This window comes from Perca fluviatilis, chromosome 8 (genome assembly GCF_010015445.1).
Source record: "Perca fluviatilis chromosome 8, GENO_Pfluv_1.0, whole genome shotgun sequence".
Taxonomy (NCBI): Eukaryota; Metazoa; Chordata; class Actinopteri; order Perciformes; family Percidae; genus Perca; species Perca fluviatilis.
Window position 1 is genome coordinate 8,141,976 of NC_053119.1, and position 144,179 is coordinate 8,286,154.

The following is a 144,179-nucleotide window of genomic DNA, read 5'->3' on the forward strand; positions in this document are numbered from 1 at the left end:
ATATATTTTTTAAAGGAAGTGGGTAGAGCAGGGCAGAAAAGAAACTGGAGTAACACCTGTTTAAGAAATCCATGGCTACACCCACGGCTTCCCAGAAATGCTAAAATATCATCCCATACTTTCCTCTCTTTTTTTCCACTCCTCTCCTCCTCTGCCCCTGCCCTGCTCCGCCCCTCGGGCTGGATAATAGAGAGCTGAGAGCGACAGCTGCACTTTAACTGCCCCAGGAGGGGGCATCGAGAGGGCGGGGAAGCTAGAAAAAGGGGCAATGAAATAGAAATAAGGAACTGAAAATGAATTCTTTCCAAATGAGAAGGAGGGGGAAGTGTGTGAGTCAAAAGGTCACTGAGCTCGCACCTCACCTGCGAAATCACCCCCACCCAAAGAGGAAGGCGTGAGAAAAGCAGGATAACGTTAATTACAGAGGGCGAGGAATGGGCAGGAACCTCAGAGTGCTAAAATGTCAAAACATTTTACATTCATCTAAGCTAACAAAAATGTCTTAAATTAGAAATATGCATGTGAAATATAACAGTTTCTCGTTTGGCAAGTCCTAGGGTTATCTGTTATCTTCCAAAAAGGGACATCAGGTATTGTCTCCTAGACAATTTCACATAAAAAGTTTCACATTTTATTTTATTTATTTTTTATTTCACATTAAAGTACACAGTAACGCGTAAAGGCAACATTTAATCCCCAACACAAAGGAATAATAAGACTTTACTTTCTATAACACACCGCATGCTGCAAAGAATATCAGCATGTCTTTGCAGTGGTGGAAGTACTGTACCTTTTAATAAAGTATTGTTTTGTACTGCTGTTTGATAAGTACTTTAAAGGAGGTTTGCAGTTATTCTATTGTTTTCAATACTCATTTCAATTCTCTACCCTGTCTGTGGCACGCCTCAAGCCCCTTCATTCATACTGAAAACATAAATCTTTACAAACGTTATAGTTTATTTTATTATAATTTTTTACGGTCTGTAATTTCATTTACAACTGAGTATTGTAGTTTTTTTTTCAAAATGTTACTCAAACAGTAATAATTACACAATTTCAAAAATAATTCAAAAACTCAAAAAAAAAACAGTGCTCTTGTTGCAGTAATGGTAATTAAGGCAACATGTGCACAACAGTATGGCTCATTTATGTGTTTTTAATAATTTTTGGACAACAATAGAGCTCTTTGGCACGGTGGAAGAAGATTTATCAGGCTCTAGCTCCCCACATACTCGTTAATAGGATCAGTTAATTGTTGGTGTCGGTCTTTTAACAGGATTTGTTTAACTTAAGAAAAATATAGAACACCAGCCTTATCCTTTCAAAATTACAATGTGCCGCTAAGACCTACTAAAGTAACAATGCACAGTTTTAAAATGACAATACCAATTTCCATCGTGGTATTTTAACTAAAAGATTTGAATGTTCCATTCATGACTGGGATTAGGCAGTTTTTAAATTATAAATGACTTGAGGGTTATGGGCTGGTTAGCCACACAGGAAGCTTACAGAAGATGAAAAGTCAGGGATGAGAGTTTTCAATATTCCCCTTTATAAAAACCCTGAAAATCCTTCATCAGTGAGTGTGGTGCACTCTGTATAACCCTACTTCCAGGCTAGCCACAGGCCATCGATCTGCACAAAGGCCTTCTGGGGCCCCAGAGGAAGGCGGAGCCATGGAGAATGGATGAAAGCGAGGAGGAAGGAGAAGCGGGGGTGCAACAGACGAGAGCCTTAACCACCAATGAAGGACAGATTTCATGCTTTTTGAGAAGCAGGGTGGACAGAGCGAGGAACCACTTTAAATCTGTGTGCATGTGAATGCGTGCTTCCATGTTGTGTTTGAGTTTGTGTAACTCTGAGTGTGTGGGAGTATCTGGAGGTGTTGAGTTGAGTCACTGAGCGCTGTTATGTTTTTTGTGTGAGGTAGAGGAGGGATTAACAGCAGGACAATGCTGGGCAGTAATCTGGGCCGATTATTTTTTTTCCATTCCTTCCTCCTTCTGCCTCCATTCTCCGTGGCAAAGTTCCTTCTCTTTCAAAGGTTGCTTTTGCATTTACACCTGTCAGAGAAAGGTGAATCACAATAAGAGAGAAAGGGATTTAGATTGAAGGAGGTTATCAGGGAGTAAAGGGGGGCATTTGTAAATTAAAAGATAACAAGATGCTCAGCCATTATGGACCTGACAATTCAAGGCAACCGCCAATCATTGACTGCCACTGAGAATGTTTGACTGACCCTGTCCTGGCACCACTGGCACTAGTCGGTGTCCGTTAAGACATTCGAGCATTTCAAATCAGCAGCAGAGACAGTCGGAGAGAAAAAAAGAAAGATTGTTTAGTCTACCAAACCCACAATGTGGTTTCTTCTTTTTTGCCTCCACAAGCAAAAGACTACAGACTGACAACACCAGACCAAATTATCAACGCTTATCAGTTAAATTTTCTAAGCACAAACGGACATTTGGAAAAACAGAAAAATGGGTTCAAATATCAAATTTTTCAATTTTTTCCACCTTGACAAATTAAAAAATTGGATCTTTAACCTTTTTTTTTCCAATTTTCAGTTTTTTATTCAAAGGGTCAGAAATTGATAAAATTACAAAATTGTGTCCGGGCTCCAATTATTCAATACTGCAATGGTATTCTCTCCCTCGTTAAACCTAGCTACGCCCCGCCCCCCACTCGAAACCATCAGTTGCAAGCACCTCTGACCCCAAAGTCTATCAGTTTTTTTTTTTTTTTTGCTCCATATTCCGCAAAGTAGAGGAAGAGAATACCATTTGCAGTATTGAATAATTGGAGCTGAGACACAATTTTGTAATTTTATCAATTTCTGATCCTCTGAATAAAAAACAGAAAATTGGAAAAACAGGTTAAAGATAAAAAAATGGAAATTGGATATTTCAACCCATTTTTTTGTTTTTCCAAATGTCCATTACATGAAAGCTAGTCGATATTGACGACGTTCCACTTCCAGGATAGTTCAGGTGCCGCCAGAAATTCCGCCAGATGTCCCTCTTTTTAGGCCGGATGTCCCTCACCTTCCGCTTTCTTTGTGTTGGCGTTCTACTGTAAACTCCGGCAGACATTGATTTGATGAAGCCAAACTCTGGAACAGCATGGGATTACAGGTTGCATCATGAAGAATGGCCTCATAGTTAATTGTACTGCCTGTAGTTATGAAGTCAAATTTACCAGTACTTGCAGGATTTTCTGTTGCACTGCTGGTTCACTGTGAGCTTGCACATGCGTGCACCCTAGCTATTTCAGCCAATTTGCAAAATAAATATTTTCTTTTTTTTGGAGAAGAATATGGCAAATTAAACCCTGATGTAACAGGTAATGACATTGTCTCTTAATACTACTTTGTACATCCTTTTGCACATCTCTCAACATGTGCACTCACATCCTGCACTAACCCACTCAGATTATTTTTTCTTTCTTAATGTTATACAGTTGTGTTAAGTGTTATTTGTTTTTGTATTAAGTGTTTGTTTATTTCATATTAATGTTTAAATATGTTTTATGTATGCACCGACAACCAGGGGCGATTCTAGGATCAGACCTTTAGGGGGGCTCAGCCCCAAATGAGAATCTGACACGGATAAAGTGCCTTGCAAAATTGTTAACCCCACCCCCTTTTTTGACACTATTAACACTATGATGGAACTAAACCACTTTATCACTATATTTAGACACTTTATAAGTCACAGTCATAACGACCAATTTGACACAAAGTTCTATCATTCAGCAATTTTAGTTGCTTACGTTCCAATATGGGTTCTAATCTGCGCCATGAAATTACCAACTTCTTCTTCTCTGGTGACTACCAACGTTAAACTTCACAACTGGCTTGAGCCCCCCCTAAAGAGGGTCTAAAATCGGCCATGCCGACAACCAAGGCAAATTCCTTGTAAGTGCTTCTTGTGTGTGAAGGCTGCCCTGCTGCACCAGGTCTTGTGTTAGCAGAGAGATAACACAGGAGTGTTGATGAAAGAGCCAGGGCAAATGGTGTGGAAAAGCATACACCTCACAGTGCAAAAAAGAAAAAAAAGGGGGGGTGGTGGAGTTAAAGGTCAGGGGCTTCCTGCAGGCTGGGAGGCGGTGTTTTTTTCCTGTGGTTCATTCAATGTGCCGCTGGTGGGGGCGGCAGGGGTCACTGTAGGGGTTAAGAGGTCGGCTTTTGAGTTGACAGAAAGAAAGAATTAGACGGGGAGATGGGCAGATAAAGGTGGTGACTGCTGTGTCGAGGCTGAGAGGAGCTGAATAGAGTCTGGTCTATTTTAGTTTATGTGACAGGGTTATAAATGCTCCCGCTTAGAAGGATTTAAGTAAATAAAATTGGCACATGCATGTATGCAGAGATGTACAGAAATATCAGTGGTCTTAAACTTATTCTTGAAGAAACAAAATAAAAACTTTCCTTTTAATTGGGAGTTAGAAGATCAATTTCAACTTTAGGAATTCAGTACAGAGTTTATTTTAAGAGGTGTTTTGGTTCAGCTTGGAGCCAAACTGGAAGGTGGAAACTGCTAACCTCCATTAAAGAAATATGGCTTCCAACTGCTGCAAAATGTTCTGAGTGTGTTTTATCTTGTTAGCTATAACAAGCTAGTCAGAGTACATCAGTCAACTGTGTTCTGTTCAGGTCTGCCCAAATGTATTTTGAGCTTAAAATGTTAAGCTAACTGCACATGAAACCATCTTATTTTACAAGTTGTCTGCACAGTAAACAAAGTTGACAACTCTGTCTGTAGCAGAAGTTGAAATACATAACTAAAAATTATACTGTGATCATTTAACCATGATGTGTATGGAACTTAAGTTAAAGCTGCAGAAGGTGCAAATAACGGCAGAAGTTGAAGTAGAAAGACCTCTTCTTGCAGCTCTCCCTCTCCCCTCTTTGTAGCACGGGCAATGCATGCTCAGAACAGGCAATAGGAACGCTCGCTCTCTCTCTCTCTCTCTCTCTCTCTCTCTCTCTCTCTCTCTCTCTCTCTCTCTCTCTCTCTCTCTCTCTCTCTCTCTCTCTCTCTCTCTCTCTCTCTCTCTCTCTCTCTCTCTCTCTCTCTCTCTCTCTCTAAAATGACCTGTGATTGACCAAAGTCTCCTGTGACGGCTAGATTTTCTGAAACCTGAATACAAAGCCAAGAGAAGCGGCAGAAGTCTGGTTTTCTTTCAGACCACTTGTATTACAATATGCTGAAAGATTATTATGGAATTTTTGCCCAACAACGCCAAAAATAAAGTGCCTAACACAGCTTTAACGGCAATACCTGGAACATGTTTTTTAGTATTCCGCATCAAACATTCAGTTAGTTTGTGACTGAGAAGTGTAAGACACTTACAACATGATCTACACTAGAGGTTATTTGGCCGATTTAAGGATGACCTCTTGTCTTATGACAACATCTTGCTGGTTCAAAGAGCAACTCTTTTTGTCTGAACAACGTGTGCTACCTGTGGACCGATTCAACGCTCGAAGGCCGCTGTGACCGAATAAACTCAGCACAACCTCTGTTCTTAAGAGTTTGTATATCATGACAGCATGTACATTCCCTCCTGCTCTGTCTACATTCTCACTCAGATTAGCGGCAGACCAAAGCCTGCCCATTGTGTAACATGGAGGAGTAAGATTAATGTTGTGAAAGAGTGTCAAAACAGAGAACTGGTTGCTTCAGTAAAGCAAGGGCAAAGTTTTACTCGGTGAACTCTTTCATTTTTAGCAGTGCACCATAACAAAGCATGACCATGTCACACTTGGTTCTTCGAATGTACACTTTTGTCTTCTCTTTAAGCATTCAAGATCATGACAATTTGTTCTCCGAGGGGAGAGCAGTTTTCAAGTATCAATAATAGTGCGTTGTATAACTTATTATCTTCATTGACATTAATAGACTGGAATGATCACTCGAACTGTCAAAATAGTTTCTAGTTTTCCACCTCAGATGTGAATCAGGCTTGTTGTGTTCAGCTTTACGCAACTCAATTTCCCTCAGAGAAACAAATAACCTTCTAGTGTAGTTTTATTTGGCTCCACAGCACTACCAACAATCATATTTAAACTGTACATTGTGACTATTAAAACTATAAAAAAAGATGAAAATTTTTTTCCTTTCTTTCAAACTAAAGAAAAACTAGTAAAGAAAAAAAAACTGCAGGTGAAATTTTCAACTTGCACATCATCGTGTGTGTGTGTGTGTGTGTGTGTGTGTGTGTGTGTGTGTGTGTGTGTGTGTGTGTGTGTGTGTGTGTGTGTGTGTGTGGCTGGGTGAAAAGGGCTAGTATCTCTACATCAGGACTCATTCTGTGTGCATTATCGATAACTGCCATAGTTACTTTCCAAAGGAAAAAAGAGCGTTAAAAGAGATTGTTATTGTTCTTAATGAATGATATCTCCAAGGCTGAAATAGGGCTTAATTAAAGGGTAACTACTGTTTTTTTTCAACCCTATTTTCCTATGTTTTTGTGTCTAAGTTAAATTTAAATGTTGGCCTAAGCCTTTGTGGATCATATTTCTGATTCAATTACATGCATTTGAGTGTTTTTTATTCTTCACACTTACAGAGACAGATTGTGCACTGAAGTGAGCAAATACAGCAGAAAATACCTGTGTGTGTCTAAATGTGGATGCAATGAAGAGCGCTCGAAAAAGTTGAGTAGTGCAGCGTTGTGGTGATGATTCAGGGGGTTGAGAGAGGACACAGTGTCATCTGCACTTACCAGTGACACACTTTGGCTTGTCTTTTTAGTGTACATCTGTGACGTGACCACCGCGCTGTGACCCCGCTGGAGAGGAAGCGGTGTGGATCTATGTGACGAATGGCGTCATAAACACACCACATGCTCAGCAATGAGGTGTGATGTGGCACACTTGGGTGGCAGATGAGGAATAGCCGACCTGTGTATGCACCTATTCTACCTAGAATATGTTATGACCAATCCACAGTCATTTTAATAGTTACTTTATTTTTATTTTTTACTATGTTTTGGAATTATTATCATTATTTGTTTGAGTTCCCTCGCTCATTCAGATGAATTTGAATGTTTTAGCTGTTTAACTTTTCATTATTAAATATTCAGTTGTTTTTAATTGCACTTCAGCTGCATTTCCCTTTTGAAAGCTGCACACACAAAAAAAATAAATCATTGTTAACTTTACAGTGTGTTCCACCTTTTCACCTGTACATACTTATTTACCGGTTGGATTTGATTCCCGACCGCATTTCCGACCCTATCGACATGATCTCTGTTTGACGTCACAGCTCATAGCTTCATAGCAAAGATTCTCCCATTGTTTCACTGTGCAAACGCTCTTTACTTTCCACCTTTGAAAGCAACATCAAAGCAGCTCAGCATGCAATCTCTCTAATCAGTCAATATGTGTGTGTGTGTGTGTGTGTGTGTGTGTGTGTAGAATCTACATGGAGAGGTCCGGAATAACCTCCGCTCACATGCAAACAAGAACCTGGCTGACCTAAACTTGATCCTGCTGTCTAGAGCTACAACCAACCAGAGGAATAATGAGGAATAAAGCTCTTTTTACTGCCACGCTGAGAGGAAGTCACTAAATGATTGTGAGGGAGGGGAGCCGTGAAGCCAGAGGCTATCTGTCTGCTTACAACCCCTCATATAAAAACAAGAAAGAGGCGAACAGTACATTGGATGCCATGATAGCTGAGTGGCAGGCTAATGCTCTCTGATTTAGAAACAGATGTCCCTCCTGTGTAGCCTGTGCATTCGTGTACTGTGTTCTTTAATGGTTAAAACACACCTCAAAACGCTGGTCTTTGGTCATGTTGTGGGAAGAGTCCATGACGGGACAACAGACATAGTTGCTAAGCAAAAGTACAGGTATGTGGGCGTGCAGGGCTAGTCTTGCTTGACCCTTCAGAAGCAGAATCAGAAAAGATTTATTGTAGCACTTACTAGGAATTTGCTCTGGTTTGGTGCATACATATAAACATATTTAAACATGAATATGAAATAAACAAACGATAAATACAGAAACAAATATCACATACATATAACGAAATACCATTAAGATAGAAAAAAAGAGGCTGCATGGATTAGTGCAGTATGTGCAAAACATATTTGAGGGATGTGCAAAGTTCAGCATATATAGTTTGTGCAGAGGACAGGATGTAGAATATATTCAATGTCAGTGGGGGGTGCGGGGTCTTGTTAATTAGGCTGACTGCAGAGGGGAATAAACCGTTTTGTGGCGGGAGGTTTAGGTCCTGACGGACCGCAGCCTTCTGCCAGAGGAGGGAGGTTAAAAGAGCTTGTGTCCGGGGTGAGAGGGATCGGCTGCAATCTTACCTGCCCGCCTTAAGCTGAAGACACACCGACCAGACGGCCGACCCTCGGCAGAAAAGGCAGTTGGACTGATCAGTGTCCCCGAGTTGGTCAAAAAAGTGCCTCGGGACACACCAAAGCGACGACACGTAATACGTCTTCATAACAGCAGGCGGCGCTAATCTGCAAGGTCGCCCAAAAATGAAAACCGGCAGCTGATTGGACGAACGCGTCACGTGGGTCTGGTTGAAAGGGCTTTATAAGCTGTACAACATACGACACCCTTAATAAATGGATCGTGGTGACTATTGTTTTGGGAACATGATTTTAATATTGCTTTATCTCCTTCTCAACAGGTGACAATATGGAGCTCTGCTATAGGGCAAACTGTATGTCAGTGTTGTAGTCGAGACCACCTAAACCGAGACCAAGTCATCACCAAGACTATAGTGTATCGAGACCGAGACAAGACCGAGACTTGAGGCTTAAGGTTCCATGGCATGAAAATTTCACTTTATGAGTTTCTTTAACATTAATATGAGTTCCCCCAGCCTGCCTATGGTCCCCCAGTGGCTAGAAATGGTGATAGGTGTAAACTGAGCCCTGGGTATCCTGCTCTGCCTTTGAGAAAATGAAAGCTCAGATGGGCCGACCTGGAATCTTCTCCTTATGAGGTCATACGAAGCTTAAAACGCTCTCAAAAGTTAGCGTTGGCTGCTTCTCGCTTGCCATGATTGCTCTGCTACCAGCCTCTGTGACGTAGTACTGTGTGGAGCTTGTGAGTGCGCAGCTGAGAAGGCAGTGTCGCTGTCAAATCTGTCCCTGGGAAAAGTACCGTTGAAAAAGGAACTATGTTTTGTTACCAAATTTTCAGTAGTTACACTACTTTTTACCTGAAAAAGTTGTTACGTTACACAACACTGCAACTAACTGCACTCAAACTGGAGGTGTGTTCTTTAGGGACTATGTGCTTTTACTGTTCCTCTTGCTTGGCTTAATGAGCTAGCACAGGCTGTGGAGGAATAAGGTTTAGGGATGTTTTAGGTCAATAAAAGCCAACAGCCGACAGCTAAATAAAGAAGCTGGAATGGGAGTGAGAGGGGGGTTTGGTTCAGGAAGCGTCAGGGCTACGTTAGCCTGCTGTTCTCCTTCCGATTATGGCAGCAGCGGTAGGCTGGTAATGAAGTAGCAGTAGCACAGCAGATGGGAGGCTGGCTAATGGTGGAGAGCTGTGGGGGATGACTTCAAAAGAGCTGCTGAGGAGTGTAGGGTAGTGTAGTGTGGAGGCTGTGCTGAGAGGAGGGGAGCGGCTCCACTCTGGGCTTTTTATGGCCAAACAAGAATGTTTGTGTAGTCTTGCTTATTTAGTCTGGTTGGATAACAAGGAGCATTTACAATGGCTCTGTTGGGACGAGGTCTGTTTGATGAATGGTCTAAGGGTAGAAAATGTGAGCAGAGGTCATATTTTGGGGAGATAAAACATGCATGCTGTTGGTTTAAGTCACTCAGAAATGCACAAGTAGGACAAGGCCTGTTTTTGTGTGATTTTGTGTGTCTTACTATACTTGTGAGAACCTTCCATTTATTCTCCAACCAACAATAACCTCAATCCTGATTGCAAAATCTATATTCTTAACCCTGATCCAACTTAAACCAGTTCCAACCTGCAGCTGATCTTTGTAAATTCCAACTTGGCCTTGTTTTGATGTAAGGGTTAATTTAATGGAGCTTTACAAATCACTAGGTTAAAATGGGTTGCACTGCACAAACTAGCTGTAACTGTTGCACAGCTGACTGAACCTAAGGACAAAACTAACTACAAAGAACACATTACATTTATTTTGCTAAAGCTTTTATCCTAAGCGACTTACATATAGATACTTAGGGAGCAATTCAGAAGCTAATTGTCTTGTTCAAGGACACTTGGAATGTAGACAGGAGGAGACGAGCATCGAACCAGAAACTACCGCCTGAATTACAGCAATACCTGGATGGTGTGAGAAAGGATAATCTGGAATACGGATGAGATTTTGACTGGACATGAGGTTTGAAATGCTCTCTAATAATGTTGTAAATTGGAGTTATGGCGTGCTCGGTCACTCGTCAAACTATGACAAGTAAGGGGAAATATCTGGCTCTTAAGGGTAAAGTAAGGTAAAACTTAACATTAACCCGTTCTCTAATCAATTGTGTTACATAATTATAATCTTAATTTGAAACTCAAACTGAAATATTACCTTGGAGAAGCAGTGGATTACTCTTATTATTTCTGTCCTTGTACGTTTATGTGGTCCACATAAACATAGTAAGTAAGAACGAACACACATACACAAACACACAAGTGCAGACACACTCTAATGCACCCACTTAACATAAAAACAAACTCTGCTTGCTTCCTCCTCTTCTTTCTCTCTCTTCCTGACACACACACACACACACACACACACACACACACACACACACACACTCACACAGCCTCCGGGCCAGCCTAAGCAGGACAGTTACTGAGGTAATGGTCCTCGGGGAGAGGCAGCCGTTCTCCCTTGAGCTCCTCCTGCATTATTGAAAAGCCAGTTCATTCATGTCAACAGGAACTTCCTGCCTGCCTGAGCAAGTGTAAGGGATACACACAAGGACCTGTCCGCTTGCACACTCAGTAACCCGAGAATGCCAAGGCCTAGCTAAGAGGAGCCGCCACATCCGCCGCGCTGGGGAACCGAGTCGGGTGTACGTGGCTTGTGTAACCCACCGGGACCTGACACAGACGGCGGCAACAATGCAGTGTTTGAAAATTTTCTCTGCTGTGATTAGTGATCAGGAAGTTGAGAAAACTGAAAGAAAGGTTTAGGTCATGGAGCTTTTCAGGGAGTTTGTGAATGGATAGTTGGTGGTTCACCACTCAATGAACACAACTGTGAGGAGGGATTACATGCTTTCAGCAAAGGACAATAGCTGGTGCAACACCATCTTGAAGCGTAAAACTAGTCTTCGAGCCCATTAGCCCACTCTCTGATATACGTTCAATCATTTCAATCTTAACACACATTTGTGACCAACATACAGATGAGATTTCACATATAAAGAATAATGTGGTCAACAGACCAACAACGGCAACATGAAAAACTTTTGGAAAGAAATTACAGAAATTGATTGTAGTGTGTCAGGATTAACACACCACCAACACATACGCGGGTGAGGGTAAGCAGGTGTTGCAATACACATTCCTGACGTTTTACACTTTTCCACGGATCTACAGTTAGTAGCAGTAACGAGCCAACAAACGTAGCAATGCACCAACAAAGGCAAGGAAGAAGACTGCTAGCTAGTAAACATATGGGGCCACTCCCAATCTCCATCCTAAGGCCTTAAAACCAGAACCAATGGTGTAGTCTAGTTTTTTTGTAGTGAGTATACTGTAATTATTTTCCCTCCCAGCATTAGACTTGCCCGTCCCAGAGCGACGTGTCCCAGAGCGACAACCCCATAGGTTTTTTGTAACGTTACCGCGTAAAGCATCAACCTCATCTGGCTCATTTTCTGTAGTTTCTGTAACGTTAACGTCTGTTGCAGTGTCACCCGAAGCGGCAGTTGATTTTAATTGACTGTACTACCTGCTATGCTAGAGCCAGAGATGCTGGTACACAGAAGTGCTGGGTCGATGGATGAACTGTTGTTGTCAAGATATACTAGTTCCAGCATGTAAGTAAACTGTAACTTTGTGCAATTGTGTGTGTGTGTGTGTGTGTGTGAGAGAGAGCATGCCTCATGTATCATGGATACATTTGTTGCATGTGCCTCCTTCTGAATGAATGTGACATGTTAACTGAGCCGAGTTGTGTTCATAGTGTTATGAGAGCACTCTGCATGTTGAGGTTAGTGTGTAGATGTTCGTCACATCCTGACAACTGATGAGTGTCAATATATGGATACCCGCTCCGGATATTTGATCCCTGTATGCTGGGTGAAGCCAGCACTACACATGAGATGTTGTTGTCAGTTTGCCCTCGATCAGAAACGTCTTTATGTGTATCGCTGAACTTGTGGTGCGCTGGTTATCTCCGCAGCCTCTCCCTCCCGGCCCAGATCGCCTGCTCTCAAAGGATGTCATGGGATGCAGAGAGGAAGCCAAATTTAAACACAACAGTTCACATGACCGCTCAACAAACGCTGCCATTCAGGAACAAGTATCACTAAAGCAAACATATTTCACTGTGCATGTGCATCCGGTGTACTATTTTGTCATGAGCATCCCCAAGAGAGGGAAATTTCTACCCCAGTGAAGGCTTGTATCACAGATATGTAGTTTCTATTTGGCTACTCAGCCACACTTTTTCATAGGAACTCTTTGGAAACCTTGAGTTCTCCAACACACAAGCTTCAAAATGGAAAAACCTGACATATGGTCATTTTAGACATAACAGTTAATCAAGATCGAGAAAGTTACCATTAAAGGATAATTAGCGCAAAATTAACCTAGGATTTAATAACGTGTACCGAGTTGACCATTCTGTCTCTAGCTTGAAACAAGCTAGCTCGAACCGCTGATTAGCTTATAATGCTAGTCTTTGGGGCAGAGGGTAAATCACTATTTTCTACCACTAACAAGGCTCAAAATAGCACCACACTTCCGGGAGCATAATGAGGAGTCCCTACATGTCAACCGAAGCATTAAGAACTTTGTGTGTACAGACAGTTTATTAAAAAGATAGATTATAAAGACATTACCGTTCGCGTATACAAGTAGGCGCTATGTTGGGAAAACAGTCATGACCAGTCGAACCACGAAGGCCGTGCTTCAGCTATGTTTCTGGTTACTGGTTGCACGGCATTCTCGGTTCAATATGGTATGCTACCGTGGAAATGTGGTGCTATTTTGAGCCTTGTTAGTGGTATAAAATAGTGATTTACCCTCTGCCCCGAAGACTAGCATTATAAGCTAATCAGCTGTTCGCGCTAGCTTGTTTCAAGCTAGAGACACATTCGATTAGCATGAAAACATATCTCAACGGTCGACTCGGTACACATATGTCATTAAACCCTAGGTTAATTTAGTCCTTTAAGTGTGGTTGCACTACTACAATAGTGGTGGAAACAGGTTTAAAACAGACAAATAACTACACATGGAGAGGACATAATAATAGCAACAGTTTGCACATCATAATGCAATTTAGTATCACCAAGATATTATGGCCTCTAAAAAAGAAACTAAAATTGAATCAGTACCTCATTGTCACTGTAAGAAAATGAAATGAGTGTAAATGAATGTTTCACAAATGTATTTCAAAGTGTAACTGCTTTTTCAATGGCAGTATTTTGTCATTTTAAATTTGTTTAAAACAGTTCAGCCCCTTCACGTGGCTTTGATAAACCAATAGCACCAAGTAAATAAAACATCCACGAGAAAATAATATCAATAAATATTATTGATATTATCACTACAGACAATATCAATAAAAGCCAAAAAGATAAACAGCAGAGAAAGCATTGCCTTGCAGAAGTTTGCCACCAAAGAAGAACAACGTAACGTGAAAAACAAAGTCTATAAAGCCTGTCAGCAAAACTGTGTTACACAAAGTGCTTTAAAAGATGACTTCCCTGTGTGTCCTGCCTACAGCTTTATTTACTTGACCTCTGAGCCAGGGGCCACATGCTTGGCCCTTTAAGGCAGGGCAGCTCTCATTTGAAGTGGGCCACTTCATGTGGAATTCCCAGCAGACCTTTCATGTTGTAAAAAAATCCAGTGCATCCTGGCAAACACAGAGGAGTTCCACCTCATCCTCACAGGAAGTTCAAAAGGTCACCGTGGATTGTGGGGTGGAGCCTTTTCACATACACCTGATAAGCAGCAGATTACGGGCCCGTCCCAACGATGTTCTCAATCACCTTTGAACTCTTTTGAGAAAACACATAATAATTCATGCGCACAAATGAGTAATTTGGCCCCTAAAATTAATTATTTAAGTCATTGAATTAATCATATTAAGTAATTTGAGGGTATCAATTATTAATTCATTAATAATACTTGGTAACGTACCTGTCGGGTATCACGTACTAGCAGAGGAAAACGGCTGCCATAGGCCATGATTACGGTCATCAACGGGGTTATAAAACAGGCACACTTTTAACACCTGGGGGATGAATCGTCACTTGACAGTGGAAAACTGTCCTTCAAGGCTGTAACGTTAAACTCCAGCTTCCTGCAGCCTTTAAATAGCACTGTCATACATCGCAAGAGGGTAACTAAATCCCGATACGATTTTTTGACTCTCCATCCACACTAAACCTTTAGTTACATAGATTCATTTTTACAAAGAGTAAGAGAATGTAAGGAAAAGAACATTGTCTTTAAGTGCAGTATTCTTCTCTACTGCCTTCACTGACCTATTTTAACCCTTCTCCCAGCCCTTGCAAAAATGATCTAAGACTGCTAAAGTCAAACATCTGACTCAACATAGCATCACTGCTGAGCGGAAGCAGAGGCTTGTGAGGGTCTAAAATATTGATGCTGTGAAAGGAGGCGTGAGTTCCCAGATTTCCCTGTGCTTTCCTGCAGACCAAGAAAATTATGCATTTTCTACAATCCAGTTGGGTGATATGTTGGCCTTTCAGTAAAAGGGTTCAAATCTAAAAGTTAATGTAGGCCTATTCTTTAGATAATAACTTGGAGAGCTTTATCAGCGTGCAAGCAGTGATTTCTTTTCCTTTGCCAAAATGACACATTGCTACAACCTGATGGTGAATCATAGTTGCACACCTTTTTGTTTTTTCAACATCAGCAACTGGGAAAACTTTTCTGAACAGCTGATTACTGGAAATAATAACTTATTTATAGACAGAAGGAGGTTGGTGATTTATGGGGGAAAAAAAGTATCTCTATCATTTGTAGAACCTGATTCATACGAGTCCCTGTTACCTTGAGTCTGGTAAAGCAAGTGTTAAATGCCTGACTGGGCATCAGCTTGAGGCTGAGGAAACCAACATGTTGGCCACTCAACTCATGACACCATGTGGCTGCAGCATGCAACTGTTTTACAGGTGTTTCTCATTCAGCAGCAAGTCAGAAGAACCACTGAAACATATGGGTGGTATTTAACTTATGTTTTTTTGTTCGCTAGGAATATATATCAATGTAAAGAAGCAGATCCATTCACACAGGTTGAAATACTATTATATTTAAGGCTTTCTAGAGGATCATTTGCTTATGGGAAGTTGCATAATACACCAAATGAGTCAGAGTGGCTTTGGAGAAAGAGTTGATGAAAACAGTGTGTTCTCTCTCTGTGTGTGTGTGTGTGTGTGTGTGTGTGTGTGTGTGTGTGTGTGTGTGTGTGTGTGTGTGTGTGTGTGTGCGTGGCATAATGTGGCCCCATGAGACACCTACTCTAGCTGGAACTACCACAAAAAAGGATACATTCATACATACATCAGCGTCTATTGTGTTTGTGTGAGTGTGTGTGTGTGTGTGTGTGTGTGTGTGTGTGTGTGTGTGTGTGTGTGTAGAGTTATATATACATGTTGGAGTGTGTTGTGCAAGTGCAAAAAAGAAAGAATGTGTGTGTCTGTGTACTGTAAATATGAGTAGTAGCAGAGTTTCATGTTTGGGGGTGTGTGTGTTGTGTGTTTTGTGTGTGTGTGTGTGTGTGTGTGTGTGTGTGTGTGTGTGTGTGTGTGTGTGTGTGTGTGTGTGTGTGTGTGTGTGTGTGTAATGCTAGTAGAAGTCTTCATGCATGTGAAGTGTACAAGTGCATGGAAAATGGCTTATGAGAGGCAACAGGTCTCATGTTTGGAGTCTCCACAGTGCCTCTCACGTGGCTTCCACACAGTTACATCATGACTCAGTCATAACTAATTCAACGCTCCGACTCCTTCATACATGTTACTTGTGTCTTTCCATGTTTCCCTGCATTGCTGCAGATATTTTTAACATTATGTAACAGGTAGCTCCAACCAAACAATTGAATTGGTCAGAGAGGCTGTTTTTCGTTTGTACACATATAACAATCAGGCTTTATGACATGTTACGTGAAACCACTTGTTCTTCTTTTGTGTCTTTTTACTGCTACTCTACTGTATTCTTCAAACTCTCTTATAATGTGCTTTGTCACTCAAAGTGCTAAGATGCTCCTATCAAACTTGTTTCTAGATGCTTTACTAACAAACTATATGGTTAAAGTAAAACATATGTAAGTAGGGCTGGGCGATATGGAGAAAATCAAATATCACTATATTTTTGACCAAATACCTCGATATCGATACCGCAACGATATTTTAGTGTTGACTATTGGTGCTTTCACAAAATATTTACACAATGACAGTTTTGATAAATAATCATCAGTAATGTGGATATAATGACTAAGTGGGTAAAGGCAGATAATAGAACAGTTACAACAGTCTCGTAACTTTACTGTAATGCAGCCTTTAAAACCAGGAAAAGACAAGACTTATGTCATATCACGATATCTAAAATCTAAGACGATATATAGTCTCATATCACGATATCGATATAATATCGATATATTGCCCAGCTCTATATGTAAGTCACATCTTATATGTAACAAATGCATGTAACATGTTATAACATAGTATGTGTTGCACTTACAGTAATTGTGTTAAAGTACTCTCAGACAGTGTGCAGTTTCCATGGCTGCTGCCACTGGTTTCCGGTGTAAACGCGATGCAAGCCATGCAAGCCATGCAGGTAAGATAGGCACTAGAAGCAGGGGAAATAAGAGGTTGACGGCTGCTCTCCTAAACGCACACAGCTATTGCCTGCTGCCATCTGAGTTGATGATGGTTAACCTTTTTTCTAAACTTGCTACGTCTGCTTGAAGTGTGACCGTGGCAACCAAAAAATCTGCACCAAGACTGCACTAAAACGATGCTGTAATTGTACTGTTTTCTGAGTTCTCTGAATTGCAGCCTACTCCTCTTCACCAGAAGCAATGAACAAAAACTGTCTTGGGGCATCAGCTTTAAAGTGTGTTTATCCAATAAGAATGTTTATGATATGAGTCAGCTAAAGTAGCTATATGTGTCATATTGAAAACCATATTCCCCAATTTTAAGATGCTATTTGAATATTTGATAAGATTAGATTAGTTGGATAGCAATAACCTGTAGCGTATGATGCAGGTTGTCAGATGTAACCAGGAGCTGTGGCAGCGAGTTATGCCGTGCTACTGCCCCATTTAAAATAAAGAACACCAATGTCACTGGGTGAGATGTGTGACTGTGAGACTCGTTCAAGTTGAGCCAGGCCAGGCCAGCGCAGAATCGATCACCGGCGATCGCCGCCCAATGCACGCCGGTTAGATTTGCGTCCGACTTGATCCCGACTTTGATCGAAGATTCACGGATCAGCAACGATTTTGATATTAACGACACCAGGCATCGGCATTTACAAAAATTTTTTTGATTTGTTGAAAACAACGAACGGACAATATATAATAGTGTTTAATGTTTATTGTCTGTGTATGTTTCTTGGCAGAGGCATTTTCCACAATAAACAGTTTATTGTCATTGAAAAATATATTAACCAAAGTCGCCGACATCAAACGTCAGTTGTCAACAACACGTCACCAACTGGGGAACTCGGTTATCAAAATCCAGCCCGAGTTTCCCACCTCTGATTCCCACAGGAAGTTACGTGAATGGTGACGTTTTCACTCGGAAAAACGTTTTTTTCCGATGTCCATGAACGCACGGTCAGAGCCAGGCGCCGCAGTTGTTCTCCACCGACTGCAAGACCCGGGGCATAAGGAGGAAACGCCTGGCTCTCAGCTGATCAATGATCAATGATTGATCAGCATTGACTCAATAATATGACGTTTTATATAAACGTTTCATTTTTTTTTAATTGGAGGGATTTTAATTGTTGTTTGTCTGATTTAAATGCTTATTCTGTTAACAGAATGCATGTTGTGTGTCTGAGAGTAACGTTTATTAGTCAGGGAGACTAAATACTTTCAGTTAACAGATCGTCTAGTCTGTTGCATTTTAACCAACTACTCTGTCATAATAAAAACAACTGGAGACTGCGTACAAGCTGATAAATGGGTCTGATAACATTTTAATAAATCGGAATCAGACCCAACAGGATGCAAGTGTTTCTCCAACGTCCTTTTCAGACTGAAGGCTGCTGGAAATGGCTGGAAACTGTTCGACTTGACCGCTGCTTTTTGGCAACGCCCCCTGCTGCTTGCGCCTGCTCCCGTCCACTTTACAGGTGAATGAGCCTAATGTTTGGGTTCTATTTTGATTGATTAATGAAGCTTACAAGACTGAATCATCGTGCCTTCAAAAATAAAAGTTTTGCCTATTTGGCCTTGAGAGACTGCCGTGCCTTTTCTATCATAGCTTCTATTTTGTAAAGTATAGACTGTAATGTCTGAATGACAGTACATTGAAACATCTTGAGTAGTCAGACAAAAAATGTCACGTTACAGCAGCTGAAATGTTTTAATGATACCAAACCCACTGTAGAACTGGCTGGTATGAGTGTGAAAGCTTTATAACAGAGTCCACCCCACTGTACCCAGCAGTCTTCTGCACTCATCTAATTATAGTTTATGTAAATGCGGATTTGACTGTGATCTTAGAGAGCTTTGGAACAATGAATCATATCGGATTTGTGAAGAAGCACGATGGAAAAAAAACAATTTAACGATGGAAAGATTGAATCACTGCACACACAGCTATGAACACGCCAGGTGAGTCATTTCCTTCATAATGTGCCTGCAATCACCATTATTGTTTATAGTTATACAAGTTATGATCTGCAAACACCTTCTGTGACCTCCAGGTCTTCACATTGCTCAATGAGGGTGAGTCATATTGGAGAAGTCACACCCACCAACACCACTAGAAATAAATCGACACTGTTGTGAGTCACTATTGTTGCTTCTATCAAATCTGACTTTCTATTCTCTTACAGGAAGAAAGGAAACACACTGTGTGGCATTTATCGTATTTGTTGCAAAACAGCCTAAAACACTTAAAATCTTACAAAAAAAAATCCTATATTAATGTTTATCGGTGCTTATTTCCTCAGATAACTCATTAAAAAACAGGGAAAAAGCCTATTGACTTAGATAAAAGTACCAATCCATTGGTATAACATCAAACCATTACAAGTAAAAATCCATTTCAATGATTTTTTTCTATAATAACAATGGGTCAGATGACCGTGTGGAATGGATTGCAAGGCCACAGAAATAACACAAAACCCAACCCCCCCCCCCCCCCCCCTTTTAAAACCCTAAAAACCTTTTTTCCCTTACTCCCTTTTTACTTTTATCTCTCCCCCCCCACCCCAAAAAAAAAAAAAAAAAAAAAAAAAACACCACACCACCCAACCAAAAAAAAAAAAAAAAAAAAAAGGATAAAAAAAAAATTTTTAAAAAAAAAAAAAAAAAAAACAAAAAAAAATTAATTAAAATCACAAAAAAAAAAAGAAAATTATATTGCATATTTTGCAACATTAAATTAAAAATAAATAATAAAAATGGAGATACTTAAATAATGAATAAGGTAAAAATAATCTTGATTTTTTTTCTTTTTTTTTTTAGAAAATAGTCCTGGCTATTCCCTACCTTTATTTGATTTGATCGATTTAATTACATGCCATGTAGGGTTAGCCTCGTGAGACCGTCCTGATCTCGCGAGCTCCAGTTTTCTACTCGCAGATCAGTCTGGCATCTTGAGATAGAGAACATTTTGAGTCGTTCGCCAAACGACCGACCAATCAGCGTTGGTTTTGAGGCGGGTTTAGGTGTGACGCAACGAGAAGCGACTGTTAGTCTAAACAACACGGCAGCTTCCACGGATGAGATGAGCGTAGCTATCGCGCAAGTTTTATCCGAATTATAAAGTATTCCTTCATTGAAAGAAGAGCAAAAAACGGCACTGGAGGCTTTTCTCGGAGGAAAAGATGTTTTTGCTCTTCTCCCGACTGGTTTTGGCAAGAGTTTGATCTGATTGGTTGATTTGGCCCGTCTATCACCAACATACCGTATTTCCTCAAATAAAAAACGGGCCTCTGATAGTGGCCGGGGGCGTGGTCAACACGGACAAATAAAGGCCGGTCTCAAATTAAGGCTGGGGACAAAATAGTGTGGATAATCTCCTAAATGCCTTTCATATAATATTAAGTCAAAATAAAATTCAAGTTCATTGTAATGTACATTTCTACCAATTTAATTTAACAGATTCAACAATATATTCATGCTTTTTTCCACACTTTGTTTTTCTGGATTATTGTCCTACCGGTATTTTAGTCAATGCGCCTGTTATGTGTAACTCAGCCAAATGTAGTTTGCAGTAACGTACAAGTGCCAATAGATGGCAGTAGTTACATTGGATGTAACACAGGTCTCATTTAATGCTAGCAGAGAATGACGGGCTCTGGTGTTATTGACGGACGTTTTTCAACAACAAAACGAAAAGAGTTTTAAAGTATGCGGAGGAAAACTCGGGTGAAAAAGCCGGAGACATTTCGACATTGACCCCAGGAGAATCCGAGACTGGAAGAAACAGAAGGATGAGCTGACAAGATTAGCCGACAAGAGCAGAGCACGGCTAGCTGGAGGTGGGAGGAAACAAGTTAGCCTGGAGCTAGAAACAAAGCTAGCTAGCTACCATCTGTAACGTTAATCAGATACTACTTGTTTACTGTATGCTCTTATTGTAATCTACCAGCAATACCGTAGTACCTGTATTTGAAATAAATACCCCGTACATTTACAGGGTTCAAACTGACACAATGGTGGTGTTTGATAAATTCTGACCCAAATTGCTTTGTCGCCCTTCTGGCTGTTGTTGTATATGGTGATATTTTTGCAAACGTTTCTTAAAAAATGAATGATCTCTATCCACAGGAACGCTATGGTTTTTCATTTAAAACAGTTTATTTACTTTATTATATAAAATAATTATACTTATCAAACAGATGGAATTAGAAATAAAGGCCTGCCTCTAATAAAAGCCTGCTTCAAATACAAGCCTGGTACCTTCTGCAGTTCAGGTAAATAAAGGCCCCGGCTTTTATATGAGGAAATACGGTAGGTGGTGATAGACGGATGGTTTATCCAATCAGCTAACCAGTATTTTCGTCCCTTCCCAAAACTTCTCCAATGGAAAGTTCACAGATGGATATGCCGAGCCAATGCGAAGCAATCCATCTGGTGGAGTCAGGTTAATGTAGGGTCGCAGACACCACAGAACCATTGATCGACTGTAGTTCAGAGTAATGAAATGACCACCTCCAATCCCTTCTGGAGATACAATCACCGAAGATCTATTTTTTGACTTTTATGGCCTTTAATTGATAGGATAGCTTGAAGACAGGAAAGGGGTGAAAAACGGGGGGACGACCTGCAGCAAATGGCCGCAGGTCAGATTTGAATCTGGGCCGCTGCCAAGGACTCAGCCTACATGGGGTGCACACTCTACTGGGTGAGATAGAGGTCCAGATCTATTTACCCCATTTACTAGAGGTGTGAAACGTTACAATATTTCTCGTTGAGGTCAAAAGTTGTCTTTCAATAACAGTACACAAGTGCAGAATTACGTCTGTTCTACCGAGGACCAATTCACGTTAAATCAATCAGTGCCAAATGTTGGTACCTGAGAGCGCGTATAAGCACAAGCTTCTCTTTCCGGGACTCAGCTCTCAGCTGTGTGGTCAAAACTGAAAGAAACCTGTATGAGCTGAGCTGATTACCACTTACTTGGTGTACTTACTGTGGTGGTTTATTCAATGTTCTATTAATGATGCATCATGTTATAGATACTGTAAATGTCCATCCAGTGTGTCTCCAAACCTGTACTTTCTCTGCGCAATTGAACATTTGTTTTTAGCTCCTTGCCTTTACGATTCAATAGTATAGCCAGACATATTTAATTATTGTACTCTATAGATGTTTTTGTCATATGAAAAGACCAGATTCACATAATGTATGAGTACATTCATTACAAACTCGCAGCATTAGAACAGAGCTGGAAACACCGGTGACGTGGGCTCCCTCCAGAGGACTCTCTTGAATGATGTCATCTCAAGGCGCCCATATATAATTTAGCCTCCTGGCCCACACTGATGTCAGGTCTGCAGCGTTTTGCTCTAACAACCATTTGTAAAATAAAAAAAAGGCGCTCATGGGTTTTTAATGATCCGGTGCTTTGGTGAGAGCCAAGGTGCTGAGGTAACATGCTGGGCTGGCTTTTTCACTGCTGCACAGCTGTGTGTGTGTGCGTGTGTGTAAGAATATTTGAAAACTCTGTAGCTGCTTTGATGCACCTAAAGCCAACAGTAAGACTAGGAAATGAACACGTAATCTAAAGTCAGACTTGGTAATCTGCTCACTGTGTTTGTGTGCGTGTCTGAGTCAAATGTTGGGTGTTTCCTCCTGTCATCTTGTGGTCTTTGAGGAGCAATTTAAGGACCATTTGTGTCCTCAAACTTCCTGCTACCTTCTTTTGTCAGATAATAAGAGCACACACTCTGTACCCACCTGTAATTACCCAAATTTCTTTCACATAATCTGTCGTTTTACTCACAAAAGAAGAAAATTAGACTTGTGGGATATTTGTGAGTGGATTCGGTAATTATATATGTTTACCTTAAGTCATTGTATTAGGAAATTATCACTTGTCATTTTGTCTTTGGGATGGTCACTGAAACCACCTGATGCCTTTGCTAACCCAACTTTTAAAAAAACCTCTCCAGGTTAAAATGGGGAAAACGACAGGTTTACATTTTAGAGCAAAATGAGTATATTCTAAGGATGAACACCAAAAAATGCAGCGGAAAGCTCCAACTGAGCAAACTCCTTTCTACAAAGAGTTGGTTGAAAACTCTTTAAGATGTTAAGATTTTTGTCAAACTACTTGTTAAGGTCAAGGATGAACTTTGATGCTCAACAACAAAGAGCACATTACACACTGCGCCAGTGGTATGAAACGGTACACATTTACTGTCTCCTAAATGGGTGTGGCCCCGTTTGAAAGTGTAGTGAATGTCATGTGGATAGGTGAAAAGTAATTTTTGCATAATTTATTACTTTCTTTTGCTGTTTACAGATCTAAAAGACATATTTAGTTGGAGAACATTAGTTGACGTTGGCTTATCTGAATGGCCAGACGTCATGAGAGTTTGTTCCGGAGACAGAAACAGGTCTCGAGCAAAGTTAATTTTGTCCTGATTTGTCCATCTGATAGATGGCATTGTATGAATGTTCGGGAGATTGGTTTTGGTAATTTGTGTCATTGCAAAGGGAATTTGTACCACTTAAATCCAACCAATGTAATGTTATATTTACTCAAATTACCCTAAACACATAGTAAGCATTATTCCAGTATTAATGGGAACTTTTAGTTAAGTTTCAGGGTTCAGTATTGGCCCAACAGCAACTAACTGTTGCACATAGTAGTAAAAATTGATTTACAGCACAACAAAATATACTATTTGTTTTTCTCGTCCAACCCTGTGTTCCTCTTTCTTTGTTATGGCCTTTGAGCTGAATCATGACAATATATTATTGAGTTCAGACAGTATTTGTGGATGGGAAGCTGCCGGAAGGCCTTTGAGCTCCTCATTAGAGAGACACCAGATGTCTTTGGCCTTTGGTGTGGCTCAGGACTTAATGTAGAAATGGGTGGAGGTTTTTTAGGAAAACGCCTTCACTGTACCACATTAAAGCCCACGGCCAAGATGTTGATGCCTGTGAGAACACACCGTCAAAGACAAATTGCATGGCATGGGTCCTTATTTGTCAGTTCAGATTGATGGAGGCTCAGAGCTGTTTGTGGTTGTGCAGGCTAACAGTGTGGTTCAGGTTCACACGAGAAAATATGACCATTTGTGAGAAGAGTGATTACTTTTATAAGTGGTGCATATTTATCATGTTAGGTAAAGTTGTATTTAATTTCCATGCAATTATACTACCATTTTTAACTTAACATTTCATTTAGCTGTTTTGCAATTCTCCAATAATTTGAACGTTTCAACAATTAATTGTTGGATCAGCAGTAAACAACAGGTACATAAACCAAAGTTTTGGGAAAACTGAAGTTTAGACTGGATGAAGGTATTCGAGAAACTCAGGGGATCACAAGTTCTTACGATTCATCCTGTAGGCCGTTTACGTCTGTACCGGATGAAATGGCAATCCATCCAAGAATAAAATCAATCAATCAATCAATCAATACATTTTTCTTCAGGCTCAACCCCACTGTATCCCACTGTATCTACTATCATGATGTATTATTGTCAACACAAACAGCACTGAGATAAACAAAGTTTGAAATTAAATCCATCTTGGATCCTATACAGGACATGTATTGAAGTAGCGTAAACATTTGCTTACGAGAAAGTGAGCAGTAAGCGTCACGTCATATTTGGTCCCAGAATGGTCATAAATAATTTATATTTTCTGTCTCCGATCGCCCCAAGCTGTGAGGTCAGGATTAGTGACTGTGTAATGGCTCCAAATTCGTAGTCATGACTTCAGAAAAGTATAAGTAAGATTTAAGAATGAGCAAGCAAAGTGCGGAATTATAGATGAGATTGTCTTGGTGTGTTGTCCTGGCTGCGCTTAACATTATTTATCTACTCATTTTCAAATTAAAACTTTAAAGGCTTCAGTATGTCTGTGTGTGTATAAGACAGAAGCTCATTTTGCGTGCTTGTATTTCTCATCAGGATGTCAAGAGGAAAGCTAGCTTATTAACCAAACAAATACAACAGCATTAAACATCCGAGTGCAGTCTCCGGCAACAGCATAAATGAATGCATGCATAGAAAGAGCCCTACATACAGTACGAGAGCCCTGAATTGCTATAAGTCACGTGTACGTAATAGCGGTGTGACGAGACACTCAGCTCATGAGACGAGACACGAGATTGGGTTCACGAGAATGAGACAAGTCGAGATTTTAACGCTATTTTAAAGAAAATTTCAATTAAGAAATATAAAAAAGAAAAACAGTCTTTCCTCAGGGAACCAAGGTTACAACGCAGCCAAACGTTTCATTGCAGCAGTAAACAAGGAAGTAGGCTGCTCTCGTATTGATTTATGACAATTTTAAGACGAGGGGAGAATATTTCTCTTTGTTAAATGTCATTAAAAGTAAAGTTAGGTTTTGCTTTCAGCTTCTGACTCTTTAAAGAAAGACAGAAAGAGAGCGATCTGCGCAAGTCAGCACCACACAAACTGCACGCTACAGTCCGTGTGTGTGTGTGTCGAGAGAGAGAGAGAGAGAGAGAGAGAGAGAGAGAGAGAGAGAGAGAGAGAGAGAGAGAGAGAGAGAGAGAGAGAGAGAGAGAGAGAGAGAGAGAGAGAGAGAGAGAGAGAGAGAGAGAGATGGGTTTTAAAGGCAACTCCGCTACCACTCTGCAAAAGTGAACTCAGACTCAACTTTGAGTCAGGGGATCTTCCATGCTAATTTAGAGGTCCAAGCTAGACTCATCTTCAAAGCCAGATGTGTTATAAGACCAACCAGGTCAGACTCGCTGCTGCTCTGCACCTGTGACCGATATCGCGAGACAATTTTTACCTCGACGAAAAGTCTCATCACACCTCTAGTACGTATGCAACGCGTACGCACAGCTGTGCGCCATCAGCAAGAATAAATCCCACACGCTACACAGCCTTCCCTTTTAAAGCCCTGGTGGCTTACTTGTTGCTGCCAACATGGAACAAGGAAAAAAGTTTAAGAAAAATGAGGTAGAATTCCTGATGAATAAAGTACCACAGTTTTTGTTTCTGCGTACAGGACATTGAAAAAAAAAAGGACATGGCTTGGGTACAGGTAACAAAAGAAGTCAAGTGTGTCAGTGTGTTGCCTGTAAGAAAAGTCAAAAAGAAGTAGTATAACTGAAACACAAATGTTTTTGAAATTATTCATTCATTCAAAAGTCTGTATGCTCGAATGAGAGAGGCAGATATCAGTCCAACATGCTAAGTGTACTGCATGTGTGTGGGAACGAAATGAATTCCTCTCGCCCTCTCACCACGCCTGTCACTTCACCGGTATATGTGATATCTAGTGAAAGGTCATGAAATTGAGTAGGCGGGGAAGATTTAAGTGCTGTCACTTAAGCGTGTGTATTACTGTGGTCAACCATATACCACAAATTAGACCCTGATGCTGTCAAGGCAAGTGCAACTCTGAAAGATGGGAATGTACTGATGGAAAGCAAACTTTATTATGAGCTGAACCAACCTGTTAAAGATTATTTATTTGGAAATACTTAAATGTAGTGAGTAGCTGAGTTTTGATTGACAACTTGGGTTAACCCGTTGAATTAAGTTTAAGAACTACTGTTTTAATCACTTTTCCGTCACATTTAGTTAATTTTTAAAGGAATACGCCACCGTTTGTTGAAATAGGGTTATTCACCGTCTCCCCAATATTTATATAGGTGGGCAAACGCATTTTTGTCTCACTGCATGCGTTGTCATAGTCAGGCGGCGGCGCCGCTAGCTTAGCTTAGCGTAATGAATGGAATCCTTTGTTGCCGTTAGCATGTCGTGAGTAAAAGTGACCCAACAACAACAAAAACAAAACCTAATTACTTCTTGTGGCCTGCGTATTCACAACAAGTAAAAATAGCAATGCAGATTAAGACTAGACAATTTCCTAGGTAGATATTGACTTGCGACTATATTGGGTGGAAGTAGGCTACAGCCGAAGCACTGCTACTCGGGCACAAAGATATCGGCAGCTCGCGGGGCTCTGCGGCCAGCGCAAAGTCACTGTTTCTGGGTTAGTGGACAACCAAATGCCGCTGCCCTGACTGAGATCCACGGGGCTCGGCGGGCCGCTGCCCGTCCAGACACGCAAATATTTCCTTTAGATTTACAGGAAAACCTCCTGCCTGTGCCAGTAGCACAGCCCTCATCCCTTCAGAACACTACCAAGCCAGAGACATACCACATCAAAAGCAATATGCAGTCAGCTCAGCTTCCTAATGCTGGTAAACAGCACCAGTCTGGGCCAGGGGCTGCATCATGTGTGTGTACCCACAGCCTGCTGCCATGTTTACCATGCAGACTAGTGTGACACAGTGCTACTCTGGTTCATCAGTTGTGGCCAAAAGCAGATTCAGACCGAATTAATGGCAGTTCCCTTAACAGAAAAATGTATCATCTAAACTAATCAAACTTCTTTATTTCTGAGAGAGCCATTTCTCTCTGAGCAGCAGTAAGGTGGCTCACTCATTCTGATGAAAGTCATCCCGAAATTCCACCAGAAACGGCAAACATGACAGCGCTTCACTTTTTCCACATTTAATTATGTTACAGCCTTATTCCAAAATAAATTAAATTACTTTTTTTCATCAAAATTACACAGTTTTTTTTAAATGTTTGCAAATTTATTAGAAATAAAGAATGAAAATATAATATGTGCATAAGTATTCATAGCCTTTAATCAATACTTTGTTGTGGCACCAATTACAGTCTCAAGTCTTTTGGAATATGAAGCCACAAGCTTGGCACACCTATCTTTGGACAGTTTCGCCCATTCGTCTTTACAGAACGTCTTGAGCGCCATCAGGTTGGATGGGGAGCGTCGGTGCACAGCCATTTTCAGATCCCTCCAGAGATGTTCAATGGGATTCAAGTCTGGTCTCTGGCTGGGTTACTCTAGGACATTTACAGAGTTGTCCTGAAGCCACTCCTTTGATATCTTGGCTGTGTGCTTAGGGTCGTTGTCCTATTGAAAGATGAACTGTCGCCCCAGTCTGAGGTCAAGAGCGCTCTGGAGCAGGTATTCTTCCAGGATGTCTCTGTACATTGCTGCATTCATCTTTCCCTCAATCCTGACTAGTCTCCCAGTTCCTGCTGCTGAAAAACATCCCCACAGCATGATGCTGCCACCACCATGCTTCACTGTAGGGATGGTATTGACCAGGTGATGAACGGTGCCTGGTGTCCTCCAAACATAGCGCTTGGCATTCACGCCAAAAAGTTCAATCTTTGTCTCATCAGACCAGAGATTTTTGTTTCTCATGGTCTGAGAGTCTTTCAGGTGCCTTTCGGAAAACTCGAAGCGGTTTGCCATGTGCCTTTTACTAAGGAGTGGCTTCTGTCTGGCCACTCTACCATACAGGCCTGATTGGTGGAGTGCCGCAGCAATGGTCGTCCTTCTGGAAGGTTCTCCTCTCTCCACAGAGGAACCCTGGAGCTCTGTCAGAGTGATCATCGGGTTATTGGTCACCTCCCTAACTAAAGCCCTTCTCCCCCGATCACTCAGTTTAGAGGGACGGCCAGCTCTAGGAAGAGTCCTGGTGGTTCCAAATTTCTTCCATTTACGGATGATGGAGGCCACTGTGCTCATTGGGACCTTTTTAAAGCAGCAGACATTTTTCTATACCCTTCCCCAGATCTGTGCATCGAGACAATCCTGTCTTCGTGGTCTACAGACAATTCCTTCGACTTCATACTTGTTTTGTGGTCTGACATGCACTGTTAACTATGGGCCCTTATATAGACAGGTGTTGACCTTTCCAAATCATGTCCAATCAACTGAATTTACCACAGTTGGACTCCAATTAAGCTGTAGAAACATCTCAAGGATGATCAGTGGAAACAGATTGCACCTGAGCTCAATTTTGAGCTTGATCGCAAAGGCTGTGAATACTTATGTACAAGTGATTTCTTCGTTATTTTACTTTTAATAAATTTGCAAAAATCTCAAACAAACTTTTTTTAAGTTGTCATTATGGAGTATTATGTGTAGAATTTTGAGGAAAAAATAAATTTAATCCATTTTGGAATAAGGCTATAACATAACAAAATGTTGAAAAAGTGAAGCGCTGTGAATACTTTCCGTATGCACTGTAAGTCATATGGATGTAGGTGACATTTAAAGGTCCCATATTATGCTCATTTTCAGTTTCAGTTTACTAAACTGTAACATTCAATCAAGTCAGGGTTGACTATGAAATGTAAGTCTCATCTTAGTTTTTTGCAGACCTTGAGTGCAGAGATTATATTGCAAATAGTTTTTTACTTTTGTTTTTTTGATTTAGGAATAAGGCTTTTAAACTTTTCAACATGAAATGTTTTATGATACTGTTACTAGTAGGGATGCAGCGGTTAACCAATTTCACTATTAACTGAGCTTTATAATGTTTTGTGTTAACTGACCGCAAGTTATGAGTAGCAGTGTGTGCAGTTCTTATTAAACCTCCTTGACAACATACAGTAAATGTTGTGAACAGAGTGACAGTGGCTCTCCGAGGTGGGATAACTTACTGCTGCATTTTTTAAAGTTAGCAAACACCAGGAAAACAGAGCACAGCCCCAGCCAACCCAAGTTGGTAAGCTTGCTAGTGACATTATTTGTTATCGTTGTTGTTAAGTGTTTGTTAGCTTAACGTTACCAGTTAGCTAACGTTAGCCTGTTTAATGTAAACTGTATCATTACAGTTAACAGCGAACAAGTCAGAATCCGACGTTTGTATTTACAGTGAGCGAGCTGACGATAGCGTTATGTTTTTATGAGTCAAAACTCTGCAACAGCTCAATCATGTCACTGACGTTACCACTTAACGTTAGTTACTTACTCCTCATCCCCTATTGGACATAAGGCTGCAAAGAGATCTCTCCACCGCTTTTATTCCTTGGCAACATGCTGCGCATCTCCCTGTGACAGCTGCATCTTGTCTAGCAGCAGGGCTGTTTCTAGCCCAAAAAGTGCCAACAGCACGGTTGTTGCCAACTTGGCCTTTGTTTGTGGTGTGACTGATTGACCTCTGGTCTCTTATCTTTTCAGATGAATTTAAATTAAAAAGGTTGATGATTGATCATATAATCATTTTCAAAATTATTCAAAACTGTAAGTGTGTTATTTCTTTTTCAAAAGGCAGCAATAAATAACACATTCACATCTAGAGTGTTCAGGTAATTTAATACATTAGCAGTGAAATTTATTAATGCATAATAATCGTGATAATGGTGAAACTGACTATTTTTCAGACTATAATCATACCAACAAAATCTATAATCGTTGCATCCCTAGTTACAAGGCTAAGCTAATCTGCGCTTTTTTAACAAAGACACAGCTACTTAAGGCAAACCCAGTCTACTTTTCCTTGCGTTTTGCGTTCAATGTGAGAGAGAGACCAAGCTGGCCTGGATGAGTGCATGTCTCTCCTCCTCCTAGAAAAGGTGTATATACAAAAGTTGTGTTGTGGGAAAACAAGAATACTGTTTGTATATATATATATATATATATATATATATATATATATATATATATATATTTCTCCCTGTGGTAGCATCTGGTGTGCACCTGTCCACCTACAGCGTTCTTCCTCTGTGATTTAAACATACCCCCGAATGAATCTCATCTCTCACACACCTGCAATGCCTGGGTTAAATCAGAACTAAACACACTATCAGCTGACGCAGACTAAAACGTAACAATGCAATTTAGCTTCTTGTAGACATTCTAGTAGGAAGGGAAATCATTGTTCCAAAAAAAATTACAGACTATAATGTAAGAAGCAAAATGAAAGAGATTGCAGTTATTTAATTGTACATTCAAGTTCTGAAAGATTTTGAACAAGGCGTTAAACTGTCTGCAGAAATACTTCAAGCATTTTTATTATTGTTGTTTAGTGTTTGACTCATATGCTCCCTAAAGCTATTTATTTTGGTTGGATGGAATAGCAAAATCCATGAATGAAGTTTGGATGGCCCTGTAGGATGACATCAAAGGGATGTCTGTATTTGGGACGGTGATGTACTGGGTGTGACAAACACAAGCAGACCATTGCCTTGTCATGGGACAACCAAAAGGTACAATACTGCACAGTAAAAAAAATCCAGAAAATACCCGCAATTCACACAACCTACATAATCTCATATCTGCTTATCCCATTGGAAGCCCTTTATAGCTGTTACCAACCAGACGGCCGAGCCTCGCCAGAAAAGCCAGTCGGACTGATCAGTCTCCCGGTGTTGGTCCAAAAAGTGCCACAGAACACACCAAAGAGACGAGACGTAATACGTCTCCATAACAGCAGGCGGCGCTAATCTGTATTGTTGCCCAAAAAAGAAAACCGGCAGCTGATTGGACGAACGTGTCACATGGGTTTGTTTTCTCTGGAAATTCAAAGCCAGACTGTCAAGGCGGCTCGTTCAGAATCTCAGAATACGATCTCATATTGTACTAAAATAGTTCACTGAAACAAGGATGTTTAAGTTGCTGTCAGTTTAAAAGATTTTCGTCAGATTTTGAGAGACTCTAGTCACGCTTATTCTGCTCGCCATTTCCAGGTGAGTCCCGACTGCCCTGCCTCCGACTGAACATGTCAGGTCGGCCAAAATGAACGCCGACAGCCCCCCAGACGGACGATGGCACGGGACACACCGAACAGACTTGAGTCACTGACCTCGTCAGACTGTCCAACGGCCGATTATCGGCTTGGTGCGTCTCAGGCTTTACATGTACAGTACGTTTAAGGTACTTACTATAATTGATGCTGATTAATGCTGAATTAGATGTTATTCATTAGTGAGTGTTTGTGTGGCCGGTATCACATTTACAAATTATATACATGCTCATGTCATTTATTTTTTTTGTAATTGCCTGCAGAGATTAATACAATAGTTTTAAAAATATTGCTGTCTATCATTTCCAAAAAACGACGATTTCTTACTACATACTTAATACTGTATATGCATGGACATTGACGCACACACATTTTTACATTTATTTACAGGCCTCATTATCAATAGATAACACTCCCTACAGTCATGTGTTACCGTGTGATGGCCCATTTCTAAATTGGTCTTTACACCGTGCTGTCTGCTCATGTGGGACAGGGACTGAACTCGCTGAACTCAGGGATGTGGTTTGTTGCACACAAACACTTCCTCTGTAGTGTCCATTTACTCGATTTGGTTTCTTTGTGAAGCATTTTGACTTGTGTGAAATGCATTATAAAAACTTATTTTAATTTTAATTAAAGGGCATTAAGAATCCAACTTGTATGCAAAGTATTTATTTTAAAGGAATAGTTTCACATTTGACAAATGCATTCTTCCTTCCTCGTCATGACTAAGGGCCTCTTTAGAGTCGCTGTTCCCGACCTGTCGCACGACAATGTGACATCAAAATGACGTAGATCTTGCTGATGCGCCGGGATTTAAACTCTATTTAAATTTTGACTCTATTTTTTTCAGCGGCGTGCGATAACGAAGCAGAAACAGGAAGCATGGACGAGTTCGAGGGCAACTGGATGCTAGGACTCTCAGAGTGACTGCAAGTCTCTCTTGTAAACTTACTGGGTTAAGATGAGGTTCATAATTGTATTTAGAGGTTGTACCAGAATAGGTTTACATGGTTTCATTTTCAAAAAACACCATATTTTTGTTGTACTGCACATTGCTGCAGCTCCTCTTTTCACCCTGTGTTTTGAGCTCTCTGTTTTAGCTACAGAGTGAGGCAACTCACTTCTGTTCCATCTTTGTTGGGAATCGCGGGGTGCGCAGGGACCATCTCTCCCTGCTCACCTTGCAGCTAGGTGAGCAGGGAGAGATGGTCCTCCGCACCCTGAACAGCATCGGAAAAATTAGGCCCAGCGAAAGAAATGCATACAGAAGGACGCGCGTCCACTTGTGCGCGAGCTCGTCCACTCCCAGCGTCACGCTCTGATTGTGCAGGGAGAAGAACAGGGGACAATGTCTGTTTTCCCACGATGCAAACAGATCTACTGTTGCACAGCCAAAGCGCCTCCAAATCTGATCCACCACCGCCAGATGTAACCTCCATTTTACGTAGACAGGACAGGAGATCCGCACCCAAATACTTAACCTCAGGGACATGTGTCGCTTTCACTGAGAGGAGACGAACATCGCTCCACAGTATCAGTTTGCATGCTAATGTGTGCAACTGTCGGGAACGGAGACCTCTCTGATGCAGTTGTGTTGTCCGTTCTAACCCAGCACATTGTGCCCATGGAGAAACGGCAGAAAATGATTCAGCGTCAGAGACATCGCTAGCAGCTCCAGGTAGTTGATGTGGGCGTGTTGGAGCTGCTGGAGCTGCTCCAAACGCCTCTGACTACCTCTAGAAGCTCAGGGAACAACAGGAGAAGTTGTCTCGCGGCTCGCTTCGCCTGGGGCAATTTCTTCCCCTCGTAGCGGAGCCTCTGCTGTGACCACCGGCCACTGGATTTTCCGCCTCTCCACCGTGCGTTTACACACATTGTGCATGTCAACGCTAGGTTGCGGCTGGGCAGCATCACCCTCGGCTTGAGCTGACTGGTTGGGCAGAGGGAACGAAAGAGGAATACTTGTCCGACACCAGAAACTTGTCACCAACCGACTCATCCCTTGAGTAGAAAAAAAACCTTTTTTGAAGAAAAAAAAAACCCCTCTTTTTGGAAAAAGGGGGGTGTTTTTAGGAACCCCCCCCTCTGGTGAAAGAAAAAGCCGGGGGGTCCCCCCCCCAACACCCCCGGGGACGGGGGGGGGCCCCCCCCCCGTCCAGCAAAGCTAATTAAACCAAAACAAAAAAAAAAAAAAAAAAACACGACCCCCCCAGCCAGAAAAAAAAAGCTTGAATGACGAGAGTAGCTGATGACTGGTCAGGCACGTATAAAAGCAGGTGCCCTGATGCCGTACCGCACCGACATCCACCCCTCACGGCTGGAGTAATAGAACAAGTGCTTCTGTGAATACGCGGAGGGGTGTATCCCATAGTGAGACATCGAAACGACTGCTATGAAAGAGAACTCCCTTTCTCTTTCATGTAACTTCACATTATGTGGCACTCATTACGTCTATTTTACAGATTTTATTTTAACGATTTGAAAAGAATACTTTTTTTTCCCCCCACAATCCGTCGAACCAGCGTCCAACTCAGAATGCTTTGATTGGCCAATCAGGAGTCGATCCAAGTAATAATTGCCCGCAGTTTAAACATAAATTTTTACCTTCCTCAGAAGAACAGTGGTGGAGACTGGAATGGAGAGTGATGTTTCTTCAGGCTCCGCAGCCTGGCCAAGTGCCAGGGAAAGCACCAAGAACAATTAACCTTACAACAGCAGCACCATACGAGTTAAATAGGGAAAGAAAATTTGTGAACAGCTGGAGAGATGAATTCGACTGGGTGTGTTATGAAGGAGTAATGTTCTGCGGTGTCTGCTGGGTTAACCCAACTTGGCTGCCATGTAAGTGACGTTAGCTAGCTAGCGTCGGCAGCTGTGTACTTAGCAGGCATTAGCAGCGTTTGTGTTGGTTAAATGTACGTAGTTAAATATCAGCTAATATTCAAGTGTAAAGTAGCTACACCTTTTAAAGGATCCGTTGCTAAATCAGCCTCTGCCGGGTAGAAAGTGAAATTGTAGAAAAGAGTCCAGCTTTAGAGGCTGCTTTTTCTGTCAGTGGAGGGTCCAAATAAAAGTTGAAAGACTTTGATGCTGGATAGGTGCTGGACCTGCAGCCAAAGGCAGCGGTGCCCAGGATTTAACCCCTGGGAATCAAGGGTCCGAAGATACAGAAGATGAATAGTGTTCCAGTCAGGGCATGAAATTAACATCACCGCCAAATGCGGGTGAATTTTGCAATTGGCGGGTAACACTGTCAATCTACCTTCCACATTGGCAGGTAGCCAATGAGAATTGAGTGATTCAGATGCATAACTATCGGTAAGCAGGGTACGCGGTTGCTTACGGTCCTGGTCCAATCAGGGGCCCGCATCACTGGAAGACATTGATTGACAGCCGGGGCTCCCTATCGCATTTTCATTACTAACACAATCGCGGCAGTCCCATGTGCAGCCACTGACCAAGCGGGAGTGAGAACGGGTAAAATGAATTTCCTTGTTTCTGTTATGAAGACGAGACGTGTGTGTGACTCGAACATCTCACATTTACCAACAAAACGTACAGCGAAAGACCGTACAAAACATTTCAGACCGTCCTGCCAACATGTATACATTTTAACATCAATGTACGCTGTAACCATTTTTCACTCTAAAGTTGCTGCTGTTTCAATCTTGTCAGCTGTCTGCAGCGGGCCGGGCTGTTGCTCCGTTTCCCCCGCGACTGACACGCACACACACAAACACACACAATCACACACAGTAGATGCAGGAAAAAACGCAGATGAGACCAACAGGATGACCTAAATTGAGGACAGCTACTAATTGTAAGTGCAATGATAAGTTAAAGTCCAATAAGTACTTTATCAAACCGTATGAATGTGTGTCCTAGCCCAGGATAGGGAATTAACTAACAATGTAAAGATCAGCAAGCCACTGACAGATATGTTCATATTTGATTCATTCAATAAATTATTATTTTGTGTCTTAAATCCACCAGCCATTTTCATATTATACCAACATTATCATCCTGAGCCTTTTTGCTAAGGTTCCTAGAAAATCTCAGCCCAGAGTAATTAATTAATAGTACTAATTATTATTCTCCCCAAAACAAGTTTCCTTTTTATTTATTTTTTTATTTTTAAGAACTATACAAAAAAAGTTGCAACTTTTTTGCAACAACTCATGTGTTATGGTCCACATTCACCAGTGTTTTGTTGTTGTTGTGTGCGTAGACTACTCCTGATTTTGTCAGTCCTCTCATCTCTTATATGCAGTGGCGTAACGAGCCAACACCGGACCCCTATGCAGTATTATCAAGGCGGGCCCCCCTACTACAGCACATGATGACGGCGCAGTTTCCATGAGTAGGCTACCATGAATAGGACAGGATAGGATCATAGAGACACAGCAAGTCCTGTTTTTCAACCTTTATGAGGCAAAAATGGCAGGTGGATTTTTAAATCCACCTGCCAAAGTGGCTGGTAGTCAAAAAAGTTAACTTCATGCCCTGTTTCCAGTTATGTTGCCGATATGATTTACCCACCTGGACAGACACACAGTCCATACTGAAGCCTGCATCAAGGTCAGACGGTTTTATTTTTTACACCAAGTCACCACTACCTCTGGTGATACACTGCACACCGGCGTGCAAAGTATTACTTTGTATTATGGAGTCTGGAGATCCTTTTTTCTTGTTGAAGTGGAAATTCATTGGGACACGTTTGTTTCTACTGTTTCAACTGAATTGTATTAATGTTGATAGAGTTTGGATGCTTTCAACGGTTTGTTTGAATTCTGCATTAGCAAAATACAAAAAAAAAATGATAAATCTTTACCCGGACAAATGACTTTTGTGCATGGACAAGTGAAATGTAAATGCACTTGTCCAAAGGACAAAAAAGTTAATGTCAAGCCCTGTGACACTGAAAATGTGCATTTAAAAATGCACTGTTAGTTTTTTTCCTCTTGTACATTTCATTCTCTGTTGCTATGCTCTTGTAGCTGCCAGTTGCCTGGTACCGGACCTCTGAATCACCATCTCCAATTTTGTCAGTAATTCAAAAAGGTCTTGTTTCGCTCTCATGAATGGCCTTTTTTTCCCTGGCTGTAGAAACTGAGCCAATCCAAGCCTTTTTGGCTGGGACTAACTAAAATTGGTGGACTAACTAAAATTGGTGACATTATCAACGGTTTTAAAGGCTTCATTACAGTAAAGTGATGTCATTTTCTGAACTTACCAGACTGTTGTAACTGTTCTATTATTTGCCTTTACCCACTTAATCATTATATCCACATTACTGATGATTATTTATCCAAAATCTCACTGTGTAAATATTTTGTGAAAGCACCAATAGTCAACACTACAATATCGTTGCGGTATCGATGGTATTTGGTCAAAGATATTGTGATATTTGATTTTCTCCATAAAAGGTAAAGGTAAATGTACTTTATTGTCACATACACGTAGCGAAATTCATCAAAGGCTCGGAACGACCTGGATTCCAACCTAGAACCTTCTTGCTGTGCTAACCATTGGGCCACCATGCTGCCTATCGCCCAGCCCTAGCGTGAAGGATGGGTGGGAGGGGGTGCGTGATCACGGAAGGCTTGTATCATGTGGACGCGCCAAACGGTTTTGTTGTCATTACTTAGAATTCCTCATCGGTGCGATAGAAACTACGCACTAGTTTACAGGAGTTAATCATGAAGTGTTAGCAGACAGTTTAATGAAGACAGCCTGGCTCTGCTTGCTTGCTAACCTTTGCTAGCCATCTAACGTGTTATTGCATTCCTTCTCCTGCCCCAACCCACTTATCTTTTCTTAAGTTTTTGCAACAAATCGTCAAAATGTGAATAGGACAGCAGTATCTATGCTAAGTAGTTAACTATCTTGCAAATGATAGCCAGGTCAGCCTGTTATGCTCTGTCTAGACAAAGTCTGTTGAATGAAAACAGCAGCGTTAGGGTCTGACAAAGCCTGATTATCAGGCTAGCTGAGGCTAGTATTCAAACATCTTTCATGTTTGAATCAGCATTCTGAATCCCTAGGGTTGGTCCTATAGATGATGTCATAGGCCATCGCATTCGTGATGAATTTATGTAAGATATCATAATGCCTCTTCCTATTCCTTTGTGCTTTTTGTCCCGGGGAAATACCATTATTCAAATTAATAATACAATAATACATACAGGACAGGACTCATCCTTTTTGTTTCAGCCAATCAAATGGATGCATTTAGGGTTATTTTTCTCCTTTTATTTTAGAAGCATAGTGCCCAACCATTACAACAACAGCATCTGTGCTGTATGCACTACTTTCCCTCTGCAGCTTTGTAACCATTGTGACATCACAAATTATCACCATCATCATCAAACTACATGAATCACATCCTGATAGTGATGCTAAGGTGATCAGTTCAGCAGTAAAAATATGGGAGTTAGTTGCTGCTTGTCTCGTTTTCTTTCTCCATTTTTCCTTCATCTCCACCCTACCTCACCTGACCTCATCTCCTGTTTCCCCTCCCCCCCCTCTCTCTTACATAATAGGATGATCATCGCTGTCCACTGGACTGACAGGCATTCTGAACGAAGATGAATTCATTCAGGCATTTATGAATGAATAAGCAGCCATTCTAAATGTTGTCTCTTTCTCCCCACTGCCTTCACCTCCACTGCCTCTGGGTATATTTCTCGCTCTGTGGTCTGTGTGTCTCCGTTTGTCATTTTTTAGCTTTTCTGTCTTGCGCTCTTTCTTCTGACATTTCCTTTTTTTTCTTCCTCATGCTTTTCTTTCATTTCTTTTCTTACACCCATCAGCTCAGCATTATAGCAGCATAGGGGCTGTTGCCATGCAGATTAATTGCTGTAATCCTGAAGCGCAGTGATTTAGCGCATGCCTGTGAGTGTCGGTGTGTGTGAACATGCATGATTGTCTGCAGAGGACCGGATTTTTCTGGATGCCTTATAACATGGCAACAGCAATTATCATCATCCTCGCTCCATCTTTCAAATTTGGGGGAGGGGGGCACAGCTGAACCAATGGTGAGGTCATGGGATGGTTTCACTGCTCATTCAGGAAAATAGCAGCTGGATGAAAGAGGGGGGAGGGAGAGAAAAGACTAGAGAGCCTGAGCGAAGGGGTAGCATGCCGTCATCGGAGGAAATATACCCATTCAGGAAAAATTGGCTTCGACAGAGAGTGAAAAAGAGAAAGGGAGGAGAAGGGAGGGATATAAAGACGGGTTTATATCCACAACTAACACATCAGTGTAATAGTAAAGTGGACTCTGTTTATTGAATGCAGTGGATGGAAATGGAGGGAGGGTAAAAGACAGACAGACAGAGAGAGAGAGTGAATAAAGAACAAGGAAGGATTTTCAGCTAAAAATGATACGAGCAGGAGTAATGTACAGAAGAGGAAGCAATGCATTATACAGAATAATTCCAATGCTGTGCAGAATGAATTATGTAAATAAACCTGAGACAGCAATATTCCTAGTTTTTATTAGTCATGCATAGTTGTGTAGAAGCCAATGAAACGTTAGAGGGCAGGCACAGCCAATGTACTGACCAACTATACAATTAATTTGTAAGCTTTGAAGATGTGCCTTGCTCGGTGCAGTGTTCTAGCAAAACAGAAACTGAGAAAGCAAGACAGAGAGTGAGAAGAGCTCTGCATGTGGTGTGATGAAAGGGACAAGGGTGTGATGTCAGGTTTTTGCTCTCTCAAGCTACTTCGTTATGAAAAAAGTGAAACAATATGACAGGAAACAGTATTAAAGGTCCCATGGCATGAAAATGTCACTTTATGAGGTTTTTAACATTAATATGAGTTCCCCCTGCCTGCTTATGGTCCCCCCAGTGGCTAGAAATGGTGATAGGTGTAAACCGAGCCCTGGGTATCCTGCTCTGCCTTTGAGAAAATGAAAGCTCAGATGGGACGATCTGGAATCTTCTCCTTATGAGGTCATAAGGAGCAAGGTTACCTCCCCTTTCTCTGCTTTGCCCACCCAGAGAATTTGGCCCACCCATGAGAGAGAGACATCATGGCTTTCAAACCAGCAAAGTGGCAGTTGTTCAAGGCCACACACCCCCCACCTTGCTCCCCCCCTCTCTCCTCCTCAATAGCTACAGACAAAGAAATGACACATCCTAAGGAAAGCTCATTGTGGGACTGGCTCTAGTGGCTGTAATTCTGCACCAAAGCTGAATTTCGGGAAAGAGACTTCAGATACAGTATTAGGGGACCACTAAGGTCTATATAAAAGAGACTTCAGATACAGTATTAGGGGACCACTAAGGTCTATATAAAAGAGACTTCAGATACAGTATTAGGGGACCACTAAGGTCTATATAAAAGAGACTTCAGATACAGTATTACGGGACCACTAAGGTCTATATAAAAGAGACTTCAGATACAGTATTAGGGGACCACTAATGCCTATATAAAAGCATCCAAAGAGCACCATGTCATGGGACCTTTAAAGAAGATATGGATGTCAACATTGTCCTGTTCCAACTGCAGTGAAACCTAGGCAGGTCCAAAGACTCAGCAACAGAGTAAGATGGAAACTATATCTGGCTTATTGAAGAAACATATAGAAATATTAGATCTACATGGTTTTTTCCTGTCAACAGTTTTGCTTGCATCTATTTTGTAGAGAGCCAAAGTTAAATTTGAACTTCCCGGTTCTGTTCCAGAAGTTAAAAAATGTAATTTAACAAATCTGTTGGGTCATTAACTCTGTATGTCTAGATAAAGGTTAAATCAAAAATAAATAAAAAGTGTATTTTGGATCCTGCATTTAGCTGCCCTTAACACATAATTTCAATACCATTTCCCACATACCGCATCTAGTCCAGGCACAAGGGAAGGCCCAAAGGCTTAGAATGTTTGAAGCATTAGAGGTCACAGATTAAGGTTTGTGAATATGACATTGGACGAGAGTCTTGGTGGATATCATGGGTAAAAGAAAATCAAATGGAGCTATGATGTACTGTGTTGCACGGTGGTGCTGATGGTCTTTGATGGCAGTCCAAAGGGAAATGCTTTTTTATTTGTTTTTGTGCCGCAGATGGCCACCTGAACATATTTCCAGAAAGACTTGACTGCCACAGCGTAACCAGCTTGCAATACAAAAACTGTACTCATGTCCGGCAACAGCCCATCAGCATTAAAAGTACAGGTAGAACATAAGTACTTACCTCAACCCCAACACTGTTGCCACTTGAAAATGTGACTTTCATTTTCATTTTGAGATGTCAAAACAATGTTGCAAGCAAAAAAAACAAAAAAAGATATTTAATTAACTAAATACTATATAGCTGACTTTCTCACGATTAATTTTTTTTTTGCGCTCACAAGTACAGTAGTCATCCTTATCCAATCTTTTCTTATCCTGGTTGTTTTAATAAAATGGCTTCTAATGTAGATGTTCGAGGAATTGAAATCTTCTCTAAACTGCTCCATTCAAGTCCAGAGTGAGCTAATGTTTGCTAAATTCCTAAAACATCAATGTAAACTGGGTCAGTCAAACTCACTGAGGCCTGAGGCCATTTGTGTCGACCAGTGCTTGGACACACACACACACACACACACACACACACACACACACACACACACACACACACACACACACACACACACACACACACACACACACACACACACACACACACACACACACACAGTGTACAACAGTAGGTCCGGAGTCAGGAAGTATGTGTGTGTGTCAGTGATGGGGTTAAATGGATTGTTCCCCATTGACCATGTGCAGTTTAGAGTTTGTGTTAGAAAGAGATGCAGTTAGTTTGATGTGCCTAAACATGAAACACCAGGAATTTGCAAAACAGACTGACAGATAACTTACAGATAATTTACTAGATGGAGGTAACATGTCGAAAGCACTAACTAAGTGTGGGTTTTTGTGAGAGTTCACCTTTCTCTGCTGGTTTTCCGGCTTGCCATTAGCATTGAGAATACCACTCCAGATTATTGTGTGTGTGTGTGTGTGTGTGTGTGTGTGTGTGGAGGAAGAGAATAATCAGTGGACTAATGGAAAGCCAGTGATTAGAGGGAAGACACACACACACACACACACACACACACACACATATAGATGCACATCCACAATACCAATAGTCACACACAAACACATACGTGCAAACACATGCACAGACAAATATGCTCAAACAAACATGCCCTCATTTTTGCACACACAAGAAACACACAACACATACAGTATATGCTTACAGTAAGCTTGCGTCCTCTCTCTCTCTCACACACACACACACACACACACACACACACACACACACACACACACACACAAAAAGGCGCACTAAACACTTTGCTGACATACAAACACAATCCCATTAACATGGCTAGCCAACCTCTGTTAGCAGCAAGGCCCTAATTAGCCACTCAATCCTAATTTAGGGCTTCTGCCCATTTCCTGTGAATTTACATAAACGCTGAGCCATTAGAGGACTAGCCTTGCCTGAAATGTTTAAATACCAGCATCTCATTGCTGTGTCCCTCCATTTACCTGATTAAGAAGAAAATTAAATCTATCTATCCATCTGTCTGTTAACATCTACTGCTTAAACAAATGTTTACATCTTAAAGCAACACTATGTAACTTTTAGCCCTACAGGTTGTCTCATTGGAACTACAACTCGCGCTACCCGACTCGAGTTGTAGTTCCAATGAGACAACCTGTAGGGGGACCGTCCCCGATCTGTATCTTTATCACCTTTTAGTCTGATATGTTTAATATGTAGTTATTTATTTCGAAATTATCTGTTGTTATGTAGCCTAGTCATTGTTTTCCATAAATAGTTCATAAACCTAGTTTATTACTGAACCCAGCCATCACATCCTGCGCCTCACAAGTAAATTCTCAACCTGTGGGAAACACTGCATGGTATCGAGGACAGTGTCTAGCTCTTTGTTCTATGACCTTGATTTGTTGTTTCCACTTTTAACAGCTTTATCGGCCAGAGGTATCAAAAGTATTCACATTCATTACTCAGGTAGAAGTATAGATACTAGGGTTTGAAAATACTTCTGTAGAAGTTGAAGTATCAACTCAAGCTTTTTACTCAAGTAAAAGTGTAAAAGTACTGGTTTCAAAACTACTTAAAGTATAAAAGTAATGTAAGGTGAAAAAAATAATATCAATATGCTTTTTCAAATTAGACGGCGAGTTTTGGAAAAAATTAGCTTGTGGTACTTGGGTGCACAGAGCTTGCAGCGCATCTGAAAGGAGTTGTTTTTGCATCCAACCATTTCGAAAAATTCTTCCAGGTACGGCCATGGATGTAGAAGGGTTGGCTGGTCTTCCTGGCTACCAACCTCCTCGCTGGTGCTTGGTTGGGACAATTCGCTCGAGTTCTCTTGAGTCTCTGCCACGGACGTCTTTGTACTAGGCTACATACAGAGAATTTCTAATAAGGTAGACGGGCTCTGCTACATACGTCTGCTATTTCCTTGCTGGATTGTGACATGATTTGTGTCATGTGCAGGTGCGATGGATCGCGTCGGAATGGTATATGTTTGTACTTCTCATCCAACCACAATCAAATTCACTCTATCCGGATGGCGCGATTTATCTGGATAAAATTTTTTTTTTTCTTTTTTGGGTGTTTTTTTTTTTTTTTACAATGACAAGCCGGGATGAAAACAAGCCGAACTGAAATAGGAGTAACGAGGCTATTTTTAAAATGTAAGGAGTAGAACGTGCAGATAATTGCACGAAAATGTAAGGAGTAGAAGTAAAAAGTCTGCTGTATAATAATTACTGCAGTAAAGTATAGATACCCAAAATTTCTACTTAAGTAAGGAAACAAAGTATTTGTACTTCGTTACTTGACACCTCTGTAATCGGCTATATGCAGAAATTGAACACACAGTTCTTAAAATATAAATGCATGCTGTCTCATTCAGCTTTTTAAAACCCTTGCAATTACTGCGGTTGTAAATGTTGGTTTGTGCACGTTTGTATCTTGACTTCTTTCGTGCTTCCATAACCTAAACCTGGTAATTGTTCAGATGTGATGCAGAACTTTTGTTTTCTATTTAGCATAGTGTTTGTGTTTCTCTGTTTATTCAGCAGTTCAGTCAGTTTAGCAGAGAATTGTCAGATCCCATCTTAGGATATACCACCATCTTGTGGACAAAATAGTTTACAGCCTAAATCTTATCAGCTTTCTTTTTGTAATATGGGAAATATACCTAGTGTTAAAAGCTATTTCAAAGAAAATCAGTTTAATTCAGTAAATTCATTTAATTTAACAGTGCACACTAAAGGGATTTAAGTCTGGAGAGAAGACTGGGGTTGGATACAACGTGAATACAAAGACTATGCTTCAATTGGCTGATTATATTACAATTTAACTTTATTTAAATTCCTGATTTAAGCACTGCCATGTTTGATGCACCCATTAAGAGAATAGGAGTTGTTATCTACTATTAAAATTAAAGGTTCCGATTGGGGTTACAAAAGATGTTCCACAATAGGCTCTTTAAAAATAGGCAGTTCACTAAAGTATCAGAAATCCTTTGTAAGATATAGAATTTGATTTATCATTTTTGAGGGTTGTAGGGCAGCATGTCTTTGTACTCCGTCTGAACAAATGTCTTTGTTCAAAATGATCAGTTGAGAACGTATGCTGCTGATTGGACTTGCAGATTTGATTTTCTGAAACTGTACAGCCGGGAGTTTTTCATTTTAATAGTAGATAAAAAAAACTCCTAGTGGTATGTTCTTTCATGAGTATTTTTCCCCCTTCGCTCTAATCTAAAAGTGTGATTGTGTCAAGTTATTATCCAGGATTAAGATCTGTTACTACTAAGAACAGGGTTTGAAAATCATTTGTTCTCAGTAGCTTAAAACTTCAAAATTGAACAATGGAGAGCACATCACGTACTATTGATCATGTTAGCTGGTCAATTGCTCATCCTCGAGTGATTCTGTTGCACACCAAAGTCTGACCCGGATCTTGCGGTGATTTATCTGCACTGGTTGCTGGACAGAAGCAGATTGGTGGTGAATGACCGAAACGCCATTGCATCAGAATACGCCAATTTCCCAGCATCAACTCTTAAAGCTATGGTGCGTAGTTTTTGTCTCCCCCATGAGGAAATCAGAGTAATGACAACAACACTGTCGCCGCGTCCACTAGAGTGTGGATTGGGTGTGGATTTTTCAGTTCGAGCCTGGCCCGTGCCCGACAGAGCAGTAACCGAACCCGACCCGATTCCCCCCCCTCCCACAAGCCTTCCGTGATCGCGTACGTGCCCCCGCCCCTCATCCATGCAGTTGCTACTATGCAAGGAGGACACGGAGGATTAAAAGAACATGATGGACTCTTCAGAAGAGCTTATTATCTTCACTCGAATTTCTGCGCGGGAAAGTCGCCGGATGCCACAATCTTCTGAACGTAGCCATACTGAGAAATCCAGAGAGAGTTGTTGTGGAGCTGATGGTCTTAATTAGCTTTTAGCAACTCATTTGGCAACGGCTTGAATGTAACAGATGTTCATTAATATAATTAATATAAAAAGTTACGCACTAAAGCTTTAAAGAAAAGAAAAAGTGAGTTAATCACATTACTCAAATTGTCAAACTTGACTAGTTCTTCGGTCTGTGTGATATAGGGCTGCTCGATTATAGAAAAAAAACAGAATCACAATTATTTTGGTCAATACTGAAATCACGATTATTTAACATGATTATTCATTGTCTTTTGTAAAGATGTTGAAAGTATTGAATTTAAAAAAGAGTTAACAGTTAAAACAATAGGGAAAACACCTTCAACTGTAAAACTTCCCTTAATACTTTTCCCGTTTGAACTTTTTTTTTTTTCTTCATTCAGAACAGAAGACAAAATAAGAGTTTACTTGCAAAACGTAATGTGCAAAATAATCGTTTTTCTTGATTACTCTGTTTTTTGAAAATCGCTATTGCTATTAAAATTTTGAATAATTGCACAGCCCTGGTCTGATACATGTGGATTTCTACAGGCGTCAAATAACAGTCCGCATAAGGTGCTTGAATTTTGAGGAAAAGTACTGGAATACCTTGAAAATGGCCTCTTTTTTCAAATATACCACATAACGCTATCTAATACTATCACAAAATGAATTACACGTGATCGACACGTCATGAGCTGTGTCAATAGATTAGCAATGCTCTGTGTACCTCTCCGCAATTCAGTCTAATCAGGTCTTCCATTCTGTCGCGTGGGTCTGTGCCAATATGTCTAATATCCGAGTGGATCCGAGCAGTCATATGATTAGCTCAGATCATGTGCTGCGTTGTACTTATCACAAGAGGTAAACAAAGAGTTTTTTTTAGGCGAGAGGGAGAGTGTGACCTGTAAATTGCAGGGGGAAATTACATTTTGCTACTCTTTTCAATGGTGGCTGCTTGTTACGTGATTTCGGATTGATTAGATTTATTCTGGGCTCTGTTTCTGACTGGTTCTCGCTCTCTTTTTCTTTTTCATTTCAATTAATTTATGCACGTCAGGTTCAGGTAGCTTTTCCATACATTAAAATAAAAAAATATTTGTCCTTATTAAAACTGTTAGGAGGAGACGGGACGCCTACCCCTGTCTCCAGTGTCAAAGTCAGCTGCTTTGTACACACATCACCCACCCTGACCTTCTTATGACTTTTCGCTACGCTATCATAACATCACGTTACTTCCTATTATGCCAATATAGGTTGATTTAAGCTGTCTTTCTGCCGAGGCCAGTAACACTCATGCTGATCACTTGCTTGTACACGGGTCAACAGCTGCTCCTTTTGCCTGTAGCGTCACACCGTCACAAGGGTCCACGGTTCATCAAAGCCTGGAAATGAAGCTCTGATCAATTATTTCCGATGGACATCTACTCACATGTTTTATTAGTCACGGTCTACCATGTCTGTTCTCACCATGCTTTCAGTTAATGAAGCTACAAAACGAAACCAAGGCTAACTTTCTTATGATGGAAGTATTCCGAACTCTTTGGCTTCATCACGTGAAAGACTCACCACGACATTGTTGTGAACTGTGAGAAGCTGAAGGTACAAAGAATCTTTTCAGTGCAAGCAGTACCATGTCAAATCCCTTTACAGACTCTTAGCAGCAACTTTATGGAAAACAAAGTCTGTAAGCGGCACTTAAGGCAAATGGGAACCAGTAATCAAGGGAGAAAAATGACCTGACTGGAGATATCTGTTGATGTTTCTGAGGTGTCTTTTGAAAACAGACATGAATGACAATTTTGCATGTGAGCAGAAACAATGTAGTGTGAAATTCTATTTACAGGGCCTCTTTGTGGTGATACTGTAGGTACGTGTAAATCAAAGAGTTGCTGTTCAGGTCAGAACATTGAACGGCTTTGATGTTCGCCAAGTTGGCTAAGAGATTCAGCCTCACACCAGGCAGCATTTCTAAAGCGAACAATCACAAACTTTTGTATCTCTTTTGACTCAGCTCTACATGGTGCAATGACGCACAATATACAAAAGTCTCAGGGGTGCCCCAAACAAAATTGTTTAGTTTCTTCATTCAGTTTCGCTTCAATCCAAACAGCTGCACTGTTTCTTCATCTCAAGCAAGTACGGACTTTCTTTGCTCTGTGCAAGACAAAAATAAATTTAAACATGCAAAGCTAGAAAAGAAAAGGATTTTGTGTCTGAAATATCCTTATAACCTTTAGAGAGATGGAGGGACAATAGTGGTATAAAATGTTGTACATATTTGTATTTTATTCCTTTTGCAATGGAGTGATGTACCTTTCTAAGTAAGTATATGTAGACATACATATGCTTACTGTGACCTACAATTTAAAAAAAAAAAAAAAAACGTATCGCAAACTGGCCATAAAACCTTTCACAATATGACACCTTTGCCCTTATCAGAGCTAAAATTATGGTAATATTAAGCAAATTAGAAATGAGAATTAGTGAATATTAGAAACCTTCTTGATTCCATAAATGAACTGGACACCAACAACAAGTGTTTGTTTGCTGTTTTAATATTAAACTGTGACGGTAACAGATTGGCAGTTTAGCCAAAGAGCTTAAAGTTGATTTGTTTTGTTTTGTTTATTAGATAATTGAGAACCGCACAATTCTAGTTTTAAATTAGTTTTATTGCATATTTAACAACTGAACTACTATTACTAGTACTATTCAGCTGCCATTTTCTATAAACATGCTTTAAAAAAGGAATTCACAGCTATGGATTTGTCACCTTAATTCAACGTTTTTTTTTTTAAACTGTCCTCAGTTTTTATGTTATGCGCATTCATCTTCCATAAGTAGTACATTCAATTCAAAATTATTCACTTATTCGTGGTCCAAGCTTCTGTGCAACTTAATCTGTGCAAAGTTTGTTCAAATCCCTCACATCGGTGACATGTGAGCTTATGATTCCCTACATCAAATGTACATTTTCCAACTACCAAGCTTAGAAAAGCATCAGCCCCTCAGCTGCTCCTAGCCCAGCAGAACCTTTTCTCAGTGACTGCCACCTTTTAAGACAAGCGTCCCAAAATATGCCATGACATAGGAGTGAATTGATTTCTTGTTCCTTTAGCAAGAAAATGGGTTCCCACTTGGCATGCGGGACGGTGATGCTAAACATAGTATTTAAAGTGTGTATGCATAGTGTTTGCTTTCACATACCCAGAGTGTGTCCAATTCCTCAGCATTCTTGAAAAAAGGAACTTAGAGTTCAGATGAGGTTTCAATTGTGGATACATTTCAAAGCTTGTAAAGTCTGAAATAAAGGTTTAGAAACACAACATTAAAAATTTTTTTTAGGATTGTTTAAAAAAATAATCACAATCATGAAATACATTCTACTTAGATATTATTGTAGCTGAACTTGTGCTGAATACACACAAGTAGTACATAGTACTCTGAACATACTGCTGACATTTGTTCAAATTGACAACAATATCAGAGCATGCTAAAATCATCTGTGTGTCTGAAAATACCCTCAGACCCCAGAGGGTAAAGTAGTGGTAATGTGAGGGGACAAGACCCAAGGCTCTACACTGTGACCATGTAGTCTCAACTCGCAAACCCAACTATGAAATTGATCAGGCACGGCCTTGCAAATATGCTCTTATATTTGTATATATTTATATAAGTTTAGAAGTATACCCTTCTAAATTGTTCAATATACGGAGGGACAGAGTATATATGCTATTTAATTCCCTTTTAATGCAATCTTTTTGTTTTTCATTATTGGTACATCTTGAAAAAATGGACTTCAAAAAAATAGTTTAGTCTTTAAAAATAAAAAACTTTTAAAGGAAATGTTTCTTTTTATAGGACTTCTTTAAAGGTAATACTTAATTGAGATGTCTAACTCAACTCTTAATAATACAGTAACATTAAAGTATAATGAATGAGCCTGTATTCAAGTCAAAGTACCTTTATTGTTAATAATATTTAGAAAAATATGATAGCCAGCCCTACCTTCTCAACCTTTGCCTGTTCATGTTTACATCCAGTAAAGGAATGTGGACAGACTGACCATGTAAAGCACTCTTTAGTGAAGTATCCATACAAACTTAGCGTATAATTTTAAGCGAATTTCCAGAAAATCTGGATTAAATATTGATAACCAAACAGAGCTAATTAACAAACCTTCTTAACCTTTTTAACCAAATCCTCAGGTTGCATCTTAATCCGATGATAATTTTACATGTGTATTTATACCAGAGGAAATTTTTTTTTTCCTATCGACAATTGCAACAAGACAATTCAGTAAATTACTGCCATTCAATATGATTACTGAAACCAAAGGCGGCACAGAAAATTTGATTTCATCCACACAAATGTTGATTAATGTTAACTCATCATGTTGATAAAAAAATGAGGGAGCATTACATTCCGGGAAAATGTACTTTTCCAAATTAGTAGAACATGAACGTAATTTCAAGGAGACAAGTCTGAGAACAGAGCACAACAACAAATTAAAGACATTTAAAAACACAAAAAATAATAATTTATTTATAACCTATAAATAACCAAAAATACTAGTAGTAAGTGAAGATACAATAGAAGATCCTACTAGGGCTGCCCCCTCAAAGTCAAATATTCAAATCCTCAGTCGATTCTTTAAGTCAGGAAGTCATTTTGTTTTTGTCAGTCAGCGCTCAGGCTCTGAGATGACGTTATCTTCTGCTTAGAAGTGGTGAACTTACAGCTCACAGCAACTTAATGCAATATAGTCTCTGTCTTTCTTTATGTATCTAGTGTCTGCAAAACATGTTGTTAGCGTAGTGTAAGATATTTTATTGATTTGCCTTTTAGTGTAATGCTCTCAGTGAATTAAAACTTGGACTTTTATTGTGATGGGTAAAAACGGAAAAAGTAAAGCTGTAGCGTTATGCACTGTCGTGCAAGTGTGTTGGCCATCTTGGTTCACACTGGTTAAGATTACAGAGCCCCCGTCTTTTTATTTTATTAACCTTGGCTACAGTAGTCAGCACGCATAAGCTCAGAGGGCTAACTTGGCTTGTTTACTTTATTATGTGAATTTCTTTGTCACCTGCCAAACACCGTTCAAAATTCTGGCAGTTCAATAAAGCGTTGCTTGATACTGAGTACTTGGAAAAAAAGGAACGTATCAAATCCAACACCAGAGGTTAATCTACTGAAACTCAATGACTCTTAAGTCACAAAATGTGTGAACTACAAACTTTTGATAAAAGAAGAACTTCTTAATGAGTATGACAAACTAAAGATTCATGTGACAAACGTGCTTGTCTCCTCTCATAGGATCCATCATCACAGCAGCAGGCGCATGACTGTTAAGTCAGAGTAACTACAGTACTGAGCCACTCTCTTTCTCACTGTGATACCCGGTTTCCCTGGTGACGTGAGGCGGTCGTTGATGTTGTCCTATTAGGTCTGCGATCAGTCAGAGTTTTACTCCCACCGTGTTTGATCGTTGATCTGTGTGGAGTCCACTTCAGACCAGAAACAACTATACGCCACCTTGCCTCATTTTATCAGAATGCGTCTCAGTACAGAGGAGAAAATTGAGCTGGGACTCAAGGACCTGGGGACAGTCAACCATGCATTTGGGGTAAGTGTAATGTCATATTAATTCTCTCTTCAGTTTAGTTTTGAGACAGCCACAAAATTAAACACTGTGTGAGGGTTTGAGATAAAACAAAGTCACATACTAATCTAAGAGCTAAATGTAAGCCACTGTGGAATGTGAAATGACCAAAGTGTGAATGTGTTCCACAAAAGACGATACTTGTGCAGTGAAATCAATTGCATGGTTTCAAAGTATGTGGCAAATATCAGTCTTGAATGTAGTCGAGACGGATCAAAAAGCTCTGAGTTTAAACTAGAAGTGCTCTTTAATTAAACATCAACGAAGAAACAGAAACGCATATTAAAGCGGGAATGTTTTGTTTGTTTGTGAGGTTGCAAGGTCTGGCTGCATGGGGTGTGCAAGTGTACACAGCTGAGCCCAGCATTGATGTTTCCCATTTTTTTGTCCCAAGCCGAATTTACTGAAGAATTTAGAAAAATGGGAACACCAAACAAACAGCACAGCTTCAACTGCAGATGGGTGAACACGTCAGTAGTCAACATCTGCAAAATAATACAAGCAAGGAACGAGGCCTCATTTATTATTATTATGCTTATTATACTACCTGACACTATACAAAAGCCCAACGAGAGACTTCTACCATACAATGATTTCAGAGATGTTAAACTAGGATTTATACATTTAATAAATCAATCAATCGAGCTTGCTGACTTTGGCATCCAGATTAAGTTTTCATTACTGTTTAGGCTTTGAGCATGTAGATATATTTCACAAGGACCTCTTTCGAACTTTGGGCCCTACTTTTTTTTCCTTCTTTTTAATCAGTTGTAGTTACATTTCTACGAAACTGCTAAGGGGACATGGGGGAGAAAAACTTATGGGTGAAAGGAAGATAAATACTTTTGGTTTCTCCTGAGAAACGTTTGCACTTTCTCACAAACCTTTTCAGGTTGAGGGGGAAAAAAGTGAATGTACTTCCGGGTCAAATCGGCACCATAGAATAGAATTAGAAACCCTAGTGCCATATATTAATATCTGTTAGATACAGAACATGTATATGTGCTAAATACCATATTTAGTGGCTTTTTAAGATTTTTTACATTTCTATTTAGAGCTAAAAACATATACCATGTGAGAAATAATGATAGTGGATAATTGATTCAAAATAAACTGGAAGCCGATGCAATAACAATTTCAGCAAATGCAATAATCATGTTTTTATTGGATGCTTTCATTTGATGTTATTACTTAAGGTTTTAATGAACTGATTTCTTAAATGTCATATACTGTATAAACCTGGATTGTAATTCTGGATTGTACATTGACAAGTCTTTCATACACAGTACACCTGGTACAGAATGTCTTTTCTACCAAGGCTACAGTTAGGACTCACCAGTGCAAAGCAATGGAATGGGATAGCAAATGTGTTTAAGGCATTTTTCTTGTCGTTAGTACAAGTGAGCTTTTGTTTGTCAGTGCAGCTTTGAGTTCAGTGAAAGCCAAATTAGCGTTTCAGGTATCAACACAGGATAGAAGCTAAACTCCAAAAACAAAGGCTGGCTTCACGCGAAACAAAGCTTCCAACTCTCAGCGTGACTCACATCTCTCATTCATTTTTGGTGGACTTTAGTAGCCTCTGGATATTGGAACACTGCCATGGTACAGTAACTCTGACCCATGATCTCCTCACTGGTGATTGTTTTTACTCACTGTAAATGATTCTGGATGTAAGTAACACAACTGGCAAACATTTTACATGTTTATACAAAACTGTGCTAGAAGTAGTAGCTATAGTGGTATACAGTATTTTGTTGCAAACTAAATTAATTAAAAGAAAGCGATGCATTTATGGACAGGGAAGTAAACATTAGCCATTATGCTTACAAAATGTTGTCACCCCCAAAAAACTAAAATGAATGGCAAACAAGTAGCAGTATTTAAAATAGGGCAAGAACATGTCTTACACTGGATAGTAGTTGGTGTTATTGAATATGGCAAGTACTGTATGTATGTTTGTTGCATGGATGTTTGTAATAGAGTGTGGAAATCAAACAAACTCACCTGCTTGTCTGCCAGTCACACAGAGAGAGAGGGTCACAAAAATAACAGCTCTGTTTGCTTGACTTGTAACACAGGTATTAAGCCTTTAGTTGAAGTTAAGTAAGATGTAGAGCATTTTTCAAAACTTTAAAATTCAGTTTCAAATGGAAAAAACTACTGTCCCCCCTTGGAAATAACTAGGTATAGTTCCCCCCTTTTCCCTTTCATTTTTGTATTTAAATATGCAGATGACATTGCTGTGTTGCTTTGCAAAATTATTTTATTCTACCAGAACTTTATAGTTCATGCTGTGACCAGTGTTTCCCCTATTTTCAGTCCCTCCAGGATTTCGCAATGTCGAGATCGCAACAATTCACACAAATTCAACCAATCACAATGAATTTGGTGCGACTCGCAATCACTGTAACTTTTCCGCAAATATGACCAATAACCGGAGTTTCCCGCTACTTCAACCAATCCCAGCAGTCACACGTGCCAGACTTTGTATCAGTATGTGACTCTGAGAGCCACTGACCAAGCGGGAGTGAGAACGCATTGACGTACACACGTACGTCACCAAATTAATTTCCTTGTTTCTGATATGAAGACGAGACGTGTGTGACTCAAACACCTCACATTTACCAACAAAACATACAGCGAAAGACCTGTATACATTTTAACATCAATGTACGCTGTAACGTTTTTTTACTCTAAAGACGCTGAAAGCTGCTGTTTCAATCCTGTTGGCTCTCTGCAGCGGGCGGGGGTGGGGCTGCTGCTCAGTTACCCCCGCGACTGAAGCACACACAAACACACATGGTGGATGCAGGAAAAAACGGAGATGAGACGTACAGGATGACCTAAATTGAGGACAGCTACGCTCGTTATTGTAAGTGCAATGATAGGTTAAAGTCCAATAAGTACTTTATCAAACTGTCCACCAGCCATTTACATATTATACCAACATTTGCAGCATCCTGATCCTTTTTGATAAGGTTATTATGAAAACTCAGAGTAGTTTTATTCTCCCCAAAACAAGTTTCCTTTTTATTTTTAAAGAACTATACAAAAAAAAATCTCAACTTTTTTTTTGCAACTTCCACTGTCTCTTGCAACTTCATTGCAACAAAAATACAAAAGACATCACAACTTTTATCGAATTTTTTTACAAAAGCTCCCGCGAAAGCAGGCATTTTGGGCCGCAACAATCTCAAAAAAAGGCTGTGAAATCTGAGTTCCGACCAGCACAGGTGATCACTAAAATCACATTGAAAAGACAAGTGTAACCACGGCCTCTGGCCTCTGACAATCAGTCATCCGTAAACTAAAACACTTGTCTTCCTGCTGCATCACAGCATCATTGAACCAGTTCTTTAGTATTCTTCAGTATGCTTTACAGTCACTGACTAAAAGGATCTCTTGAAAATCATCCATGCAGCCCGCAAACTAATCTTCCCACGCTCAATTTATTTAGTCACAGCTGTGACGTGGAAGGACCACATCTCGGCACATGATGCTGTGCACTAAATATTCACACTGGTCAGCATCGGTGATGATTAACCACACGTTAAGTGCCATCAGTTTCTATCTATTCAGGTACTAGTACTCCACTTGAGTGATTTCTTTGGATGACTTTAATTTTGCTTCATTTTAGAGGAAAATAGTGTTGTGATTGGTGTTGTGCTTTTTGATCATAATGTTTATATCTGCTTGTAGCATTATTAACATGTTATAGTTATGTTTAGGCACAGAACCAAGGTTAAGTTTAGGGAAAGATAGGGGGTCAGGCCTATTGTGTGTTAGAGTTAGGGCTATTGTGATCTAGAGGTCTATTGTCGTCTTGGCTTTATATTAAAAAGGTCAATTGTGACCTTAAGCAAAAGTTTACTGCAACTACAATCCTTCCATAACTCGTAACCAAAGTCCTGTTGTTACCTAAACCTAACCACCGACAGGACTCGGGACGGGAAGCCCGGTCCCTGCTGGCAAAGTCCTGCACTCATCACACTCACCATCCACCATAGCCACCTAGAGTATATCAGATCTCCATCTGGACCATTACAATACACTTTTAAACTGTTAGTTCTCCACAGAAAGGATTTAGTTTTGATATTGCCTTACATTTTTACTGCTAATACCTGTGTTCTTTTACTTGAGTGTGATTTTGAATACAAAGCTTTTACATGAATTTTGTGTATTTTTCATTTTCATTCACCCAAATCTCTCTCTCTCTCTCTCTCTCTCTCTCTCTCTCTCTCTCTCTCTCTCTCTCTCTCTCTCTCTCTCTCTCTCTCTCTCTCTCTCTCACACGCGCGCACACACACGCACACACACACACAACAAACACATTTCCCTCCTTAATGGTATGTTGCCATGCAGATAGTTCTTTATTTTAAGTATTTTTGGGCATTTTTGCCTTTTTAAGTTGATATAGCACAGTAGAGCTATGACAGGACATGAGGAAAGAGAGAGGGGGGGATGGCATGCGACAAATGTGGTTACTGGAATGCAGTTGGAAAACCACTAGATGGAAGCAAATGGCCATGTAATCACTGAAGCAAGCATCTGTGTACACTACCTGCGGAGAACTTTGTGACCTGAGAGTAAATCAAAGACGGAGAGGAAATGTGGTGCAGATGGGTCCGCATTTGCATGGTCTGTGGCCATCATGTGTGGGAGACAGATGCAACGGTGGGATGCGTAATACAAGTTGTTTTCTCTTGTTTGAAGTGCTGACTGAATGTCAGACTCACCCTCTGAGACACCGCAGGTTTCAGAGCGATTGTTGCAGTATGTGGCATGTGGCTTTGTTCCTTGTCTTGGGACCTTGGTGTGGAATATCCTTAGATTCGCTAGTGTCTGGATTTTCTCTTGTGTGCTGGCTCTAGTGTGTAATATTTGAGACATACAGTGAGAAGAATGAATATAATATATAAAAAATCTATCATAGAGGAAAATTTTACCTGTGGTTTCTGGTGTTATTATAGGTAATATCAACATTGTTTTCATTGTTAAAAGTAGTTTAAAAACGGTTATATTTATAGTTTTTAACTGTAGTGCTCTGTGAATTGAGAAACAATGTTACTGGTGATGGGTTTTAAAAACTATTTTGAGGTTTCATACTGAAATATTGATGTAATATATTTGGTGTTAACACGTAGACTTAATAAATCCTAAATTGGGCTCATAGTATACAGGACAGAAACGTAACCAATCAGTTTCTTTATGTTGTTTCATTGAGGGTTCGAATTGAGTTTGGGGTGAGGGGTTTAGTTATGTCGTCATAATAGAGAGAAGTTCAACCTTTCCCATAGTTCCCAGGCTATTTTCGAAAATCAGAAGTTGGTCAAAATTAAAGCCATGATGTACTTTATCTTCTTCTATGAATGAATAATAAAAAAGTTTAATTATTAATTCCCCCTCATTATGATTTGGGATGTACAAACCCTTTGGAAACGGATCTGTCTAATGTGGACAGTGTTAAAATGGGACTGACCTCTTTGCATTTAAATACAGCTCATGGGTCACATTGGGCGTCCCATAACCTACTGTTTTTGCATAGAAAATATATGTTTCTGAAGTCAGAAGGTTTATGGTACCAATTATATGGTAACGAGCAAACCGGGCATACTTACACTTCAATCACATCCTCAATGGTGTTTGTAAAATCCCACAGGAAGCTGATCTTTCCCATGTGGCTTTTTTAAGAGGGAGTTGACCTCTTTGTCTTTGAAGACCGCCCCTGGTCTCACATATATCGGGTGGCAGAATCACTCTGTCTTCGTAGTCGTTAATACAAGTCACGCTCACATCTGCCATTATTAGCTATCACTTTTTACCAAAAGATGCCAAAGAAAATCCCATAAAACCCTGAACAGAACAGGATGCCTATGCATCACAGGGACATAGACAACTTCCTGCCGATGACTGAGAAATAACTAAGTTTTAAAAGTAGCTACAGATGTGAAAATAGGTAAGGAGAGAATGGGAACAGACTGGAAAAAAAATCATTACAGCACAAAAAACATCAAATTCATTAATTTTCTTTATATGACAATGGTAGTGATATTATTTAGTTCCTTATTTGAAACCTAAAAAATTATAAGATACCCGAGTTCAGTGGCACCAAAGTATTGTATACATTCAACCCAGTATGACTGAAATCTGCGTAAACTCTGTTTTATTTACAGCAAGTGTTATTTACATAAACTTCTGGTGTACTTACAAACTTTCCAATCCATCGTTTTATGAGTGCATAACCTATATATACTAGTGTAGACCTTTGGTATCATTTCGGGCATTATTAGTGGGGTCATTTAAGAGATACAAACGTGGGTCCATTAGCCCCGCGCTAAGCTATTCAGCGGCTAACGCTACTCTACGCTAACTCGCCCAATATTAGACCCAGGTGAAAAAAGCTTCTGGGGGGTGTTTGGCTCGAGGTCATGGTGCAAAGGACCCTAGGGTGAATTACTCCGAACCATCACTTTAACACAATGATTTGAATGGCAAAGAAAAAGTTATTTCAGTATTTGTAAGAGTATAATAAGGTGAATCTAGCAAAGGATAATGACTTTGCCTCTAAAAACATGAAAAGGTGAAGGAGTTACATGTCACATAATTTATCTTATTTAGTCGACACTTAGCTGTAAAATACCTTAAATCCCCACCGCACACATTTAAAGCGTCCTTGGGTCTTTCGAAAAGTACAGAACCTCTGGCGCTCTTGGCGTCATAAATAAGGGCACAGAGGTCCAGTCTTCAGTATTTCTTTTTTATTTGTTAGATGTTATGTTGCTGTGCTTTGTACACTGTGGAAATGTGAAAGTTGGACACCATTACTGTTGTTGGACTTCTAGCCCACTTGTATTCCCCTCCCCCTTACTGCACTGTATGTCGATGTTCTCTCAAATATTGTTAAATTCCTTGCTGTAAAAACAGTTGACCTCGGGGGACAAAATACAGGTGACAGTTGTTAAACCTAAATACAACTGAGTGGGTACACACGCTCATCCCTTCATCAAAGGTTTACTTTTCATGCTACTGATAGCTGCTGCATAAGGTTTAGGAAATTGATAGCTGCCATTTTATTAATCTGTAGAACTACAAGTTGGTGCTTTTATTTATGTATAACATTTGTCAGTCTAATTGGGACGTATTCCCCTTCATACTAACCATCTGACCTACTCTATCTGTCTTTGCATTGTGGGAAAAAAGAACAGAACCTTCAGTGGTACATACCTGAAGAGTAGAGGAGCACACTTGATATCCATTTTTCTCACATTTATATGAGTTGTCTTGTCCTTCATCTTAACAAAATGATTTGAATGGCAAAGAAAACGTGTATTTCCTGGAGAAATATCCTTTTTAAGTAGAAGTAGTGAAGAAATACATATGATCTCCGGTTTCAAGGTTATTTCAGTATTTGTAAGAGTATAATAAGGTGAATCTAGCAAAGGATAATGACTTTGCCTCTAAAAACATGAACAGTGAGGGAGTTACATGTCACATAATTTATCTTATTTTGTCGACATGTAGCTGTAAAATACCTTAAATCCCCACCGCACACATTTAAAGCGTCCTTGGGTCTTTCGAAAAGTGTTTTAAAATTCAAGTTGTAATTATGGGAACAGAACTTCTGGCGCTCTTGGCGTCATAAATAAGGGCACAGAGGTCCAGTCTTCAGTATTTTTTTTTTTTATTTGTTAGATGTTATGTTGCTGTGCTTTGTACACTGTGGAAATGTGAGAGTTGGACACCATTACTGTTGTTGGACTTCTAGCCCACTTGTATTCCCCTCCCCCTTACTGCACTGTATGTCGATGTTCTCTCAAATATTGTTAAATTCCTTGCTGTAAAAACAGTTGACCTCGGGGGACAAAATACAGGTGACAGTTGTTAAACCTAAATACAACTGAGTGGGTACACACGCTCATCCCTTCAACAAAGGTTTACTTTTCATGCTACTGATAGCTGCTGCATAAGGTTTAGGAAATTGATAGCTGCCATTTTATTAATCTGTAGAATTACAAGTTGGTGTTGGGACAAGTTGATTTTCCACAATGACCATGAGATATTATAGAATACAGCCACTTTCTTGTTGAACTATACAACAGGTTTAGAGCCCTTAAACGGAAACATATACATGGACATTATATACTGTATGTTTATTAAAAAATGCAATACCTTATTTCTAGTCAGTGTTTCTCATTTCACCATTTGATTTCTAATTATTCCCCACCTTATTTTAGTTTTTATATACTCACAAAGTACTTTAATCTGCTTACCTTGCTTTTCACACACACCTACACCTCTGCTCTCTGCTGAGATGGGGGAGTGCATGCATGTGCGTGGTAGCAGCTATATACAGCGTGCTAACCTCGACAATCAAGATTTCAGAACGGATCTCTGTGGCGCATACGCCTGGTGTGGCAGCTACTGTTTGTTAGCTTGAAAGCATTTTATATTTCATATCCAGCAATACATGCAGGGCCGTAGTACTCAAGCCGCTTTTTTGTTGTCTCGGACTCGGCCATTGGACTCGCCAAATACTGTAGTTGGTCTTGACCGAGTCCAGCACTATATGCTTTTGTTCTAAAGTAACTTCCTCCTTTAAAACAAAACCAGTGATGAAACGTGCTCATTCAGAAAACAGGTATTAGTTTAATTCAGAATCCATCTACAACAGGCATTGAGAGTGGTCGCCTGGTGTACGCCTGGCTGCATCACATACCTCAATCATCAGGTATCAGTCATTTTCATTTTGGCCACAGACACAATGTCAGCGATCACTTTGTACTGAATTCTTCAGGAAGTAATGAGTTCCAGAATGGGAACATTTCAATTATATATTTTAAGTTAATAATATGGCCTAATTTGATCCTATAGTGTGTTACTCTGCACTACACTGATTATTACCAATCATAAAGCAAAATGATCATCTTAAAATACAAGATATACTGTCTCTCTCGTCACATAAATTATAAACAGGTAAGTAAGTGGTCTTAAAGAGGATTCTTTTTTTCTGTCTCGTTACTGACTGTATATCTTGACTTGGACTCAAACTATTTTGGACTCGGTCTTGACTTGGACCTGAACCTCTTTGGACTTGGTCTTGACTAGTCCTGGCCTTGGACTCGACAATGGTGGACTTGATTACAGCCCTGCCCCTTTGCGCCAACATATAGAGTGGGCCAGTTTCCCCTGGTGTTTTACATTTTTATAATAAAAGTGCATGTGAAACAAACTAAGGTGAAAGATGCTACAACCACATAAAAATAGAAGCTTAAATCAAGGTGCTTGGCAGATGTGTCTTCTAAGAGTGAATGTGTTTTTTACATGTGACATGAAACACCGTCTGCAAACCATTACCTTACAAGCATTACATTGAATTGATTAAAGTTAATGCAAATATGTAACATTCATTTTTTATTATTATTTTCCAACCCTGTAGAACAACATGTCATACACATACCTGCACGCACACATACCAAACTACCCGTGTAATTAATACAATGCAGAAATATCTACTTTCTCTCACTTTCTCTCTGTAAGCACTTACAGCAGTCCCAGTGGCTACAAACAGTTTTCCTATTTAAGTTTAACAATGAATAAAAATGGAAGCCACTGGAGCTATAGGCTACTGCATGTTATATGATCTCAAAACGTTGTCTCTTTATGTTTTTATTAACCGCTTTGAATGTAAATCCAACCACTCTCAGCAAGTTGGACCAAACTCAGTTCCCCCTCATCACAGCCACACATCTTAATTTAACACAATAACAGGGATATTGGGATTTTTGAAGTTGACAGTGATTTAATGACATTGTTGCACTATTTCCCTTCACTCCCTCTTTAAAATAAACACATTCAAGTTTCTCTTTAAAAACATTAAAATTGGCTGTAGCGCCCGAGCACTTTAGTTTTAAGCACCTTCATCATCAGCATCTAGATGGAATTTGGGTTGGTATGTTGTTCACCCCACCTGTCCCCCAATATCGCCCACATGGATGTTTCGCACGTCATTGCTCACATTAACTCTATTGCGTATGGTCTGTATTTATGTTTGTCATCTGAGCTCAATTAACGGCTCCAAATTACAGTGAAGGCAAAAGAATGTCTCTGAACTACCCTTAGTTTTAAAGACAAAGAAAAAAAAAAAACATTATGAAACCTTTGGCCCTGTGAGAGTCCCTGGTATGCTCACAACAACAGTGATTCGTTTAAGGTATGTTTGGTGTTCAAATAGTTTGGGTGGAATTCGTAAGAAGATATTGGTTTTTTATTTGATGTTACATGGATAGATAAAATTGCTGAATTAATGACTTGTTTCCCTTTGCTTTCCTTCTCTTCAAGGACAAAGACAGTGATGAACCGCCACAGCTGACTGTTGACATTGGGGAAACACACACGGAGGCCCTGGGGGAGACTGTGGACAAACGTGCAGATTTGGTTTACTCCCTCAATGACAGGCCGCCGTGGTACCTCTGCATACTGCTCGGTTTCCAGGTAAATTAATCCCATGGCTTGTTTTTCGGTTCAGTTTGATAGTATTAGTTTAAGAAGCCCTCCTATTATCCTCCATGAAATGAATATTGCTGCAGAAATCCTTCTTCAAAGCTGAATTATTTCATTTTTAACAGAAGAGTACACGAACAAATTGACAAACACAAGCTGGCTGCTAACGTGCCTGCCTTTTAGTGCTGGACACGTGTACAGTGGGCTTATCAAGGCTTGTTTGCTGAAATACCTTTCTGCTGCTGCTGGAAACGAGGTTGATGAGAGTAACGTGACTGGACTAGAGCTTCAAAGATCAATCGATTAGTTGTCAACTGTTAAATTAATTGCCAACTATTTTGATAATCGATTAATCGGTTTCAGTAATAAAAAAAAAAAAAAGAATCTCTGATTCCAGCTTCTTAAATGTGAATATTTTCACATTAAGTTTATTCACTCCTCTTTAACAGTAAACTGAATATCTTTGAGTTGTGAATAAAACAACAAGACATTTGAACACTGATCGACATTTTTCACCATTTGTTTGACATTTTATAGACCAATAACGCATTAATTAAGTAATTAAATATTCTACAGATTAATTGACAATAAAAATGATTTTTAGTTGCAGCCCTCGACTGGACCATACAGTAAATGTTACAAAATTTGTGGAACTTCAAACGTTACATTTGTAGGTAAACATTGCGTTAATGTGTCCAGCTCGGCTGAGAACGGAGAAATGTCTTTGCCTTTCCTACCGTGTATTATATTAAACATTACCTGTAGTAATTATTCATAATAATCTGACACACAAAAGAAATTCCCCATATAGCCTATTTAATGGACTGTCCATCCTCTTGAAGTGATGAGAAATGTAGGTTTTTTTCCTCCATATTCTCCTGAATATAGGATAGAAGACAGTCGATGAGGATAACTACCCAATGATTATTGCTTTCATTATATTTCATATCACAAGACATCTGTTCTCCTGTAACTTTCGGCAGCAAAAGAAAAGAAGCAGTGATGATATGATCTCTGCTGTAGTCTCACGTCACCACCGGTATTGCGGTGATGTGGTTATCGTCACAGCCCTAGGCTAAACAACACACAACGGAAACGCAAGAACACAGTGTCTTGGGGTGTGTGGTGCTTTTTAACAATTTTTGTAAAATTGATCATGTCTTTGTATTCCAGCGGGTAGTATGAAACAAGTTGACCGACCGCTGTGATAATTATAACCATTGGTTGCTTAGTGTCTTGTTTTCTCCAATGTTTTGTTATTATTTATGTGGTTTTCTTTGAAGGAAACATTAAGTCAACTCACAATTTGTAACACATCAAAGGTAAAAACTATAGCCTCGTACCCTTGAGGGAGACATTTAACAGTGATTTAATACATCCTTTGCATGTTGTTCATTATGGCATCATCATCTTGTTGTTTTGTAGCTAGCCGTGATATGATACCTGGCATTGTGTAGAATGGTGGGCTCCACTACAAGACTAACAGATTTAAAACACAAAAATGGAAGAAGAAAAAAAACGTTACATTTGGTTTAAAATAAGTATGTGTATCTTAATTTGTGAGTCACATGTACATCATTTGCGAATATGATGTACATGTACAGTATATTGAGCCAAAAAAACTATTTGAAATAAATATTTTTACATACTAAATTATTCTGCTACCTTATGGTAAATGGTTCCATGTGTTAAGCAACAATATATTATTGTCAAGTTAGTGTAATTATCAGACTGCGAGCTATGCCTGTGGCATTTCTCAAATTTCCAATCCTATTTCATCAACCGCGCTTTTTTTCCCCAGCATGTAGAGGCTGGTCCTTTTTTGGACAAAGATAAGATGTTGGATGGGATTTTTTTTCACCATCTGCTTTAAACCAAAAAAGAAAAAAGGAATTATGAATTACTTAGCTTTGTTCATCCTGGAAGAACAGCACCCTCTTCCTGCTTTGTGCCCTAAAAGCCATCCATTTCAGTGGCTCTCAAGTGTAAAATTTAGAGTAACTCAGTCCTGTTCTCAGCACAACAATGTGCTAATGAAGTGTCAAGTTATGTGGTCAATCGTATTAGGATGTTTAAACACTGCTTATTATACAGTACAGTAGTTAAAACATTTCACAGTACTTCACATTTTTATGTGAACATGTTACACCCCTTTGTAAACAGCATTAGGTCCATAATCCACAGGGATTAGATTTCGACATTAATCCTGACATCCTGTGATCCAGCAGTTGTCAACATGTGACGATGATTTAGACTCATGAAACTCACGTTGGAGGACAAAACTTGTTTCAGAGTTCTTACCCGCAATTTCCACCAACTGCAGAACGTCTGCGGATCCGCTCCAGAATGGCGACGGAGTCATTAGCTTTCCATTAAAGTCAATGTGTGCATTTCCACTGACTGCAGAACAGCTGCAGAACGGCTGCGTTCCGACTCCGTCCCAGCTGATACGCAGAGCTTCTATTTTTGACGGACGCCGGAGAGCTCCGCAGCAATTCAGCGCAGGGCAGATAGTGCGGGACAGGAAGTCGAGCTCAGAAACAAAATAAATAATCCGGTTAATTTTCAAAATAAAATACACCGTGCTCACGGCGGATCATATTTCCCTGCACTACACCTTGAAAACGTCATAATGGATGGAAACAAACTGTTGTTGGTTTTGTGGTTCTGTTCATAGAAACTACATCCTTTTATATCGCACGATCATACGTGCATTTGCGAGATCTCGTGGGTCCTCGTGACTTCAGCTGTCAGTCATGGCCGCAGCCGTTCCACAACAAATCCAGACCTGGTGGGTACTGAAGGACGGTGGAGCACGGAGCCGGTCCGCAGCCGTTCTGCAGTTGGTGGAAATTGCAGATTAGTTGTTATAGGCAGACATCCCAGATGAGGGAAGGGGCTCTCCACAGAAAAATGAAAGATTTAGACAATATTTATAATATACAGGGTAATATACAGACAAAATGGACATGATTAAAGGTCTTGCTTGAGTCTACATAAAAAAACAAAAAACAGAAGGTCAGGAGTTTGATGAGTTTAAGCAGCCATAACATTTGAACCATGTAATAAAATTAGTCACAAGGAAGCCCTGCAAATAACGGATAAACGTTGAAGAGTTGGTCATGAATCAGCAATCTAGAATTTTTTAGAGTGTAATAGAGAGGAAAAAGAGATAGCAAAGATGATGTAAAGTGAGGTGAAAGTGACCATTAAAGCAACAAGTTTGAGATTATCAAGACACGGTGGCTTTATCTGTTGTCAATACTGCAGGTAAACTGAATGGCGTTACCCCCAAAAAAACATCGGCTAAAACCTTACACTTAATTTGTTTTATTTTATTTCTGTGTCATGCCAAACACTTGGCCCATCCCATGTGGGATTACAAGACATCACAACCCTATTTAACAGACATCTTCTGGTCGCTTATTCAAATCATTTGGAGAAATACATGAATACAAATATATATATACAAACAAGAAATCATCATCTACAAATCATCTCAGTAAAGAGCTTTTTTTCTCTTCTCCCAGGCTTTCTCAAGATAACTAATTTATATGTTTCACATATGAACACAACATATGTTGCAGCCATAGCTGTATAAAAAGATTGCAGCACAGTGTTTCCATTTCAGCTCAACGTGAGAGTCTTGACTGAGTTTTGGTATCATTTATGGCCGCACTGCTTTCTCTCCCCTCCGTTGATCTAATCCACAAACAGTTCAGAAGGCTCTATTGTCAATAAAGTGCAAATAAAAAATAAAAAAGTTTGCAGACAATGCCGGGAGCAGACGCTTCGCAGTACAGCGGTCTAGCCAAGAGGGTAAGCTTCGCTTCAGAACTCGAACCTCCTCTGGCACCATTTTGATGCTACAAAAAGATCACCTCCCGTTAGCATTCCACTTTTGACGTCACTTTGACAGCGAATAACTTTACATCTGAAGCGTTTAAGGACTCCATTTGTCCATTGTTTATTTCTAAAGAAACACGACAATGTATAAAAGGCTCCATTACCTTGTATCTCACATTATGGCTCCGTAGCAGACGGTTTTGTAAAAATAGGCTAACGATTGTGTCACATAGTAGAGGAATTACCGTATAGTACAGGAGAAGTGTTCAGGCAGTTTCGACTTACATGAGCTGTTTAGGTTTAATTACTAATGTTAACTAGCCTTTTAGTTAGCAATAATTAGCCTGTGCCCATGTTATCTCCTTACATATACCTACGCTCTCCATCTCTGTAAGATTGGGAATGATTGAGATTTCTCTTGGCACAGCTACCAGAAGACTTTTAGACATTTGCGTCATCTCTCTCAGTTGGAGGCTGCGCAGTAACGCTCAGCGCTCACTGGAAAAATGCTTCTAATATCCTTCACTGGTCTCCGTCCAGAGGAACGGGATCTGTTGGTCCATTCTTACATACTGTCTATGGGTCTAGCAGCTGAGCAGACAGAGAGCAGAGAGGGCGACTCAACAGTCCGCTAACTTGTTGCACTCTCTACCAATATAAGATGTGTTTTTTGTCGGGATTAAGCTATAAGCAGAAGGAAACTCTGCTAGCTGCTAGATTAATGTGCAGTGGTAAACACTGCAGCATTAACATTAATGTGTCCACCTCGGCTGAGAACGGAGAAATGTCTTTGCCTTTCCTACCGTGTATTATATTAAACGTTACCTGTAGAAATTATTCATAATAATCTGACACACAAAAGAAATTCCCCATATAGCCTATTTAATGGACTGTCCATCCTCTTGAAGTGACGAGAAATGTAGGTTTTTTTCCTCCATAATCTCCTGAATATAGGATAGAAGACAGTCGATGAGGATAACTACCCAATGATTATTGCTTTCATTATATTTCATATCACAAGACATCTGTTCTCCTGTAACTTTCGGCAGCAAAAGAAAAGAAGCAGTGATGATATGATCTCTGCTGTAGTCTCACGTCACCACCGGTATTGCGGTGATGTGGTTATCGTCACAGCCCTAGGCTAAACAACACACAACGGAAACGCAAGAACACAGTGTCTTGGGGTGTGTGGTGCTTTTTAACAATTTTTGTAAAATTGATCATGTCTTTGTATTCCAGCGGGTAGTATGAAACAAGTTGACCGACCGCTGTGATAATTATAACCATTGGTTGCTTAGTGTCTTGTTTTCTCCAATGTTTTGTTATTATTTATGTGGTTTTCTTTGAAGGAAACATTAAGTCAACTCACAATTTTTAACACATCAAAGGTAAAAACTATAGCCTCGTACCCTTGAGGGACACATTTAACAGTGATTTAATACATCCTTTGCATGTTGTTCATTATGGCATAATTTCTGTACGCAGTTACCTCTTGTTTTAGTGCAAAGATTTGTCTTGTTGTTTTGTAGCTTGCCGTGCGATATGATATCTGGCATTGTGTAGAATGGTGGGCTCCACTACAAGTTCAAGACTAACAGATTTAAAACACAAAAATGGAAGAAGAAAACCAAAAAACAAGAAGAGAAGTTTAGTAAAAAAGTATTTTTCCCCCAGTTAGACCCATTACTTTTACAGCTGCAACAACTTCTTTTTCTAACAAGGATCATTACTTTTCCCCAGCTTTTAAATTTTTAGACCCCATTGCATCTTACAATGATTTTTTGATCATAAACTACATCCATTTCTGACCATGTACGCAGTTATGAAAGCTTGTTTTTTTTTTTTTCTTACAAAATATATGTATTATATTTGAAGATTGATGAACAAGCAGAAATGCCAAAACTATTCTGGGTCAGGTTTCTCAAATGTAATTACAGTATGTGCTGTTTTTTTTTAGTTTTCTAAGACAGTAAACTTCTTTGGTGTTTAGACTGTTGGACGTCATGGACTCCAAACATTTAGTAACATGATGCCACTGTATCTAATAGAGAAGTATATTACTGGGGCTGCCTTGCTGGTTTAGTGATAAGGCTCAACTGAAAGTTTTTTTGGGCTGATACATCTTTTTGGACAGCCACAAGCCAAATTAGCAAGCCCTTACTGTAGTATCTCCATGGCCTTGCCAAATAGTTTTCTTGCTCTTGGGTGAATTACTGGAATTGTTTGGTCTTTGCAAATTATAGAGTGTGGTCTAGACCTACTCTATGTGTAAAGTGTCTTGAGGTAACTCTTGTTATGATTTCATACAATACGATTGAATTGAATTGAATTGTTTTTGTTGTTGGTATGAAGTCTTGTCTTGGTTATAGGGATTTGTATTTTTGTGGAAAAGAAGACAAATGACACAACTGAAACCATGATAGATGAAAGCAATGACCAGTTTAGGGTCTATAAACAAAGCTTTGTGCCGGATGAAGATCTTTCATTGGCCACTTTAAAGTCTCTTTCATAAGGGGAAGAGTAGTTGAGCTATACATTCCCAGGTGGATGGCATGCTGTAAATTCCCAGGGTGACTAAAAACAAAGTCAAAAGACCACATGTGTCCATGTTATCAGGGTCACCTCAGACTCACAAAAGCCTGCACTTTGTATTTATCACATTATTAAATAGCATACAAATCTGCAGGATGTTTTGACCGTTCACTAGCCACCGCATCTGAATGTTGAAGGGTACGTCACCGGGGGTTATCAGGTTGTCTCCTCCTTGCATTTCATTTTATTTAGACCCTCATTCTTTGAGAAGGCATAGGAGTAGTTCTTTCCAGCATCTGCCCCCCCTTTAACCTTTATCTACACAATCTCACACCCACACCTACTGGCAGAGACTGTTCCACTTTATACCCCTGAAGAAATTCCGGGTATCCTCTCAAATACTGAGGAATTTCTACTCCTTCCAGAGCGTCCTGCCTATGGGTATTTACATAAGGCGTCGCAAGAAAAAGGCTAGGAGAATCATTACAGATTCCACACCACCCGGGTAACATCCTTTTCTCCCTGTTGAGGTCAGGACAAAGGTACCGGATACACCAGGCCAGCACTCAGAGGCTCAGGAGGAGCCTCTACCGTGAGGCTCCTAGGATCCCAAATAAGGGCACTGCCTATGACTGCCCCCCTCCTCCCATCATACACACATACAACACGTATGTATTAGTAGTAGTTTTTATTGCATAAATTGAAGGAACTATATTATATTGCACACACCTAAAGGATTATTAGGAACACCATACTAATACTGTGTTTGACCCTATCTTATCAATATGGGCCAAACGTTTCTAAAGAATGCTTCCAGCACCTTGTTGAATCAATGACACAAAGAATTAAGGCAGTTCTGAAGGCGAAAGGGATCCCCCCACACCATTACACCACCACCACCAGCAGCCTGCACAGTGGTAACAAGGCATGACGGATCCATGTTCTCATTCTATTTACGCCAAATTCTGACTCTACCATCTGAATGTCTCAACAGAAATCGAGACTCATCAGACCAGGCAACATTTTTACAGTCTTCAACTGTCCCATTTTGGTGAGCTCGTGCAAATTGTAGCCTCATTTTCCTATTTTTAATGAGTGGTACCCGGTGGGGTCTTCTGCTGGTGCAGCCCATCCGCCTCAAGGTTGTGTGTGTTGTGGCTTCACAAATGCTTTGCTGCATACTTCGGTTGTAACGAGTGGTTATTTGAGTCAAAGTTGATCTTCTATCAGCTTGAATCACTTGGCCCATTCTCCTCTGACTTCTAGCATCAACAAGGCATTTTTCACCCCCAGGACTGCAGCATCCTGGATGTTTTTCCTTTTTCAGACCATTCTTTGTAAACCCTAGAAATGGTTGTGCGTGAAAATCCCAGTAAATGAGCAGATAGTGAAATACTCAGACCAGCTGATCTGGCACCAACAACCATGCCACGCTCAAAGTTGCTTAGATCACCTTTCTTTCCCATTCTGACATTCAGTTTGGATTTCAGGAGATTGTCTAGACCTGGACCACACCCCTAAATGCATTGAAGCAGCTGCCATGTGATTGGTTGATTAGATAATTTCATGAACGTGAAATTTAACAGGTGTTCCTAATAATCCTTTAGGTGAGTGTATATTTAATATGATTCAATATGATTTCACATGTGTGTGGCACTCAAACCCCAAACCCATTAGTAACCCCTACTCAAGATGGACATTTAAAAGCAGGTCAAACAAGTATATAGTTTCACTTTTTATAAAACCCAAATAATTTCCTGAAACATCTGGACATTGTAGCTTATAGCAAAACGTTACTCAAAATTTACAGGATTAAATATTGCATTTGTCAGGGACTTTTTTGTGTGATGGATTAATAAAAATGTTGTGTTTTATTGAGCATTCCAGTATGTACCTGTATGTGGGATTTACTCAAGTAAACTACAACTGCCATGTTCATTGTAAAGACGGGACATGTCAACCTGTGCAATAGTGTGGCTCAGTGCTGTGTTTTTCAATACAGTTTGGTTTATTTATTGTCATCACATAATTTCCGTATTAGATAGTTATACATATTTGAAATGGTCTCCTGGAGCATGTTAAGATATATATTGTGATCTATTCAAACATATTAAGTACTTTTGGTGTCATAACATTAACAAGGAAAGCAATCGGTGCATGGTCACAGCCACCAAGAGAAGATCAAAAATATATTTTAGGTTAAGATTTTGTGTCTGTCAAATTCAGATGGTTATACATTTACTGTTGATGACATGAGACCTTTTAAGCAGCCTTCTTCCCAAAGAAGATCTCCCAGTTTCCTTTCATCAAACTGTCAACAAGCATCTCCCTCTGACCTATGGGAGTTGTAGGTTTGAAAAAGACCCCCATAAATCTGGAAATGGCCTATTAACATCTGCCTTAAATTTTTTTTCCTTTATCTTTTGGATCAATGAAATCTCAACCACCACCACCACCCCCACCCCCCTCAACAGACACATGCACACACATGGTTAGAGTGTGTTGACTATGGAAGTATGTTGACGAGAAAAGATCTTTAGAGTTGAAAACTGAGCGCTATTCTGCTATTCTGAGTCTGCTCCTTCAGTTTTCTCCAGTTCTACTGGCAACTGAGCCCTTGGGATTGCAAGAGGTCACTTGCCATAACATGAAACTAAGACAGCCACTATGATATCGAGCTAGTAACTATTTCTAAAGTAGTTAACTTTGGTTTTGGTTTCCTAAACTAAACGAAACCTTGAGAGATGGCACACAAGAAAACGTTTATGTATAATTTTTTAATTGTCCTTTTTAACAGTTTTCTAATGTTGGGTATACACCACGTGAGAATCAAGCCAATTTAGGGCTTGATTCCCCCCTCCTGATAATAGTCAGAAAAACCCAAATTTGTTTATGCTTTTACAGATTATCTTGCCAGATTCTCCTGTTGTGCGAGGTACGTTAAGAGTGTTTTTTACATCCCTGATCTGCTCGGAAGTCCATCCTGGCCACAGCAATTTCAAATCGCAAATATTAAACATGTTCAATATTTACGTATGTGGGAAACTTAGCGATCTCCCCCAGAAGCCCAGCCCGGACAGCGCGGCTAGATGTCACCATGTTTGCATACTCTAAAGTTACATTGGCACGAGTTTTGAAATTCGGGACTCTGGGTGCTTGTTAATGGAATCTGTTTGTGTGTGCTGTGCTGTTCTGGCCAAATCGTTAGTCACCCCACACACTATAGGAACAAAACTGTTAAATCTTTCATTGCATGTCGTTATGTCCTTCACATTTTCAACATCTGTTAAGATTTAAAAAATCTTTTAGTGTGGGCCAGGCATACACTAAGGCACTGGATCAGACCACACTAATAGTTGTATTGTGTGTCGTTTTAGAAGGCAATGATAAACGACTTGTTCAGCTGTTAAAGGTGGAGAACACCCACACAATGTGATCTGGCATTGAGCTGATGTGCCAGGTACAGTATTATCACAGCTTTCCAAGCTACTGCTGAGCTACACAGGGTGGCCTCTTTCCTCCTAATCTGAACTAAAACAACACTGACATAGGGGTACGCGGCTGCTTAGTGGTTAAGACACATGTAATATAATTGCAGCATCCAAAGTTTGGTTCCGTCCTTGGACCTTTGTTGCGTGTCATTACAAATCAGTAGGGCTGAAACGATTCCTCGAATTACTAAAAATCCTTGATGCAAAATGATTTGCCTCGAAGCTTCATTTAATCAATGTTACCAACGTTGTATCGCTCACGGTGTTTCCGCACGGATGATTATGACTGTCGCACACCGACACAACCGGTGCAGATTACAAAATGAAGAAAGAAAGCGTAAATAGCAAGGGGCTAAGAGAAGAGACAAGCTGGAGAAAACTACAGAAAGTGTCCAAAGTTTGGAATCAGTTCAGACGTAATTAAAACTAAAACTCTGTACAGTGTGTCTACTGCTAAATCAAACTAGCTTACCACAATAATAGCACGACATCAGTGCTTTAGCACTTCAACAGAAAACATTTAGTCTAACTTAAATCATCCATTCCACGACGCAGACCCAACAAAAGTAAATCACAGAGTCGTATGGACGATGAAACTACACCAAACACAACAACTACAAAAACAAAGAAAAGAAAATACGTAGTGGTGACCACGATCTGATCTAAAGAGCTGACGCGTTGACTATCCCTTTGGAAAAACAACTGATTGTTGCGCGCCATTTTCTCTCACTCTCTCTCTTCACGGAGAAACAGCTGATCAACGATCTACTAGCATAAGTGTAACAGAGCTGTGTAGCATTGTAATTAAATATATAAATAAAATAGGTTATAGGTTAGAGTATAACTAATATTTACATATAGGCCTATATACAGTCTCAGGTTGAAAATTGTAGTTCTGAAAGTTAAGTTGCACAACTTAAGGTAATGTTTATGTATGTTTAATGTATGCCTTAGTTTGAGGTTGTTATTGCACTTCAGAAAATGTTTTCTTTAAAAACAATGTAATATGGCACTTAAATGCACTTAATGTTTAGTTTTTTGAGAGATGATATTGTAAGCAATACAAATGTTGCTTTTTCTGAAAATTAAACCAAACTAAAGTATATTATTGCTCTTCAATAAAACAAAAGTATTTCTTATCCGATTACTCGATTAATCGATGGAATAATCGGTAGAATACTCGATTACTAAAATAATTGATAGCTGCAGCCGTACAAATCAGTTTTCTATATCCACTGAAAATACACTGTGCCAAAGGTAAGCATTTTGGCATTTTGATAATTTCAGCTGTGTGGTCTTTTTGCTGCAGACTTCTGAGTCTTAATTTGTATTATTCTATATTTTATAAAATAAACTTTATTTAGTAATTTATTATTTATCAAGATATATATTAGATATATATCAGCAATTATGAAGGGCTTTTAGCATCTAACTTTTTCCACCATTCCTTGCAATTTAGTAAGCAATACAAATAAATGTTTTGGTTTAAAGAAACAAATACTTCCTATTTAGAATTGAGGCCAGCTAAATTCAGAGGAAACCAGAAAGACAGGATTAATTGGTTCAAAGCGTCACCAAATTGATCCACTTTTTTCTTCATCCGCAGCATTACATCCTCGCATTCGGGGGCATCATAGCAGTCCCACTGATCCTGGCCGAGCCCCTCTGCATAAAGGACAACAACATTGCCAAAAGCCAGCTGATCTCCACCATATTCTTTGTGTCGGGACTATGTACACTGCTGCAGACAACTGTCGGTATCAGGTAACTCCCACTTATTGTCTCACAGCACCAGTAAACCGTGAAGTACGAGGCCACACAGAGATATTGACATGTACTTAAGAAGTTACACAAGTTATTGTAACCCTCTGTGAAATTATAGTTATTGGTGTGTGTGTGTGTGTATATATGTGTGTGTGTGTGTGTATTCAAATTTGAAGTAGTGCAGTAGTGCAGTGAAGTAGTCAGTCAGGCAGCTACAAAGTGAGAGAATGCCCTGGTTAAGAATGTTCCCAAGACGAAGTGAACTCCAGCATATTTACCTTTTTCCACACATTTTGCCCTGAATGTTTTACACCTCTATTGATGAGGACAAGGAAGTATTTAAATCTTAATTTATTGAGAATTACATGACAGTATGCTTCTTTCCTCCAACACTTTCCCTACATACTGTATATACACTGCCTCCTTGCAATGGTCCTGTGATGGTTTCACAATCTTCATGCCCAGCCAAAGCAGCGCTGAGCTGTATTTGCAACAGCCTGAAGCTCAGCTCAGCTCAGACAGAGGCCCCTGTGGTGGTTAACGTGGAGTTAACCAGTGAGTCACACCACCACCGGGCTCTACGTGACTCTAAGAGTGGAAATGAGATTTACCCTTCAGGATTAGTTCTAAAGTTTTCCTTATGATCTCCAAAGTTTACGCGGCTTAATTTGTGGCTTTCCTTTCATAATCCTGGGAATCCTGAAATCCTGGGAGCTGTTTGGAAAATCCTTCTAAAACCGAGGCATCAATCTCTATGCCTTACCACAGTGCAGCTGCCTCCCACACATACAGTACAGTACAATAGAGCACAGGGCTCAACACAAACTTTCCTGCCCCCACTGGTGTAACAGTAGGCCAAATAGCTAATGCTTTTGTTTGAGTTCTCCACCTACACATTTTGGCAAAAGCTTAAAGGGACAAAAGTGGGATCCCACACTTTGACATTGAATAATAAGTAAGTCAATTTTTATTTTTCAAACCTGTGGAATGAATGGCTTTGTGAAACAAGGGAATATAAGGATAACAACTCAAATGGGAAATGGGTTTCCATTTAGTTTTAAACAACTTCTTGCAAAGTTTAAGTTGAACATGTACAGCCAACTCAGATTCAGTTTTCAGAAGTTTCTAAAACTAATATATTAAGAAATTCTGCCACTGGGTAACATAATATGAACATTTTGAGCTGGTTTGAACGTAGGTACCTTATGTAAGCACTGTTTGTGAAGTTCTTGCTGAGATAATCTTTCTTTAAATAATCAAAATTTGTCATGGGATTTTTTTTCAGTTTATCCTGGCCTAATTCGGTCCATCGACCTATGACCTCTCAACCCCGTCACCTTACTGACTTGCAGGTTACCGATCCTCCAGGGAGGGACATTCAGTTTTATCACTCCGACCCTAGCCATTCTCGCTCTACCGAAGTGGCAGTGTCCAGCCCCAAAAGAATCTGTCATGCTGTCCGTGCAGCTGCAGAACAGCACCAGCCCTCAGCAAATGGAAAATTCTGATGAGGTCTGGATGTCACGAATGCGTGAGGTATGTAAAATATTCACTTGAGCCAGAAGATGATTATCAGTAACTTAAGTGCTTCTGCAGGGAATCCAATCGTTCACCTTAGCAGCGCTAACAGATTTAAGAGGAACGAAGACCTGTATCATTTAGACACACCTTAATGTTGGCTTGACAATAGAAACAGTTAAATGGTTACATTGTAACATCCTTATCTTGGTGCATCCAGAAAACTCTCACAAAATGTACTAATTTAAGAGATTTGCATGCCAACATTAGCAAGTACTAAAGTCAAGACTTGATTACAGTAAATGTTCAGTACAGTGTTTTTGTCATAAACTATGGGAGCACATGAGAATTAACTTTATGTTTTATTGCAAAATAATGTATTTTTTTCTTTGAAGGGAAAAAAGCATGTGAAATTGTCGAAAAAGCTAAAGACCTGAAAAAATGGTAAGACAGGACCCGTGAAGTGTGTTTAAATGCAATAATGCGTGAAACAAATGTCCCAAGGTGAAACAACTTGCCTAAAAAATTTATTTATTTTTAAACATGGAAAAGTAGATAAATACACAAAAAGACTCACAAATTGTGTTAAAAATGCCATAATAAAAATAAATAAATATAAAAAAAATTATAAAGACAACTGGGAATACAGGTGAAGTATTAACCAAACACCTAGTAGTGTAAGTAAATAAAAAGGTAAAAACAGGACCCAAAAACTGGACATTTGGGGACATGGGGGTGAAATAATACATATACATATACTTTATTTCTGTTATATAAGGTATTATATTGCCATAATAGAGCTCTTTGCATGTTCGAGTGGGTACAGCAGGGTTTAATGTGAATTTCCAGAAGGACTCAATATCTGGAATTTCATGTAAATCAATTTCAGCTTATAGCTTGTTAAATATGTTGTTCTCTCATATCTCCTCCTTGTCAGCAGGGTTTTGCACAACATTTTACCCTGTTGCAACATATTACAGATGCATGTTTCTAAAGGGGGAACCTCTAACCTCTGTTTAAGCTTTCAGAGTCTACTGGTGTCTGCAGCAGGGAATGTTTCCCATGTGCTCTGAAAAAAGATTAGAACAATAGTTCCCAATTCTTTACTTTTGTAGATACAAATATTTTTAAGCAGATTCTACTATAGTCATAAGTCATATTCCCATTTGAGCAAGAACCTTTTTTTAAACTTTGAGAACAAAATGAAGTTGTTTTTCAAACAATATTTGGTGAACACCGTGGTTAGTCAGCATTATCAGGAAATGACAAAATAAATGACAAAATATGAAGATATGAAATATAAAAATACACTGGAGTTAATAGGTTAGAAGCCATTGGAATAGTAATACACCATTATCTAGAATCTATGCTCTATAAGGAGGATGATAAGTAAAAAACAACTACTGCTTTATGAAACGGACAACAAACATTTATGTACAGTACAAAACATCTATCTATAAATTGCATGAACGTCTGTCTGTCTGTCTGTCTGTCTGTCTGTGTGTTATTTGCATGTCTCTCGAACCGTTAGTCCGATGGATTTCAAACTTGGCAGGTGTCTTGCTATGGGCATGAGTAAGTGCAGTGCCAAGTTTGACGTTGTTTGGATTAGAAATGCAAAAGATATTGTTAAATATACAGTCTCTTGGCATGCTTCTGTCATGAATGACAATGCGTGGTGCTTTTCACATATTATCACTAGTGCTGTCAGTTAAACGCGTTATTAACGGCGTTAACGCAAACCCATTTTAACGGCGTCAATTTTTTTATCGCGACATTAACGTTCTTTTTGGCCCAGCAAACTTTGTAGTTTTTTTCACATGCTGTTGCAACAACTAGTAACGTTAGAAAAACTACAACACCACACCGGATCTAGCTAGACCGGAAACAAAACAACATGCACGCTGCACACACTTGTTTGCACTTGGTTGCGAGCCGGCCAACGACGAAAATCGCCGTTTTGAATGGGGTCCGAGACCCGGTGCTAATACGGCACTGGTGCCTTAACGACCGTTATCTACCGGACCAAATAGCAACGCGGATTTCAGTGCCTTATTTAGGTGCCACTTAGATGCCTGCGCTTCTTTCTAATGCTCCGAAAACGGATGCTAGAGGGAACCGAAACATTGCCGCACAGGAGGCCAGTCAACACTACACTTAGCAGCAGGTAACGTTAGCCTTCCGTTGGCTAGCAGCTGGATTAAACACGGTTAAAATGTTTACAGATAAACGGTGTAAAGTGTGTCTGTATTTCACTGGAGAGGACTCCAACCCCGGACTGTAGCTGCCATTGTCTGAAAAACACAGTCATGATGTTATGTTGCTCGCCTCGCCAGCCTCGTGGTGCATTCACTGTAATTGTAAAATACCCTTTTCCCATCCAGTGGTTGTTTTCACCGTTTTGTGCTCCTTTTTTTTAGATCAACTTGTTATTGTTTTATATTTTTGAACATACAGAACAGACAAATACAATTGAACAAGGTGCTCCTTTTTTAAATATATATATCTTTCGGTTCAGGTACTGTTTGAAAAGTATCGTATCATATTGATAAGAGCATTAAAATGAGAAAAAATAATGGGACAAAAAGAAATCAAGGGACATTTAAAATAGATAAAAATGTGCAATTAATTAATAATAATAATAATAATAATACATTTTATTTATGGGCGCCTTTCATAGCACTCAAGGGAACCTTACAGTTTAAAACAAGCAAAAATACAGTTATAAAGGCAAATAGAATTAAAACAAACACATTTAAAAGATTTAATTGCGATTAATTGCGAGTTAACTATGACATTAATGTGATTAATCGCGATTAAATATTTTTATTGTTTGACAGCACTAATTATCACATATTAGTTCTTGTTAGCTGAGCGAAGATGTCTCTCCCTCAGTTTCTGTAGGTTCCTATCTTGGTCATACGCTCTACCCTGGTAGAGGCTTGTTCTCCATTGGTCACAATTCCGTGACAGTGTTGTCCAGCTCTCAGGTTTTATGTCAAAGTCTATGAGATCTCTCTTTAACACGTCCTTGAAGTGCAGTTTAGGTCTGCCCGTATGCTGAGTTCCCTCCTCCAATACTCCATGAAGTACTGAGTGGGGAATGCAAGATCATGGCATTCTGTTAACATGGCCTGCCCATCTCAGACTATTGAATTTCAGCCTTGAAGACAGGGGTTCAGAATTTGTGACAGTGAACAGTTCTTCATTCGTCATCTCGTCCTCCCAGGTCTTTCCAATAATGAACTGCAGGTTTCTTGTGTGGAAAGCACTGATTCTACTCTCTTGGGGGGCGATATGTAGGCCAGGTTTCAGATCCATATAGGAGTATACTCAGTACACATGCTTCGTACACTCTAACTTTAGTTCGCACAGATAGATGTATATTCCTCCAGACTTGTTTGGTTAGACGACCAAAAGTAGAGGCTGCTTTTCCTAAACGAGTGGATATTTCCAGGTCTAGTGTGGTGTTGTGCGTCATGGTGGATCCCAGATAGGTGCTCAGTATTCGCTCCGGAGCACCCACGGTATCAGCGCCTCTGCCTGTTTTTGTATTAAAATAAGAGGCTGCTGCGGCCTGCCGTACTGGTTGAGCAGAGGCTGTACAGTTTGACCAGCGGGCAGATGGTGTTGCTAAGAACTTGCAATGTATAACTATTATCAGACCGGCTCTCGCGGCCTCGAACCACTACCGGCCCACTTGGAAAAGTACTGACTCTCCCGATTGCCACTCCGCTACTGACTATGGTTAACTGCTCCTCAGATCTCTGCAGGATAAATCTCAGTTTTCTGTTGCACGACTAAAACAACTTTTGAACGTACACATGTTCCACAAAAACAAGTTCCTTCCCTAGGCTATTTTGCAGAGGCACCGTTGCTCCGTCTGGCACTTAGCACCAACGATTGTGATTGGTTTAAAGAAATGGCAATAAACCAGAGCAGGAATGCTATGTGGACTAGCCAGATCCTCCTCCGCAGCGCTGTGGAGGAAGGTCTGTCAAAGCGAGACTACTTTAAAGTTTATAAAAGTTTAAAGATGCCTCCAGGAACACCATTGGTATGCTATATGATGCAAACATGAGTACCATAGAACTGGTACAGTATATGTATCTCAATTGTGTCCGTCTTGCCATGTCTTCCACAGATCCAGGGGGCCATCCTTGTGTCCTCTCTGCTCCAGATCGTCCTGGGTTTTTCCGGGCTGGTGGGTCTTGTGCTGAAATACATTGGCCCGCTGGCTATCGCTCCCACCATCACCCTCATCGGCCTGTCACTGTTCATTGAAGCTGGGAAGAAGTCTGGAGGTCACTGGGGAATAGCTGCTCTGTGAGTGGATGTGTTTTACATCTGTGTATTGCACAAAATATATGAACATATTTGTATATCAAAGGGATATGTGTATATGTTTTCCAATCTACAGATAGGTAGATAAAGGAAAAAAGCAGTTTTGTTTTGCAGGCAAAAGTGGCTCAAATGTTTTTGCGCCTATGTGACTCAGATCCATTTTTGCAGTGACCAGTGTGGTCACATGGAATCAGATTTTTTTATTTCTGATTTGGGCCCCTTTTTGTACGTGGTCCTAATCAGATACAGATTAGATTTTTTCTAACATCGTAATTTATGCAACTTTTACTGTACGTCACTCTAGACCACATGTGTCAAACTCAAGGCCCGTGGGCCAAATCCGGCCCCTCGCAAATTTTGATCTGGCTCGAATATCAATTTAGGTTTACAATAAATTTGGGCCCGACTAGTTGTGCTCCAAACCAAAAAGTTTTCAAACTACAATTATGCAAATCTCAAAGCAGAATTTGTCATTCTATGGTGGCCAAGGAACTTTTTTGCTGACTTTTTTATGGCTTTATGTAGACTAAATTGGATGTGAGAAAACTATATGAAACTTGCAACAATATCTTCAAAAATATTTTATTTTTTCGATTAAATAAAATCATGTCAATAAATAAATAAATAAATAATGTGTGGCCCTTGATGTGATTCTCATTTTACAATGTGGCCCTTAGTGAAGTTGAGTTTGACACCCCTTCTCTAGATCAACATTAGTTCCTGATTTCGACTCTGCATCCACACACACCTCCATACAGAATAAGCAGCCATTGCTCCACAAAAAAAAAAGCTATAATTGCTGCTGTCCTTCTCCTCATTCTCGTTATCATCTGCTCATGAATTTGCTGGCTTACAGTGTGCATCAATTTATACATGTAAACTCTAACTTCAGTGGCATCCATCTTTACTCCCATACTACTTTTACATCTTTTGGGGATGTGGGTTAGTTCAGGACCATGACCATTTGACACTAGAATTTCATATTGGCCACATAAAAAAAATAAAAATCTGATCCGTGCAATAAAGCCGATTTGAGGTGTGAACCTAGCCTTGTTCACCACAAACCTCCAGAGCTTCAATTTGTCTCTGAATTTCAGTGACAGGATCAATACCATTCTGCCAAAATATATTTTCTCATTTTATGTTTTTATGATGACCCCTGCCCAAGTCCCAAATCTCCCACACATGTTCAACTGGGTTGAGATCTGGGGATTGTCAGGTCCCATAGCATATTATTCACATCATTCTCATCATACATTGTAAGAACCCTTAATAGCTTTTTTTGGAAACATCTGTATTAGATTTCTCAACTCATTTATTCAGGTTTATCCTTTCCGTCTGTTTTCTGTCATCTGTGTCTTAGGCTGTATTTACTGTAATGTACTGTACGTCTCTCATAGCATAGATAGGAGTAATGATAAAATTGCAACACTTGACTGACACAATAAGATTCATGTGAATATTATTATTCTCCATTTATGTTACCTCTAGCTAAAATGTTTTAAAACAACATCAGTTTTAATTTTCATGTTCACGTTTTAGATCTATTTCTCTTTTCACTCCAACAACACAACTGGTTAAAATACTATCCTGTCTTACGGATGTTAAATCCTGGCTCTCTCAAAACATTCTTCAGTTAAACTCAGATCAAGTCAGTAGCCATTATCGTAGGGTCCAGGCCCCTCTAGTGGGTATCAAATCCCAGCGCACAAATCTGGGTGTTATCTTTGGACTGAATTTGACCATATGGTGAATCGTTCAATCGTGCTCTCTGCAACTTCGTAAAATCTCGAAAATTTGATATTTTTTTAAGAATCTAGAAACCGTCATCCATGCTTGTATTACATATCGCTTAGACTAGTGTTACTCACTGTATTCCTGTCTCACTCAGTATAGTCTTGCATTGCCAGACCTTCCTCTGCACAGCGCTGTGGAGGAAGACAAAATATGAAGACAAGACGTGTGTGTGACTCGAACATCTAACATTTACCAACAAAACGTACAGCGAAAGACCGTGCAAAACATTTCAGACTGTCCTGCCAACCTGTATACATTTTAACATCAATGTAGACTGTAACAATTTAAAAGTCGCTGAAGTTGCTGCCGTTTTATTCCTGGCTGTCGGCTCTCTGCAGCGGGTGGGGCTGCTGCTCCGTTCCCCCCGCGACTGATGCTTGCACACACACACAAACGCACACGGTGGATGCGCTCGTTGTAAGTGCAATGATAAGTTAAAGTTAGTACTTTATCAAACCATATGAATGTGTGTCCCAGGCCAGGATAGGAAATTAACTAACAATGTAAAGATCAACAAGCCACTGACACATATGTTCAAATTTGATTCATTCAATAAATTATTTTTTGTCTTAAATCCACCAGCCATTTTCATATTATACCAACATTTGCAGCATGCTGAGCCTTTTTGGCAAGGTTACTAGGAAATCCCATAGCAGCATAGCATGTTAGCATTTACAAATGCAATACAGCAAGATAAGAAATAGGAACTCGTGGGGAGCTAATAACATAACCAGAAACAGAAGTCGAATCTAATTTCTTTGCTTCTGTGCTGCAAAATGTCTGTATTCATTCAGTATCTAAATGTCTGGTTTTCACCCACTGTTTCTTTATCAAAGCAGTCATGTTCCTAATTTAAATCCACCTACTCTCCACAACTACTGTAACTCAATATGCTACATTAACCCTACTTTCATTTACCTTTGCTCCTGACCTGTCCAACTCCATGAAATCTGTCTTCATTTACCGCCACCATCTCCAGATAATGCAGACTAAAGTCATTACACAGAGTGAGCCTTGTGGGTTTGAAAAGGTTCAGCACATCCATCTTCTGGTGGTATGGATGGTCATATCCTTCTTAGCCCCAGTGTACTGACACTGCCCATGGAAAACAAGCCATATTTCATTTAATTTAGCCCTCAAAAGTAGAATGGTGTGTTGTTTCATTATCATGGACTTTTGTGTTAACAGAAGAATTCAGTCTCTATTACAACCAAATGTACAAAGACTCAGGGTGCGAACTACGGGGGGAGCTTAATAAGACATGGGCTCCCCTGAAAACGTGATTTGTGAAATTTTGGGGGGTCTCTAAAAATATCGACAATGTATTTTGCCGTACAATTTCAGTTTTGTGTAATGTGATCATCGTGGATTATTATGTGTAAAATTGCAAAAATATCATTCATTCCTGCATGACGGCGATTTAAACCTAATTCCATTCAATAAAGATAACTATACATGCTATACTTGTCATGAGCATCAAGGCGTGGCGGCACTGCGGTGCAAATTCAACTCATGTTTAGTACATGTTAACTCAAAGATTCGCAGAAAAGATATAAACATTGGAGGCCATTAATCTGGCTGAAGATGATCCTTACCCTTCTTGCTCCTCTCTCTCCCGTTAAATTGGAACAGCCAGCAGTGGAGAGACTGGAAGAGCCGACATACATGGCTGTTTGTTAAGGATAGAAGCTTGGGGTGCGTCGCTAAGGTCTAATTGAACGGAGGAATTATGGTATTCTTCGGTAGCCTGAGTAACTTTAACCATTGTTCATGTGAAATCTCAAAGACAGCCTGATGCTTTGTTTATAGACTATTTGTGGTTTGCTGTTTGACCTAGAGTCCGGATCGGGCCGAATTTTTCTGTCCGAGGCCGGCCTGTGTCCGCCAGAGCCGTGTCCGAACCCGGCCCGAGCCCGACAGGCATTAAGAAATTTGTGTCCGAGCCCGACCCGAGCCCGACACAGTTAAAATCTCATTTGTTTTTCCTCATACTAATGACACATGTAGGCTACATTTGTGGAAAGCTTTTATTAAGCACCTGTAGGAAGGCATTCGGAAATGTCAACAGATGAGCGCATCAGCGTTATAACATGAATAACCACTAACTCTGCTCCGGTTGCATGATCTACAACACACATGCTTCCTCTTTCTCTAGGCTATCTTTCTTCTGCCCACTTACCTCACACACTCACACACACTCACTCACACACACACACTGAGCTCTCTTAAAAGGAGCCGCAGCACCATTTACAACAAATGCCTTATCGCGCTGATGTGACCGAGCCCGACCCCGACCATAATTTCTAAATATCTGTCCGAACCCGGCCCGGCCCGGCCCGTCGGGACCCGTCGGCCTCGGGTCGGGTATCCATGCCTTAGTTTGACCTATCTTTTCCTGTTGATAAAATATAATAGGGTAAATCCTGTATAGTGCATACACTTGTAGCTGTTATGTATCTTTGTAAGTCATTGTAAGTCGTAAGTGCACGACCCCCGTGGGAAAAAAGTGGGCTCCCCCGAAGGCCACGGTGTAGTTCGAACACTGCAAAGACTAAAGAATGTCTACGAGCATGTCAGCAAACCACACCAAGAGACAAATACTGAGGAATATTGATAGAAAGCAGGGGGAACTAGTACTTTCATACTTTTTAGCATTGGCTAATTAGCAACCTGCCAGCCATTAGATGTTAGCTTCCGAGCTAGTTAGCAGCTAGCCCCAGAAGCTCATGAAAACAAGGCTCTAACCGGAGCAGTCTTACATTATTTCCGAACCACTCTTTTCGTTTCAAAATCGGAAATCAAATGAACGAAAAACTACACGGGCCCAGTTACAGTAACTGCGTGAAAACGTCACTGTTGTTGCATGGAATGTTGTTTGTGTTTAGCCTACACCATCAGTTTCTATCATCTAATGTGAAACAAGAGGCTATATCAGCTTTGCTTCCAGGCTAGCATTTGGGGAGTGACGTAAGCACAAAAAATGGCTGACTTGGATGTGGGCGGGGCTTGATGTCAAGTGCTATAAATGGCTGCCCACTGCTCCCTTGAGGGATGGGTTAAATGCAGAGAATGAATTTCGCTACATGTACCGTACAGGCCAAAAGTTTGGACACACCTTCTCATTCAATGCGTTTCCTTTTTATTTTCATGACTATTTACATTGTAGATTCTCACTGAAGGCATCAAAACTATGAATGAACACATATGGAATTATGTACTTAACAAAAAAGTGTGAAATAACTGAAAACATGTCTTATATTTTAGATTCTTCAAAGTAGCCACCCTTTGCTTTTTTTATTAATAAGGGAACAAATTCCACTAATTAACCCTGACAAGGCACACCTGTGAAGTGTTAACCATTTCAGGTGACTACCTCATGAAGCTCATTGAGAGAACACCAAGGGTTTGCAGAGTTACCAAAAAAGCAAAAGGGTGGCTACTTTGAAGAATCTAAAATATAAGACATGTTTTCAGTTATTTCACACTTTTTTGTTAAGTACATAATTCCATATGTGTTCATTCATAGTTTTGATGCCTTCAGTGAGAATCTACAATGTAAATAGTCATGAAAATAAAGAAACCCATTGAATGAGAAGGTGTGTCCAAACTTTTGGCCTGTACTGTATGTGTATGTGACAGTAAAGTACCTTTACCTTATCTTTACTGAGTCCCATTTCCACCCCCAGTCCAACACCCCTGCACATAGCATTCCTGGATGGGAGAAAACCGTGCTCTGGTTCAGTGGCTTTTATTTAAACCAATCACAATCATCATTGGCTACGCTAAACTATGCACGGAGCCGCTGCAAAATAGCCTCGGGAATGGACCTTGTTTTGCTGGAACATGTGTAAGTTCAAAAGTTGTTTTAGTTGTGCACAAAAAAAAAACTCAGATTGGACAGATAGTCTAGCTAGCTGTCTGGATTTACCCTGCAGAGATCTGAGGAGCAGTTAACCATAGTCCTCATAAACCCACCCTAGTTTAGAATTCCAACACAAAGAAAGCGGAAGAAATACATTGGCGAAAATACATGCATTCGGCGGAATTTCCTTTGAGGAGCAATCCCGGAAGTGGATCGTCGTGGATGTAGACTAGCCTTCTAAAAATAAGTCTCCCTGAACAGTATAGCAGTATCCTGCATCTTTCCCTCCTCAGGCGTCCTGGCTTTGCCTCGGTCTTTGATACAGGCTCGATTAAGATTTCTCAGAACGCAGGCGCCCGGATAGCTCAGTTGGTAGAGCAGGCGCCCATATATAGAGGTTTACTCCTTGATGCAGCGGGCCCAGGTTAGACTCCGACCTGCGGCCCTTTGCTGCATGTCATTCCCCCCTCTTGCTCCCCTTTCATGTCTTCAGCTGTCCTATCAAAATAAAGGCCTAAAATCCCACCAAAAATAAATCTTAAAAAAAAAAAAAATATCAAACACATTTTTGATTCTATATGTTGAACTACATGTTTAGACTGCTTTTGCTGCTGCAGTCATACATTTAATCTGGATCAGGTACAAAGTAAATGTTTAAATCGGATTTGAGTGACTTACTAATTGTATGAAGCATCTCTTTCTTCTTCAAAATAGAATACGTCTTTCTTATTTCCCCCAGTTACTTTCTCTGGTAGACATTTCAGCAGGCTGCAGACTTTCCAAATGAAATAACATGCACCATGACACACTGGTCCAGAACAGTGCTTAATGCACAGTGTGCAGTGTTTTCATGCACAGCATGAAGTGCTTCACGCGCAGCATGAAATGCCAATCAAAGGCAGGAAACTGAGTAAAGTATTTAACAATGTTCAAATGGCCTGTCATGCACTGTTACTTACCCAAAGTCCTTTACACAATGATCACATATGCCTGTTGGGTAAAATGGCATGTGTTCACTTGCTCTGACCTCCCACTAACTGTACGGTGTGGAAGCCTGCCATGCTTTCGCACAATTATACTAATCGCTCTGAGCGGGGGCAAGGCCTTGGGGGAAACAACTGTGAGTGACAAATTTTGTCCTGTCTTCTGTTTTCCCACAGCACGGTCTGTCTGATCCTCCTGTTTTCCCAGTATCTCAGCAAAGTCGATGTTCCAATGATTGCTTACAAGGATAAGAAGTGGAAGGTTTTCCAGTATCCACTCTTCAAGCTCTTCTCTGTAAGTTGACAACATTACCCAGGTCTCATGCATTCGGATTATCTTCTATTGTGAAAAAAACACATACAATTTAAATTTAAACACCTATGGCCCATAAAACCATGCATATAACACCCTTGGCTTGCTTCAAAACGATACATTTAAAAAAAATACTGCCAATCCAGAATGCAAAAATAGTCTGCCAATCCAGAATGCAAAAATAACTTTTAGAGTGAAGACGGGGACCAAATCAGAGATAAAGCAATCATATAGTGTGCTTTCTATATTCAAAAGAAAGCGCAACTTGATTTTTACTTCAAATAAAGGATATCCCACTTGCGTACATATCTGTTTATTTATTTTTACAATATAGGTGGTCTCATCTCCATTCCAGGAGACTTTGTGCAAATTTTGCTGCTTTCATCGTATATGCCTGTAAAAATAATGAGTACAGGAACTCACACTTGAGTCCACTTGATCCATAGAATCAAAGCAAATAGCTTTGTCAGAGAAAATAGGTTTGCTTGGTCCTTCACAGTAGGTAACATCCTAATGTCAAGGAGGCCTGGAACAGGAAATCCTCCTGATGTGGAGTATTCCGTTTGTACAGCTAACAGAATACCAACAACTTACGATTTAGAAGTACTATAATAGATACTATACAATAATTATCTTGTTATCCTTTTTCATTAACACACAGATAGCAGTCAATGGGACTGAGCAAAATAGATACAAATGTATGAAAAATTACAGGTTTGCGTCTTTCTTTCTTTTTGGGCTAGAGTAAACACAACCCCAGTGAAAGTCTTTTGTGGGATGATGTGAGCCAACATTTCTAAGCCCTTTTAAATATGTTTTGTCTGTGACTACAGTTACAAGCTGTCAGGTAGAGATCACCTATGGTTATGAGCTGTCTGTGTTTTTTAAGGATGGCGGTCAGTCATGCACAAATGCTGTTTTTACCATCCGCCCTGCTTCACATTCATGCAGTTACAGACCTGTCAATCACCTGCTTTGTATGCAAATATAATTTATACAGAGACAAGATATCAATTAGGGTTGGGTACTGAACTCTGGACTTTGTTGAGTACCGACTGAATTACGTCAGTACTACCGAGGACCGATTCATGTTAAATAAAACCGTGCCAAATTTCGGTACCTGAGAGCGCGTAAGCGCAAGCTTATCTGTCCTCTCTGCATGATGACAGACAGCGGAGCTCCAACACACACACACGCGCAGAGGTGCGGACGGAGCAAACTTGAGCAAACTCGAGCAAACTACGTTGTCTCTGCAGTTTTGTTTAAGTCGCAGTGCTGATAAAGTGGTTCCAAGTGTGGTTACAGTTTTCAAAACATCACACAGACAAAGGCATTCCTTCTCCCTATTGCACGTTCTGTCAACCTGAACAAACTGGAACTTGTCTGGGAATGTAAAAACAGGTGCATGAGGTCTGGAATAAAACAACATCAATAATATCTGATGTGAAAGGATGTTACTTCATGACGACTCTAAATTACACCTGCTTGGGAGACAGAAGAAAATTTGGCTAGCCGGCTCAACCGCGACCAAGAAAATGATGGCTTCCCCCCCTTCCCCCCACTCGCTTTGTATAAAACAGTGGTTGGCATATTTTCTGGACATAGTTATGCTTGAGCTCTCTACAGCAAGGATTAACAATTTCATCTACTGTAGACCTATGGAAAGGTGCAGCAGCACAGGTATCGGTCCTAATGACCTCAGCATCTCAAGAAGTAGAGGAGGGCGACTAGGCAAGGTGGGATTTCTGTTTGTTTGTTTTTTATTTTCCTCGAGACCGCGGGGGGTGGGAGAGGGGGGTTGTTCTTGTTCAAGTGTGTTTGTCTGTTCTGTTGTTATTGTTTAAAATAAAAACCTAAATAAAAAATTGATCTTAAAAAAACAACAACTTCACACAGACACAGCGGTCTAATGAACGAGTGAACGAGAGGGAGAGAGTGAGGGATGTTACGTTTTTTTATGCACTAAAGTTGCCGAAACAACAGCACCATGAAACTCTGATTAGCCCAGTTCACATATTTCAAATACCAGCCAACAGGCCGAGTTTACACAATCATCACCACACAGCCAGCCACACACATGCACACATCCTCACATTGTATTCATACTTGCACACATGGTCAAAATAACGTTTAGTCATATCTGTAGTGATTTAATAGCCTATATCTAAATAAGGTCAAGTTCAAGTTTCAAGTTCAAGTTTTTTATTTTTGCCATTTGCTCAAGTACAACGTACAGGCGCATTGGAATACCTGTGCGGATCACTTGGTCAGTAAATAATAAAAAAAAGACACAGCAGATCCAAAAAAGTCCACCTACTAATAAATAACAATAAGTAGGCTACAATAAATTGCAAAGTGCAAACTTGTACCCATGATGATTGCACAGAAAGATGAGGTACAGTAAGTGTGCGTGTATGCATGTGCGTGCACATGTGTGGAACAAAAAACGGCCATGGCATTTCCAACAGGGGGGGGCGTCGCAGATAGAACTTTTGACGCACGGAAAGAACATGCACTTTTGATAGCCCCAGTGATGGTGAACGTAAACTTCCATGCTATAAACAACTGCACCAAAACATAGACATATAAAAAAATTAAATAAAAATTAATAAATCATCAGAGCCAGCCGCTCCATAATAATATAATATTCTGAAGTAGCCAAATTTACTGTACTACACTCCCTCCTGCAGCTTTGGTCTCCATCTCTGTTGCTTCTGGTAATCCACATTCAGACCAACAGCAGGCTTGTTGTTCTGTGTTGGTTAGTTCTATAGATTCGTTATCCATGTCTATCTCTTCATCCTCCTCTTGCTCGTTTTGTTCTTCCTCATATTCCTCACTGTCCTGTCTTTCTCCCTGGTGTGCTGGCTCAGATGTGTCGCTAATGCTAGCAGTATTCGCGCTAATGCTAGCTGAAGCTGCACTTGATTTTAAAAACAAATCAGTCAGGTTGCAGGATTTTTCAACGTCAGCCAACAGTGCTCTTACATTTCTCTCTCTTTTTCTCCCCTTGGTCGCGCTTGTGCCTTGATAAATTTTTTTGTCAACAGTATAGCTTCCAACTTCCAATTTTCTACTTCCAACAACCACGCTGAGCGCAGACCATAGACAATATAAAGATGCAGACGCGGTCTACTGTCTTGAAATTCCCAGAAGGCATTGCTTCATTTTAACTTTTGCAAACAAATATTCAAATAAAAGAAATGCAGGTAGATTGTTTTTTATTTCAAACCATGAACGTTTACGTTTTTTGAATATCTGATCTGAATAAGTAATTTTGCTATAAAACAATACAGACTAATGTAAAAGTTTGTGACTGTAGAGGGTAACCATGACTGTGATATTGAGAAACTGATATGTGCTATAAATACCTATCAGATATGTGCTATTAATACCTATCAGATTATGTTGTTGCTAGATGTGAAGGATTTTGAAAAGCTTGGCTATGGTTTGGCCAAAGAACTTTGTTATTGAAGCTTTGAAAGGGGGCCGAGAGAAATTATATGGGCCGCTGTTTACAATTAAGTGGCCGCATGGCTGTGACAATCATGCGACTCTCTGATTGGCAGGCCGGCCCAAACGGCGTATGAGGGCCCGCGGCCCCTCTGGCATCTGCCCAAATGCCAGATTACCAGTCCGTCACTGCTGAGGGCAAACACGTTTTCATCATGTGAACACCCAAGAAACAAAAAAAGACCTGAAGGTCTCTTGATCTTAGAGTAAACACAGTTTTTTTTTTAATAGATATTCATTAGTAGTTTTGTCCATCAAATGAAGCCAAAGCATACAATGCAAAGCTTTTAAGTGTGAAGGAACAAAGCCAGGAATTATATAGCAGCAGGGAAAGAGCCCATCTACTTTCTGAGGTTAGCTAACACTCACAGCTTACACAGTCCTTTTCATCATTAAGGGGTCATATAATGCATACATTACTCTGGCACTTCATCATCATTAGTAGTTCAAATATGAGGATCTTATGGATCTCACTTGATTTATCTTCCTCTTTGATCTTATAGGTGTTGTCAAGATAGTATCAAAGAAATGAAATATGAAGAATTTTTTTTGATGCCTTAAGCGACTTTCCTAGGAAAGCCCTGCAAATGGTAAAAGCACTCTTTTTGCACCACTCTTTGCTCCCAAGTTATTGCTGTACCAATGCAATCAGAAATGCAGACCTGTGCCCAAGGCGTGTTGTATGAAGACGTATGCAGGCTCAAATTGAATGCTTGTGGTACAAATCAAACAACAAGAAGGTAATTTCGGCCACGTGAGGCTAGGCATTTAGTTGAGTTTAATACTTTACTTAATAGCTTTAAAGGTCCCATGGCATGAAAATGTCACTTTATGAGGTTTTTGTAACATTAATATGCGTTCCCCCATCCTGCCTATGGTCCCCCAGTGGCTAGAAATGGTGATAGGTGTAAACCGAGCCCTGGGTATCCTGCTCTGCCTTTGAGAAAATGAAAGCTCAGATGGGCCGATCTGGAATCTTCTCCTTATGATCATAACCCATTATGACCTGATGGTCATAAGGAGCAAGGTTACCTCCCCTTTCTCTGCTTTGCCCGCCCAGAGAATTTGGCCCACCAATGAGAGAGAGACCTCATGGCTTTCAAACGAGCAAAGTGGCAGTTGGTCAAGGCCACACCCCCACCCTCCACCTTGCCTGAAATGGCACATCCTAAGGAAAGCTCATTGTGGGACTGGCTCTAGTGGCTGTAATTCTGCACCAAGGCTGAATTTCGGGAAAGAGACTTCAGATACAGTATTAGGGGACCACTAAGGTCTATATAAAAGAGACTTCAGATACAGTATTCGGGGACCACTAAGGTCTATATAAAAGAGACTTCAGATACAGTATTAGGGGACCACTAAGGTCTATATAAAAGAGACTTCAGATACAGTATTAGGGGACCACTAAGGCCTATATAAAAGCATCCAAAGAGCAACATGTCATGGGACCTTTAGGGCTTTTAGTCTTCAAAACCTGTAGTAAATACTGCCTTGTCGGGCCTAAAATAATTTCACTAATGTTTTATATGTTGGTTGAACTTCAGTTCAAATGTAATGTGACATTCTGGATCTGATTTCAAATTCTAGGCTTTGTTCGGGATGTGTGGCGCCTGGCTGGTCTGCTTCTTACTGACAATCTTTGACGTCTTTCCTTCAAAGTCCGATGAGTATGGCTTCTCAGCCAGGACTGACATCAGCCTGGATGCTGTGGCAAACTCCCCTTGGATCCATGTGCCTTACCCAGGTAAGTGAATGAATGTCATAATTTAACACATTTTTTATGCTGTATACTTAATTGGTCAAACCTGGTCACCTTAAGGTATATTTCCCAGAGCGTGATTTTAAGAGTAGTAGGAGCAACACACATGGTAACTATGAAGGGTGAGTTATTTGCCAACTAATTTTTAAATGTTTAGCCATTAGTTGTGGCACTAACAAACAATCTGTCAATTATTGCTCTAATAAATGTCAAAGTTTCCCAACTTTTAACAGTTGTTTGAAACTGCTGAGTACTGTGGTTCCTTTCAATTTATTCATCTTGTCTGTCAGCCTCTTTATAATTTCATCTTTGGCAAACATCCAAACCAAATGCAAACAGACGACATTCTGTAACTTAGCTGAGGGTTGCACTACTGCTCTTTCATCTTTCAGCCGCCAAACTGTCACTGAATCTCTTGGAGTGGATTCAAATTATCAGTGTTTGCTTTAATTGCTTAATCTCCTGACAATTGAGTGTCTGAAATGGGATGATGATGATGATGATGATGATGATGATGATGATGATGATGATGATGATGATTAAGACGATGATGTTGATCTACAAAATAAGATTTTTTATAACTGCAATGGGACAAGAAGCCTCCTGACAGTCAGTTGGCTATGGCTTGAAGTTGAACTGGCAGCAACCCATGCAGGATTTCCATGTGGAGCATGTGTTCCTCAGTTTCAAAGAACATGTGCTGCTGTAATAAAATTCTACAACCTTTGGACTGATTTTCAAAACCACTCATGATCATCATTTTAGCAGTTTTTGGTTCTTATCATATAACATTCACATAGATATATTGTTTTCTCACTACATACATACACTTTGTTCTGCCAAATATTAAATGCATATGTGTGTCAAAAACAATCTATAGATTTGTGATGTCGGAACACTCACTTGCAGGGTCAGTTTGGTGTCAGTTTCTTATTCATGAATGTTAACAGCAAAGTCAGTTTCATGACTCTTTGATTATTTGCACATGGCCCCTGCTGTTTGCAGGCGGCACATTAACTCAGGTCCTGTAATCCATATTATTGCCAGAAAACAATCTAAAATAATAACAGGAACAACTGTGCCAATGAAACACATAAACAAAACATTTTTTTTTTTTTTTTTATGATAGCAGCACGTTCTCGATTAACAAATTGGAAAATTGTCTGTACGCAATGTTTTTGGCAAGACATTGTATTATTCAGTGTGCATAAATGGGTATCAATTAATTAACAGAATAGAAACTCAGCTGGTTTCACTTTGTTATCCAAATATGAACCAAACCCCATCTACTCTTCTAGCATGGTGGTTATCAAAGGGAAAATTTGCCACTTTTTATTTGGATGTCCAATCAGTGTGTTGATTGTAGTCAATTTAAGCAATACATTCTTCAGTGTGTGCTTTATTGCCCGAGAAAAGAGTTCTCCTGCTCACAGTACCGTGCCAGCAGTTTCTACATACATGTACCAGGATGCATTGTGCACAAGCTACTGACGACCAGCCAAAACATAGTGCAGCCGAGTTGCCCCTATACTTATGCAGGTAATAAAATTTAAACACGGAGGCTTGACTTTCCGAACCAGCATGAACCAAGACGGCAATAACTCTTTAATTTTTCTACATGGTCACTAGCAGCACTTTACAGTTTCACTACTCCATTTTTACAATATAGGCCCAACTTAGCATTTCCCTTATCGGGAACTTAACAAACCTGGCTCAAAGGTATGACAAAATGTGGAGAATGTGCTATTAGTTTATCAGTAATGTGTGTAGTGTATGGATGTGTGAAGTTGTAGCAATGTACAGTAAGAAAGCAAAAGTAACTCAACCAAAGTCCAAACAAACCAAGCAACCTTGATGAGGGAGTGAGCGAGAGTGACTGCCCAGGCGTCAGTCATCTGTTCTTATTAGCCAATCCCCATATCCAAGCAACCAAAAGGACTTGAAATGAGGCCTAGGAGCCGTCACACCCCCTCCTCAAGTGCCAGGTCCCACCACCGACCTTGAAGAAAATAAAAAAAATTGTTAGAAACAATAAATCAAACTTCATATTAAACAATTAACCACTTCAATATTATCTCCCATAACACCTATTCATTTCAGCGCATTGCCACAGTCCTTTATCAATAGCGGGAGAATCTTTACCACCCCCTCATCTACATGACCCAATGGCCTTGAATACAAGGAAGCGTTTTATTTGTTCATGAAACACTGAAATAAAAGAAATGATGGGCAGTTTTAACAAAATCTTATGACAGTGGTGCACGTGACTGCATCTGCCACCACATTTTCCTTGTCCTTAATATGGCGTATGTCCAAATGATTAGGTTGTAAGAATAGGGCCTCCTTGGAAACGCAAGTACAGAAGAACAGACGGGTAACTTTGAATAACCTCGATCAACTGTTTACATCCAAATGTCCCAGTATTGTATGTAACTTTCCTAAGGTTTTAGAGTTTTTAACACCTCTTCAGACATATCATTCTCCCATAACCCTTGTGTGGTCCTTCGGGTCCCAGTGACCCGAAGGACCACACAAGGATTATGTACTTCCCTTTACTTTGTTGAGAATTGCTCTCTAAACCCTGTTTGTGTAAAGTAAGTAAGTAAAGTTTATTTCTAGAACACATTTAAACACAGTTTAAGCTGACCAAAATGCTGTACAAACAAGAACTAAGGTGCTGTATTAACCCTTGTTTAGAGAGCAATTCTCAACAAAGTAAACGGAAGTACATAATCCTTGTGTTGTCCTTCGGGTCACTGGGACCCGAAGGACAACACAAGGGTTAAGTACTGACACTCTCACTGAAATAGATGAGGCAGTGCATACAGTCTTGTCTTCAGAAACAAAAGCGGCCATCATCCAGAGCAAAATGTGTCTATAGTCTGTGACAAACATCGGCCCTGCTGGTCTTGGTTGTCTTTTCCAGTTTATCTTCGGGATCCTGAAGAAGGTCTGCAGCACATCTGTGTCCAACTGTGGAGTAAAACCTTCAAACATAGCAACGCACACACAGCATCCAAAAAAAACTGCCCATGACATTCATTGCAGCAGAATGATTCTGTTGGCATCAGAGGGCAATTTGAGCAAAGTCACCACCAGTCATCGTTTGATATTGGCAGCTCAGGTTCTGGAGGCTCCCTGCATCCAACAATATCCTCCCCGCTACAGCCTCGGCCTCGGCCTCTCTCGCTGCATTTCTTCGGACATATGCCCTGGCTCGAATAAATACGGCTGAATATCCGGGGAAACCAAAACACTGCAAAATATAAAAGTCCTCTTCCATAACACCCTCTGCACTTGTTATTTTGGGATGCCATTTCAGCTTTTGCAAATGTAACAAGTTTGCAAAACAAGTGAAAAGAACAAGGAATTCTATTTTTGAGTGGCATCTAGACCACACCGCCTGGCTAGACGGAGACAAAATCCAAGTTGAATAGTTTGTAGTTCTTCCTTGCCTCCAACTACGGCACTTTCACGTCACTGGATGCAGGAAGAACCACAGATGTTGCAGCTGCGACTCGGTCAATAAAGCATGCCACTGTGAAATGTATTGCTTTAATCAATAACATTTACCATCAACTCTGATTGGACATCCACATCATAAATGGCAAATTTCTCTTTTAAATACGTTTATTTCAGAGGACAATGACTTGTCAACTGGGATAAGGAAAATCTGATACTTCACCATATATGACTAATCTGCTCTCTGGAATTTTAGGAGAGATTTATGAATAAGAACCCATGCATTTCTATTCATGTGTCTTTTTGCAATGTGGGAGTGTATGTTTTTGCATGCCTTTGAAAGGTGCTGGAGTATCGGCATTATCGACCCAAGACGATGACGACATGTGCTTTAAAGGTCATTTTCAATGTAATCTCTTTTTGACACCATCTGTTGATAACTGCCTTAACGAACATACTGGTTCTGGGTTTATGAACGTAATTGTCCTGCACAAAAAATACCACGGAAGAAAAACATCAGCATGTTAGTATTACACAATACGTATGATTCAACACATCACACCCACATCACAGATATATACTAAGGACAATACTAATTACGCACACCATAGGACCAAAGTAATTTACAAAATGTATACAACAAAGTGCCAAGGAATATAAAAAAGACATGACCGCTGCATTTTCCAAGGACTTTCCATTACATGTACACATGGGTGGAATTAGGTTTACATTTCAGCATGTAAGACTGTAATTACAGTTGAGACAATAGTTTATTTTGGAGGTAAAGACCTGAAAAATATGTTTTGATAAAAGAACCTGTAGGAAATGGGTATGAAAGGAGCCTGCTTTAGAAGTTCCCCTAGATTTCGTTAACGTCACTAATAAAAATAATAAAAATCTTGAACCGTTTTGAACCATTTGTGCATTTCAACTTGTACATAGAAAATGAAGGGGGGAAATTTTATTCTTAAAATTTTTGTTAATTTAGATGTAAAACTTTTTACATATCAAAAAAAGAGAGGATGCAATAATCGCTGGAAACAAATGTATCTTATACAAAGTGATCCTGCAGTGGCTGCTCCTGCTTCTTTTAACGTAATTTAGATGAAGCATTCATGTCATATTGCAATTCATTGTTACAGGCCTACACGCCACCAGAAAGGCCAAAAACTAAGCAACAAAGAGAGCAGGGATGTTGGGTGTTAAAATTACCACAATGTCCCTGAGTCATTGCAATTGCTGCATGTTACTCCTATCTTAAGTAAAGGTACTTTATTGTCACATACATGTAGCAAAATTCATTCTCTGCATTTAACCCATCCCTCACGGGAGAAGTGGGCAGCCATTTACAGCACCTGTGGACCAACTCCTGATCTGAGCCAGTGCCTTGATCAAAGGCACTGGCTCAGATCAGGAGGCCTTGGCCTTGATCAAAGGCACTGACTGGAGTACATGTTTTTGATGGTGGGGGAAACTGGAACACCCAGAGGAAACCCATGCAAACATGGGGAGAACATACAAACTGGAACGACCTGGATTTGAACCCAGAAACTTCTTGCTGTGAGGCCACAGTGCTAACCATTGGGCCACCATGCTACCTTAAGTGGAAAGTTAACAATTCAATGCCAAGATGACTCAGTAACTCAGATGCTCAATACATGTAATAATATGTAATCATGTCATGTCTTTTATGTCAACATTTGAAATGGAATCATGGCTAAAAACATTGCATGAACTTTGTTGCGTAAATGTTTCTGTGGGGGGGGGGTCCATAACCTAAAATACATAGTGTATGCCTGAAACCACTAGCAGGAATCACCCATGTAGCAACAAGGACCGGGCCCCCCACTGGCATCCCACCCATATACTGTATTTGAGCCAGAAGCAAAGCTATTTGGACTTCTCAACTAGCCCAACAGGTTAACCATGGCAGGTGGAGATAAAAAATGTCTCCTAAACTGAAAATTTGCATTTCTTTAGTTTGTGCTGAGGGTCCTATGAGGGCATTATCCATATGGATCAGATAATCAGCATCTCACATTCACCTGTTGAGTAATTTATGTGAGGAATTCTATAACCCCGAAAGGTTTTTGCTGGGATGGGTTCAGTTCCAAAATTGTACGAAAATAAATCTTTGCATGATATTTGGATCTGTTCAGATGTTTATGTAACAGATTGAGTAAAGTGGACATGGCGTCATGTAAACCTTTGGTCTGGCAGATGTTTTGTACCACTACATCTTTTCTATAAATACTTCAATGGTTTAGGAGGAATGGTTTGTCTGTTGACATATGGAACTTCTTGGCCTCTAGGTCATCCGGTAGCAGCCATTCCCCCAGTCAAAACGAAATATGCAACTTTCAGGAAATGTCAACCAGAGCTGGCTCTAGCCTATGAAATATTTAAAATGTTGAAGGATATTGGCAGTAATCCAGTTACGTATATGGTTGAGTGTTTGTAGCTATTAGGGCTGTGCAGTTAATAGAATTTTGATTTTGATTTTAACGATCGATTTTAACGATCACAAAAACAATTGAGTCATGCAAGTAAACTCTTTTTTTGTCTTGTTATTTGAATGACACGCACACTTTCGCCCCTCCCGAATTAGTTGATTTTAGTTTGACAAAATGTTACATGTCTAATGTTACATGTTCAATACATTATATCAACAAATTTGTTTTGAGCTAATTTAATTTATAATTTTTTTCTTTTATTTGCATATTATTTATTACTTGTTTTCAAGAAATTTTGAAAGTGCACTGCAACAGTTAATCTCATTTTGTGTTCATTATTTAATACTATTTAAACATTTTAATATATATTTTTATATTTTTTATTTTAAGGGGAATTCAAGAAGTTCAGCGGGAAAATTATTAAGGGAAAGGTAACAGTCCAAGGTGTTTTCACTGTTGATTTGTTTAACTGTTTCACTGTTTTTTTTTAAGTTCAATAAATGCAACATCTTTCCAAAGGTTAAGGAGTAAGTGTTAAATAATCCTGATTTCAATATTGACCAAAATAATTGTGATTATAATGTTTTTCCTATAATGGACCAGCCCAGGTAGCTATATGTATGGAAACTAAAGTATGCCTATTCTGAACACACAGGTCAATGGGGTATGCCCACAGTGAGTGTGTCTTCAGTGTTGGGTATGATGGCAGGCGTCTTGGCCTCGACCATGGAATCAATCGGTGACTACTACGCTTGTGCTCGCTTGTCTGGCGCCCCTCCTCCCCCGACTCATGCCATAAACCGAGGTATCGCAGTGGAGGGCATTGGCTGCATCCTGGCTGCACTGTGGGGAACTGGAAACGGAACCACCTCCTACAGCCAGAACATCGCTGCACTGGGCATCACCAAGGTACGCAACATAATAGTTTCCTCAAGTGTTTTAGGAGTCTTACTATATAGTATTTTAGCAAACAATATATTATTTGTACATCATCTAGACAAGCTACATAATCTGGAGTCATGTTTCTGTTGACCTTTTAGTTTTGTCTTTGTCTCCACCAAGAACATATCCAGCTATTTCTAAATTTTCCACTTTCATCACCAGTTATTTGCTTTGTCTGCGGACAATCTGATGCTGTGACAGTAGAATACACTGGGTTTATATTGTTTGCTTAAAACAGCGTCCTGCTGCTGCTGGAAATGGGGCTGAAAGGAGCACTGAGTGTGAACCATTAAGCAAATGCTATGTAAATCCAAAAAGATGGGTTAAAAGAGGCTAAAATTTTTGTAAAGCTACAGCGTTAGTGATAATTCTCTATGGGCATGTCCCTACGAATGAAGCCTTTTTACATTGCTCACAGTCATTTGAGTCATAGCCACAGAGTAAAAAAAGAAAACAAGTCTAATTAAGTGCAGCTTAAACATCACTTCGTGTCAGATTTGTAAATCCCTTACGTATATAAATATATATAAATATATAAATTTCCTAAGTCATATTAACTTCCAAACATTTTTGCAAATGACAAGTTACTCATTGAATGGTTTCAGTTAAAAGCAGTAGTTCGTAAATGTATATTTTTAGACTTTTTTTTATGGAGGACGAGTTTCCTTCGTTACATATTATATGCTTTGCTCCCTCATATATATGGACATAGAAAATAAAGACACTGTAGAAATTGGACTCTAAAATCTATTGATGATAAATATAATGCACACTGTAAACATGAATGTAACATAGTATATTCATCAGTTATTTCCCCCGAGCAGTAGCAGAGTAGCAATCAGGAGTCCACTGCCTGCTGGTCAAACTGTGCAGCCTCTGCTCAACCCCTACGGCAGGCCGCAGCAACCTCTTATTTCAGTACAAACGCAGGCTAATCAGAAAGCACTAACGATCACAACCATGTCTAGGATTTTCAGGAATATAGGGGGGATCAGTGAGCGGCCCCTACCCAAATTGCATAGCCCTGGTCGGCCTATGACGTTAGCCATTTCAGCATCATATCAGACCGACCACTGTGCTAACGTTACTATCATCCTCACCAACCTATCTTTGTGGACTTTTGACTATTAATAACCAAGTGAAAGATAAATCATTCATGGTAATTATGTTATTATGGAAATGTGGCTACATCTGCATCGTTCTTCAGATCTTTAAAATCCTGCAGCCACGCCACCTCTGAAAAGCCGCTCCAATATTCACCGGAGTTTTGGAAAACTTTTCTGCAGCTCGTGCCCGGGGAATTTGCCAATGGCACTACAGGCTGTAGGAGGTGCCAGAGGAGTTGTCTTTTTTTTTTACATAATTCATGTAGTTCTACTGGAACATAGGGTCAGTTTCAGCAAATATGACAGAAAGTTAGTGTTATAAGACTTACCTACTGCATCTTTAACAGACGTTAACAATAATAACAGGCTAACAGGCTGATAACAATAATGTAAAACCACTGCTGAGTGAACAGAAAAGGCTCCAGGATTAATAAATCCTGGCTGTTAGCCTGGTCAGGAGCAGGCTAGCTGTATAGAATAAATTAGGTGCCTCTGCTTTTGTGAAACCGAGTCAAGGCTAAATTGAGCCAGGATAACTGGGAAATCCCGGCTTAATCCCTTATCTGGGTTTTGTGAAATAGCCCTTGTGCTGGTAGATAAGAATGACTCTGTGGCAAACAGATTTGAAATGAATGAACTAAAACCAAAACAAAGATCATTCCTACAAACAAAACCTTATGGTATGAGAATAATTCCAAAGCTAGTATAATCACATGCACATTTTCACACTGTAACTTTAATATACACAGTGGAAACCAGCTATAAGCCTCTTGTTTACATACCTCCAAGCCTAATGCTGCCAGTGTAGGATTCCGCTTTTGGTTATTTTGAGAGCAGGAACAATTTACTGTGTCTTGACATACAAATGCTTGTCACTTCATGCCTTTTAAGTCTTGCAGAGTGTTGTGATAGTTAACTGCCCCTCGGCCCTTTCCCTCGGAAGAATCCCTGCTGCTGTCTTTAGTTCTAGTACATTAAAATGAAAACTTGAGTGAACTATAGTGAGCTCAACCCTTCAGAATGCTTTGTGATCTTCTTCTATCAGTTCCTCTGCACTTTGCAAAATGAAAGGTCAAATGATTGAATTTAGGTAAATAGTTTTGATAGCAGTGAATTCATTATTTGGCCTGTTTGAGGGCAACTGTGTTTGCCATGTTAATAGCAGACTTTACCCACACTCACATTGTAAGACCTTGTGAAGGTAAAGGAGGGTAGACTAAATGACCTATTGAATTCACAAATAATCCACATGATACAAACCCTCTGTGATACCGTTAGGGCGGTTTTGTGTGTGTTTGGCTTGGAAACGTAATATTTATCTGGCAACACTGCTTGTAGTACTACTCCTACATTTCCTATGAACACTTATGTCGTGACATGTCGTACAACCATTGGTTATGTGCCTAGCGTCCGCAGTATCGATTACGAGCTACGCTGAAACAGAGAAGAAAAATGGAACGGCACCAAACTACGGAGCCCCTAAGGGGACATGAGCAAAAAAATATATATATATCTAAAGTTTAGTTTCATGTGCTCACGTGAAAATTTCATGTGCGCACGCAAAACCTTTTCATGTGCACACATGAAAGTTTCACGTGAGCACATGAAACTAAACTTTAGATTTGTTTTCATGTGCGCCGCTTTGAAACCCATTGACAGTTTTCAGTGTTTATGAGGAGCAATATGAGAGAGAAATTTGGTAATCATTGATCATTGTTTAGGTACATCAAACCACGTTAAGCTTTTTCACGTTAAGCGTTTTAGAATGTCCCGTTCAAGACCCCTTGGAGTTCTCGTAGAATTAATTGAACATCGTCTTTTCTTATGTTTAATCCATTCTCCTTGCATTTTGTGTACATCCACCTATATCTGTGGAGTTGGCCAGATGTTTGTAACTGTAACAGATTACAAGACTTTAAAATCCATATTAAATGTCGTATTGAAACAATATAATGGTGACGACTTGCAAGCAAAGCAGCAATGTCCTTGTAATGAAGACCTAGATTAAAATATAGTGCAACTAACTCCTGTACTGTAGTCATTTCTATAGCTGTCACTGTCTCCAGTATGGCCCAGGCTACATCAATTTACGGCTTTCATGTGCTCACACAAAAGTTTTGCATGAGCACATGAAACTAAACTTTTGATTTTGTTTTGCTCATGTCCCCTTAGGGGCTCCGTACCAAACAAACCAGAGGAGCTGAAATTAAAGTAAAGTTAATTAGGAAAAAAACAAAAGTGGCTAGTGGCAAATCTGATTGGCTGGTAACTTTAAAAATCTACTAGCCATGTTGGCTGGTGATTACAAAAGTCCTGTTCCTTAATTACGCACTAAAGCTTTAATACATCCACTGCCGGCATCATCCAGGCATTTGTAAGTCATAAGAGTATGAATAGAAATAAAGAAATTATACACTAGCGCAATTGCATGTATATCATGGATGAATGAAATGGTCTTTAAAGCTCAGTGTTTTGGGTGGACAGGAGCCTATCACCTCCTGAGGAAAGATAGTGAGCAGGGTTAGAGGGGTCAGATAGGATTTAGCTTGACCTTATGAGTATAATATTATAGGGAAACCGATTATTTGGGATGATTTATTGATTGTGCACTGCAGTTGTTTGTGAGTCTCAGTTTCTGAGATGCTGAACAGACTGACACTTTAAATGACGGTAATATAACTGGAGGAGGAGATACTGCTTCAATTTCATCTTCTTTACAGAGCCTTTTTTTTGCCTTTTTTGGCATGTGACTGAAGATGAAGTTCCATTTTAGTGAGTTGCTGATGTGGATGCCAATAAATTTGATTCATTTTGTCATCTTCACATTCTGGCAAAATTGGGAAGGAAAAACTGTACGGAAGAATCAGTAATGTTAAATAATGTGAGAAACTACATTTGGATAAAACTGCATGAGCAACAATCAGCATCACACAGATAAGAACATCCATAAAGATGCCTGTAGTCTCTTGGCAAACACTGAGGACATTAATGTTGAAGTAAGACTTGGCATGTATTTAGTTAATTTTTTATGGCGTATTTCACTAGAACGGTATGTACAAATATATAGCACTGAGCGACAGATAAATAGCACAGATAAAAGCCCATGCTACAGCTGAATGTTTTATGATTTATGCGGGCTTGACCCGAAACTCTTTTTCTGATGCTGTTTTCTCTGTTTTCTCACGTCTACATCCAACTTAAAATCATTGCAGATGAAATTGATAGTGTCCTTGTTAAGACTTCTGCATGCTTCTCAGAGGTGTTTTCCCCACACAGCATCCTGGTACAAAAAATAAAGCTGGCATGGTGTGAATGATGGAGTAACCCCTCTCATAAACACAGGTTAACAAGTCCCTGTGCTCATTTTATTCCAGGTTGGCAGCAGACTGGTCCTCCAGACGACCGGCATTCTGATGATCGTCCTGGGGATCTTTGGGAAATTTGGAGCAGTTTTTATCACCATCCCAGACCCGGTCATTGGAGGCATGTTCCTCGTTATGTTTGGAATGATCGCAGCAGTGGGGATATCCAACCTTCAGGTAAACACATTTCAATATTGTAACAGTCTGTATCATATGTTATTGTTTTATTATATTTCGCCCCACTTCCTTTGAAAATTAAGAACCTGAGACACAAAACTTCCACCCTGCTAAGGGGCCCTTGAACTAGATACTGAGTCTAGCTGGTTCCAGGGGTGCTTCTCTGTCACTGACCCTGTGACCTGAAATACCAGACCATCCTCACCAAAAAAAAAAAATCTGTATAGGTCAATTGTGCAAGCAGCTTATTACGACCAATGTTTACGTGTTGTCAGGCTTCGACCTCTAGTGGCCGTAGTAATTATGGTGGGAGCAAAAGAGGAAGTATCATTTTAGTGAGTTGCTTATTAAAACGTATTTTAAAAAACGCCAAACAAACATAGGACTTTAACCCCTGAGACTGCTGCTGTCCCATGGGAAACCAAAAGCTGATGCTGAAGCTTTTTTTTTAAGTTTACCAATATAAAAAGTTAGTTCATAAACACATTGCAGCGTAACCTGTGTTGGGAAAGTCCACTTTCTACATGAACTAGTTCAAAGTTCAGTTCACAAATTTTAAAATGAACTAGTTCAGTTCATACTTCAAAATTTTGAACTAAGTTCACAGTTCCAAAAATGAACTAGTTCATAGTTATTTTTTTCGGATTTTCTTTTTGAAAACCAGCGGGCAAAGTTGGTGTTTATTCCGCTAAATATTAAGGCCTGTTTACGGTGTGTTTTAGCCGGGTTTTCGCCTGGAAGGCTCTATAGAAATCTGGCACCCTATTGAACGAAGTTAAACTGAAAGAGCGTGCCGTTCACAGACACCAGAATGAACGAGTTCACAGTAACTTTCATCAGGCAGTAATACAGTACGTCCAGTTCATATTCGCCCAAAATATGAACGAGTTCATGAACTATCGTTCAATGAACGCGTTCAGGCACAACACTGAGCGTAACAATGTCACAGACTTAGCAGACAAAATTTAACCCAAACCATGATAATTTCCTAAACCTAACCCAGTAGTTTTGTTGCCTAAACTTAACCACGTAGTTCCGTTTTAAAACGTTAATCACATGTTCAAAACTGTGATTGTTTCACAACGTTAAATACAATGGTCATATATATTGTGTTGTGAGTCATTGGCCAACGACCAAGTCTGTTGTTTACGTATGAGGACGTGTTGAGCAAGAAAAGAAGATTCCTATGGGAGTCAATTAATAAAAATAAACTTTATTTGGGTAGCTCAAATTTCTAAAAACTAACCAAACAGATTAACAGGTTGCAGACAAAAAAATCAAAATCCAACATAACAGAACTATAAGTCAGTAAAGCTAATATATAATCAGGAATATAAATATCAAACTGACTAGTTAGGGCCCGAGCGGCGAAGACCCTATTGAAACTGAAGGAATTATTATTATTACAGCAAATTAATTGCCTTTTTGAGGGGCTTAACATATTCAAAAACTCACCAAAATTGGCGTTCACATCAAGTCTGGTGAAAATTTATGTATTTTAAGGGTTTCGGGAATAGGAGCACAAAAATGGCTCGCTAGCGCCCCCTACAAACTTAAACATTTTTTTGCCCCTGCAGTACGTTTAACGTAGGCTCACGAAACTTGGTACACATATGAAGCATGTCAAGACGTACAAAAAAACGTCATTGGAGGGATACCCTAAACCCAACAGGAAGTTCGAAATTTGTGAGATTTTGTCCATTTTCACATAAGTACTTTAACGAACTCCTCCTAGAGATTTCATCCGATCAACTTCAAATTCGGTCTGTGCCATCTTAAGACGTTGGTGATGAAAAGTTATTAAAAGAAAAACTTTTCGTCATAGGGCATGGCCGTGGCAGGGCGGCCATTTTATTTACCAGACAAAATTGACTCAAAGTCATAGCGCCCTCTAGTGGCAACAGGAAGTAGGCCTAAAAGTCAAGGTGCTATACTTTAACAAACTCCTCCGAGAGATTTCATCCGATAGACTTCAAATTTGGTCTGTACCATCTCAACACCTTAAAGATGAAAAGTTATTAAAAGAAAAACTTTTCGTCAAATGGTGTGGACGTGGCGTGGCGGCCATTTTGAGTGTTGAGCGATGAACAAAGAAGTTGTTGTAACTTGAGTGTACGTTGTCGTATCTGCCCGAAATTTCTCACGATTGACAAGGGTCCAGGCCTGAGGACATCTACAGGTCAATATTTACTTTTGGTCATAGCACCCCCTGCTGGCAACAGGAAATGCGCCTTATATGACAAACCACATCCGATTTACATGAAACTTAGAATGTGTGGTCTACATGTGATACTGAGCTGCCCCTATGCTTAAAGCCACGCCCCATTTCATGATATTTTAACCATTTAAGGTAGACCCTTGTGTGAGGTGTCATTGAACTCAGCAGAGAGTTCCTTCTTCATTGGTGATGGTTTGGCCTGCCCCCTATGCTCAAGCCACGCCCCATTTCATGATATTTTAACCATTTAAGGTAGACCCTTGTGTGAGGTGTCACTGAACTCAGCAGAGAGTTCCTTCTTCATTGGTGATGGTTTGGCCCACCCTCTATGATCAAGCCATACCCCCTTTCATAACTGGTGACCCATTTAAGGTAAAGTCTTGTGTGAGGTATCATTGAACTCAGCAGAGAGTTCCTATTTAATTGCAGATGGTTTGACCCGCTCCCTATGCTTTAGCCACGCCCCTTTTCACAGCTAATGAACTGTATGACGTAGAGTCTTGTGTGAGGTATCATTGAACTCAGCAGGGAGTTCCCTTTTCATTGGTGATGATTTGCGGTGTCTGAGTGCCGCGCAAATGCACATGTCGCAAGGAGCGGCGTCCGCCAGTAACCCCGACGCGCCCAGAGGCGCGAGGGCCCGTCCATCGCTGCTTGCAGCTTTAATTAAAATTGCGATCAAAAGGGTGAGTTTTCAGCTGTTTTTTAAAAGAATTAAATCATTTACTGTTACATGTAAGATATTAAATACCATAACATTGCTCTCTCTGCATACATATTTAGCATGACAGTTACTGGCCCTCTGGAGGTTGAGTGAAGCAAATTTTTGCCTCTTGTTACTCGCACAAGTTCACTGGTGTAGAGCTGTAAGCGGCCACAACATTTCTGGATTCCTTACATCATCCGGAGGTGGACACAGCTCAATGAATTGCATCATCTCTCCAAAAAGTATGTCTAGATGACTTCTGCGATCTTTGCACTGGCTTTGTATGTAATCGGGCCATGTAAAATACTTGCTTCGTGTTTGGTGTGAGCACACCATAAAGTTGGTGATACACTTTTAGTCGTCAGTGTAGTCGGAAAACCGTCCATGCAACAAAGGCAACCAAGTGAACTCAGGTCAACGGGGATCCTGGCATGAGATATCTCTGTGTGATTAAGGGGCCATCCACACGGAAACGTTTTTTTGTGCAAACGCACATGTTTTGCATTTTTTTAAACCTGGTCTCAGGGTGAAAAAATCCGAAAACGGCTCTTGTTTGGCTTCGTATGGATGGTGAATACGAATCCGTATTGATGATGTCATTGCCACACCCCTCTTTTACACCCTCTCCCACGGCCACTGACGCACACAACTGCGGTGAAGCTAAGCAAGCATGTCCCATCACCATGGTCAAACCAGCTCACTTCATCTAAATACTGTGTCTCTGCTGTCTGACCCTTCCATCTGGATTCTACACAAAATATATTGCTAACGTTATGTAGCCAACGTTAAACATCGCTAAAGCAGCTGACCGCTAAAGCAGCTGACCGCTCCAGCAGCGAGGTAACGTTAACGTTAGCTGCGATGGCTATCTGTTTATAAAGTGGAAGTAGACAATTTATCAACTAGCTAGCTAATCTGTCTGCTTATCAACTCCTTGAACGGATTATAGTAACTTTTACCACGGCTTATTGTAGAAAGGCTACTGCAAGAAAAACGTATAGATTATTAAAAAGACAACATTCATGGATCATTGATGTTTGTTTGACTGCCGATGTTAGAGCTAGTTAACATTAGCGCGCTGCTAGCGCGCTGCAATCATGCAAAATAAAAAGCAATCCAACAGCACATTATACAACGTAAACAAAGACACGTTTTCTTCTGGCGGCCTTTATAAAATGAGCAGTGGTGAAAGTTATTATAGTCCACGGATGTATTAAGAGAAAGTTATAATCTAGCTAGTCATGTTATGATGGGAAGTGGAAGTCACTATGCTCTTCTTCTCCGTTGTTTTGGTGAATTTCTGTAGCAGAAACAGCGCCGCCTATAGGCCTGGCATATGAAGTGGCATATTGAGTCATTTACAAGTGGATTCGTTTGGACGCAACTATTCTTGAAACGAATCCAGGGAAGACGGGTAAAAAAAAGATCGTTTTGGTACGTGTGGACGTGGCCTAAAGCAGGAGTGCTGGGTCAGGTCTTTAGCACTGTTAAAACAATCCACAAAGATATCTTTTACATTATTAATCTCAAAAGATAGTGTCGTACTTTGGATGTTAGTTCAAGAAATGCTATCACTGTGTAATTATTTTCTAGATCATAAATGTGAGGACATTTTCCTGGTGAAAAAAACGGAGAAGTAATAAGGGACTTTTAACAGGCAAGCAGTAAGCACATCATCAACATGTATTGAACGTATGTCTTCCTTTAAAAAATCTCACATATCCCAGGCTTTTCCATCACAGACACACTGGGAAGTTATTTGGAGCAGAAATCTGACAGAAACATTTGAAGAAAACATAAGATAGCACAATGCTAAATCCTACAAAATATTTTAGCTCTTTTATGAGTTTTCTGGTTTCAGAATATAACTGTTGGCCATTTTGTTGACAATTTTGTAAGTATTTCGGTGGAGGGGTTCTCTAAATGCAGGGTGTTTGAGGGAGTATTCACCAGAAATTGTATCACAGAAATATTTTGTACTTCAACCATGTTATCACTGAATCATTATTATAAGGGCCAAAGTCCCAACCAGACAGTTTGTTTTTCCCGTAATTTTTTTTTTCCATCAGTCTTTGCAAAATGATGAAACCTTATACAAGGTTTTTATGTCCTTGTTCAAATGCTTATTTTGTCTGCATTGGACAACTACAGCTCCCTTGAGTCTTAGTCATAGGTGTCACAATCTCATGGGGGCTACAGTATAGAATATATACAAAATACTTGTTTGCACCGACAAGGTGATCAGATTTAGCTTAGAGTGAGGGCAGAAAACTCTGGTTTCAAATTTCAGTGTTTTTAGAAAGACGAAAGAAGAGGGAAAATAAATTTGAGCTGAAAGCTAGTAGAACAGAAGCTAACTCAGAACTGTGTCAACCCCCCCTCAGCACCACGGTCATTTTGTGTAGTGGGGCTGGATAAATGTTGCTTCTTTATACTTTATACTAATTAATTAGTCAGAGCACATATACAGGATTTGCCCCTAGGCTGGCCTGAGTTGACCTGTCATAACAACCATAAATGTGAGAAAAGAAATCAGGCCTGTTTTGAAGTTGCAGATTATTTAGGATCACATTTGTGTGAAGTTCCAAAACAGCAAAATAAAGTCTCTCTGTCTCACTCTCTCTCTTTCTCTCTCTCCCTTTCGCTCTCTTACTTTGTCTCTGTGTCTTTCTTTCTCCAGTATGTGGATCTTAACTCGTCCCGTAACCTGCTCATCCTTGGCTTCTCTACCTTCAGCGGTCTTGTTTTACCTACCTGGTTTCACTCCAATCCCGGCATCATTGACACAGGTGATTATCAGGCACACACACACACACACACAACACACACACACACAAACGCGTCCTTACTGGCTCAGCCCTTGTGTTGGTGTGCTTTTTATTGTGTGCAAAACATTTTGTGATGATCCTTTTTATTTTATGCCGAGAAATGCATCTTGGGTCACACTGTCTTGTTCGTTCTGGAAAAAGCCAAGATTGAATTAGCAAACAATACCAGAAATGGACACATCCAAGCTGCAAATCCTTAATCAGAGGAGCGACGTGGTCCTCCTCCTCTATCCAGAGCAACGGCTCTGGGTACTTATAAATCACTGGACTATACATTTTTTATAGGCATAGTAGGCTATTGCCATTTTTCAAAATGTTTCTGCGTGAGCGTGGCCTACAAATAGCTCAAGCCTGTCAAAGTGACTGTAGCTAAAGCTTATTAGCAGCAAGATGCCTCACTTCTCCATGGAGGACTACTACAAACTCCTTCAAAAGATTGCAGTTCTGGAAACCAAAATTTACCGGTTAGAAGTAAACGTGGAAGTGAACGGATCATGTGGAAATGACACCGCTTTACCACTGAACCAAAACAATGGACAAAAGCATGCTAACACACGGCTAACTAGCACCAGCAAGATTACAAACAAACAGGAGAGCTGTGGAACGGATAATAAATCAACAAGTGGTAGTCCTCCCTGGAACTCTTTTGGTGCAAAGCCTAAGAGTAAATCATTTTCCTGGGAATTGGGAAGACGACTAACGGGCAGGGCACAGCGCCCTGAGATCTGTGATACGACCGGCTGGCCTGAATTACCATCCAGGCAGAGCGCCTCTTCAACCCCTATGCTTATTAGGACACAGCCTTGGACAGCTGCAAAAGGAAAAATTAGCAACAAAATGCCTCCCCAACAACTGAGTGTGCAGGTGAAGAACAGATTTGCTCCTCTGCTGCAGGACCCTGGACATAACCTGGATTGCGTCTCACCATCACACAGCAGGTTAAGGACTGAGAGCAATTCTAAAATTAAAAAACTACAGAGAAAGCTAACAACTGGGCCCCATACTCTGATTGTGGGTGACTCTGCTGTAAAAGATATCAAAAGCAGTAAAAACACCAGTCATGAGTGCCTAGTAGCACTCATGACTCTTTCCAAGACAAGCCTGGGCCCTGCGTATTAGATTCTTCCACAATTTATGTTGTGATAGGTAATAGAAAAAGAATAACGAATAAGCACTTAACGGCAAACTTTGCAAACTTAGCATCCATTCCTCGTCAGCCACAGTCAGTCACAGAAAATGAAAAAACACACTAACACTAGCCCTACTAAACGTAAGGTCTTTGGCAGGAAAATCATTTTTAATCAATGATTTTATTATTAAGCACAATCTTGATTTTATATTTTTAACTGAAACCTGGTTGGACCATAATAACAGTGCTGCTGTTCTCATTGAGTCAGCCCCCCCTAACTTCAGTTGTATGAGTGAGAATAGAGTGAATAAGAAAGGAGGTGGAGTTGCCATTTTGTTTAATGACTCATTCCAATGTACGCAATTATCTTATGGAAATTTTGCTTCTTTTGAATATGTGGCTCTTCAGCTAAGATCCTCCCCTCAAGCTATACTTCTAAATATCTACAGGCCACCTAAATACTGTGCAAACTTCTTTGACGATTTTAATGAACTGCTGTCTATAATCTGTATTAACTTTGACCGTGTAATTATTGCTGGTGATTTTAACATTCATGTTGACAACCCCCAGGACCGAGGGACCAAAGAACTGTGTTGTGTTTTTGAGAGCTATGGACTGACTCAGCATGTGACACAGCCCACGCACAATAAGGGGCACACACTGGACTTGATTATCTCCAAGGATCTAAACATTTCCAAGGTTGTGGTGACTGATGTTGCTCTCTCTGATCATTCCTGTGTTTTCTTTAACGGCACTATCTCGGTGCCAAAAAGTGTTCAAACAAAGTTAATCAGAAAACGGTATATCACTGAAAACACCAGTGAATCATTCATTCAGCTTTTCTCCTCCACACCCACCCTTTCAGAGGTCTCAGTCACTGAGCTTGTAAATAATTTAAACTGTAAAATTACGAATGTTATTGATGCTATTGCTCCCACTAAGGTCAAAGCTGTCTCTGGTAAGAAAAGATCTCCATGGAGAAATTTTATAGTGGTGAGAACAGAAAAAAGAGTGTCGAAAAGCTGAACGCAGTTGGCGAAAATCTAATCTCCAGGTCCACTATAACATCTATAAAGACAGGCTTCACATTTATAATTTGGAACTAAGGAATGCAAGGCGGTCCTTTTTCTCTGACATTATCGCCAGAAACAATAATAATTCACGTGCTTCGTTTGCTACTGTCGATAGATTAACAAATCCTCCAGTACCAGTAGCATCTGAACTATTGTCTACCAAGGCTTGCAATAACTTTGCCTCCTTCTTCACAGACAAAATTCAGAAAATTAGACAAACAGTCAGTGCTTCCATGTCAAGTACAGGATATGTGTTGTCACAGTGTTCACACTAAACAAAATCAAATATGACACAATTTCATACGATCAACCATAACAACCTGGAAGACATTATACAACACCTGAAAACCTCCTCCTGTTGCCTTGATATTCTACCAACAGGCCTTTTCAAAAATGTTTCGAATTGTTTGGCTTCTGATCTTCTACAGATTGTAAACACATTTCTGCTCTCAGGTATCTTTCACAGGCCCTAAAAAACTGCAGTCATCAAGCCACTCCTAAAAAAGAACAATCTAGACACATCACTAATGAGCAACTATAGGCCTATATCAAACCTTCCATTTTTAAGCAAAATCATAGAAAAAGCGGTTTTTCAACAACTCAACCTTTTCTTATCACTAAACAACAGTTTTGATGCCTTCCAGTCAGGTTTTCGGCCACACCACAGCACTGAGACGGCTCTCATTAAAGTCTTTAATGACATCCACTTAAACACAGATAGTGGCAAAATTTCAGTCTTAGTATTACTTGATCTCAGTGCTGCATTTGATACAGTCGACCACGACATATTACTTGACCGATTGGAAAACTGGGTTGGTCTTTCTGGCTCAGTACTAAAGTGGTTTGAATCCTATTTAAAGAATAGGGACTACTTTGTGTCTATAGGTAATTATACATCTGAGCATACAAATATGACGTGCGGAGTTCCCCAAGGCTCAGTTCTGGGGCCTCTTCTGTTCAACATCTACATGCTTCCACTGGCTCAGATTATGGAAAACAACAAAATAAGTTACCATAGTTATGCGGATGACACACAAATTTACATAACCTTATCGCCAGGGAATTATAGCCCAATACAACAACTGAATATGTGCATTGAACAAATTAACGACTGGATGTGCCATAACTTTCTTAAATTAAATGAAGAAAAAACTGAGGTGGTTGTTTTTGGAGCAAAAGAGGAATGATTAAAGGTCACCACTCAGCTTCAAACGACAATGTTAATAACAACAGACAAAGCCAGAAATCTTGGTGTAATCATGGACTTAGACCTGAATTTTAAAAGCCACATTAAGACAATTACAAAATCAGCCTATTATCACCTTAAAATATATCAAGGGTTAAAGGACTTATGTCTCAGCAGGATTTGGAAAAACTTGTCCATGCTTTTATCTTCAGTAGACTTGACTACTGTAACAGTGTCTTTACAGGTCTCCCTAAAAAATCCATCAGACAGCAGCAGCTGATTCAGAACGCTGCCCGAGTCCTCACTAAAACCAAGAAAGTGGATCACATCACTCCAGTACTGAAGTCTTTACACTGGCTTCCAGTGCCTCAAAGAATTGATTTCAAAATACTTTTGCTGGTTTATAAATCACTAAATGGTTTAGGGCCAAAATACATTTCTGATCTGCTACTACACTATGACCCACCCAGACCTATCAGGTCGTCTGGGACAGGTCTACTTGTTGTCCCCAGAGTCAGAACTAAACAGGGGGAAGCAGCGTTCAGTTTTTATGCTCCACATATCTGGAACAAACTCCCAGAAAACTGCAGGTGCGCTGCAACTCTCACTTCTTTTAAATCCAGGCTGAAGACCCATCTTTTTAATGTTGCCTTTCTTTAAATAACCTATCTTTAACTGCTCTTTCTTTAAAATTCTTATACTGCACTGTACATTTTATTCTTGTCTTTTAATGATTTTAAATTGTTTTTAATTGTTTTCTAATTGCTCTTTACATTTAATTTTTTGTCTTTTAATGCTTTGAAATAGTTTTTAATAGTTTTTAACTGTTTTTTAATGTTTCATGTAAAGCACTTTGAATTGCCTTGTTGCTGAAATGTGCTATACAAATAAAGCTGCCTTGCCTTATGTGCTCCCACTGCTCCACCTACAGATTACCCTTGAAAAGATGGCAGCGGTTCTGCTTATAAAGCTTATAAAGTCAAGCAAGGTGTTCCCAAATCCCACAGGCCCAGATGGCAAACACTTGGTTACCTTCACTCTTAAGCCTACATTTGGTAGTGGCAAAGATGATTGTCTAACCTGATCCTGAACTCTGCATTTTTTTACTTTTTTCTTTTTTTTTACCCTATATAGGCAGTATAATGAGATGAACCACTTGGGTCCAGTTGGGTGTGTAGCTTGAAGGTGCAATATTGCTAGACGCTTGTCTGACATAGCCAGACGTTACTTAACAGCACATCGGAGTTGCTAACGTTAGATGCTGGCTATATTGACAGTCATAAAAGCCCCTGCTCACTCGGAACTCTGTACGTTACCAAACTGACAGACATACTTCTTTGGCTTAGAATTACTGTAAGAACCGCTAAAAACACCACTATCTCGCCATCCTCTCCACCTGACGGACAGACACACTTCCTCAGCTTAGATTTACAGTGAGAACCGCTAAAAATAACACTAACTTAATTAGCTATGTTGCCGTCCTCTCCCCCCGACTGAACACACTTTATTGGCTTAGAATTATGGGAACAATCGCTAAACACACTGCAAACTCACGGTCCTCTCTTCCCGATTTACAGCCCCCCTCTCTTGGCTTAAAATAACTCACCGTTGTCGGCTACGGCCGCTGAACAGGCTACACGTTGTAAACAGCCTGCTTGCCTGGTCCTCCTGTAACGTTAGCAGTTAGGCAGCGTTAGCCAGGGCCAGTCGGGATTACTGGCTGTGTCTCAATTGTTGAAATTGTTGAAATGACATAAAATACCTGTCCCTAGTAGCCGTGATAAAATAGCCTGAAGCAGACTGATCTCATGAAATGGCGTATGTATGATACGCCAATTCGTATGCTATTTTGGTGTGTTATCAAGACGCCTAATCCGCATAGGGGGGTTGGTTGGGGTGGTGGATGGGTCAAACAACACGGGACTTTCACCCAGGAGACCGGGGATCGTGTCCCGCGTGTCACGTTTCCTAAACCCAACCGTCGCTTTCTTCTTTCCTAAACCCAACCCCGTTATTGTTTTCCTAAACCCAACCGTCCGAAAAGCGATTATGTGTATTGACACGCCAAAATGGCATATACGAATTTGCGTGTTATACATACACCACTTATGCGCTGTATACGGCGTAGAAATTCATCCGGATAGCTCAAAATGCAACGTGCTGTATACGGTGTAGACATACACGCAGATAGCTCAAAATGCGTACAGATGACACACCACTTGGCTTTAGAAAGTGGCGTGTATTTTTACGCGAAGTCATGACGTCACGTTGCCTGAAGCTACCTATGCTTACCTGTTCAGGAGGAAATTAGCCAACTCTATGTCCTTGGGCTCTAAGCTGTCACCATCTTTCAAATACATCTCCAATATTTCCCGGGGTTTGTTACATCTCTGGTAACGCAACTGTTAGAAACATGGCGGTGTTTTTTAGGTCTGTAGTCTATCTCCGTTGATCCCGTAGTTTATTTGCTGCTTCCATGGCTGTACTAACGTTACAGCTGTAGTGCGCTGGGTTTTCGTTTTTAAAAGTATATCTGGCAACCTGGACCGGCTATCAAACTGGGAAGTTGATAACACAGAGTAGAGCTGAAGATCTTTTCTGGTTCGGTCTTAATTTCTATCATTTTACACAGGCTTGCGCTCCGGGTTGCGCGGTAAATGAGCGGTCAACTGATGCATTTCAATTAGCGCAAAAATGGATGCTGAGGAGGTGAAACGGAGGCTGGCCTCTGGAGGACTTATTTTATTTCTTTGTTCCAACTTCCAATTGGCCTATAGCCTATGTTAGTCATGAATAAATGATGTTAAAAAATGTATAAATTACTCATTCTTGACAAAAGGCAAAAGAGCTGTGTGCGTGCGCATGTGTATAAGGCTGTAAACAGGTTTGGGCTTTTAAAAAGCTGTCAATACTGTCAAAATACTGGCACTAGTATTGTTGACAGAAAAGATTTCAACTTAGCATGTTTCCTTAATATGTGATAGATAGATGGATAGATAGATAGATAGATAGATACAGATACTTTATTTATCCCGAAGGAAATTAAGATGTTGAATAGCACAACATACATATACATAGGCACACAGACATATGACATCCACACACACATACTACAAAAATACAAAGAAAGATATATCAATGTGCCCTTACAGTACATTTTGTTTGTAGCATGTTTAAAGGAGCAGTGTGGAAAAAAATGCAGAAAGGTGCAATGGTATCATAGTGCAAGATAGTGTCTGTGCAAATTCTATATCTATTCAAGTACAACAGGCAACACAATAGATCAAAAATAGAATAATCATTACTTAACTATACATAGACACTAGTAAAAGACTTGAAGAAAAGTTTAAGTTAAAGTTGAAAACTGTCCATACAGACAAAAAGACAGTGTGGTGTATTGACCATACAGGCAAGCTAGCAAAATGGGCAAATGGCTAATATAGCCAGTAAGAGAGACAAACAGTGCCAATCAGTCCAGTCCAGGGTAGTTTACATGTATGTATAAAGACACCCAGATGAAGGAGCTGGGGGTACACAGGAACTTGGAAAAGGCAAAACAAATTTAAAAATAGCCCTCGTCCTGCAGCTCTCCCCTCTCTGTCCTAAGCCCTTCCTATCATAGAGATAACCTGTACGAGTACTAGTCAATCATTTTAATCATCCCGATTATGATTGAGATCCTGAAGCAAAATTCTATGACAATTACCGAAAAACGGAACACACATCTGCATTTTGTAAAACAGCTAATAGGAACGCCCTCTCTCTCCGAAATGAGCTGTGATTGGCCAAAGTCTCCCGTCACGACTAGATTTGCTAAAGCCGGAAGACAGACCCAAAGATCCAGCCATGAAACATTAATCCAACAGATGAAATAATACCATGTGGAGCTTTTACAAATACAAGTCTGATCAATCAGAGAGCTTAGAAGCAATCAGAGATCAATCACTGGCTACCAGCGGATGATTCCCCTGCTTTTAATGACACATTGATCGGCTGCGGAGCGTGTTTGTGGCCGCCTCCGATGAAGCGCCATCAAAAGAGCAATCCTTAAAGTGCTCATATTATGCTCATTTTCAGGTTCATAATTGTATTTAGAGGTTGTACCAGAATAGGTTTATGTGGTTTAATTTTCAGAAAACACCATATTTTTGTTGTACTGCACATTGCTGCAGGTCCTCTTTTCACCCTGTGTGTTGAGCTCTCTGTTTTAGCTACAGAGTGAGGCATCTCACTTCTGTTCCATCTTTGTTGGGAGTCGCACATGCACAGTACGTAAGTTAATTAAAATGTGTTTTCACAAAACATATTTTAAGCGTAAGGTTTTCGGTAGTTCGCTGGTTCTTTTTTTTTTTAATCTTTAACACTCCAGTTTAATATATTTCTTCATATGATATATAATTAAATATAGCATATTGAATGCATGTTGCACAAAACATGCACACAGTGGCAGTTCTATATATTGTTTTATTTCATCATAGGTACCATGAAATCCAAAATGTTCCCACACACCAGACTATAAACGACGCTGGCGCATCCTACAGCTCTGGGTAGCCTCTCTCCCACTTGACATTTCTGCACGTGACGTGACCTGCAGCGGCACCCCACTCCACTTGAGGAGCGGTCGGCTCGGTGTCTCTCAAAATCTGACGAAAATCTTTTAAACTGACTTTTGTTGATCTGAAATGAAGACAGATTCAGCAACTGCATGGCCTATTTCTCGCTTAAAATGTTTTCAGAAACACGTTTCGGTGAACTATTTTAGTACAATATGAGATCGTACTCTGAACGAGCTGCCATGACAGTCTGTTTTGAAATTAGGGACCAGCCAGACCCATGTGATGCGATCGTCCAATCAGCTGCCATGGGTTGCGTTTGTCACGCCCATCCCGCTCGTCATTTCCAGTTAGTGTTTTAACATAGGTGTATATAGTGGGCACTATGACAGTAAGAGGTTAGTGCAGCTTAACAGTGTACTGACGAACCGTGCGGTACACACATGCTCCGAACCGAGACTAGCGAACCGAGCGGTTCAGGTGTTTTTTCATAAACCGTACCATCCCTACTAGGTAAGTACTGCTAGCTAGTCAGTTACAGAGTATGAGGGTGTGCCACGCTAGCAGCTAGGTGAGCATTATAACGTGTTTTACAATGTGACGCACGTTTGTCTCTGAAGTAAAGGCTGGACTACAATAGAGCTGTTTGGAGCAGTTTGTGAACAGTGTTTTCTGTTGGAGATGGTAAGTCCCTTTGGAGTGGACTTTGGGCTTTTTCACTTTGTAAACCTATAACATGCACAAAAAGATATTTAACACAATAAAGGAAAGGGAAAAAGCCAAAAAGCATAATATGAGCACTTTAAGATTAAACAGCTGTTCTCTGCAGACATCAGACCATGATCCTATAAGTCGTGTTATGCAAGTGTCTCCCAAGAAAGATACCTCTGAACTCTGTAATCCAGAGTTCAACACTTGGCATGAGGGTTTGTCTGGTTCTCTCAGGTCTAGGCTGCTTACCTCCCAATCCTCTTGGCTAACCCCCATGTCACTGGCTGTAATCTGCCCACCCGGCTCAGATAAAGCAGTCTTACCCCTGAGTTTTTCCCCAGCTTCAACACTCAGCTGATGGCGCCACACAAGAGGAGGCCTGTCCGCGCTCTTTGTAAACACACTGCTGCTCTTTTAGACGCCTTTATATGTACAGCCTGTGGGACTTAAGGCCAACTTAGCGGGTGCCTTTGAACTTTTCACTGTTTCCTCTCCTTCTTCTGTGTTTGTGTGCCTGTGTGTGTTAGGATGGGTTCTTTGAACAAGTGTTTGTTTGTTCAGGGTCAAACTACCTCAGCGCAGTTTGCAATTCTCGATTTATTACAACTGCATTAAGCAGTTTACACATGAGCGACAGCTGGACTGTGTGTGGATTAGCTATTATCCAGTCCTACACGATTTACTGCCAGGCTCCAGTTGCTGTTGGTTTGAAGGTGCTTTTATTTCTTTCACGTTTAGTAGGTTGAACTTAAACCTGACCTCTGACATGTGGAAGTGGTAAGAGCAAAGATAACCTGCCTGCAAGATTTATAGTGGTCACATTGCTGTTTAACATGTTACACAGTCATTACTGGTTAACAAATGTAATTTCTTTACTCTCTTCTCCGTTTGAAGGAATAAAAGAGCTGGACCAAGTGATTGTAGTGCTCTTCACCACACACATGTTCATCGGAGGATTCTTTGGATTTATACTGGATAACACCATTCCAGGTTTGACAAAAAAAAAACTTGGGTTAATAATAAGAAATGGTTAAACCAGCCATAACATCACTTTCAGCTTACTTTGGCTTTTCTTTTTCAGGCACTGATAAAGAGCGGGGCATCAAAAGCTGGAGAGACAAGGTGCAACAGGAAGGCAGAAACTTTTGTGACCAGTCGTGCTATGATATCCCTTTCTGCAATGGTGTTTTGAAACGGTTTAGATGCTTCCAATACCTGCCCTTCCTCCCTTCTTACAAGACCACCCAACAGGGGGCATCCTAGTGATGAAGTTTTAACTTACAGGGTAGCATTGTTGCTGGACTAATAGCCAATCAGTATTTGAGGTTTTATTAAATAAATTCTATCTAAACATTATATCTTCTTAAGGACTTCCAAGTTCAATACTTTTGTCCTTATATAGAGTAAAACATTGATTTAAACGTTTTAATGAATTTTGATAACAAAGTCGAGGTACTGTGTCTCCTTACAGTTGGAATTCAACAAAATAAACCCCCTCCATGTCTAGCTTAATAAAACATCTGTAGTGCCTGAACAAGCAAAGAGCAGCATGATACACTTAGGAAGAATCATCAGTCCTCACAAAGAGCTTGCAAAGACATAAATTAGACACTCCTTTAATTTGTGAAAGAGAGATTTTGAAGCTGAAACATTTTGTTTATTTAAGAAAAATGTCTCTTGGGTGTGCAAAGCTTTTTGAGGCTTTGAGCATGCACGAAATCTTTGCATTACCCATGTTTCATACACAGCCGATTGACCTTAAGAATTTTTACCTTACCTTATTTTACCTTCATTTTACCAGGAAGTCTCATTGAGATAAAAAATAAATTAAAAAAAATCTCTTTTACAAGAGACCTGGCCATGGTAGGAGTGCTAAAAAATGTAAAACATAGTAAAATACAACATATCCTCGCTGTCGGTTGAAAATCTTGTATGTCCAAAAAAATTTAAAAAATGTTAGTATGTCTGAAAGTATGAATCCAACATAAAATAATAGCAAAGATAAATTTGCCTATTGGTGGAAAAAAAACGTTTAATTTACACATTGAACATAGGCTTACTATAGGTAAGGTAGCCACTATGGTAGCCATACAGTTAAGCTTTCGGATTTACTGTGCTTTCCACATGGATGTTTAACGTTTAAACATGATGTATAAACAGCATCCGTTTATTTTCATCCATTCGGCCCAGTTTAAAATGCAACTGAATTGTATACAGTATATGCAGCAGGGGGTCCCTACTCAGTCTCTCATTCAGCTAAGGGGTCCCTGCCCTAAAAAATGTTAAATACCCCTGCTCTAAACTGTTTAAATATTTGTAAAACCCACAGACAAATGTAAAAGTTGATCAATAGCATTGATTTATGAAAAAAAATGTAAGTGGCGAATTATGGATATACACGGTTTCTGCCCGACAGCGACATTATTCAATATGATATTAGTGCCGTCAGTTAAACGCGTTATTAACGGCGTTAACGCAAACACATTTTAACGGCGTCAATTTTTTTATCGCGAGATTAACGCTCTTTTTAGCCCAGCAAACTTTGTAGTTTTTCTCACATGCTGTTGCAACAACTAGTAACGTTAGAAAAACTACAACACCACACCGGATCTAGCTAGACAGGAAACAAAACAACATGCACGCTGCACACACTTGTTTGCACTTGCTTTCGAGCCGGCCAAAGAGTAGTACATACCTGCAAACTAGTCGCTTTTCGACAAAAATCGCCGTTTCGAATGGGGTCCGAGACCCGGTGCTAATACGGCACTGGTGCCTTAACGACCGTTATCTACCGGACCAAATAGTAACGCGGGTTTCAGTGCCTTATTTAGGTGCCACTTAGATGCCTGCGCTTCTTTCTGATGCTCCAAAAACGGACGTTAGAGGGAACTGAAACATTGCCGCACAGGAGGCCAGTCAACACTACACTTAGCAGCAGGTAACGTTAGCCTACCGCTAGCTAGCAGCTGAATTAAACACGGTTAAAATGTTTACAGATAAACGGTGTAAAGTGTGTCTGTATTTCGCTGGAGAGGACTCCAACACCGGACTGTAGCTGCCATTGTCTGAAAAACACAGTCATGATGTTATGTTGCTCGCCTCGCCAGCCTCGTGGTGCATTCACTGTAATTGTAAAATACCCTTTTCCCATCCAGTGGTTGTTTTCACCGTTTTGTGCTCCTTTTTTTTTAGATCAACTTGTTATTGTTTTATATTTTTGAACATACAGAACAGACAAATACAATTGAACAAGGTGCTCCTTTTTTAAATATATATCTTTCGGTTCAGGCATTGTTTTAAAAGTATCGTACCATGTTGATAAGAGCATTAAAATGAGAAAAAAATAATGGGACAAAAAGAAATCAAGGGACATTTAAAATAGCTAAAAATGTGCAATTAATTATTAATAATAATAATAATAATAATAATAATAATACATTTTATTTATGGGTGCCTTTCATAGCACTCAAGGTCACCTTACAGTTTAAAACAAGCAAAAATACAGTTAAAAAGGCAAATAGAATTAAAGCAAACACATTTAAAAGATTTAATTGCGAGTTAATTGCGAGTTAACTATGACATTAATGCGATTAATCGCGATTAAATATTTTAATCGTTTGACAGCACTAATAATAACAATAATAATAATAATAATAATAATAATAATAATAATACATTTGATTTATGGGCGCATTTCATAGCACTCAAGATCACCTTACAGTTTAAAACAAGCAAAAATACAGTTAAAAAGGCAAATAGAATTAAAACAAACACATTTAAAAGATTTAATTGCGATTAATTGCGATTAAATATTTTAATCATTTGACAGCACTATATGATATACAAAAATTCACAAATGAAGCAGAAGAACAGCTACACAGTGGCCTCTCAAGAATAACAACCACAGTGTCCGGGTTAGCTCAGTTGGTAGAGCGGATTCACATATGTAGAGGTTTACTCCTCGACACAGCGGTCGAGGGTTTGACTCCGGCCTGTGGCCCTTTGCTGCATGTCGTTCCCCCTCTCTCTCCCCTTTCATGTCTTCATCTGTCCTGTGAAAATAAAGGCCTAAAAATGTCCCCAAAAAAAGAATAACAACCACATGTCTCCATCACCCCATTCTTTATATTATAGTTGATCCCAGATCTGTCAAAACCTGGGGAACATTACACAGCAACCTGGAAGGAACGTAGCTGGAAACTACCAGAACTTAGACAGAGAAGGGTACAGAGGTAAGCTGGAAGTGTACCTAGTATCACTATCTGTGAGTGGTCAATGATGTCCAACCCACCAAATCATAAAGAATGCAATGCTGAGTGAGGATCTTTGCATTTGATATCAAATGTAACAATGAAGTACATTGAATCAAGGATCCATTATATTAAATCCTGATGCTGCACAGAAGCCACTGTTCAGGTGTTACAAATGTGTTGTAACCCATATAAGTTTTTAGCAGGATCATTACTACCTCATCAAGAACAGTAACAGAATTAATGGAAGGCATTTTCATTAAAAAAAATATTTTCTGTTTTTTATTAACATTTGACTATTAAAGTGATGGTTCGGAGTAATTTACCCTAGGGTCCTTTGCACCATGACCTCGAGCCAAACACCCCCCCAGAAGCTTTTTTCACCTGGGTCTAACATTGGGCGAGTTAGCGTAGAGTAGCATTAGCCGCTGAATAGCTTAGCGCGGGGCTAATGGACCCACATTTTGTATCTCTTAAATGACCCCACTAATAATGCCCGAAATGATACAAAGGTCTACACTAGTATATATAGGTATATGCACTCATAAAATATGGATTGGAAAGTTTGTAAGTACACCAGAAGTTTATGTAAATAACACTTGCCTGCTGGCTTCTGCTCTCTGCTGTTGTTGTTGCTGCTGTAATAGGAGTGCTTAGGGACGTCTACAAATTACAACACCGAAAAGAGATGCAACAAAAATATTTTTTAATTTAACTTATTTTTTAAAGTAAGTGCTGTACTATAACTAGCAGGAGACAAGTAATAATTGAGGTAAGTTTGGAGACATTACCTTATTCAATCATTAAATTAATACATATTTTTGTTGTATCTTTTCGGTGTAGTAATTTGTAGACAGCCCTAAGCACTCGTCTAACTGCAGGTAGCAGCAGCAGCAACAGAGAGCAGAAGAGAGCAGTCAAGTGTTCATAAACTTCTGGTGTACTTACAAACTTTCCAATCCATCGTTTTATGAGTGCATAACCTATTTGTACTAGTGTAGACCTTTGGTATCATTTCGGGCATTATTAGTGGGGTCATTTACGAGATACAAACGTGGGTCCATTAGCACCTGCGCTAAGCTAATCAGCGGCTAACACTACTCTACGCTAACTCGCCCAATGTTAGACCCGGTGAAAAAAGCTTCTGGGGGGATGTTTGGCTCGAGGTCATGGTGCAAAGGACCCTAGGGTGAATTACTCCGAACCATCACTTTAAGGTTACTGCTTTATACATTACATTTTTTTTGTCACTGTATAAAAGGACATTTTAAATGTTTACATAATTATGATGCTTTTACATTTAAGAATATATATGCAGTTTTACTAATGTTTGTACTATAGTGTTTTATATCAGTCTAAACTAAACTGTGACTGTCATTGAATAAATTCTGAAAATAGACTTTCATCATGTTTCTCAACATGTTTTCAATTTTAGACATTAGATTAGGTTTGTTTTTGGCAAGTATTTATTTTCACAGGTGTCCATATGATTCTCTGCGTGTGTGTCCATGTTTAAGCGTCTTCTCACTAACACACACTCAATAGTGATGCTAACACATGGTCCATGGAGAACAATCCATTTAACCCCAACACTCACTGATACTCACACTTCCTGACCCCTGCTCTGAGCTACGGTTGTACACGTGAAATCCATGAAATCCAAAAGCACAGTTATTTCAACCAATTTTTTAAACAAGGCTAAGAGTCTAGGGCTATCTTTAAATATTATACTATAATTACAATTTAATTTATACTGTACTTTATTTGCTACTAACAATATTGTTATCACCCGGCTCTTAGGCCACAACAAATAGGAGACACACCATGATTTACTTTATTATGCCACTCAAACCAAATTAGACCAAATTAAATGATTATTAAGGTGTGGGGTGTGGTAACTGTGTTTGAGTGATGGATGGGTGTGTGTGAGTGTAAAAGTGCAAACAAATCATAAAGCTAAAACTAAAATCACTTAACCAAACCAACAGAAAAGAAGGGAGAACTGGGATCACAGCAGCCAGCATGCAGGCAGAGAGAGACGCGAGCTGCAGATCTGGGAACACTCAGGTGTTCCAGATTACACTACCAAGCACCTGCAGAGTGCTAAAGCAAGTATTTTTTCCTTTGAAATTTCCATTTCCATTCCATTCGGGGACATAATGACAGATATTTAGAAATTATGGTCGGGGTCGAATCGGGCTCGGTCACATCAGCGCGATAAGGAATTTGTTGTAAAATTGTGCTGCAGCTCCATTTAAGAGAGCTCAGTGCGTGTGGGTTTGTGTGTTTGAGTGTGTGTGGTAAGTGGGCAGAAGAGAGATAGAGAAAGAGGAAGCAGACGTGTTGTAGATGCAACCGGAGCAGACTTAGTGGTTATTCATGTTATAACGTCGGCCCTGGAGGTAATGAGTCTCCCCTGGTTTTCTGATCACGGTCGGAAACGAAGCGATGGGCCTGGCCGGATGCCTCGGGCTCGGGCCGGGTTCAAACACGGCTCTGTCGGACGCGGGCCGGGCTTGGACAGAAAAATTCGTCCCAATCCGGACTCTAATGGCTGTGTCTCATGTTACGTTGTTTTTTGTACACGCTGTGACTCTACAAATCACAACATGTCAATAGGAACATGTTGTGTTATTTTGTCACTTTTGTCACAATTCGGAGCAGTAGGATTGCTGGAACCATTCACCTGCATTTTCTGTGCTGGGCTGCTGCCGCTGGGGCCGTCAGACAGCTTTACAGCACGCACGGAGATGAGAAGGGTATGTATGGACTTATCTAACTCTTGGGGTTACGGTGAATAAGCTAAATTCCCAATAAGTCAGTGTGTACCTTTAAAAAAAACTCAGCATCTTCCTAAACAGTTGCATGACCAGAAACGTGGTAAAACATGGGTAAATATTGGAAATGCAATTGAAAGATGGAGACAGCTTAGAGCCGAAAAGGCTAATTTTCTTCCTGAACAGGTAAGCATTGAACTTTAAGCAAATTTATCACGGCTGCTAGGGATGGGCATTTTCAGTAATTTCAACATTTGTGTACTCGCATTAAATTATATAGAGAGTTAGTTACTCGCAAATAAATGTGATCCCAACTGGTGCTGGCTTACGCCGCCATGCTAACACACGCTAACTGCTAGCGTTACTGGAGGACTGGGCAAGCAAGCCAACGGCTGTTTACAACCACAATGACAGACATATGAGAGAAATTGCAGGTTTGACTTCCTCTCAATGGAAACATGCAATTTAACTTTGGCAAAACAACCGTGTAGCCTGTTCAGCGGCAGTAGCCGACAAACTGTGACTGTGACCTGGGTACAGACGACCACAGGGGTGCAGTGTTTTTAGCAGTTGTTGCCGTAATTTTAAGCTGAGTAAAGGTGGCTGTCAGTTGGGTAAAGAGGGCTAAGAGGTCGGTGGTTTTAGTGGTTGTTGCAGAAAGGTTTAGCTGAGAAAGGGTGGCTGTCAGTGACAGTGAGCGCACAGGCTTTTATTACTGTCAACATAGCCAGCATCTAAGCTACTCCTCTACGCTGTGGATTAATGTCTGGCAATGTGAGATTAGCATCTAGCTAACAGTGACATTGTGGGAAATTGGGTTTAGCGGTCTCAACCTGACAACCCCCGTGAACTAAGGGCCGGGGGAGAAGACTCTCTCCATTGTTTTGAATTTGGACTGCAGTAACCATTTTAAACGCTAGCTGTCGGTATTGCACATTGCAGCATTAATAGTCAGCAACAGTTAACTATAGTGAACACAAGGATATCTCCACAATACCTGTACTGTCCCACCACCCTTCTCACACCTCAGCAACTGGATCCTGAAAGCAAATGAAGAGGTAAAGAGAAAGAGCAGAAACAGGCATTGATGCAACCCAAGGTTAGCATAGGAAATTAACCCACCAGCCAAAGGACAAAGTGACCGCCACAGTGTGCGCGAAGGCACCGAACCTCACAAATTTTTCTTTTAAAAAGGATCTGAAAACATGTTTATTTAGGAAAGCTTTTGGTTGATGGGTTTTCACTAGTGTCACTTTAATTTTACATATGTATATACATTTTATATTGTTTGTGTTACCTATTCTTTTGTACAGCACTTTGTGATTTTATCTGTGAAAAGCGCTTTATAAATAAATTTTACTTACTTACTTACTTTAATTGCTCTGGTATAGATTTTTTTTTTAACTTCTACTTTTACTAGTTGTATAAACCCCTATTATGTTCTTTATTATTTTGACTCTATTTATTCATACTTATTTGTATCCTGCTGCACCAAACCCTATTTCCCCTCTGGGAATCAATAAAGGCTTATCTTATCTTAAATTAGCACTAAAAACAAACTACAGCTGAGGCCGATTGGTGGAATTTCAAGAAACATCATGTTGTGGTATGACGAGACTAAGGGGAAGCTTACATGACAACATCAGGTAACAGGTCAGGGGACGAGAATTCGTCCAGTCTCTAACAACCAAACCTCTTTGTGTATACAGTAACTGTCTATCTACAGCTTCAGAGAGTCTACGTAGGCAGCTACATGATAACGGACGGTTTGTCTCAGGCCTGTCTCCTTCTGGAGGTTGGTGGGCCAGCCACGATTTAGTATCTGTGTTAACGGCACTCTAATGTCTTTGTTCAAGGTTCAGCTAAACGTAACGTCTCCATTATAAATACACCTTTAGGAGGACAGGAACTTCAGAGAGTTGGGACAGCACTGCACAATAACACATCGTGGTTGTACTGTACTGCCTGCTTAATTGTCTCCTCAATTGAGTGTTCATTAAATGTTCCTGTATAATTCATCGAGGTCTCCCAAACCTTCTTCATGTATGTCAAATGAGTTGTGTGGCTCCTGAGTTTTTTCTTAACAGTAATGGCATTCATATTGAACCATAAAACAGGGGAGATTTAGGAAATCCCCAAAGTAATTGCACTTTATCCTGAGGGTGTACCAAATTGTCACTGGCTGAGGTCAAACAACTTGCATATTATCTGTGGGAGGCATAATGTGAATCAGTTACTGTGACTAGGTCTGGGGGTTTTGTTGCTTTTAATTGGCACAATTTAGGATCAATTATATCAAAAGGGGATTGTTATAAGTTGATATTATATCAAAAGATACTTGAGGCTATGTCTGCTCAATTGTCTGCTTTGGCTCCTTTGGGCTGCTCGTGTGAATATTAAATAATAATAATTGCAAATCATGTTCTAATCAAAACAGACTTTGGAGGATTGTTCTGTGGTTGAGTTCTCCGTATCACGTCACAGAAGTCATATTTTGATTAGCCCTTACTTGCTGCACAGCATCTTGTTCTGATTTAGAGGTCGTATAATGGCTGAGGAGTAGGTTCATTTGGTAAGATTAGCTAGGGGTAAAGGTTAAGTTGGGGTTTAAGCTTAAGCAGCTAAGAGGCCTTCACATGGTTATAACCTGGTGCCTAAATGTGTGGGTTTGCACATGAATGCATGAGTAAGTATGTGTCCACACAGGGGTTAAATTGGGATTCGATATGTGGGGGGGCTCTCCCTAGGGGGGTCTGGGGGTATGCCCACTTGGGACATTTTTTTGAAAAACAAACCATTAAATGGCACTTTCTGGAGAGTTTTGTGCAAAGAAATGGAGAAATCGAGTCTTACATATGTGCAAAACTGCAAGATTAAGAGCCTACACTTTGCATTGTTGTAGTATCAACAGGTATTAGGGCATTTAGCATTTACATTACTGTTAATCAGACATCACTTGATTACACATTGTATTACCTTGTTATGATATAAGAAGTGACACATACAATGTGCCAAACATAATGTGCCACATGAAGAGACAGTGCAGCATATGACAGTAGAAGCAGCTGAGAAGGGTCTGTGGTGACCAGGTCCACCTCACACAAACTTCCTTCTCCCATTCTCTCTTTAATACTACTACAACACAAACACACAGACACACACATATAGTCTAACCAGGACTCAACATAAACTCTTCAAAGCTGCCAGCTTGGCAACCAAGTATGTAGTTTTGGTTACTGGTGCCAGTGGTTGCCTCATTACAAACTGCCTATTATTAAAATATAAAAATGATGATAACACTGGTTAGTTTTACAATCAACATTTGAATTTATTTGGATTTTACATTTCATACAAATTATTAAAAACAGTACACAGTACAGAGTACACACATCTATAACTCATAACTCATCTATAACTTCATTACTTCCCATAATGGCTGGTATGCAAACACCTCAGTATTAGTCTGCCTTTTCTTACAGGCCAGGTGCTCTGCAGATCTCCTCCTTGCTACCCACTTTCTAACAAATTGAGTGGGGGTCCCCGGGTGCTGATGGAGGGCCGACAATGTTAACAAACATTAGAGAGGACACATTTTCAATTCTCAGCAGGGAACGTAAAGGTGTAACAATTGCGTTCATTTTGGAAAAACCTCTCTCACATTCTGCACTGCTTACAGCAAATGTTTCAACAGCATGTCTGAGTGTTAGAAGTGGTGTAGTCATGGGTAGACTGGGGTCACTTTTGAAATCCCTAAAGCTTGCCTTCATGCCAGCAAAGCCAATACAAAAAAAATCACAAAGCTCCCTCAGTCCATGTTCCCCAATACATTTGAGGTAAAGGAGAGGGCCAAGTTGTTTTGTTAAGAAGGTTCACCTTTTGCAACAAGGACTCTTCTTCCTCTGTCATCATTCTTGCCTCCATGTTGGTTTTTAAAGCTTCATAAAACTTTTCTGGTTCGATGACTTTCTGGCCTCTGTCACTGTGCAATTCTATGCCGTTGAACAACCCTTCCATCACTGCGTCACATGCTTTTTTTATAGAAATGACCACTATCAGGTTCTCTACTCATTGAACTAAAAAACTTGATCTGCCTCTTGATGAGAGTCACTGACTGACACAGTCTAATGTCTCTGTTCTGCAGAGCCTCAGAGAGATCTTTGAGTTCTTTGAGTGCATCCATCAAAAGTCCAAGGTTCTTAACAAAACCAACAGAATTTAACTTAGTTGCTAAGCCCTGATACATACTCCTCTCATTGGAGCTCCTCTTAAAGGTCCCATGGCATACAAATTCACTTTATGAGGTTTTTTAGCATTAATATGCGTTCCCCCAGCCTGCGTATGCTCCCCCAGTGGCTGGAAATGGTGATAGGTGTAAACCGAGCCCTGGGTATCCTGCTCTGTCTTTGAGAAAATGAAAGCTCAGATGGGCTCTCCCTTTCTCTTGCCCGCCCAGAGAATATGACCCACCCATGAGAGAGAGACATCATGGCTTTCAACAAGCAAAGTGGCAGTTGGTCAAGGCCACACCCCCACCCTCCACCTTGCCCCCCCCCCTCTCTCCTCCTAAACAGCTACAGACACCACTAATGGCACATCCTAAGGAAAGCTCATTATGGGACTGGCTCTAGTGGCTGTAATTCTGCACCAAGGCTGAATTTCTGGAAAGAGACTTAAGATACAGTATTAGGGGACCACTAAGGTCTATATAAAAGCATCCAAAGAGCACCATGTCATGGGACCTTTAAGATCTTTACTTGAAGCTGTGAGATGATTGTATAGTGCTGCATACATTGTCCAAACAACTTTAACTGTATGGAATGATGACGCCACCCACCTTATCCCCAAGACTCTACCTATCCTTCTCAGACAACTGCCTACTTCAGTTACAGCAGTCTCAAGTTCTCTTACATTCTTTGGTGATTGATTTTACAAGCAGTAAAACTTGTCTATAAATGATGAGAAGTGATTGGTTTCGGTACAATGTTTTACTGCGTCTGACACTGACAACTCTAATCTATGGTTTAGGGAACTGACTTTTGAGTTTTGCGAACACGCCATTCTTTCTGCCCAACATAACGGCAGCTCCATCTGAGCAGAAACCCACCATGCATTCTTTTAGAAATGCTTCATTAAGACCATGTTTCTGAAGACAGTTAAGTAGGTCGGTTGTAATACCATCTGAAGTGGTGCTCTCCAGCTCAAGCAAATCTAAAAAGGTCATTGGATCCGAATTATGGACAGATGTCCTAAGGTACACGATCAGGCAAGACCTCTTGCTTAACGAGGTACTGTCATCTACTATCACTGTTAGCTTTGTTTGATGCTGGCCAACAATGCCCGTCTCATCTCCCTGGATATGAAATTAATGATTTCAGTACATGTGACATTTGCATGAAGAACACGGCCAACATTCACACCGTTAAGCATCTGCAAGTCAATGAGTTTTGGATGGTCAGTGTAAGGCCGGTTGCTCTTTGCTACATAATAGGCTGTTAAACACACTGAAAGTAGACTCAAGAATTTGTCTTGTTGCTTTTTAAGTATACTTTCAGATATTTTATGACTTTGGGAAACACTATGTTCATTAATTTTTTTCAAACATCACACGGTCAACCTAGTCTTAGTTATTTAATTGAGATTTAGTCTTATTTTCCTTACCTTGTCATTCAAGGCCAGGGCAATTTTTGTACGACCAATGTTGTGCTCTCAGATGAACTTGACAAAGTCGATCTGCTGCAGCAGCGGTGGCCCGCAGCTTGTGAGATTTTTTTTTTCAAGGCAGTAGAAGGTCTTATCGAACTTCCGTGCGCTTCCACATCCCGCGCAACTAAGGATCTCCCAGAAACATAAAAAAAAATATAGCCTAAGCCTACCTAGAAGCGCAGGCGCGAGCGGTGCGCGATGGTCGACTGACAACGAGATTAAGCAGCTGAACAAGAATACTGCCGTGTTCCCATTGTTCTCATCTCAGCTCTTTTCTTTCATTTATTGTCAGAAATATCATGTTTTCAAAAGCATCACTTTGATAAAATTTTATTTGACATATTTCTGGTAGGCAACTGACTGCAAGCAGGCACATCCAGACACAAACAAGCAGGCTTATGTGCTGGGGCTGAGCCCCGGAGAGCCCCAATCCAATCTAACCACTGTGTCCACATGTTTTGGCATTTACAAATTCTAGTCTTTTCCAAACAAGCTTTGAAGTTCATGTTTCACTGATGTTTTGTCTCGCTCTTAATTCCTCACTGATATAGTACAGAGACATCTCTGCAGTCTTTAGCCTTCTGATAAGGCACATCATCTTACAACAGAGGCCACCGTTTTAATCCCCTGTGGTATTTACTGACTATCTGCATGTGCCTTTAACAACTATGCAACACATATATCCAGACCTTTAATCTTTAGGAGCTAAAGGCTGGCCCAGCTCTTATCCAGGCTCTCTACCCTCTCCTCGCCAATTAAAAAACAGTAAAACCGTTCAATAAATCAACAGTTAAAACATTTTAAACTGTGCCATTTCCCTTAATACTTTTCCCATTTGAACTTTTTGAATTGCCCTTAAACTAAATCGCCCTTAGTGGCGCTTGTCCTGGCTGGGTGGTTGAAAGATGCCGGGGACAAGGCCAGGCAGCTTTATTTGAATAACACATTTCAGCAACAAGGCAATTCAAAGTGCAAAGAGCAGTTAAAAATAAGTTGAAAAAAACATCTGTTAAAGAGAATATAAAAACAGCTAAAATAGAAGCTTTGACACACAAGAATAAAAGTTACAGTGCAGTGTAAGAAATGCACAATTACTTAAAAAAGGCAGCATCAAAAAGAAAAGTCAACATATAAAATGTCCTTGTGTTAAGGAGTGTCACTTGTTGCTTTATAGTACACGTAATTAAGTTTGCTGCCAACCATGTGCACCAGCTGGTTATTTTCCCTTATGTGTAAATCAAAGAATCAAAGCTCTTTGGGATAACATATTACCAACAGCTCTGTGTCATAGCAGGTAAAAATGGGGTAACACACAGTGAGTTAAAAGAAAGAAAATACCAGCACACACCTCTCCCCCTCTGCTTTTGGTTTATTGAAAAGTGTGGGCGGGAATTTCCTTTCTTTTTTAAATGGCTCTTTTTTAAACGGGGGAATGTATCCTCTGCACTGCAAAGGAGACGAAGCAAGTGATGTGCGTGTTGCTTTCCACAAACAGTGAGTTTTCGTGCGTATTGCTTTCGTCACACACAGTGAGTACCATATGTGAAAGCCATATGGCAGGGACAACAGCCAAGTTTGTTACCAAGGCCTTCACCTGGTCAAGGAACAGACCCGCTGCACAGATATACATTTAAGATGCTTGTTGAGCCTTGCAAATCTGTTGGCACAAAGCTAACGGGATTACAAAATCAGCCACAATGTTCTGAACAGAACCAAGGTATTAGAGAAAGTCTTTGGGTCTGGGTTCAATCATCTACTGGAAACGTGACCCATCTCGAATGCGCGCCACCTCTGTGCTGAAGGTTTGGGGATTCCTGGATGGAGAAGATAAAGGTGGAAAATACTAAACTAAGCCTGCCAACTATACACTTGGAATCTAATCAAGAAGAAAATGAGTTTCCACTTTTCCATTCAATAGTATTAATACTAACCACAACTAGATTTTTTTAGAACAATTTAAGAAATGCTCCCCAAGTAGAATAAAAAGTACATCTCTACATACATTTTTTTTCACCTAAAGATAGATTTTGATTTTGTTATAGTGCCCACAAACTCCACAAATAAAAAAAAGGATCTGCTCATAGACATTTTGAAACGTACAAAAGTTCACATTTCAACAGACACAGTGAGCTGGGAGGAAATTAGAAGATTTCAGCACATTATTTGAGGTTGCACGAAAATCATGGAGAGTGAAAGAATCTCCAAGTGCAACCAGGAGCGCAGGCACGGTGGCTCAGTGGTTAGCACTGCGCCGACAGCCACTGCAGAGTTTGAGCCCCGGTCCGGGCACAGCCTTTCTGTGTGGAGTTTGCATGTTCTCCCCGTGTTTGTGTGGGTTTCCTCCAGATGCTACTCCCACCATAAAGACATGCATGCTAGGTAACTCCTGCCATTGTCGTGACAAAGGAACTGGCATTACAACTGGAGTTGGTCCCCGGCCGCAGGAGTACGGCTGCCCACTGCTCCTAATTAGTTAGGATGGGTTAAATGCAGAGGAAAGCACTTCACTGCGCAGAGTACTGTGTATGATTGTGTAAGTGACAACAACAACAACAACAAAATTTAATTTGAAATTTGGATTCTAGCATAATATGGTGCAGGTTTTTTTACCCGTGCTATAAGCTTTATGCAGCTTTACTCCAAGGTACAACATATTGAATTAGTTCATGGGGCCGCTGCTATTTATTAGACTTGATAATGACATGATAATGATGGAAAATCTCCAAGTTGGTTATTATCAGAAAGGTTAGGAAAACGTTGGGGTAAATTTGATTTACACTGGAAATGTGTTCAAGCTCACTGTCCTGCATCTCCCATGCACTTTGCTCCACTGATTCACAAAAATACTTCTAGAGCTGTATTCTCTCCCACCGAAGTAAAAGGATACTCCAAGTTATTTTTAGTGGGTATATAAAATACGATCTACTAAGTTTTATAGTGTTTTACAATGAACTGTTGTCTGCACACTGACACTCAGCACCATGGACAGGGCACCATCAGGTTTTAAATATTACTCTGCGTGTGTGTGTCCATGTTTAAGCATATCATCGCACTGCATATCTTTAACACACGGCCTCAATAATAACGCAAACACATGGACCATGAGAAACAATCCATTTAACCCCAACACTGATACTCACATGTACCCTCTGACCTCTGCTCTGGGAACCTTTACTTTTACTCCACTACATTCCCAGACGATGACCCCCCCGACGACACTGGTGAACAGAATGGTGATGAAGATAACGTTACATACCTGTGGCTCTATTTGCAAGAAATGGTTTTGTACGTTGGAGTCAATAAAAACAAATATAATTCTTTTTTTCTCATTGTTAATATCAAACTTTGAAATTGATGTTGAAGACGGTGTGGGAACCCTGCATATTATATTTACTATAAGGAAGCCATAATAAAGTATATAATTAAAGTATTTTTTACTTTTACTTTTAATACTTAGGTACATTTAATATCACAAAATTACTTGTGATACTTAAAGTGATGGTTCGGAGTAATTTCACCCTAGGGTCCTTTGCACCATGAACTCGAGCCAAACACCCCCCCAGAAGCTTTTTTCACCTGGGTCTAACATTGGGAGAGTTAGCGTAGTGTAGCGTTATCAGCTGAATAGCTTAGCGCAGGGGCTAATGGATCCAGTGATGTATCTTGTAAGTTACCCCACTAATAATGCCCGAAATGATACCAAACGTCTACAGTAGTACAAATAGGTTATGCTCTCATAAAACGATGGATTGGAAAGTTTGTAAGTACACCAGAAGTTTATGTAAATAACACTTGCCTGCTGGTTTCTGCTCTCTGCTGTTGTTGCTGCCATAAGACGAGTGCTTAGGGCCGTCTACAAATTACAACACCGAAATTTTTTAAATTAACTTTTTTTTTAAAGTAAGTGCTGTACTATAACTAGCAGGAGACAAGTAATAGGTAAGTTTGGAGACATTACCTTATTTAATCATTAAATTAATAAATATTTTTGTTGTATCTCTTTTCGGTGTAATTTGTAGACGGCCCTAAGCACTTGTCTAACTGCAGGTAGCAGCAGCAGCTAGCAGAAGAGAGCCGGCAAGTGTTCATAAACTTCTGGTGTAGTTACAAACTTTCCAATCCATCGTTTTATGAGTACATAACCTATATGTACTAGTGTAGACGTTTGGTATCATTTCGGGCATTATTAGTGGGGTCATTTACGAGATACAAACGTGGGTCCATTAGCCCCTGCGCTAAGCTATTCAGCTGATAACGCTACTATACGCTAACTCTCCCAATGTTCGATCCAGGTGAAAAAAGCTTCTGGGGGGGTGTTTGGCTCGAGGTCATGGTGCAAAGGACCCTAGGGTGGAATTACTCCGAACCATCACTTTAATAACAGGAAATAACAGGTACCTTAAAACTTTTACTCAAGTAATATTCTAAAAGGTTACTTTAACTTCTACCAAAGTAATTTTCTGGTAAGATACTTGTACTTTTACTCAAGTATTGCTTTCAAGTTCTTTATAAAAGACTGCAGGTGATGAACCATCGGTCGGTCTATCACGTCCGCCATTGTCGCGGCCGTCACACACCTAAACCACGGCCGTAGCTGCCAGTAGTGCTGTTCGGTTCAGTTCGCTGTTGTACGGTCTCAAACATATTACATGAAGCCTGACAAGATGGGTTTTTGTGTGATATGTGATCTTGCGATTCTCACGTGATCTTGTGATATCACGAGAATACAGCTACTGTGCAATGTTACATGCAGGGTGCCATTTGTGAAAAAAGCAGAGGGGGGGGCGGGGGGATATTTTTTGATCATGCACAACACAACAAAACATGCAAGAATTAAATCCCCCTTGCAATACCATGGATAAGTGGCACTCAACCAGGCATGCCAAAACACTTAAATGTGCAGTTCAATATTCAATGGAAAACACAACGCTTTCAAGCCAGAGAGCGGAGTTCACTTCGCGGCGAAAACAAACTACTTTCACCCAGGATTTTTGTTCGTTCCTCGGGAGTGTCTTATTCCAAACCACAATCTTTTTCCTAAACTTAACTAGTCGTTTTGGTGCCTAAAGTTACCTGTCATCGCCACATGACTCTGACTTTTTCTTGCTCAACTCCATTACCATGGCCCCTGAAAGGACTGTCATCTGGCGGTGCCTTCACTTAGATGAACAAAGGAACTCGGGTTGTGCTTACTTAAATATATAACTTTATTACATCACATCAAATCTGATACTGCAGGGAAAATATTGATACATCTCAAATGCATGGCCTCAGTAAAAAAAAAGTAAAGTGACATTATATTCACTCAGCTTTAAACCGTATGTCCCATGTCATACAGAATCACGTATACTCACGCCACCAGGGAGGAAGCAAAACAATGTTTTGTAACCATTGGTCCAAATGATTTACCATGGAAGTACATGTAGGTCTTCGTCTTACCCTAACCTCCAGATGCCCAGAGTGTGAAGGACTCTGATGCCTCTTAAAATACCAAATCTGATAATGCTTAAATAAAGGTTCCTTCATGTGTAATAATTGTTTGTCCCACAACACCAACCCATTCATATGGAACCTATTTGCACTGCCTAAAAGGTTTAGGGAGAAAATGTTATGCAGCTCCGATTACATTACACTGGCAACATTTAGTTTTAATGCAGGAAAGTAATGTGTTTTTCTTGGAGCACAGATCATACGGAGATGTGAGGGTCATTGTAGTCTCGCATTGCCAGACCTTCCTCCACAGCGCTGGGGAGGACGGTCTAGCGAGTCCACACAGCATTCCAGGATGGGAAAAAAAAGGGCTCTGGTTTATTGGCATTTCTTTAAACCAATCACAATCGTCATCAGCTGGCGCTTTCTAAGAACTGGACGGAGCAATGTTGCCTCTGCAAAATTGCCTCAGGAAGGAACGTGTTTTGGTGGAACATGTGTATGTTCAAAAGTTGTTTTAGTCGTGCAACAGAAAACTCAGATTGGACAGATAGTCTAGCTAGCTGTCTGGATTTACCCTGCAGAGATCTGAGGAGCAGTTAACCATAGTCCTCAGAAATCCCCCGGAGTTTAGAGTGCCAACACATGGCCAGACAAGCTACTAAACAAACAGAAAAGCACAGATTACACATACAGAGGGAGAGTGAGTTCATTCTCTGCTCGATGCCATCACTCCACTATCTATTATTTCTTTACATAGCAAATAATGGTTTTTGGTTCATCTGTCCAGATTATTTTGTTATTGTTTTTAATAATAATAATAATAATAATAATAATAATAATAATAATAATAATAACTTATTTATATAGCTCCTTTCATGAAACCCAAGGACACTTTACAGAATGACTGTGGCTAAGCTAAAGGAGGTTGTAGGCTGTGGTAAGCAGGTGGTGTTTCAGGAGTTATTTTTTTAAATGTCCAGGGATGTAACATTTTGGATATCTGCAGGGAGGGTGTTCCAGAGGGATGGGGCTGCAACACTAAAGGCCCTGTCTCCGAAGGGACAGAGTCTGGTGTGGGGAATGGAGAGCAGGCCAGCGTCTGAGGACCGCAGGTTTCGGGGTGGGGTGTATGGATGCAGGAGGTCGGAGAGGTACAGTGGCGCCAGGGCATGGAGGGATTTGTAGGTGAGGAGGAGGATTTTATATGTGATGCGGGACTTAATTGGGAGCCAGTGAAGGTGGATTATGGTTGGGGTGATGTGCTGTGGGTCCTCACCCACACCAAGACCTGGCGGCAGAGTTTTGGACATACGGAGCCTGTGTAGGGTTTTGTGTCTAAAAGAGTTGATTTGTTTAAGCTGACTGAGTTAAAAGTGGACACTGGTGGATGGGAATTGAATTTCTATTATGCATAATGAAAATTAAGAGGGGGTAGGACCAGAAAAGTCCTCAACTTGTTCCTACCCCTTTTGAACATGAACAAAATTATTTGAGTTGCTTATTTGTTGCTGATGTTGCTGATGATTGTGTTAGTGTTTGTATTTTTATACTTGTTTGTTGTAGCCAATTTAGACTTGTGCTGCTGTGTGTGTGTGTGTGTGTGTGTGTGTGTGTGCGTGTGTGTGATTTGATCACTACGTCACCTTCACACCTGTGTATATGTGTGCTAATTACCACAATCAGACATTAGAAAGGGAATCACAGGTGAGGGGGGGATCTGGGAATTAGGATCTGGGAAGCCACGCAGTTTTTCAACCTTAGCTGTGTGTGAGCGATGTTTTAGATCTAGTCTGATTGTTTTTAATCTTTCAGTCGACACAGTCAGTTTTTTGTAGTTGTTCTTAAATAAAGTGTTAAACTCAAGACGATGGCGGACCTCATCATTTGCACCAGCAAGTGTTCCAGTGACATTTTTTGTTGTCAGATTGCCACTACAATATTCAATAAATTGACTAAATAAAAAATACAAGCAGCATTGATCACTTCGAAGGGGGGGGTACATTTTGTCCCCACTGGGGGATAAAAAATAATTCAGCAGAGGTGGTGACATGTAGACCAGAAAGGGGTAAATCCCACGCATTCTGCCCAGCAAAACGCACCCTGGTTGCAAAAATGACAACAATGTTTCAATTACCCTAAAGCGCCACTAAATAAATAAACTAATATTTTTGATATTTTTAATATTTGCCCGTCGGCTATATGTGTCTACACCATTAGACACTTTAACTATAGACAACTTTTATTTTTATTTTTTTTAATCCTGGGTTTTGTTTTATTTGATGTGTTTTACCTGTTCCTCGTCAGCCCTCATGTCACCTGGAAGTGTATCTTCCGGGTGTAGTTTCCTCCAGTGCTTTGTCTTTCTAGTGTTTCTGGATTATTATTTTTTTTGCCTGCCTTCAGCTTTTTGTTATTAAAGCGCCCATATTATGCTCATTTTCAGGTTCATAATTGTATTTTAAGTTGTACCAGAATAGGTTTACATGGTTTAATTTTCAAAAAACACCATATTTTTGTTGTACTGCACAGCTCTAACTCACTGCTGCAGATCCTCTTTTCACCTAGTCTCTGTTTTAGCTGTTTTTCTTCTTCTTCTTCTGTACTATCTTTGATTGCACTCACACATGTTCAGTAGTTCAGATGTAGATCATGTCAGCTAGCTAGCTCCATAGACAGTAAAAGAAAGGCTGTTTCTCCAACTTCGGTCAGTTACAAGGCAGGATTAGCTGGGAGACTTCTAAATGAGGGCGCACATGTAAGTAGTTCTTTTGTAGATTATGGTGAACTTGTGTGTGTTGTAGCAGTGCTTTGCTATTGAGAACGAGGTAGCATGCTAGTGTTAGCGTTAAACGCTACGAGCTAACGCTTGAGGTTAGCCAGCTCGTTTCGGCTTGTGACGTCACAAGCTGTGCAGATTTTGACCAGCTCACCCGGAGACTGAAGGCAGGACACATTCAGAAACCATATCTCACTCAAAACAGCATGGATGGATTTTCTTTCAAAGTTTGTATGCGTGTGGAAGCACCAGAGACACAAAAGAACACCCCAAATCCCAGAAAAAGTGTTTTTTTCATAATATGGGCACTTTAAAGCTCACTATTTGTTCTATCAACCTGCAACTGCCACATATTGCGCAAGTTGTTGATGCATGACAATTTAGTTACGGATGATGCTACTGGTCCCATATCCCATGAACATTCTGCCGTGGATGCATGAAAACAAAAAACTTGTGCCTGTTCCTGGCTCTGTTTTGAACGAAATTATCAAAACATTTCACAATAGCGTTTCCAGTCATGCTAGGTGTGCCGGTTTGTGTGGTTAGTTGATATTTCACCATAACAGATGTTAATGTTGATAGTCAGTTGTTGATTGTCTAATTTTATTCTTATTTCTTTGTATTACCTTTCATGTGTAGTATTTTGCAAATGTATTTCATCATAACTGTAACCTGTGAAGGGTTCTGCATAAATACATGTTATATTTGTCAAATTATACATGATACAGTGATTAAATGAGCCAAAACTGATATAGAAAGGTGCATATTGTAGAGAAATGTGTTCTCACATTTTATTAAGAAAGTGTCCCCATGTATTCACCAATAGTCTTTCAGTACACCATTATTGGCCATCACAAGCACAGTGGCACCCCACAGTATTACAATACGTAACCCATATGACTTCTAAACATTTGAACAATTGTCAGTGCGTAGTCACATTAAATGTGCAAACCATTCAGCGGTGCTATTTTGACAAAAACAAATTGTGTGGCTGACCTTTGTTTAAGCTCTCAGAACTCTTATTTTAACTACTGGTCCAACATGTCTTGCTGAGTTGCATAAAATGTGCATCAGATAGCCTACTACTTTCTGGATACATGGTTTAACGTAATTTGCTCTTACAGTGTATTGCTGTGTGTCCATACCAACAAAACGTCCCGTTAGATAACGTTAGATAGTAGATGCCGTAAATATATTCTTTGTAAATCTTTACAATCATTCCCCGTAAGAACCAAGCAGGCCTGCCTTGTTGCACAAGCCAAATTTCAAATTGTCTTTAAAACTTTCCATATTCTGTGTGTAGCTTGCTAGCTCAAAGTTTGTTGTTGTTTCCCAAAGCAAACAGAGTTTAAAGGGGTGATAGAATGATTATATAGGGTATTTCACACTGTTCCTTAAGGTCTCCTAATAGGGTATGTAACATTGGTTGGGCTGAAAATGGCCTGGTTGATATTTTATTGGCCCTTATGCATCCCTGTGTTTTGGCTCTATTTCTAACAAGAGCTTTTCTTCCAAATATGGTATGCTCATGAATATTTAGATGAGCTGCGCGCTGATTGGTTGAGCGAATCCCCATACACACACGTTGGAGACGAGACAGTAGGTCTCATATTTCAGATACTGCAATGTTTCACTTCTGAGACTTTTTTATGCGAGAAATCAACTATATAAAGCTCAAATATGGGCCGTTTTACGAAAAATGTATGGCTAATTGAAAATTTGGTAAGACGTAACGGACTTTAGGAGCTCCATACAGTCCGACAAGAAAGCGGCAGCCTGCTGGGCTCCATACCCAGGGCAAAGTCACCCTTTGTGGATTACTGCACTACCGCGGCTCCGCGGAGCTGGCCGGCTGCCGGCATAACTATAATATATTTACAGCTTGAATTTCGTCACAGCACTTATATCACAGCTACCCCAACGTCTTACAAAGCTAACAGTTGTGTCCGATTTCAATTTAAGGCGTTTTGTGAACGTGAGGGGTCTTGTTAGGAGGAGCAGATAGCTAGCTATGCCACTATGCCACTATATAGCGCCACTAAATAAATAAACTAATATTTTTGATATTTTTAATATTCGCCCGTCGGCTATATGTGTCTACACCATTAGACACTTTAACTATAGACAACTTTTATTTTTATTTTTTTTAATCCTGGGTTTTGTTTTATTTGATGTGTTTTACCTGTTCCTCGTCAGCCCTCATGTCACCTGGAAGTGTATCTTCCGGGTGTAGTTTCCTCCAGTGCTTTGTCTTTCTAGTGTTTCTGGATTATTATTTTTTTTGCCTGCCTTCAGCTTTTTGTTATTAAAGCGCCCATATTATGCTCATTTTCAGGTTCATAATTGTATTTTAAGGTGGTACCAGAATAGGTTTACATGGTTTAATTTTCAAAAAACACCATATTTTTGTTGTACTGCACAGCTCTAACTCACTGCTGCAGATCCTCTTTTCACCTGGTCTCTGTTTTAGCTGTTTTTCTTCTTCTTCTTTTGTACTATCTTTGATTGCACTCACACATGTTCAGTAGTTCAGATGTAGATCATGTCAGCTAGCTAGCTCCATAGACAGTAAAAGAAAGGCTGTTTCTCCAACTTCGGTCAGTTACAAGGCAGGATTAGCTGGGAGACTTCTAAATGAGGGCGCACATGTAAGTAGTTCTTTTGTAGATTATGGTGAACTTGTGTGTGTTGTAGCAGTGCTTTGCTATTGAGAACGAGGTAGCATGCTAGTGTTAGCGTTAAACGCTACGAGCTAACGCTTGAGGTTAGCCAGCTCGTTTCTCGTTTCGTGACGTCACAAGCTGTGCAGATTTTGACCAGCTCACCCGGAGACTGAAGGCAGGACACATTCAGAAACCATATCTCACTCAAAACAGCATGGATGGATTTTCTTTCAAAGTTTGTATGCGTGTGGAAGCACCAGAGACACAAAAGAACACCCCAAATCCCAGAAAAAGTGTTTTTTCATAATATGGGCACTTTAAAGCTCACTATTTGTTCTATCAACCTGCAACTGCCACATATTGCGCAAGTTGTTGATGCATGACAATTTAGTTACGGATGATGCTACTGTTCCCATATCCCATGAACATTCTGCCGTGGATGCATGAAAACAAAAAACTTGTGCCTGTTCCTGGCTCTGTTTTGAACGAAATTATCAAAACATTTCACAATAGCGTTTCCAGTCATGCTAGGTGTGCCGGTTTGTGTGGTTAGTTGATATTTCACCATAACAGATGTTAATGTTGATAGTCAGTTGTTGATTGTCTAATTTTATTCTTATTTCTTTGTATTACCTTTCATGTGTAGTATTTTGCAAATGTATTTCATCATAACTGTAACCTGTGAAGGGTTCTGCATAAATACATGTTATATTTGTCAAATTATACATGATACAGTGATTAAATGAGCCAAAACTGAGATAGAAAGGTGCATATTGTAGAGAAATGTGTTCTCACATTTTATTAAGAAAGTGTCCCCATGTATTCACCAATAGTCTTTCAGTACACCATTATTGGCCATCACAAGCACAGTGGCACCCCACAGTATTACAATACGTAACCCATATGACTTCTAAACATTTGAACAATTGTCAGTGCGTAGTCACATTAAATGTGCAAACCATTCAGCGGTGCTATTTTGACAAAAACAAATTGTGTGGCTGACCTTTGTTTAAGCTCTCAGAACTCTTATTTTAACTACTGGTCCAACATGTCTTGCTGGTATGCTCATGAATATTTAGATGAGCTGCACGCTGATTGGTTGAGCGAATCCCCATACACACACGTTGGAGACGAGACAGTAGGTCTCATATTTCAGATACTGCAATGTTTCACTTCTGAGACTTTTTTATGCGAGAAATCAACTATATAAAGCTCAAATATGGGCCGTTTTACGAAAAATGTATGGCTAATTGAAAATTTGGTAAGACGTAACGGACTTTAGGAGCTCCATACAGTCCGACAAGAAAGCGGCAGCCTGCTGGGCTCCATACCCAGGGCAAAGTCACCCTTTGTGGATTACTGCACTACCGCGGCTCCGCGGAGCTGGCCGGCTGCCGGCATAACTATAATATATTTACAGCTTGAATTTCGTCACAGCACCTATATCACAGCTACCCCAACGTCTTACAAAGCTAACAGTTGTGTCCGATTTCAATTTAAGGCGTTTTGTGAACGTGAGGGGTCTTGTTAGGAGGAGCAGCTAGCTAGCTATGTGTCCCATTCAATACAATGGGAAAAAATCGCAGCTAGAAAGCTACACTTTCGGCATAACTATAGTATATTTACAGTTTGAATTTCGTCACGGCACTTATATTACAGGTTCCCCAATGTCTTATAAAGCTAACAGTTGTGCCCGATTTCAATTTAAGGCATTTTTGTGAACGTGAGGGGTCTTGTTAGGAGGAGCAACTAGCTAGCTATGTGTCCCATTCAATACAATGGTAAAAGATTGCGGCTAGCTAGCTACACTTTTGGCATAACTATAGTATATTTACACTTACACACAAATGAATTTCGTCACGGCATGTATATCACAGCTACAACGCTTAGCTAACACTTGTCCGATTTCAATTTAATGCATTTTTGTGAATTTCAGAGGTCTCGTTAGGAGGAGGCTAGTTAGCTCTCATTGATGGACTCCAGCTCACCGCGGGCTGTATCAATGAGACTCGTGGACAAGAGGTGTTTATTTCCCTGATCGTTTGTTTAAATAACTCAACACACATAGCCATTATAAGATTAACTGGAACCTGCAGTAAGAGATTGCGGGCGTAACAAGCTTGCTGACCGTGCTCTCAGTCACACACCGGCCATTTAGCAGGAAGAGGGGAGGGAGAACATCGAGCTGCAGACCCTGGAGCTCTGTCAGGGCAACGGCGTTTGGTAGTCCGATGTAGCAACCCAGGCAGCACCGGCCGCTGAACTCCGACACACATTGCAATTAGCCATCAATTTTCATAAAACGACCCATATTTGAGCTTTACATAGTTGACTTCTCGCATAAAAAAGTTTCAGAAGTGAATTTTGTAATGGAATAGCAGAGATCTGCGCAACGTAGATTCAGAAGACTACCAGATCTCAGGTCAGTTGTGTAGCCTATATAAATGCAGCCCAGTCTCACGCCAGGTCGTGTAATAGTCACGTTATTTTAATCTATTAAGTCGTGGACAGGTTACGTAAATGCCGTTTTTTTTGTGTGCCGATTACGAAATTGAAAGCAATGCATTTTAATGGGAAGCATATTTCGTGATCCCACAACGCTGACGGTAGCGAGTAGTTGATAAGGCTAAAGTCCGCATAGGGAGGTTTGTCGGGGTGGTGGATGGGTCAGAAAACACAGGACTTTCAACCCGGAGACCGGGGATCCCGTCCCGCGTGTGGCAGTTCCTTTGTCCCGCGTGTCACGGTTCCTTTCCCCGTTCTTTTTTTTTCCTAACCCCAACCGTGTCGTTATTGTGGCGTTTCATTTCCCCATTGTGGCGTTTCATTTCCCCGTTGTTGTGTGCCCCTGCGCCCGCGAGTGGCGGCCCGTCCCGTTGTTGTGGCCGGCGTGTGGCGCGCCCGCGAGTGGCGGCCCGTCCCGTTGTTACACCAGCGAGTGGCGGCCCGTCCCGTTGTTGTGGCCGGCGTGTGGCGCCTCATTTCCTCGTTGTCGCGTCCCCCAGAGCAGGTTCGAAAAGCGTGACCTGTACACATTCAAAAGTCGTTGCATATACACGAAAAAAACGTCAAAATCGTAACCTGTCCACGACTTAATAGATTAAAATAACGTGACTATTACACAACCTGGCGTGAGACCGGGTTGTATAAATGTTGGGGCGTGACAAAGGGAGAGACTAGAGCCAAACAGAGGTGTCAAAAGTATTCACATTCATTACTCAAGTAGAAGTATAGATACTAGGGTTTAAAAAGACTTTTGTAAAAGTTGAAGTATCAACTCAAGCTTTTTACTTAAGTAAAAGTGTAAAAGTACTGGTTTCAAAACTACTTAAAGTATAAAAGTAAAAGTAATGTAAGGGGAAAAAAATGTCATTAAGGACAAGAGCTTAGGCCTCGCCACAGGGGCCTAATAATGCACTACCACACCTCTCCAAAAAACATATTTTTAAATTTTTTTTTAATAAAAACATCATGTCATATTAAAATGTTAATGTTGAAAAATTTGGGATGCACCCGTTTCAGCCACATTTATGCCCATTGAAAATGAAAGCATTTCAGTACAATGCAAATACATTAAAGAACCATATATGTGTACTACTACAGTTACATGTGTTTCATGGAGCGGAAGATATGTTGATAGTTGCCTATAAGTATTGTAATGGTGCAAAAA

The 144,179-nt window shown here is 40.1% G+C and overlaps 1 protein-coding gene across 4 annotated transcripts; it reads left to right on the plus strand.

Annotated features, from left to right (window-relative positions):
* The first annotated feature begins 50,427 nt into the window (after nucleotides 1-50,427).
* On the plus strand, nucleotides 50,428-119,438 carry si:dkey-106n21.1 (solute carrier family 23 member 2). 4 transcript variants are annotated; one of them, XM_039809465.1, is made up of 14 exons: nucleotides 50,428-50,743; nucleotides 61,118-61,270; nucleotides 72,755-72,912; nucleotides 74,265-74,448; nucleotides 78,575-78,756; nucleotides 85,594-85,711; nucleotides 90,830-90,986; nucleotides 94,807-94,860; nucleotides 97,307-97,360; nucleotides 97,572-97,825; nucleotides 102,339-102,503; nucleotides 108,108-108,216; nucleotides 117,802-117,897; nucleotides 117,989-119,438. In XM_039809465.1, the coding sequence occupies exons 1-14, from the start codon at nucleotides 50,672-50,674 to the stop codon at nucleotides 118,168-118,170; spliced, it is 1,938 nt and encodes a 645-aa protein (XP_039665399.1). In that variant the 5' UTR covers nucleotides 50,428-50,671; the 3' UTR covers nucleotides 118,171-119,438. The 4 variants fall into 4 exon arrangements, with proteins under 4 accessions (XP_039665399.1, XP_039665401.1, XP_039665400.1 ...); XM_039809467.1 differs by lacking the exon at nucleotides 97,307-97,360 and having other exon boundaries at nucleotides 50,430-50,743; XM_039809466.1 differs by lacking the exon at nucleotides 94,807-94,860 and having other exon boundaries at nucleotides 50,430-50,743.
* The last annotated feature ends 24,741 nt before the right edge of the window (nucleotides 119,439-144,179 follow it).

Excerpts from the sequence above, each read along its gene's own strand:
- si:dkey-106n21.1 (XM_039809465.1), top strand. The coding sequence starts at position 50,672 with ATGCGTCTCAGTACAGAGGAGAAAATTGAGCTGGGACTCAAGGACCTG. Across the intron at positions 94,861-97,306 it reads TGACGACATGTGCTTTAAAG|GGGAATTCAAGAAGTTCAGC; the intron begins GTCATTTTCAAT and ends TTTTATTTTAAG. Across the intron at positions 97,361-97,571 it reads GGGAAAGGTAACAGTCCAAG|GTCAATGGGGTATGCCCACA; the intron begins GTGTTTTCACTG and ends CTGAACACACAG.